General features: G+C 38.1%; 4 protein-coding genes across 11 annotated transcripts; 3 read left to right on the top strand and 1 right to left on the bottom strand.

The window, feature by feature from the left end:
- Nucleotides 1–41000: 41000 nt before the first annotated feature.
- APELA (apelin receptor early endogenous ligand) lies at nt 41001–41530 on the top strand. The gene is made up of 2 exons (XM_062492700.1): nt 41001–41076; nt 41442–41530. Exons 1-2 carry the CDS (start codon nt 41001–41003, stop codon nt 41528–41530), a joined length of 165 nt encoding a protein of 54 aa, XP_062348684.1.
- Nucleotides 41531–49153: 7623 nt separating this feature from the next.
- Nucleotides 49154–66780, bottom strand: TMEM192 (transmembrane protein 192). The gene is made up of 6 exons (XM_062493691.1): nt 66686–66780; nt 63059–63205; nt 58793–59057; nt 56719–56853; nt 52967–53069; nt 49154–50678 (listed from the first exon to the last, which is right to left on the bottom strand). Exons 1-6 carry the CDS (start codon nt 66725–66727, stop codon nt 50555–50557), a joined length of 816 nt encoding a protein of 271 aa, XP_062349675.1. The 5' UTR covers nt 66728–66780; the 3' UTR covers nt 49154–50554.
- A 9991-nt stretch (nt 66781–76771) lies between these two features.
- Nucleotides 76772–131192, top strand: KLHL2 (kelch like family member 2). Of its 7 annotated transcripts, XM_062492862.1 has the most exons (16): nt 76772–76924; nt 77542–77652; nt 79847–79972; nt 84258–84364; nt 88940–89061; nt 111131–111293; nt 118221–118330; nt 119740–119856; nt 120863–121012; nt 121921–122038; nt 122630–122827; nt 123585–123686; nt 124595–124723; nt 128993–129133; nt 129280–129423; nt 130048–131192. In XM_062492862.1, the coding sequence occupies exons 1-16, from the start codon at nt 76902–76904 to the stop codon at nt 130074–130076; spliced, it is 1890 nt and encodes a 629-aa protein (XP_062348846.1). In that variant the 5' UTR covers nt 76772–76901; the 3' UTR covers nt 130077–131192. The 7 variants fall into 7 exon arrangements, with proteins under 7 accessions (XP_062348846.1, XP_062348848.1, XP_062348847.1 ...); XM_062492864.1 differs by lacking the exon at nt 77542–77652; XM_062492863.1 differs by lacking the exon at nt 76772–76924 and having other exon boundaries at nt 77525–77652.
- Nucleotides 131193–132061: 869 nt separating this feature from the next.
- Nucleotides 132062–140496, top strand: MSMO1 (methylsterol monooxygenase 1). 2 transcript variants are annotated; one of them, XM_062492860.1, is made up of 6 exons: nt 132062–132096; nt 133677–133986; nt 135022–135170; nt 136067–136193; nt 137897–138051; nt 139544–140496. In XM_062492860.1, exons 2-6 carry the CDS (start codon nt 133732–133734, stop codon nt 139749–139751), a joined length of 894 nt encoding a protein of 297 aa, XP_062348844.1. In that variant the 5' UTR covers nt 132062–132096; nt 133677–133731; the 3' UTR covers nt 139752–140496. The 2 variants fall into 2 exon arrangements, with proteins under 2 accessions (XP_062348844.1, XP_062348845.1); XM_062492861.1 differs by lacking the exon at nt 132062–132096 and adding an exon at nt 132178–132272.
- Nucleotides 140497–144179: the final 3683 nt, after the last annotated feature.

Below are 144179 nucleotides of genomic sequence, written 5' to 3'. Positions count from 1 at the left end.
TCTGACTAGAATAGGTAATCCTTAGTTTGTTTAATAAAATGGGGCAACCAATCCAACAAATAGACAAAGAAATTGGGGTATGTATAACTATCTTTTCACTCCTAGGAATTATAAACAGAGATTTGCAATAGTTACTAATTAAGTATTTGCTGCAAATGCGATCCAGTGAAAGATACATTGAATATGACAATGTTCAAATCACGTCCATATTCTCCTCATTTAAGAGTGGTTCTATTTTATGTATTCTATTTTTATGTATTGACATGGGGTTTCATAAGCATCATTCTTTTGCCTGCTGTGGAAATATTCCTGCTTAGATCATTATACAGAAGATCAGAAATAGCAATGTCAAAATATTTTATATTTTTAAATAAGAGAATGATCAGAATATTAAAATATATGGTTTAGAGATCCCTTTTAATTAATGTATAGCCAATGCAATCCAAGGTGGCTGATGCTTCAGTTTGTAAAAATGGTGTTTGTGCTCTTCAAACCAAGACCCAAAAAAGGAAAAAACCTCACAAATTGATCAGAAAGGTCCTTCAAAAGGATCCTTTTTTCATGTAAGTTGCGTCTATACAGGCTTGGTTTTTGCTGATACCGTGATATCATTCTAATAATTATTGCTTGTATCAGTATAGACCTAAATTTCAAAGTTCTTGCTGACACATTTTCCAAGCTGTGTTTCCTTCTTATGCTTGTTATTCTTGTTTACAATCATGTTAATAGTTCACTAGGGCTTAAAATGCAACACGACTGACAAGGTGCAAACTTCAGTCTTGACTGCCCCAAAGGCATTGCTACAACTTCTGTGCCTTCAGTTTGCTTTCACGTGCCAACATCCTGTAGGCAGGTACAGGAGAAACACGTGTTGAGCTGTGCCTCTCCTGCCACTTTTATCACCCTCCAGTCTGACGTGGACTGGACCTGCTGAGAGCAAGGCAGCAGCTGGAAAGCATCAGGGAATCATGTTACATTAGATCCTTCCAGCTTCTGGTGATTAACTCAGCCCATTTCATAGAACTGGGATGTTTCTGAAGAAAACCCAATGGAATATATGTACAAATCGCTGGCAAGCAGTAAGTGCCAGCTTCTCTTTATTTATTGCAAGTTGTTGTCTTTTTACCTTTTTTGTCTTTTTTTTTTTTTTCCTTTTTTTTTCCTCCCCACAAAACTCCTTAGAAATGTATTGGACTCCTCGGTTTTAAGATTTCTGGGGGAGTGCTTTTTAGAGCTAAATCCTATGGGCAACTGAAAACTTCAAACTTTCACTGACTTCAGAATTCCTGGACTATTGACTGGAATTTGATAATAATTTGGTGATAATGTTCAGGCTTTCCACTATGCAGAAGGCAAGTGGTTTTATATTCTAGCAGTTTTTCTATTGAGAAAAGTCTATGCTTTCCTAGAGATGATTACAGATAATTTTATTTTTAATAGGTCTGTTTTTATTACTCTTTCACTGTCCAAGTATGTTTCTGATATTAAATGCATTGCACACAAAAACATATAAAATAAATATAGCATATAGATGTATTTGCACATAGGGTTAAGTGCAGCTTTGCTTAAATACCTGCTCCAAGTGTCCTCTAGAGCAACAGCACATTGTGAGTCCTCCGTAAAAAGGGTTTGAGCTTACATTCTTGTATGAGCCAGCAGCATTGTTTCCCTCTTAACCACCAAAGTTACTTAACCAGTTTGACCAGGATCTAGCATCCTCCTGAGTAAAGACTTAACTGCTCTACTGAGAGCTCTCCTTTTCCACAGCCAGCCCGATGAGTAAACCTTTACACTTTTTCCTAGGCGAAGCAGTAGCAGCTCATGGAGCTGCCCTTCACAAACCTTGAAGTAGCTTTCATCTTGCTGGCTTTTGTCATTTTCACCTTGTTTACCCTGGCTTCTATCTACAGTGACTCCCATGACAACAGAGAAGGTAATGATCAAAAATAAATGTAGTACTTTACAGGTTTTACGTACTAATACTCTAATTACATGTTGTGCGATTTTTCTTGCCGATAGACTTACGGTACCTGCTTCCAGCCTTAGGAATACCATACGAAGGGGCAGAGGGCAATAGGTTAAGGCATCAATAAAAGTCACAAGCATAGGAATTGCGTGAGGTGTGAGAACGAGACCTTTTAGAGCTGGGTCTGCCCCCTCGGTCGGAGCTGTGTCCCACAGCTGAGATCAGCGCTGTGAGCAATCTCTGTTCTCAGTAGGGGAGGATTTCCTCCTGGCAGCAGTTCTGCTTCATGGTCTGAGGAGTTATAAAATGCTTAGGCTGGCAAAGCTGAGGATGTTCTTGTAATCAAGGTAAATGTTTGGTTTCATCAGGCTGAAGCCAAGAATTTGCTGCCTTTTAAGGGAGCGAAAATGACATTAAAAGCACGGGTGCAGGTGTCTTTCCCCCATCCAAAGTATTTTGAAATCTGGAAAAAACCCCAACCAGATCCCCTGCTAGTTCTACAAAGGAGATTTAACATAACCTTACACCACCAGCAGAGAATTCTCCTGTTCCAGTAGTGCTGTCACTGCCACCCTCATGCCATCTAATCTCTTGCTGGCAGGAGTATCATCCAGGCTGCTGTAGCGGAGTGGGAGCAGGGAGCTCTGGCCATCCCCACCAACAAAGGAGTTCCTCTCTTTTTCCCAGCTTCCCATGGGATCACCCTACCCTTGCTAAGCTTCCTCAAACTGGAGAAGGGAGGAGGAAAGGAGGTAGGGAGAAAGAGACTGAAATAAACTCCTGAGACACACAGCAAAATAGCTGTTGGTTTCTGCCATATCTGACAGAAACTAATCCTGTGTTACCTTGATTTCTGTCTAAAATAAGATGTTTATTTTGTGGACATTTTATGAGCAACCTTAATGGAGTGCTCCTAACATATCTCATATTGTAAAACTCTGGCCTGCCTAATAATTGGTGAAACAATAGGTAACAGCATGAAAGGTAAGGAAGCGTCGCAGCACTTGCCGCTCGCATGTCAATTAGGTTTCTTTCTTGCTCTTCTGCTCCCTCAGATTTTACATCATTTCTGGATAGAAGGGGAAAGTGCCTGAAAACAATGCACATTTGTGTGGGTAAAGTGTGGTTGCCATGAGAACTGACTTCATTCAGACAGCATGGACACAAGCAGTTTTTCCTGGGAGAAGTCTGCTGCTGTACTGACATGGCAAGAACAGCCGCTCCTCACGCTCTGGGGAGGATGGGGGAAGCATGTGCTGTAAGGTGTGCAGTCCTCGCGGCTACCAACAAATTTTGCACAAGCAGGAGCTTGGAAATGAGATATCTATACCTGAGATATGTCTTATGAGATCAAAAAGGAAATTTAATAGAATCATGTTGATTTTAAACTTATGGATGCCATTATGCAAAGACAAGGTTAGGATCCCTTCTTTGCCCTCAGCTTCCACAATAATTCACAACAGAGTTGTGGGGTGTCTACTTCTGACAGCATCTCCTTAATATAAAAAACTGCATGAGAACTCACTTGTCCTGTTTATAAAACCACAACCACACTTTCAGTTTGCAAAGAGAAAGCTAAGTCTGCTGAGCACCATATGAGAGCAGAATTTTGATTTAAAAGTTCATCGGTGCCAAATATCTCAAAAACTTTGGTGTGCCCTCCCTCAGCAGGCATAGTTCTCACATTCCTAATTACAACTATATTCAAAGAACTTTGTATGCAATGATTTTGGACAGAACTTTTGTGAGAACAAATTATGCTTTCTATTCTAGTTAAATAACATATGAATTCAGGCAACATCCTTCTGCAATAACAGAGCTTTTTAACCATGTTTACGCCTTTCTCCTACCATTTTTTTTTTTAAATCTGCATTTAGAGGAAAGACTGGCAAGCAGGGAATCTATAAAAAGCCTGCTGCCTAAGTTACAGTGGCAACAGGAGAATGAAAACCATACACCATACACTTTGCAGTAACATTGACAGATGTCTGGTAGAAAAGCTAAGTGAAACATTTAAGTGAGGTGCTGTCATTCATTGGTCTTATATCACACTCATACAGCACTGGGCCAGTACATTCTACTCACAGCTGGAAGAAGTATCCTGTGATTTCCCTCTTGCACATTATCTGAAGAGAAAAGGAGGGCTACAAGGGGATTCTGATTTATATTCCAGTTATTTTGGTTCAGTTACTTAAGAGGAGATAGCTGTACTTTTTGGTGGGAATATGACTGTGCCTGTTTTATTTTCTCTTGTGGTCAGGAAGTTTGTACATCATTTGCTTTTCCCACAACACAGATCACAACGTGTACTTTTCAGATATTTATTTAGATTAAGGAAATGAGAAATTGAAACATTACCTTGTATTTCTCAAGCTTCTAAGGCAAGTTTTGAGGGAAATTGTTCTAAAAAACCAATCTCATAGCATATTACAGTATTTTATCATGGTACTATATAGCAGAGTATACAGTGCAAAGCAGCTGTCCCTGTTCCAGCTCAAAAACCAGTGCTCAAATTTGCCACTTCAATGGAGGAAAGGGACAGGGAGAGAGGAATGTGCATGGCCAAGTGTGACAAACTGGACATATAAAATAGAGTAATTAGGAAGTGAGAAGTATGCTTACCTTCTATAAAAAGATAAACGTTTTCCTCCATCAGAAAAATGGTGTGTTCTGTAAGATTATTCTACTTTTGAGCAAATGCAATAATTCATGCAAATGTAAAGAATGTCGTCCTTCAAATGTCTGTATCTACCTGGAGAAGCCGAATATTTGGAATAATGTTCCCTTGTTCAGGGAAGAAAAACAAGAAATCTGAGAGCATTTATTCATTAATTGCAGTGGAAGAAAGAGAAATTCCTGATAACATGACAACTGAGATATTTGAGCAAGGGCACCGAACAAGTAGAAGGACACTACTGAAAAATGCAGAAATGTTTCACTAGATTTATCATAAGGAAACTTAGCTCAGAAAGCTGAATTTAAAATAAAGCATGTATCACTATGCATAAGTACAGAAGCCTACAGAGAACTTCAATGTAAAATCAAGAATATAGTCATTGCCAGCCTTTTTTGCTGGCTTTACTTTTTTTCTTTTCTTTACAGTTAGATGCCAGCAGGCTAGGATTTGGCACAAAGTGCAGGACATGGATTAGAGTAGAAGTTTGGAAATCTGTAGTGGTGTGATGTTCTGAAGGAGGCTGCAGCAAGTGTTTCCTGCTGCCATTTTAGGAGAGGTTAAACCCACTGTCACAACTTCTATGAAACATCATTTTCATGCCCCAGTGCCACTGTAGCTCTTTTATATATAGGGAATAACTGTGAGGAAGCAGTCTTCTGATTTTGTAGGATTCTTTCTTATGTGTAGCACGTAAGCCTTGACTTTAATTCTTTTCACTGTTTGACCAGCATCCCTGTCAGGAGCCGAACAACAGCTCCTTGAGGCAAAGTGCAATGTGCTTCATAGAGTTTTGTTCTAAGGAATATAAAAGATGACAGAATTACTGTAAAAAGGTAAAAGAGAGTGAGAATTTAAGACTTTTAAGGACTTGGGATGTATTTGCTGTCAAGAACAGACAGACATTAGAAGAACAGTTCCAAGCAGAGTCTATGCAATAAATCTCCCACTGGAGGGAGATGTCTAGTCACCTTGAGCCACTCGCTCTGGCACTTGGAGAAGAATTATCTTGCAAAGACCAGAAACAGCACATGAATCCCTCGAAGCTTTGCTTTCAGCAGTGTCTGCTAGAATTGAAATCTCAAGTCTGATGATTAAAATGCCTGTTTTGCCGTTCATATCTCCATTGCATGACAATAGCATTGCATTGCTATTCCAAACACAGGTGCACGCGAAGTCCTCTCTTTACTTAACAGATTTTTGCCTCAGGGAAACTTGATTTCATATGCACTAAATTATATTTCAGTGGAAGAAATTTACTGTTTTGCTCCAATTACACAGCATAATCCAAATGGTAAGACAGCAAGGAAGATACCTATTTTTTACAGGAAAAAAACCCCAAACTATACATATAGTGGAAATAAAGGAAGGATTGCCTACACTAAATCAGAATCTAAAAAATTTACTTGCTTAAATTTTTCCATATTTAAGAATAGTGACCCTAAAAATGGAGGTGTCTGAGCTGGTAATTGTAAAGACTTTATTTGTCATGACTTGAGTACTGACATACTAAGTAGTGATAAGTACAAACAGTAAGTGCACTCAAGAACTTGCATCCTCTGATGTTTAAGAGACTTCTAATATTTTTAATATGTTGTATATTAGGAAAGTTTAATATTTCCATGATTTCTCAAAAGATATTTTCTTTGGATTACAAACTGCTGGTAAGCCTTGTGAGGCCATGGAGTCCTACAGAACACTACAAACAGAGATCTGCAGACAAACCTCTTCTTTTTCCTTATAAAAATAAAGGCTCAAGCAAAATTAATGATCACACATTTACAACAAACAGATTACGTCTAGAAAAATTACATCAGCTAAAATTTTCAAAATCAAACCAAAGGGAACAGTAAATATTATACATCAGCTACTATTTCACAGAATGAAATGGATATGGACCAAGTCAAGAGTAGTGCAAGAAAGAAAGAGAGTGACATTGTTCCCTACTAGTCAATAAATCTGATTACACTGGAGAACAAAATACCATAAAAGAGGAAATATGTAATAATGTGACACAATTTTTTGTAACTGATTTCTAGGAATTCCTGTAATTAGAATACAAAACTTTGCATGACATGATAAAGTTTTCTATACCTTTTCATCCCAGCTGAATCAATCTTCACCTGTATGTTAGCTACAAAGTACAATTTCAGGAATAAAGAGCCTTGGCTATGAACCTGCTCTTATTAGGTGAAATTTAAGCATGTAACAACAGTGTTAGAGCTGCAGGAGGAAACCCAGAGAATAAATGTTTAACCTTCCCTTAATTAGTCTCAAAAGGACACTTTTCACCATCCTGGGGACAATCCTTAGTGACCTGCATTGATTTGATAATTTATTATCAATTTCTTTCCATGAGAAGGGGCAAGAGAAGAATTCACACACTTGATGTATTCTGCTCTAGAGGTCAGTATTTTCAAACTCTAAACTAGCAAAATAGTCAGGTTTAGGCTCTTTAGTTTGGGACTTTTTGTTCACCCCATGGGCTGGCATAACTAGTAATATTAAAGACTCTGAGATTACACAACCACTTAATGATTTTTTTTTTCTCTGCTGCCTAACTGTTCTCAGGCTGCTTTCACATCTTATTAAAGATTGTGTCACTGCTTAGAATAATGTAATTAGTATTTTTCAGGCTTTGCTACAATCAGCACTTCCTTTTAACACCTATGTTCTGTCCGTCATTTGTGTTTGATCTTGCCCTGTGTGAAAACTGTTCGAAATACTCTATCTCTCTAATAATAGGCCAAAATTTACATTCCATATAAGTTATTCAGAAGTATCCTACCTACTTCAGTGAGATTACAGTTAAGTTGAGTAAAATTCCAGCTAATTTGATGAAATTAAGAGAATTTGGCATTTATATTCCTTGTTTTAATATCAACCATCATTGTGATCTTACCATCATGTTTGATAATGTAGTAAAATAAGAAAGTTATTTTTCAATAACTGCTTTAAATTCTGCTTTTTACACTGCATTATGGACTTCAGAAGTATTACTTGGGTGTCACAGCAGGTATTTTAATCATGGTTTTTAAATTGAATGAAATCACCACAACATTTAAGACCCCTCAGTACATGTCATATGTTCCTTTTATGGCTTGCAGTACTTAGAGATGAGGTGTACAGTGGGAAAGACTCACTTGGGCTTCAGAATCAGAATCCATTCAGAACCATGTTGATGCCTGACCACAGTTACAGCAGGTCTCACTTAAGAATGTTATCAGAGCACCAAGGAAGTAGCTATGACATCCTTAGACATATATATGTGAGGATGTAGCTACATTCCAGCTTTTTCTTGTTTCTTGCTTTAAAATTTAGAGATTCCTTATCGATTTCCCACTGAAGTAGTCTTAAAAAGCCTGGGATGCATTTTACAATTTCTCAAGCTGAGACAGCTTGTGTTGATCTGAATGTCCCTTTTACAAATGGTAATAAAACTGTGTGAGATTCACACTCAAAAAACCAACTTGTAGCCCTAAACCCAAAATGGCAAACATGTACTTAAGACCAGTGTTACACCTAATAGAAGATCAATGCAGGAGGAGGACATCCTCAAAAATTAATCAATCCAAATATTTAACTCTTTGAAGACACTGAAAGTGGGAGATGATGTTATAATTCTGTTCCAAATTTCATTATTTAAAATGAAGTATTTAAAAATCATAGAGAATGAAACCCACTGTTGTGGGACAATTTTTATATTTCATATTATTTTCTGCACTGTATGTATTTGCACATATAAAAATTCCTCATAAGGGTCATGGAGGTTAGGGGAAAAGAGCACAGCTTACATCAGAATTTGTAGATGTACTTCTAAAACCAGACTATCACTGCATAATGAAAATGTAGGGCCTTTTCCTGTGATAAAAAAAATCAGAGTACCAATAAGGGGGTACCCCTGTTGTAGAGATTTAGTGACAGTAGCACCTTGGCTGGATGGAACTATGGGAAATGCTGAAGCACAACCATCTGTGTAGCAACACAGGCATGGTCTTGGAGGTGAAAATTTGCAGGTAATTGCTGAATAATAAAATAAAAGAATATCTTTAATCTGAAATAATTATAGTGACTCCTTTGTCTGAATGTATTTCATAAACAATTTAAGTTGTTAGGAGTGTGAAAATGAATGTTCTAGAGGCCAAAAGAGGGAGAGGTGGATGAAAGTGAAAATTCTATAATTTGGCTGACAAGAAGAAAACCTTGAAACAAGTGTTTTTCCTCCCTGCCTTCCTTTCACTCAGTGTAAGGACCAGGGAGATGCTTTTATTCATAAATGTCATGTGTTACTGCTCCATCAAGTGCAAATGGAATTCATTATTTCAACTCAAAAAAGGCATGATGAGTGGGCCGTGAGATGCCATATGCTGATCAGAATGAAACTGAGATATTCAAAGCAGTAGTATCAATATCAAATACCAAATTCAAGGGGTCTAGGTCCTTATGAGCAATATAGTTTTATTGCCTTTTTTTGGTTTGTTTTTTTTTTTTCCTTGAGAAAATTTTTTGAGAAGCCTAATAGGGCTACAGCAAGTCTTCCCAGATACAAAAACATTACCAGGGTGCTTTCCTGCCACTCCTTTGCCTCCCAGCATATAAAGTTTAAAGTTCAATAACTCCCTTCAGTGGCAAAACTCAGGGAAAATAAGTCACCTTTGAAAAGCCCTACAGGGGAGGATAAAAAAGAAAGAAAAAAACAGCCCTATGTTTTCAAACTAATAATGTGGGAGTTAGAGTTGAATAGTAAGACTTTCCCAGCAATCCCTAAGGAACCACCATATATTATTTTAGGACTAAATTCAGTCCTTATTGCTGTCATAGGATCGCTTTTGAAATGTTGGGTAACACTCATGGATTGCATGACATTCTTAGTAAACCCAGAAGTAGACAACAATTTTGCTTTCCCTGGGAGGTAAACGTTGCTGATATATATATATATATATATATATATATATATATATATATTTATATCACCAAGTAAGTGTCAGAGAGGTTAAGTAGTCCTTCCTAGATGAAAAAAATAACAGTTTGGATTCAAAGAAGGCAATAAATAAGATTACTCCACCAGCTCCGGTTCTCTAATTCTGTTTTCCCCTTAAAAATATGATGCTCTTACATCCCATCTAGGTAAGTGGTGTTTCAAAAAGACTTTTGGAGGACTATGTTTTACAAGTAGTTCTCTGTCTGTGGGAGAATTCATATCTAAAAAAATTATAGAAAGAAAGGGTTCACCAGTCTCAGGGATTTCTCCTGGCTTTGTGCCCTAGAACATTCTTAAAATATGGCAAAGCTACATGTGTGAGCACACACTCAGACTCATCTTGTAGCTAGAAACATTTGAAATGTGAGTGAAATTTTAAATTAGTTCATGCTTCTGCTTGGCTCCCATGTGCTATTCTCTATTTCTCTGAGCTCTGACTCTTCCTCTGTCTCCACTGACCCCACCAGCTCTCTCAGGCTGGTGCTTGACTGCACGTGTGAAGCAGAGCAGCAACTGTAGAAACATGGATAAGTGACCTTAGCCAGGCTTTTGCCTGACCTGGCTGGAATCTTGCAAACATACCCCAAAATAAAACTTGTTTTCTTTTTGTGTATTCTTCACTATACAGCCTTGAATTTGATAGACATTTTGTTTGTGGCTGATAGAGTGGGAAGAAAGGGTGGGGCCAGATTTTTGCAAAAGAGCAATGATTCTGTCCTCAAACTGAGTTTAACAAAGATAAGATTTGTTGCGTTGTTTAAAAACAAAATCTCCCCCTCTCTAGATCATTTCATTACTAAGACTGATACCTAAGGTTAAGTTGAAAAAAAATTACTTAAAAAACATGCCTTTAAAATATGAAAATATTTTAAAATAGAAAGCAATATATTTCCTCATTATGGTTTTATTCCATACAACTTTCACTGAAATACAGGGAGGAATCTGCTAGCCTCAAAGTTAAAGACTTCTGTACACTCTGCTCCATGTAAAAGGATGCTCTTGACTTCCAGAATCTCAAGAAAACTTTTCAACCTGAGGGAAGCTGGTTTATTCTAAAATAAACCAAACCAACAACAACACTAAGAGATTGCTATTGTGATTTCAATGGAAGATAACCTAAGGATTGAGAGGTGAAGAAGAAGAAAGAGAACATACTAGTCCTCAGTGAGGCAAAATTAAAAGGACAAAATCAAGTATAAGGTGAAAGTATAGCTGCTTTTCAGTCGCTTCTTCATATCAAAACTATTTATAAATATGGAAACATTGTGAGACAATTAATGGCAAAGGCATTAGAAATTAGTAGTGATTAGGTTATCCCAAGCATTCCCCCTTTACACAAACAGGTAGGATGGCTCATCTGGAGCTTGTTTGGTGTGCTTGATTCAGGCCATAGCCTAAATGAGACCAACGAGACTCATGAGCCTATAGAGAGAGAACAATTCCAAAGAGCCTGAGACAATTCTACAGAGCCAGCTACCAAGGCCAGAGCAAAGACCTCCATCTAGTAGCAGTTCAAATATAGGAGAACATAATTAAAGAACAGATTAGACAAATATTTTGAGTATTGAATAACTGTTCTTGGGAAGAAGGCTGTGAGAACAAATGTATGTATTTTAAAGGTAAGAGCATGGATGCCTGGACTTCAGGACCAATCAGTTATTGAGAAAGTATGGAGGAGTAAGTGGAGAGGAGAAAATAACAAAAAAAAAAGAAAGAAAGAAATTCAAACTAGATGTCACAGTATCTAAAGACACCACCAGTCTTCTCAGGAAATACAATATTTTTCCTTGCTGCAAATTTATGCAACAGGTCAAATATATATATTGGCCTTGTTTTCTTTGATGGTGGATTGTACAGATCAGATATCAAAGTATGTTAAGCTTATGGAAAGACTGCAATTTTAAGACCACTAGAGGTGGTACAAAAGAAGAGAGCTGGAAATTGAGTAACTGCCTAATAATAAATTTCAGGATTTGAATGCTATCAGTGCAGAAACTATATTATTTTTATACAGCTAATAAAGGTCAAACATCTGAAAACATAGAGTGGGATGCATATGAAACAGTTAAGTGAAGCAAAGTAGTAGAGCTTCCCAGAGCAAAAGTGGAAACCAAAGAAGCAAGTTAACACTGGAGTTTGAAGAAACGAGATCTCTGCATAAAAATTATTTATGTGTACATTTAAACACCTCTCACTTCCTTCTGTTATTAAAGAAAAGTCAAAAGACCCACAACAGGCTGAAGTTTAAATATTGCAGTGTGAAAACTGTCAGTGAGCTCCTTACCTACAGATAAAATGCAGGTGGAAAAAAAAGTCAATTTTCAGGCAATAAAAACACAAAAGTATGGTGAAACTAAAGACCAGAGATTGTGTTGAATAAGCCACCAGCTTTCATCTCTATTTAACACCCTCTGGCACATGGACATTTTGGAGAAAACTGTGGACTTAAAAATTAATGAGCTTAGCATGCCATGGCTGAACCAGGATTAGTTTGATCCTAACTTGTAATAAATAACAAAAAAGTGGAGGTTGCAAAATAAGTACGTAAACATATAGAAGCCAGAATGGAGTAGTGATTTCATGCTGTAGAATGGAACCAGGCCGTTTTAGAAAATAGGAAGGTTCTTTCAATAAAAGTAACAAGACACACTGAAACACGAGAGAGTCTAGTTTTATTTTGTTATGCGTATTGTATTGTTTTAGGATTGTAGCTGAAAACATAAAAACTCTGCTCAGGTAATACACCCCTAAAAAGTGAATAATACTGGGGTAACACTGATGAATTACATAGACAGCAAGTGCATTTATCAATAACTAAAGTGAACTTTTAAGAAGTTAACAGAAGTGGGAAGTTGGATAGTCAGTTTATCTGTGATATTTATTCCTATTTTAAAATGCAGGAAATACTTTAAAAGAAATATAAATGCTGAAAGGATTTTGAGAAATCAGTATGAGACAATTCTGATAGACATACCCTAGGATGGTGGCATTCTGAGGGAAAAATAAAATCATTAACAAAAATCGAACATACTTGAAAAAAAAGAAAAAGTAATTACACTTACAGATATTTAATATTGGCAAGTTCTACATGTTATTGGTGTGCTATTGTGAAGTGGATTTGTAAGAACTTTTTTCAAATCCTTAGCTACATGTATACACAATTTGATACATTTAAAAGTTATATATGAAATGTTGCAACTGTTTCTCATGCTTAGAGTTTTAGGGGTTTTCTTGGCACAGTGTATCAGGGATGTAAAACTAAAGATGGCTGGAATATTTATGATAATATTAACAGCCAAGAAAGTACAACCTTAATGGAATGTTAGACTTTGATTTTGTAAACTCAGAAAATGTGTTCAGATTTACAGATCTTATTTTTCTTGATTTCAGAAAATTCCTTTCTACAAATCATGCTAATGATTTTTTTTCCTTAAAAACCACATCATTATTTATTTACTTATTTTAAAGAAAAATTCTTAAACCACACTGAAAACCAATCAAATTGTATTCTCCCATAATAATGAAAGATTATTCTTTGGTTACCATGACATGAGGTTTTAGTTATGCTTTGGAATTAGACTTGCTAAAAAATTCCAAGTTCTGAAATTTTTTTTATTATTTTTAGTGGGAAAACACATGGTTTCCATGTACATAAGAAATATATTCACTGCTAAACAGAGAAATGCTATTTGACATTATTCTGAAAGCACTAATTACTTTAGTTAATATCATTAACTCAATTTACTGATTTTCCTTCCTCTTCTGAACAATCTGACACAAACTGACACAACTTTCAGTCACAAATAGCCTGAAATAAAGGGAGGAACATTCTTTACTTATTTCACATCTTTCCCTCTCCCTTAGAGTTAATGTTCTGCTTTTGGCTCAGAGCTAATTCTAATAAAAAACCAAGAACTTGGGAAACACACAGATGGCCCCATACTATAAATTATGTGGTTGTCTTACGAGGGCAGTATGTAAAACATTGCTTCTTCACTCCCTTATAGCAAGCCTGAAATCAGAAGGCATGTGGTGCTTGATAAGGCTTTTTACATTTTCCATTTTTAATGTGTGTGAAAATTTTGTGATCTTCAAAAATAAGCCTTGTCAATTGGGAAAACCCTTCTGTAACATAATCCCTCAAAATCCAGAATGCTTTTCATTGATGATGGCTTTATTCTCTCCAGAGGAAAGCTACACACAGGAAGAATACAAGACAAGGAGCAAATCCAACAAGAAAAAGAAGCGTTCAAATACTACTGAAGTGGTTTAGAATATTACCCAAGTTGGAAACACTTCTGAAAGAGGTACCCCTAGAAGCTGGTCAGCTGAAGACAGTGAGAAAACAGATGTGAGAAAGGAAGGACCTGGTCATCCATCAGATGGAATCCAGACGTGACAATTAGAGTTAATGAACCACAACCCATGAAGCTGCTTCAGCACCTTTTTATAGCCCCACTTCATGGCCTTCATAAAAGTACCAGGGCTTACTTTACAGATCACATCTGCTCTAAATTCTCAAAGGAGAAACTTTACATTCAGAAGCTACTTTTTGTTTCTTCACCACTTTTCAGTCATTTATAAATATTTAACAGCAATATATTCATTTTTCTACCAGTTCAGTCAACAGAATAGCAGAATTGGAAGATGCTTTTTAATTTTTTTTACAATAAACAGTATTATTATAATGGTTATTTAGTTTGCATTAGCATTAATGACCTGCTGAGGCTGACTGAAAAGTACCAGGAAAATGTGGGGATTTTTATTTCTCCAGTACCATGGTATATTATATCCAAGTATTGCCTTTGATTTCAAATATTTAGAAATAGTGTGCTTTACAAAAATCACATTGATTTACTGCTTTTGCAGAGTGCCTCACTCAGCATTGCTACTGAAGACTTCAGTTTCTTCACAGAGCAGATATAACTAATGAAGCAATACATTTTCCTCCCTGAAGTCCAGAAGATCTGCTGAACTTCTAGGACTGAGGTTGGAACTGATCCTTCTTGCCTTATGGACAAAGCACTTCTGCAGTTTTTGGATCCTATTCATACCCTTGATCTCAACCAGTGCTACACCCACACTGCTGCTTCTCTCCACAAGCAAAAAGAAGCAAAGGGAAGGACAAAGTAACTCATAGACTAATTGTTAAAAAAATCCCTTTTGCATACTAGGATATGACTGTAAGAGCTCTGGGCTGGGCTACAAGATGTAATATGCAGAGGATACAAGTAATTATTTTTCCCCATCATAGTGACATGAATAAACATATCATGACATCGACTGTTGTATCACAAAACTTCAGATGGCAATAGCTGAGCAGCCTGTGATGCACTGTTTTCAGACTATCAGTGTTCTTCAGGAAAGAGAATGCCTTCTTCTGATATTAACCACTAATTTAAAAAATAATCAATCTGCATATTAACCCATGACTAAGTAAATGTTAGAGCCATTTGCTGGAAGAATACATGTGTTTTGTGAAGACATTATTGGTCAGCCAAGGTCTGATGTGCATGCAGTGCTAGCACAAAAATTATTTTCCCAAAACAAATAAATTCACTATAAAAACTGATATCCAAGTTACAATTCCTTATTGGTAATAATAGACAATCCCAGGAATCCTTGTCCAGCATAGCCCTTGTCAAAGCCTCCCATTAGTAAAATATATTATTCCCCTGTTTTTTTATTAAGCAAAGACATCTCAGAAGCCAGTGCCTCTTTCACTCTGAACTGGAAGAAAGCCACCATTCAGAAGTAAGACTCCACTTCACTCTTGCACATGGAAATACCTACGGCATGTGCAGGACTTCTCTGGAAGTCACTGCATTTCAAGGGAAGTAGCTCACAGAGCATTGCATTTTAGTTCTTTTTCCATAGCTTAAATAGCAGTTGAAATAATAAACTGCTTTATTCTAGCCAAGTTTTCTCAATTTAAAAAAAAAACCCAAACAACACAAACAAGAAAAAAGAAAGAAAAAAGAAAAAAAGTGTTTCACACTGTGTTAAATGTCTTGGTAACAAAAAATCCCTGGAACTGTCTTTATGAGCTGATACATGGTTGTAAAGACAAGTTCAGGTTTGTCACCATTATTTCGTTTGTTTGGTTTTTGGTTTAGCTTTCCTAGAGCTCATTAAATGTTACTAGTATTGAAAACATGGTTGAACTAGTGAAGAAATAAAATACGAAATTTTAAAAGTAGCAAAATTTAAAAATTATTGAAATAATGCTTGATGCAAATATCATTTGCCTTGTGTAAACACCAAATTATTTTTGCAAATATGTATTCAGAGAATATAAACAACATAGCGAATAAACCACCCACAGACCAGGCGAATTATGTTATAAAGGCCCACTCTTTTAATAATTTCCTTCAACCCAAAACTACTTCAGTATGTACGGACATAAAACAGAAGAAATAATTGTTTTTATCTTCATAAAGGTGTCACATAAACATGTTTAATGGGAGATCTCTATGTAAACAAAACTTCCTAAGAGAAAGTGCTCTAATAGGCATTTGTCATGAGCTGATTACAAGTCATTCTAGGATGAATGAACCTAACACATACATATTCTAATTCTTTTCATTTAAGAGCAAAAATGAAGTGTATTTCTTTGTAAACCTAGTTTCTTTAGGGTTTAATTATTTTTTTAATTACTGTTTTGAAGATATTTAATCTACAAATTTGTTATTTTGATTAAAAAGAAACCACTGTTTTTCATCCGATGTTCTCATTCAAAACAACTCATTTTTGTAGGGAGATACATCAGGAAAAAAATCTCAGTGTTGACACGAACGTAAGAGGGTGCTTAACTCAGAATTGTGGTTTGGAAGCATGAGTGTCTAGTCCTTCTTAGGAATTACAGTCCAAGTTTCTGCAAACATTCAGGGCAAAACTAAAGAGAACTTTTTAAACTAATAAAACATGTACAGGACCAATTGCACACTCCAGTAAATATATTAGAAAATGTCATGTGTACTAATTAAATTACAGCATTACATTTCTTTTATCTCAATCCATATTTTCAGTGGCCTGTGTTCCTATTTTACATGCTAAGTGAGTCATGGCTTTAAGAAGATGTAAAATCCCACTTCGAAAGGGGACAGTATGATGGGACATGGATACAATGAAAAGTTATAAATGTGAAAAAAAATACTCTGATCTTCTTATTACTAAACTGCTATTGCAAATAGAAGCTGCCATTAGGTGGAGATGATTTTCAGAGACTCTCTGAAAAAAAACCCCCTAGGATTAAATACTACAAATAAATTTCTTTTCACATAAGGAGATCCTCTGAACAGATCATCATATACTTAGCTAAGGATCTGATTGCAAACCTATGTAAGACGAACTGTGCAGAAATTACTTTGAAATAAGAATGTCCACATAGGAGTTGTATTACTTAAAAAGCTTCACACAGTAAATCACCTCAGCCTTCTTACACAGGCAAAGATGAGTATTTCACAGACACATTGGCAAATCCCAAATATGGAGACAAAATCACTTCTTACATTATTGCCCACTCACAACAAACCTAATTTTAATGATTTGTAGGTATAAACATTGGAACATTGAATGTATCATAGAATCCTCACCTAATTACTTGTCTAACATTAAGAAACAGGAAGCAGCTATGCATACACAGTAAAGAGGCAGATGTTTTACTAGGAAAATGCAGTTGTACTTTGCCAGATTGAAATTCTGTCCTGTCTTCTGTCACTATGCACAATTTGAAGATATTGTTCTAAATATGCTTCATTTTGTTCTGTAAGAACAAAACAAAAATACATCACCTACCACACTGAAGCTGCAAACTTCCCTGCAGGCATTTTCTGTGCTTCTTTCCTCCTTCCTTCTCCTGCCATGTTAAAGCCATTACTTCTGTGACACATGGCAAAGTTTTCCAGCCGTAGTGGATCCAAGTAAAGATCCTGGTTTAAGGCAAGTCTTTCTTATAATGCGAATCTGATTTTCTTGAAGTCAGAAAATTGTTACAGTTGAATCCAGTGAGGGAACAACTTCGACCTACTAGCCCATTCCTGCCCATGACACATGTTAGGGAAGGGTTCCTGTAATTTTGGAATTGACTTGTTCAGTTTAATGGCCACATCCTCAGGGCTGAAATAAATTAATATTTTATTTAAAATTCCCATTAGAGTGACTTCCCCATAGGGCAAGCAATCCTTTCCAAGAGACACCATATAGGTGAAGTAATTATTTTCTTGTTCTGAGATTTAGTGGTTACTGCTCCTCGGTTATACTCATAAAATGTACTATTTCTGCACTGACAGAGAAGTCTAGTTCCTTCTGACTGTTGTCCTCATTACTAAGTTCTAGCAGGTTATTAATACTGAGAAGCAGAAAAGAAAGAGTACCATTAGTTTAGAAAGTTAGTTTTAGAAAGCAATGGAAAGTACCTCACCAAAAGTGTGGATCTAAGACGTGAGCTCAGAGGTAATAAAAATGAGGTAATGAAGTAATAAAAAAACACTAAGAAAGAAAAAGAAAAAGAGAAACGTTGTGTGACCAAGTATTTTACATTAAGTTGCATAAAGAATAGATAATTCCAGATTATCATTGCAGAATTATAGAACTTACAGGACTAAAAATAATGGTCTTGGTTTAATTTAAGATTTGAAGGTAATACCTTTTGCAACAGCAAATTCTTAGTCAGCTATCTCCGCTCATTTCCATGACAGACTACTGTTGACTGTCTTCTCTTTCACTGAAGTGGCTCAGAAGCCTGGCCCCCAAGTACTAAAGTACCCATTTCATATGAATTGGTATTTGCCCAAGTCTTACATTCATCTTCCTATTTTCTGAACAATTGGCAAACAAGGAAAACAAACAGGAAGAACGTGTTTGGAAACCCCTTTCTTTGAAGGACTGACAAAAGCTATCTCACTACAGCCCTTGCAACATTTTCCATGACTGACTGAACTGGGCAGCACACAGTACTTCTAGAGGATACCTTTGATCCCAGGAGTATCATTTACCTGTGTTATGGGCCATTTAATTATTTGTCTTCTCAGCCAATATCCTTTGATGTAACAAATTCAGGATGCCACTGCTCTGGTATATGGCAAAGTAATTAATTCCAGCAATAATGTCTTCAAAGATGACGTCGTAATTGAACACAGAAGGAAAAGCCACAAAAGAAGAAAGAAGATAATATAAAGACATAAATAGTATATCCAATTCAGCTAAGAACGGAACTTTGTATGTCAGTTTGTATGCTGAGCAAGTTATTTGGAAGATTTAGCTACACACTGTAGCCTTTTTCTCCATTTTATACATTACATGTACATCTTGTATTTATTAAAAGGTAATTGACAGGTGTAAATTCATGGGACTATATGGTTACATATTCTAAAAAAAGGTCATATTAAAGTGCTAAAACCTAGTGCATTCACATATTTTTTAAATTAAAGAATTCAAGATATATTCTCATACATTTCCTAGTAACACTCAAAGTACAGATATTGAAGCCATGCAATATATGCACATGTGCTCATATGCACATATGGGCCATTAGCTCAAATTTTACAACTTGTACAATTTTTTGAGGTTGTTCAAGACAGACCGATCACAAAATTAGTATTGTTTTAAAAAATAAATTAATATATATCCTGTCTGGGAATTTTCTATCTCATTTTATAACGTACTTGGGTTCCTTGTTATTTTCTAATTTTCTTTGAGGCTCACTTCTGAGCTGCCATGGAGTATAAGGGAGCATGCCCACTTTTATCCTTCAATCCCAACAGCCTGCAGGCTGAGTGCAAAAAGACAAAGTTTTAACTCAGGAGACTGAAGCTATATCTGCATAAGCAAGTAGTGCAGCCCCACAGGAGAAGACTTGTAGAGCAAACCTGTTGGTACCAAGAATGCAACATCCAAACTCCATGTGTTTCAGGTGTTGAACTCAGACTAGTTGATATTCAGTTTCTGTGGATTGAGCACCTCTTAACAGTTGGACTGTATCTATTGTACTCATCTTCAACTCACAGTTAGGTTAAAAAGAATCCAGTCAGCAATTTCTGATACTGCTTCATGACACAGTACAGTAATTGGGAATAACGGGGATATCCACTTTAAAAGTGCACTCCTGATATAAATCCTAAATTGAGCAAGCACCTGGACAGGGTGTAATATTATGAATGCACATAATAGTGTTGTGGCACAAAATCTTGAAGTTTAATATTCTGACTTGCTTTATTAGAATTCAGGCAAAGTATTCAGCCCTAAAATTTGACATTTTACTCTGCTTCACATATTCTGACTCTAAAGCGTTGAATTCAAATTAGTCTTGGAAGCAGTCATGCTGAAAGTTTAAAACTCCATTTGCATATTCCATTTGGAACATATTCCATTTACCTACTACTGCGGATTTAAACTTTAAGATTACACTTTGATGTATATTTTCTAATTTTTTTAATCTACCCATAACCTTCTTCATAAGAGTTTTCTACAAAGACATAATATATCAGATTCCAAGGTATGACCTCTTCAACAGAGTGAAACATGTAAAGCATGACATTTTTTCTGGGTGGCAGGGTTTGTTGATAAAGAGTTTCCTTTATTACTACTGTGTTTGCTCATTTCAATAATGGGATCATGACTGTGGTAAAGGTTCAATATGGCATAAAAAAAAAGCATCGAAAATTTTGTACTGTACATCAAAGAAAAGGTCTTATGAATTTAATAATTTTAACTCTGATTTATTAGATGTAACATTTAACTACCTGTTAATGTGGAAACTGCATTAAATGTTAGCAATTTACACTTGGATGCAAGCCCAAAGTAATAACTGGAATTATAATTGATGAAAACACAGCTCTTCAGATGTAAGCTGTATGTCCCTGTGTGTCCCTTTTCTCGAGCAAAAGATTTGGAGTGAAATATGGCTTCGGAACAATATAATCCTTCAGAAGAGCTGCACAGACCTTAGTGAGAGAGGAGTGAAGAACTTCTTACACAGATGGAAGATTTTCATATTTTCTGCTTTCTCCAAATACCCTTGGGAAGCAGGAAAACAATAGATAAGTAACACATAATAGCACAGTTCTAACGTGGCCTCTGCCAGCCCTTCCTATCAGCACCTGTCAAAGCTTCATCTGCAGGTTGATTTAACATGTGCTCACCCAGAAAGGATGCTTTCACATATCAAACCTCCTTATCTACCTGCTCTGGCTGTGAGAGATGGAGGAGGTCATGGCCATGGGAGGAGTTATTTGCAGATCTTTCCTCTCTCTTTTTCACTGAGTTTTTATTTGAAAGGGAATCTGAGTGGTGCTATTTACAGTCCTGTTGAGGAAGATTTAGCAGACCTGAGGGACAAAGATACAGATATAATAAATTCTGTGAAGTTGTGACTCCGGGCCCACAGAGATGAAAGTACAAACGCTAATGGCACAGCACAGCATGTTGGGGTCTGCTTGCAAGGAACAAGAAGGTAACAAAAACATATTTAAAAAGGTATTAAGGGTAATTATATGGGTAGGGGTAGGTGCTTTTGGGCACCCCATAATTCTACTCTTCCTTTCCACTCTTTGTTCCTCCTCCTCTTTCAATCAACAAGGATGCATCTTATTTATAATTTACCAAAATTTTCACTATTCACAGAGCTGATTTGAAAAACTGTAGGATTTTTTTTCTTTGTTACATATTTATTGTAAAATATTTACTTTGCCAAAATGACACTTTATACAATTTTTATCCGCCTTTAATTACTACTCCAGTCTTGCAAATCTACTTTTTTAGAACTCTTAAGTAGAAAGCAGGGATTTTCTTGCCATTCTTTGAATTATTGTATGCAAGATTTACCATTTCTTGTCTTAGAATTTCTGCTTAAACATGGTATTTGAAACAAAGATTTCTCTACAGCGAATACCCATGTTTTTTTCTATACTACACAATTTGCCTTGCTAGAACATCTAGCTTCTCTTAAAATTGCCCATTACCACCTGTTTAAGAACACCTCTATTGACATTGTAATCTGCTGAAGCACTTACACATACATATGCAGAAATTTCTCTTCAGACCTGAAGTCTTCAGTCAGATACATTTGTACTTGTAGAAGTCAAAGCTACCCATCTCAATCCCACTCACAGGCTGTGTGACCACCTATGAATCTCTAACTCTGCGGGGAAAATACTTCCCTCTTTCAACAGCTTTTTTTTTTTCTTTTTTTTTCTACTCCTGCCTTAGCAAAGCATTCATATCCCTGAGTTAACACTAGTTGAATAGCTTGAGTAATAGTAAAGGGTAGCACAACCTCATCCTTTTAAGATCCAAACTGGTAGTGAAAGCAAATTAATTTATGTATTTTTGTATAATAATAAAAAAAAAGTTTTAGAGTTGTCACAACTACTGTATTTATTAAAGTGTTTCAAATTGTAATAAATTACAACTGATTAATTTATGGTTTAGTAGAAAAATTCATTAAAATTTAAGTAACTAGCTTTCAGTCAGCATTTATTTGATTTAAACTAATTTTTATGTTTGAGCACTTTTTGGTTGTAAATTTGAAAACAAAAAGTCAAAGATGACTTGAGTTCAAAACAAAAAATCCAAAGATGGCTCTTCCTGAACATTCTTTAAGCTCCCCTCCTACTTGACAAATATAGCACTGCTTATCTTTGAATGATAACACTTGAACTTAAAAAATTAACATCAAATGAAGAACCAACCTCTGCATAGCCACATGTCCAAAACTGACACAAAGTTACAGGTTTGGGTTTACTTCTCTTAAGACCTGAAGCTGAATTACTGGAGATGACATAGGCTGCTAACACTGTAGTTTCTGTGGCCTTGGCACATTGGAGCTGGTTACAGAGAACGGTAAGAAAACAAAGGCACCACTAAAAGAATGGAGTCTGGAAAGAAGATGAGAGTTAAGGACACAAAATGAGTAAAACAGAGGAATGGTAAGAGTAAGAGAAAAATATGAAAAGAATTATGGATAGAGAGATGAGGAAAGGAAGAAAAATACACAATGAAGAAAAAAGCAGAAAAGCAAGAAAGAAATAGATTATGAACAGGTTTTACTCAATTGTATCCCTTTAATCAGTTACTCCTGATTTTTTATTTTAAAAAGGAGCCATTATATTTAAGTTTTTTAATTGTTTAGTAAAAGAATTACCTTTCAAATTGCATCACTTAAGCGACTCTTGGATATTTAAGACCTTTTCTTTCCAACTTGGCTCCTAGTCTGTATCCCTAAGTTCTTAGAATTCTTTTTTTTTTGTTAAAGGCTGCAGTGATATATTTTGTGCTACCATCCTTGGCTAAACAGTTGCTCTTAAATACGTGTAGTGGGAAAACTTCATGCCACTTCAGACAGGCATAACATTTTCTTGCTGACACTGCCAGAAGGCACAACTAGCAAGTACAGTAGCTTTTTTTTTTATTGTCACATGAACAAAACCAAACAAGTCCAAGAACACACACTCAGCAGTGCTAAGTATCATGGAGGAAGAAATTCTAGCAGAGGAAAAAAAAACATTACAAAAAGAAATTTAGGCACAAGAATATATTATATCCCACCTGAAAAGCAATTTATGGACACATTCTGCATGCTCAGGAAAAGCTGGTGTAACCATCAGCATCCACTGTTGCTCATTCATAGTGTAGGAAGTTCAGTGCTTGAAGAAAGTAAAACATCTTCTGTTCTTTGGTAGTCACCAAATGCTCTGAAATTATTTATTTATTTATTTGTTTGCCCCTTCTTTTGGCCAAAAAAAAAAAAAGCGCCTTTGTATGGTTTATTTACCTCCTTTCATCAATTACTTTTTCTTTTGCGTTCAGAACGTCTCTTCCTTCCACTTCTCTTCCTCTCCCCAAGTATCTTTTATTGATTTTGTAAGTGAGAACGGACATTAAAAGTGCAGGGGGAATATAAATGGCAATTCTCAAATAGTTTTCTTATATTATATGTCTTTATCAATGCCCTATTGTATGGAAAGTAGTTGTCCACGCCTCGTGCTGTGAGTAATTCATCTTCGTGTGTGGTTTGCTCTTAAAATATTTGGTTTTGTTCAGGTGGCTATCTAAAAAGCAGTACTGTTTCAGGAAGGTAGTTTTTGGTGTTTTGGCGACAGGTGCTCCCACAAAAGCATTAGTATTTATTTGCTCATCTTCACCAGCTGCAGGTAACAAAGGAGTTACCTGAGCAGGAGTTAAGGCTCATGCAGTCTGTGATACAACTTTTCCAATTCAAGCTCCTCTGTCACTGTTTCTCTTCACAGAACCCTATTCCCTAACCCGGAGAGTGACCACCCAAAAGGTGCACAGACCTTAAGAGGTCCTCCACAAGAACCTTTTTCATCTATTGGATTTTGACAAGTTCATACAATGCTTCCTTAGCTTTGCCATTGGGGGGAATTAGGACTGGCCAAAACCTTGCCAAAGAAGCCAGATCAGTAAATGCAGACCCATATTGAAAGTCCTCACACAGGACAGGCATTAAGCAAGTGCTTAAACTGATCTCTCTTCAGCAATTAGCCCTTGAATATATGCCATAGATGTCTTATGGAGCAGCAACAGCTCACTGAAAGGGGGCTGAGAGCAACCACAGGTCCACTCAAGATGGACAATTCCTATGGCAATGAAAATATTGCACCTCTAAATTGAAACTGTGGTGATTTCCAGAAGTCTTGGTTTTTCAGTGGTAAAAATTCTTGGTCGAAATGGTTTTCTTACCTTTTGACTCTTTTTGAAGTGCCATGACTTTCATCTGCTATTGTTTTTTTCTCTGAACTGGTTGTCTATATTGAGCAGTAAAAAAAACCCCACCCTATAAACCACCAACAAAGGCAATCATCAAAAAAAAAAAAGTTCAGTAGGTTGAAAAATAGAGAATATGCAATTATATTTTTAAAAATTTAATGCAGTGGCTGTTACCAAAAAGTGATGTTTATAGACTGCCTGCAGTGACAAAGTTCAGTAGCTCCACGCTTACTGAGATATTTTTGAAAGTGCATGCATTTTACTTTTAGCCAAGTTCTACTTCTGTTTGCTAGGAACAGGTTGTTTTAAATTTATTCCATTTGCAAACATTCAGTTCAAAGAGTTCAATGAGTTTTTAAGGATTGCTTTAAAGACGTCGAATTTTTGAGTATGTTGAACTGCAACTTCTAGACGTAACAGACCAAGAATTTCAGGATAAAGACATTGTCTCCATATATATTCACAAAGTATGCATATGCATTGCTTATGGGTATTATTAACAACATTTTATGGAGGAATCTAAGACAATCACAGTACTCCAGAAACAGAAAAAAAAAAGAGAGTTAGGTTATAGTGTTTTGATTCCATGCCTTCAGTCACCTCAGTTATGAAAATTAAACAACTCATGATGAAGCAGTAACCAAAAAAGGGATAAATTAGAATTCTGTCCTTGACTCTCTAGTTTATTCTGGTGTGCTGGTGCACATAGACTTGAAACTGTTGGCTTCCTCCCATTAGGGTGACTTTATTTTCTTACTAGTAATACCCTTTCACAGCTCAGTTTTTTTGTTTGGTTGGAGTTTTTTACATGGCTGGGGACTTCTAAGTGACTGTCTAGGGTAAGTCCTTCTCAAAGGATCCTAATATAGCTTATTGATTGGTTTTGTCCTTTGTGTTACAGTTTTCAAACAGTCTTTTCATTTGTCTGCATACCACAAGCTGAAAAAGCCCCCATTTTCTGGGTTAAAGACCACAACTGCCAGAAAGTAACTCCAGTTACATCCAGTAATTCGTGAACAAATGATCACAGATTATTGTGAAATAACAGTTTTACTTCTGCTCTGCCCTTCAGGCTGTGCATTTTAACATTTTTCATCTCCTTAAAATATCCAGTCATTATACTCATGTATAATGCTTTTCAGACTGACATTACAAATTTTTTTTTGTTTTTTTTCTCATGTGTCACTACTTCGTTGATTTCTCAAGCATATATGAAATATATTCAAAACTACTTGGTGGAAGAAATTTAGTTTTTCTATCCATTTGCATGGCAACAAGCTCCCATCCCAATTTTTTGTTTACCAACAGACTCGTGTATCTATAGATAAATCTGTGTTCTCCCAGTTGTGTGGAGCAGGAATAAAAGCATCCAGAACATTTCAGCCCTATCTCTAGTCAGATAAAATATAGAAAAGACAGAATGCAGACTTGTATTCTTGTCTGGGTAACTAAAAGTCTAGAAAACTGTAAACACAATTTGTTCTAACAATTATTTTTTTTTCTTATCTGCCAGACACCATCAAAAAAAAATTCTTTGACTGAAAATCCAAAGTTTAAAATATGCTATCAGACACATAGAAAAGTTCATGACACAGCCACCCTACCTACTTGAAAAATTATTTCAAAGAAAGCATTTTGCATATTGGCAAGGATGATGGCAATATTGGCAGCACTGCTTTATAGAGTAGATTTCCCCCTAATTTTTAATATCTCGAGTACGTAGAAACCACTTTGCAGGAGCTGTTTAGAAGGCTGTTCAGCAGATACTGCAAAAATTTACCAATGTCTACATTTCACTGTTATCTTACTGCTATGTGGAGCACTTAGGAAAGAGCAAGCAAAAAAGGAAAACGAAGGAGGCAGCAAAGAGTACTTTGTGAAAAATCTGTAACAGGAGAGACATGGATTACAGATAGTGAGGACAGATCAGGAAGAGGCCTTATCTATTCAAAGAGAATGCTCGTCTGGAAGCCGGAGAAGTTTGAACTCCCTTAGCTCTTTCCCGGAGGGCACTTGTAGCCCGGTGGCTGGAGGTGAAAGCAGCCCAGGTGAGGCGCGTGCAGGACCCAGCCAGGCAGGCACTCCCGTGCCCTGGCTGTATGCAGCCGCATCAGTCCTTACAGCTGCCTCCTGTAATCTCATTTACTTGCAGATCAGCACCGCAACTCATTGGAGCGGTTAGGAGCCACATTTCAATAGCCAGTCATAAAATATTGAGCTGAAGAGGTATTGGGCTGCTGCACATCAGAAATTCTGACCTTGATGGGAGCTCTTGTTCTGAATGAGGTTTTATCACGGTATAAAAACCTCCTCAGCTGTCTTTGCCCCAGCTTGCATAAACTGCTACACCAGAACAAGTATGCTCCTGATGCACACTGAATTTTTTCAGGCACCGTACTTTTTACACACACAAAACTAAATCTATTTCATCGATCGCTTCTTTTCTACTTATTCGTCTTCCAGATTCAGGATAAACTTCTGATGAACATAGGACTAGATGGAACAATGCTGTCAAGAGGTAGAACTCTTACAGATTTTGTTACACCTTCTAAAAATGAAAGCTTTCAGGTTTGTGTAGCCGGGGACCAACAACTATGACCAAAAAAAATCAAAGCCTAATCTAATGCAAAACACATGGAATTACATTAAAAAATTAGTAGGTAATTGCCATGAAGATGTTATAAGAAAACATTAAATCATCTATTATTGTTATAAAAAGAAGCAGTGACAATTTACAGAAGAATCTAAATGAATTAAATCAGCACAATTCCTGCATATAAACAAGGATCACAGCAAATGAACATATTCTCTAGCTCTGTGTGACCAACTAAAACCAATTGAAGCAGTACTATAGCAAAATGCTTTTTAAAAAGTGATAGACAAAAAGGAGTCAAAAAGGAATCAAAGGTGTCTTTTTTTCCAATGAATCTTAACCTTTAATACATAATTAGAATTTCACTACTTAGTTAGGTTTGGAGTATTTTTTTCACAATTGAAGACGAGTGTTTAATGTTTTTGTTTCTTTCTAACTTTCTATTTACACAGGACATCAAATATTCACTTATGTTTACTTTTTTTGGAGGTAGCTCACCTCTAGCAGTTTTTTGATGATTTAGTAAAGAGTTTTGGAAAGGCGTTTTACTATGTTTTTTAGTTCATGGTGTTCAGAGAGAAATTTAACATATTAATGCTAAATCCTTTTTAACAAAAAATAAATGTATACATTTTGAATTTAAAACAATTTTCTTTCAGTAACTGGGACATTCTCCTCAATATGTTATGCTGGGATCCCCCAATTTTGTCAAAGATAATTCTGGAACAAAAGAAAAATAAAAGACTGTGAAATACTAAAACAAATGGATACCCCAGTTCTTCCATTTTTCCACAAAAATAGAGGGGGAAAATAAGTTGTCATTTGGATAGATTTTTGTCTCCGCAGAGAATGTTTGTTAAATTAATCTAAATTGGTCTAAGGAAAATAAAAATTAAAATATTATAGCCAGTTTTTTGAAGAATAGTTCTAAAATACTAGGGATCAAAGCTACCCTTTATAAAAACTCTAAAAATGATCAAGAAATTGAAACATTTCTAAAAAATTCTTAAATAATTTAGAAGGAATATAATTGTCTCATATCTACTACACTCATAATCATCTTTTACTATGATAACAGATATGAACACAGACAAGGTCTTTCACAGTTTGCTCTGTTGAACATATTATGTTTTCCTGTATAAGTTACCCTACCAACCTTTTTCTCCCCATTTCTTCTCTCTGAAATACCACCTTTTTCTAAAAAACAGGACAATACAGGTGTCATCTTGCACCAGCTATGGAAATGAAGATGTTTGCTGTACATGCAATTAACCAATTAACTCTAAACCTACGCTATTTTACCAAGGGTTGGCCAAGAGGTTAGAGGGAGGGAACACCACTCTCTCTCAGCATTAACAAATCCATTGTGAAAGGGACACTCTTCATCTCATTTATAAGACACATGGTCCCATAAAGCCAAGATTTATAAGGATGCATAAATTATGCCTACATGTCAACAAGACAAAAGCAGTCTCTGTCAGCATCATGGTGTGCTTTTCATCACTCCACAAAAAAAGAAAGGAACATGCAATTTTCAAAAGGTCTCCTTTCATCACCTGGAAACATCTACAGGATAAACTGAAAACAGAAACAAACTTGTTATGCTATCTGAATATACCCACTGGGCTTATGGATAGACAAGGAGAACACCAAGGAGAGTGGGGGCAAATTAAAAAAATAATTGGAGCTTTGCTTGTTTGAAATCTGAAAAAGCTGGTTCTTAAACGCTGAGTTAATGGGTGCTCAACTATGCCCTCTTACAGAAATAAGGTACTTTGCAGTTTTCAAGTGTAAAGTAAAACATGTATTTATTAATAAAACCACAATAGCACATATCCCTTCAGTTAAAGGGACAGTCTTAATGCAGTCAATCAATACAAGATGTATCTCACATTTGATTGATTTTCTATTTCTGTTGGCCTTTCTACATCAACAAGGGAGCTAAAAACAAGGAAAAAACGTGAGCATTACCTGTTAAAGCCACTGACAAAATTATTATGAGGGTTTAGCTTCATCTTCATCCTTAAGTCTGCACGGCTCATGGTTGCTATTTAATATGGGATTATATCTATGTATTGATCCTGGAAGAAATTAGTTATGAATAAAGGTTATTGGGATTTTCATTTAAAATACATTATTGGGAAAAAAATCACTTGTAAGTCAATGGAAATTTTCTTAAGTTTGGTTTAAAAAAAACCAACAATACAAAAAAACTCTCTCAGAACATACTCTGGATCTTCATGAGAAGACAAGGTCTCAGTTGGAATAAGATCTATGAAAAAAGGGACTCAAAGAGTACGCTACACTTAAGACTATTTTATTCTTTCACCAAAAAGACACCACCTCAAGAAAATCACCACCACTGGAAAGAAACCCCAAACCAAACTCAAAACTCAACAAAAACTGAACCACACTCTCAAAATCATTACAGTTCAAGATGTGTAACTTCAGGTAAGTAGGTTTTGTGTAACTAATAATACCATTGGTATATCACTACAATAAAACTGATGCTATTAAACACGGGTCTGGCCTCTCTGAAGGCAAGGTCCCTTCTGACTGATTATATTTTCAGTAAGCGGGATCCTGAACAAACCGAAAATCAGGCCACTATTTTAATCAGCCTCAGTGAGTTAAGACTAATCTTTTCTGTCTTCACACAAATAAAATATCCAGTGGTCTGTACAAGTGCTAAACACAGGCTGGCTCTGCATGCTTCTGTCAGAGCTAATTGCTCTGTGAGATACTAGGAGTGGAAGAAACTTTGGGGAGCCACATGTGAAGAATGGCTTGTTGATAAGACTGCCTTTCAGGGGCAGTAAAAGCAAAGAAAGGATTTCCTGATTGATAACAGAAGAGATAATGAAACTCTGAATAAAGTGATAGTATGTCAGCAAAAAAAATCAAGAAAATACTTCTCCTTTTTTGTGTTTTTTTAACAGTATTTTTTTGTCTCTACAACAGAGTCAGAGAGGCAGCTCATACAAATGCACAAATAACTCACGTTTTCATTTCTCTTAGGTTTGCTCAATTTTAAGAACTGGTCACCAACTTTCTAGCACAAACTACTTACAATGAAATACTTCAGAAAATGTTTTCGTATAGAATACCAAGGTATTTTATAGGAAAAATAAACAAGGGTGCTTCCTTCTTTATGCATTTGTATTTATCATGCAGTACAGTCAATCCATTGATCCAAATGGTATCAAAACAGTGAGAGATGATGTGAAAGGAAAATAAACTAATTCCTCTGAAATACTGGGCTGAATGGCTGCCTTTCAATAAAGCCTGACATCATAAGGAATATGCCTATTAGCCTAAAATCATTACTTCTACAGTTCTGCTTTAATCATGTCAGCTACAATGATAGCTTCTAAGCAAGGAAAAAGCAAGAGCATATTAAATGTGTTTATCCTTAAATGAGCTGCAATCAGATAGAAAATAGCACTTTTTATAGAAGAAAATCTATTGCTGCTCACATGCATCGATGAGCTGTAAACTAGCATTCAGGAAAAAGATGTTCTTCAAGTTTGTCAGCTTGCTGTACTCAGTACAATTTTCCCAACAAATATTTATTTATTTATTCCAAGATATCTTGACCCAGCCAAGTATTCATTCCTCAACATATTTCTAAGCATATGAGCATCCTTAGTGGAGATGCCAGCACTCTGCTGGATCAGAGCCTATGAGCTGCAAAGAACGCTTACTAGCTACAGTATTAATTGAGACACAAGGAATTGTAACCTCTCAGCACCTCTCCATATGTTATGACCTCATTTAGGGCTTCTGATCAGCTGCCAAACATTTACTTAGGTGTTAGCACATTGTAAGTTAATGTGTAACAACTGCAATAAACACTGAAAATAATGTATTTCTAAATCTCTGAGATCTATTTAAAATCTCAACAAAACTTCTATATAAAAAGTGTTGTCACCATTCTACAAATATGACACTATAGGTCATTTAAGTGTAATTTAGAGTTTAATAAACCTTGAATTTTTATTTGGGTTCTTCTCAGGCCTTCTTATACAAACCGAACAGGAAAAAATATATCTGCAGTATAAAGGTTACTTTATCTTACCTAGGATTAATACTGACACACGTTGAGAAAATGATCCAGTATTTCCTTTATCTATAAAACTGTGAACCGAATTTGTTGCTGTGGAGATTCATATAAAAGATTGGGCTGGTTTAGGCTGGGGTAGAATTAATTTTCTTCACACTAGCTGGTGTGGGACTGTGTTTTGGATTTGTGCTGAACACAGTGTTGATAACTCAGGGATGTTTTTGTTACTTGTGAGCAGGGCTCGCACAGATCCAAGGCCCTTCCTGCCCCTCACTGCACCCCACCAGAGAGGAGGCTGGGGGTGCTCAAGGAGCTGGGAGGGGACACAGCCAGGACAGCTGACCCCCACTGACCAAAGGGATATTCCAGACCTTATGGCATCATGCTCAGCATATACTGCTGAGGGAAGGACAGGGGGGCACTTGTAGTAATGGTATTTGTATTCCCAAATAACTATTACACGTGATGGAACTCAGCTTTCCTGGGAGTGACTGAACACCTGCCTGTCCATGGGAAGTGGTGAATGAATTCCTTGTTTTGCTTTGCTTGCATGACCAGCTTTTGCTTTACCTATTAAACTGACTTTATCTCAACCTATGAATTCTTTCACTTTTACTCTTTTGATCCTCTCCCCCATCCCACCATGGGAGTGTGAGGGAGTTGTGGTGCGGGGCTTAGTGGCCATCTGGGATTATACCATGATAAAGGTCCAAGTAAATACACATTAATCCTTTGAAAAACAGGACAAAGAATAGCAAATTTGTTGGTGTCTTCCAAAGGTGACTGCAGTCAATTTCTGTTTGAGTTCTGAAACAGTTTTCATATGCCTAACACTGTACTGTAAGTATTTAGAACCACAAAACCCTGCTGTTGGTATAGAGAAATGTGAAGTATCATACAAGGATAGACCATGGTCTATTTACTTTGCTATATGCCAGTGATGGACAGAAGATGTAGGCTGCTGACATTCAAGTGAATGCACTTACACCTTAATATAGATACTCCTCACACTATTTTTTTTTTTTATTTCTCTAAGTATATGGCATTTAAATCTGGGGTTTCAGGCTGAAATTAGTACCAGTTGGATGATGCCCTTAAATCAATTAGCTCAGGAAGGATACCCCTGTCACCATGGCAGCACAGCCCTACAAACAGCTGTAAACTCATCAGAGGACGTGAGCAAACACTCAGGAGCATGGTTATTTCACTGTTACACTGCTATGGTTACCTGAACTGGCACATTGAAACCTGCTGTGGGTAAACCCCTGCAGAGATAAGAGTCTAGGATTTCCAGTTGAAATGCCATCTGCAAGTTATCCAAGCTGCAGCCCAAGTGACATTTTCTGTCTGCCAGAACAAGCTGTGGAGCTTGCAGCCTGTTCTCAGCTTCTCCCAATCTTGAGGCCACAATACCCTTTCCACACCTTGTGAAAACTGTACAACTGCCATGGAAAAGCAAAGGGCCTCTCAGGAAAGACAGCAGAATCAAGACATTGCTGACACAAAATCAATTCATTCAGCTGGAATTCTCCATCCATTCTTGGTCTTTCCCAGGAGTGAGGACAACTAGGAAAAGGCTGCATGAGATGCCTGGACAGGGGTGGCACACATTTGTTGTCACTTTGGCTAAAGCAGCCCAATGCAGCTCTGACAGCCAGGACACTGCACAGCTGCCACTTGCTGCTGTGCTGGGAAGGACCATGGACTTGCCAAAGGAAGTTTTCTATTATATTTTGTGAAAATTAAAAACTGTGATTTACTACCTATCAGCATCACAATATATACTTGAACCATGACATTCATGCTGTGATTTTTCCATCCTGCCTGTATCATGCCAGAAAACCATTAAGACAATTGATTTAATTACAAAGGTACAAATCACTTTGGCTCCAAGTATATCCTGTAAAACCAGTGCTAGTAATCTACTACTCACCTTAGTGGTTCATTAAAAACAAAAAGAAAAAAGTAAAAAACCCAATCAACAACAACAACAAACTAAAAAAGAATAGCCACTACAAAAACAAACAAACAACCAGACAATGACAAAATCAACAAAACTCCCCAAACAAACAATACTGCGGAAAGGAAAAGGAAAAGGAAAAGGAAAAGGAAAAGGAAAAGGAAAAGGAAAAGGAAAAGGAAAAGGAAAAGGAAAAGGAAAAGGAAAAGGAAAAGGAAAAGGAAAAGGAAAAGGAAAAGGAAAAGAGACGGGGAAGTAGTAATTATTGCCTAATGGAAGAACTGTTCTAAATGAATGAAATTTTGCAGACCTGATACATTAGCATATTCACCTCTGCATCTAGAATAACATTTCTTTGTGTTATTAGCAGCTTCAAATGCTGCAAGGAAAATTAAGTTGAATAGAGACAGAAAAACATATTTTGTTAAATAGCACATTTCAAAAGGAAAGTTCATCAGGGTCTCTGGTAATAAACATTTATTACTATTTTGTAGAAGATTGCAAGCTAAAATATTTACTAGTCTCAAAAGCAAACAAAAACACTGCCAATTTCAACTGAGGGTTTCTAAGGCTGTGATGCAACACATCTCATGAACTGCACTTCCTGACAACATCTAAGTTATGCACATAACCTAAGGTAACCTCTCTTCCATGAAGCATGTATTTTGTCTGAGGGTTGATGGTTTGGGCTGCTGTTTTGTTTCCTGGATTCAACTATTTTTGAGGGAGTACAGTATTCATTACAAACCTTTTATGAATCTGGAGTCTCAAGATCTTCTTCAAGGGTTTAACACAATAATTCTTGTGGTGAACATTTAGATCAACAAAATCCACTTTTGAGCTTTGCTTTGTACCTTTTATTCATCTTGGACATTATTATTATTTAATATCTATATTGCAGAAGCAAGACCAATACTTTGCTGCTTCAGCTTCTGCAGGATATTCCTTCGCTGTGTCCTGCCCTTACTGTAAGGCTTTGTGAATATTTCCACTACATCATCCCTACTAATTTAGTCTTTGGTCTTTCCATTGATAAAGAACTTTTTTGGTTTTTAATAAACCGAAACAACAACAACAAAACAAACATTAAAAAAAACCACAAACAGGGCCTTATTTGGTATAGCTGTAAGTGTTGTACAGCCAGTAATCACCTTACTGGATTAGAAGGGGAATGACAGGTTACAGCTTTCTGTCTTGTAGTAGGCTTTTTTCCACAAAACTTCCCACCTTTCCTATCAGTGCAGCTTCAACAGGGGGAGGAATGGTAAGATCATTAATGCATGAGATCCACAGCAAGCACTGATCACAGCAGTCACCCAGCAAGTGCAGCAGTTAAAGCACTGAGGGCTTCACCAAGGCAATCTCTTCAGTTTGGCAGACTTTGTTACACACATTTGTGACAGAACATTACACAATCATCCAAAGTATGTAATTTACCAAAAAAAGGATGCTGGCATAGGAAGATCTCACAAGTCTACAATGTAAAGCTTATATCTTGAAAAATCTGTTATTAGTTATAAGCATGCAACATGTAGAGCAGCTAGCAACAAGGCTAGTTATCATGTAGGTGCTGTTATCCTCAGAGTAAACACCTGTTTTGTAAAAACAAAACTTTTCAAATAAACAAAACTACATATAATGCAACCAGAAAACATAAGCTTTTCCCACACAAACAACATAAGAATTCAGTGAGAAATATAAGCTTGACTTTATTGCCTCCATTCTTTTTCTTGTGTTCATATATTTTATTTGAATGTAAGCTTGCAATTCCTTCTTTTAAGATTGTCTGATGATCAGAAAAGCAGAGAAATCATAGTTACTTTCTCTTCTTTTGCACCTCTCACCAGCTGTGTTGGCCACAGCAAGGCTGACCTTCCTGATCACAGCAGATAAAGAAATAATTCACATAGGAAGCACTGAAAAGGCAGTACCACAGCCCAGACATTGATGAAGAGCAAGGCAGATCTGCAGTCTTTTTGCCTGGAGGCATAGTTCAGTACTATACAGGTCCAAACTCTTGTAAGAAAACCCTTATATAAAGCACAACATTCACCTGAATGCAAGATGGGGACCAGGCTTGCAGATTGTTATCATGAATGGTGACAACTATTTGGAATACTAAAACATTACATCACACTAGACTCCCTGAAGGGCACTTGTGCTCACTCCTGCTACTGAGCCGTTTCTGGCATACAAGCAAGCAACATAGGAAAAGGATCTACTGAAGCTGCAACCCAAATTTACTACCTGAAGTCAAAAGTATAAATATGCAAAAATATGGAGGTTAATTTGAAATTCTTGTTCAAGTAATCACACAGTCAATCGTTACAGAAATTTGCCAAGCCTGTCCTAACACCTCCTGCATTAAAATTTTACTGTGGCTAGTGGCTGCCCAAATCCAAAACAGAAGATCAGTTATGTAGACAATTATCTCCAGGAGGTTAACCCTTTCTGTCTGAAAAGCTTACAGCAATTTGTACAACTAAATAGATAGCTTTAGGTAAGACCAATAATTTTCAGACTGCTTGTAAAGCTCTAAAACCTGGAGTTTAGGACAAAAATATTTCTTTCCTGAAATTTCCCTACTAAGCATAAACAGTAGCTTCAATGTTAAATACTGCAGTAAGCACCTCTCTTTCCTAAATGTATGCGTTAAAGCTGCAGCAGAAAGTTACAAAAGTTTGCCTTATTTACATGATAACTTGTGAGAGTTTTCTTTATAACGTGAAAAACATACTTCTAAAAATACTTTCCCTGTTGTAAACTAGGGCATGAAGGGTCTGGATATGTAAGGGGGTTACACATTTGAAAGTTAACCATCAAATAAAAGTTTATTATAGAGCCTTGTGCTTTGCACGAATTGTGGGGTTTTTCTTGAACACCATTTATTCAAGACAATAGAAATGACTTTTTAAATTAAAAAAGCTCTGAAATTATGACCAGTGCCATAGATGAATCTGACCCCAAATAGGTTGCCTGAAATGGAACATGCGGTCGCACTGGTGGGGATCACAGGTACTGCTGTTCCAGAGTTCACCTCTTTGTTTTCCTATTAGGAAGAAATTATGTGTATGTATTTCCTAGATGAATCTTAGAATAAAATTTATTTCTAAGGGATGGAAGGAAACAAAAAAAAATAAGTGCACCTTGGAGCCCATGTGAAGGTATTTTCCTTAAGCAAAAAAGAAAATTTGTCAATACAGTTCCATAAATAACTGATGAAATTGTTTTTGTCTAGGAAGGACTTCATAATTTATGACTATTCAGGAACAGGACTAGTATCTCATTGTATTTTTAAAAAATCAACTGTACAGATTGTAGGGTCACAGAAGTAAGACAGACTAAGTCTACCAGAACATGTTTTACCTTTCTATTATTATTCTAATAATAGTAATTATTACTTGTACTGCAGTAAGAACCTGGGCATGATGGCAGGAACACAGAATACTTTCTTCCCAGATTAAAATGAAAGAAAATGTATTTTCTAGGTTGTGCATCTCTGCAACATGCATAGAAAACATTAAAAAAAAAAAATTATACAAGGTTTAGCCTGGTCTGAGCCATCCCCATTTCCTTTCCTTGAGCACATCTGTCTCCAGTGTCAGGTTACTAGTGCACATTCCTTCTGCTTGCTGACTACCATTTTCTTCCGGAGCAATGTGTCCCCCCAAGGCAGGAAAGGCAGCTGAGCACTAACAGGCAAGGAAGTGGATTTTTCTTTTCCTCCAGAAAAAAAATAAAATGGCAAACAGGAGGAATAGAGTTTTGTTTCTCGGTAGGTTTTCATTTCCAAGCACAGATAAAAATCAGGACGGAGTAAATAATTTTCTCTTGAAATCATAATTTTCAAGCTAATGAGTTTTGCCTAGAAAAAGTAGTCTTCATGATTATAGTCAACAAAGAAGGCAAACATTGTATTTGGCATCTGGTGCTGTACCCTGGGCTGAAGAAAAAAACATTCTTTATATTCATGGTGGGCACATAGACCCTATAAAACCATAGGATAATAATCCCAGTGAAATTTGTGGTGAAAAAAATCACAGACACCTAAACATTTCAAAATTTATCCCTCTGAGCATTTCTTGGCTAATTTCTTCCTTTCAGGCATTTGCTCACATGATCTTTTTGCATTTATTTTTATTTTGTTTGTTGCACAGCCCTCTTGACATCTTGGATGGAATAGAAAGGAGCAAGGAAAAGCTGAGAACTTTCCCCAGTAACACTATCAATTTGACTCAAAGATGTGCTTCATGAAATTCTTTTGACCTGTAGATATGTTTATCCCAGATCTTGCCTGGTTAGTGAAATAATTCCTCTGGATCAGCAGGAAGGATTAATTTTGGAAAAACAAAGTTAGAAAATCTGACTAGAAACACTGGTATTATATCTTATCTGACACTTTCAAGTCTAAATAAACAAGAATTTTCACTTATTATCAGTTACTATCACTGCTGAGCATTCAGCATGGTTTCTTATGAAACAGTAGGGATCCACAATGTTCTATGCATTTTTACAGGCTTCTAAGAGGGGAAGGGCTATTGTCCAAGGGGCATCTGAGATACAAGGATTAAAACCAGTATTGCCATATATATTGCCAAATAATTCCTGTACTTCAGAAGCTTCACTTAACATTTGATACTTGATAGCATTTGAAAGCTGTTTTCAAATATTAATGATAAACACTAGAGTTTATAAATATGTGCTGGCCTTCAAACCAAAGGTAGTATTCAATTTCTGACTAGCAGAGCAACAGGGAATACAAATTAATCTCTTACTCCATAATAGCAGGTGCCCAATTATTTTTCTCCCCTGTTCTAATCATCCAACTCTGCTTATTCTGTTTCTTAATACTATGCATTTTACTGCTTTCTCACATTATTTCATCCTTTGTTCTTCCAGCAACTTGTTCTTTCATTTATCAATATAATTTTTATTTTCTATGTGACAAAATTATTTGATATTCCCTCAGCCACCCTTCCCTTATTTCTTCCAATTTTATTATTAGAAATGACACCATATTTTCAAATTTTTTCCCCAATTCAGACTGTAGCTGTCACTCTACTGAAAATCACCCAGAACATTCACTAACCAGTGAAGTGATACAGTACTTACTGAAATGTGTTAAGCAAAAGATAATGTCGTGTGTTACTTACAGTTAATGTTTGATATTCAGGAAAGGCAGTTCCTATTCAGCACTTTCAAAATTATTTCTGCAATATGCTAATATGCTATTTTTTTCACTTTCTGGATGTAAACTGATAATCTGACTATTTGATCTTATCAAGGAGGAAATAGGGAAGAGAATGTCTGTTGGAGAAGTAACAATGATATAGGTAATAAATACTGAAATCCTCATTCCTTTATTATGTTCCTTTTAGATTATAAGAAGGATTCGAAGAAACAATTCTTCTAGCTCATAAAGCATTATCTACAGACTTCCAGCTTTCCTACCCACTTTACATTGCCTCTCCTCTTAAGCCAGCACAAAACCCACCAGCTAACACTGTGAAAAAGGCAGAACTATGCAGAACTATTACATCACTACATTCTATGGAGTTGTTATTTGCCTAATTTCAAGCAGCACTATGCCACATGAAAGTAAGCACCTGAAGAAAAGCTGCTTGCAAATGAACTACAAATTCTAGGATGGGGCTGTATTACATTTTAGAAATTTCTTCATTGGGAAACACAGAATTATTACTGTATCTTACATAAAAATTATAGCAACTCTGTCATGCTTCTGTTATAGTGACTTGGATTTTATTTGTCAAATAAACATTTGTAAACTTTGGCACAGGGTGAACAATGGAATTAACAGCTTACCCTATACCCAACTGGAAAAAGGGTGAACAATGGAATTAACAGCTTACCCTATACCCAACTGGAAAAAAACCCAATAAATACTGCACTTAATTACTGCATCTCACTCAAGTCCCTTAAATTTAATGTCACCTCAGAATGTCTGTAAACTTTACCACATTCAGGTGCAGAAGAGGCCTAGATAGCCTGAGGGACTGGCGATGGTCTATGCATTCTTTCTGCCTTTTAGCTTTTTGCAGAGTCCCTATCACTTTGAAGTCTATACTACTTTCCACCTTAAGGTTATGAGCCTGAACCTCACCTGCTGAATGAAAGTGATGGTCATTTGCAGGGCTGTATGAATGAGGAGGCCAGTGTGCAAGACAACACATCCCTAAACTTTTCCTAGTGGAGCCAGAATGACATTTAGGATATTGAGAATGTAACCCTGGCTCTGTTACCAACTCGTTGAGTGGTCTGGCCACAGCACTCCTCTCCTACTCCACCACATTTGTAATTGAATTTATAAACTCCTTAAGAAAATTCTGTCACTGCCACCACGGGACCCTGATTTCAGCTGAGCTAGTAGCAATAATAGTAAAAAAAATTCACTTTAAAGGCAAGAAATCACAAAGAGAAAACATAATGACCACCAAGATGCAAAGAAGAATACTGCGATGCATCTCCTTGTTATGACAGTCAAATCTGATCAACCAGCAGAGGATTTCCTTTGTTACTGTTTTGTCTGAGACACCTTCATCAGCAGTCTTGGAATCATTTAAAAACAACATTTAGGAACCATTTCCTCCATGTATTCAAGCTGCAATTATAGTCATACTCTACCTAGACAAATTAAGTAAACAAGTAATGATGCATAACTATGAGGAGGGACTAGCATGTCCTATTGAGTTAAACAGGCTTTTAAAAGTAATGGGAAAGCTCACAATAAGGGAAAATTATACAGGGGCAACTGAATTAAAACAAAACAAAACAAAACAACCAAACCACCCACCCCCCCCAACAAACCAACTATACATTCCACTCTTTTAGGAAATAGGCAAATAACTTTATCCAACTTTCAATCATAGTTACCTAGTAAGAGTAGTAGTGCTTAACTTATATAGAAATGTACTCTTTCCCACATATTTTAGAACAGAATTTCCCCCCTAAAATTAACAAATTTTAATGTTTTTTTCTTCCCAAATAACTAGATGCTAATTCATCACAAGAAATCAGAAAATTGGAAAAAAGAAAATGACCAGTCGAATTTCAACTGATGCCAGTAATTCACTGGATTTCAAAGCCATCACTGCTGCTCCCGAGTTCCACAGGTTTTGCCTTTTTTCTTTTCAGGCTTGGCTGTCTGCACCAGCTGGTTTCAGCGTGGTTTGTTAAAGCGAGCTCTCATCATAATCAAGTATAAATATACTGCAATGTACAGGTGGGTTATGCAAATGCATGTCCCATCCAAAACTGCTGCCCTCAAACTGGCACCGCTGGAACAGATATATTTATATTTTACCCTACGCAGTAAAAAAAAGCTCACAAACTAATTCCTGAACATTCCGATTCTTTAAAAAATAGTTGACGGTACAAAAGACTCATTAGCCTTAACTACTGCCAGTTTCACTTTGAATAGCCACAACTTCGCGGATAGTTTAGGGAAGAGAGAAAGCATTTGAGCTGGGACAAGAGCCATGCTTGGGGGGCTTCCCTGCCCCCGCTTTCGGGGGGAACAAAGGTCGGGGGGGCATTTCCTGCCCCTGCCATTGGTGTCTGCATGTGGGACCAATATGGGCAATGCAGAGTTTAAACAGTTGCAAATGGGGGAGGGAACATCGGGGCTTGTTTTACATATGTTTTTTTCCTGGCCGGGTTGAATTTAAAGTGGAGCGGCCGCATTGTTCGAGAGGCTCCTTGCCCCTACGCATTGACAGGAGCTGCTGTTTACACGGGCTTTTCATTCCTGCGCTGTTTGCTTATGGAAAATAAGGGGGAGTGACAGCAAAGGAGAGAAGGGGAGAAGGGAAGAGAGGGAGGCCCGGCCCGCAGCGCAGCCCAGAGCCGCGGTCCTGCCGGGCCGCTGACCCCGCTGGCGGAGGCGGCCGGCCCTGGCTCCCGTGTGAGCTGGGCCGCGGCTGCGGGCGCTGCCGGCCCCTCACGGCCCCACGGGCGGCACTTCCCCGCCGCACACACCTACACGGCCCCCCGGGCGCGCCTCCGCCTTGGCTGCAGACATGAGACTCCAGCTGCTGCTTTGGATCGCGGCTGTGCTCCTGGCGAGCCTCCTTCCAGCCTACGGACAGCGGCCAGGTAGGCGATGCCTCGGTGTGATGCTGCCCCCCGGGGCGGGAGCCGGGGGGCCGTGCCTGCCGTGGGCACCTCCGGCGGGTTCGTCTGACCGCGTCCAACACCGCTTTGTGCCCTCCGGGACGGGTCTGGACCCGGCGCATCCATCTGCGCTTCATCCCTACTTCTAGCGGCAGCGAGACAGGATGAGGCGCCCATCTCTGGAGTCTGGCAACTTCGGGGAGGCGGGGGAGGACAGGAATAAATAGGGACCCGAGGTGGGCAACTGTCGCGGACTTGGGGAAGCCCCGGCGGCACGGGAGGGCACGGCCGCGGAGAGGCACTACCGGCGCCGCTCTCACCCCGCTTCCCTCCCTCTCTCTCCGCAGCCAGCCTGGCCCTGCGCAGGAAGCTCCACCGGCACGGCTGCTCCCACCGGCGCTGCATGCCGCTCCACTCCAGGGTACCCTTCCCCTGAGCCCCGGCGCAGCGTGGCCAGGTAAATCCGCGCGTGTGGGCCGGGCCCGCGGGGAGCACCTCTGGGAATTCGCACCTGCCCTTGGAACTGCGCGAGGCGTGATTGCGCCCGGGCTGCCCTCGTTTCCATACCAAGCGGTTTGGAAACGGGGCCTTGGAGCTGCCCACGGCGGGGCGGTCGCTGTCCCGGAGCTCGGGCGCGGGTCCCGCTGCCGCCTTCTCCCCCTTCCAGGCCACCCCCGCCGCCAGTGCCTTCGTGAGGCAGTAGAAAACAACCGAGCCCGCTAATCGGGCCGAACGCTGCCCTCCGAGGCTGCTGGCAAAGGAGTGTCATTAGTGCAAAGGCTGGACAGAGCGGCGTTTGCAGAGGACGCTCCGGGGCTGCAAGCGCTGACACTTCCCTCGCCTTGGATGCAGGGCGAAGTCACCTCACTCTGCCCATCAGTAACATGAAGGTAGCAGCACTCACCCACTTCAAAGGGGGCTGTAATTCTTAATCATTGTCAGCAAAAGACTTTCAGCTCCTCGAATGAAAGGCTATACAAGTGCAAAACATTAATGCTTTATAGCTGATGAGGGCAGATACGTTCAAACACTGACTGCAGAAGCACACAGGTAGCATATGCTAATGTGGGAGGCATCAAAAGGAAACCTGGTGCTCTTTGCAATTTGAGAATGAATAAAACATGCAGTGAGTAGTTTTGCATCTTTGAAACTCATTATATATTAAAATTAATGTTGTAGCCCCAGGCTTGACAGCATCCTAAATAAATAGCGGCAGAACCTGCACTTTGTGGAGTCAAGAGGTTTCGATTTACTAAGTGGCTAACAGCGAAAAGAAGACTAAAGTAAAACTTTTAACAACCCTATACCAAGAATCTTGTCAATGCTTGAACTGCTTTGGTGAAAAGAACCCACACCACTCCCAAAACAGCCATGCAAAGGGTACCATTGCACTCTATAGTGCTGGCCTATAAGCACGTGGAATGTGCATACAGGATAGTAAACTGGCAAGTTTGTGAGGTTGAAAAGAAAGATTGCCATATCTTAAACTGAATCTCAGATGGGCTGCATACTGAGTGGCAGAATTGAGATGCCAGTAGAAAGAGGGGCATGCCAGAGGAATGCTTTACTACTGAATGCCATGTCTCCTCACTGCTACATTTAAGCAAGAGACAGATTGAATGATATTCCATCATCAGTTTAAGCATAAACCTAAAAGGATAAGCAATTGGATCGATTCACTCAGCAGGCAGAGACTGAATGGACAGAGGAATTTAGACCCAGTGATTTTGTGAATCAATTCGGAATGATTTGCTTTAGTTCCTAAGAAGAGTACATTTAGCCCCTTCCCCTCCCATTCAGCATCCATGTCTGAAAATGGTGTAGAAAGCATCTACATTTTCTGTAATGTGCTCTGAAGCCTGATATAAGGCATACATTTTGCTTGAGACTGCAGTAGCTGCATTATACATGTGCATTTACACTGGAATTCCTTTCCCCACAGAATATCAAGATAAATCATATTTTCAGCGTTAACATCCTTTTCTTTGGGGAGCTGATTTCTCGTAACAAAAGTCGAGACCAAACAAAACAAAATTCTCAATACATTTTGTAGACATTTAGTTAAAGATCCTTCTGCTTTATAAAGCTGTTTAGAACTCAGTAAACCTCTACTAGGGTGTAAGGGGAGACAGGCACCTGAACTAACTTTCTTAACTTCAGTCATTGTGGGCGCTATCCTTTATCTTAAGTAGCATTTACCACCCACGTTTACATTCCCCTCCAGTTTTAGTTCAAATTCAGCAAATATTTACATGCCTGGGTTACTTGACTCACATGAGTATCTTACTGGTCTCAGTGGAGCTGTACATATGGATAAAGCCATTTGCAGATGCAAACAGGATGCACCCTTAAGCCTGAATTTCAACTAGTGGTTGGAAACTAAAATGAGCATAGCAGCCTCTTGCAGCATTTGAAATGAGAAGATTGAATTTGACTTTTCATCAGTTCCATACACAAAACATGGGACAAAAAAAAGGCAGAAAATTTTATATTAGCAGCCTTCTTGCTTTTGTCTTTTCTTCCTCCAACTTTTCTGCTGAAATTTCCAAATTAAGAAATAATATTCCAAACTTCATCCATGTATTTCATAAATAATATATTCTGTTTTGTATGAGACTTATTTAGACTACTAAATCTCTCATTAATATTTCTCTCCTTTTCTTCTTTTTTCCCCCAGCAGCTTCATACAGGTCTTTTCAGTATTTTAAAGAGCAATAGCTGAACCGATATGAGAAGTTTGTCAAAAGTCCAGATCAACAACAGCTGACCTGATAGCCACCACAGTCCCATCTTCAGCAGTCCTGTCTCACATTCTACTGGACCTGGACTAAAGGCCCCTGTCTCACACCCTAAGAAGTGGTGGGGGGAAGAAGTGTGGTGATGGGCAATGTACGTTAATTTACCTCGATGTATCATTCCCTGCACATTACTTGGCTCTCACCATGAGTAGTGAAAGTTAAAGATCAAATCAAACATCAGGTTTATTTTGATCTGAGCTAGTTTTCCAGTGGAAGCAAGAAGGAAGGATCTGTCCAAGGGTGCTCTTGATGCTTTATAATGTTCAGACTGATTGAAATTGAAAGTGCTGTTGACTACCCAGTTCAGGCTGTGTATAGGGCAGTGTTTGGGATGAAATAGTATCAGATTCCAGCATGGAGTTGTGGAAGTCCATTTTTTGTTTATAATTTTATATATTAATAATATATACATATGTTTTAACATCTAACATTACGTCTTTATGGAATTACCTTAATAATAACATAGAATGCATCACTGTAATAGTACCAAAGTCACCACTAGCGGTCCCACTGGCTTCATGTATGTGACCATAGTAAGAGTTTACAGTATCAGAAAGCAAAGAGAGTGTTAGCCCTCATTCTATAGATAGAGAATTGAAGCACACAGAGATAAGAGATTAGCCAAGGGTCATGCAAAACTGATAACTCAGATCTCTCAAGCCAGGCCTTAAGGTCAAGCCCATCCTCCTTTCTAATGAGCTGTTACTGCAAAGTCTATCATTTGTTTTCTTAAACTGGGCTGCCAAACCAGACAGTTAAAACTAGTTTGAAAATTCAGTATTATAGAGCTATTTGCTTAAGAGTAGTTTTCCTAAAATACCTGCTACAGTATTATAAATAGAGCATAAAAATAGACCATTGAAAGGAAGCCTTTGTTTAGTCAGCCAGTGCTGTGTAGCACTCTATTCCCGTCATTTAAATTAATGGGTTTTTTGAACATAGCACTACAATGAATGAAGACCTCAAACAGAAAACAGGCTGTCCTTTTCAGCACTGGTGGTCAAGAATACCTTGAGCTTTTAGTCTGAGTTTTGTTCTTAAAAACACATGTTTCACATATGTCTTTTATATCAGCAGAAATTACCTACCTACATATAAAGGAAAATGTGGTAGCCCTTTAATTAGCATATATAGAACAACCTGAAAACAAAACATACCCAGATTTTTAAATCATTGCACTAGACTTTAAATGCCAGCATTTTTTACACAATATATAAAGACAAAGATCATAGATGTTGTGGTTTAAATCTGGTATTACAATTTTTTTCTTAAAACACATAGTATCTAATTAATGAAAGAGCAGCAATCAAAAAACTGAATAGCTGAAACTTTCTAATGAGTGTGCATATGTAATTCCTTATCTCTAAGAACTTGAAATCTTATTTGATTAATATTGGCAGAGTTTAACAGGAGTAACAAATTTCTCTACATGATAAAAAATAGAAGTGCAACATCAGACCTGGTTCTGGAGTTGTGTAAAACCATCATAAAACGATAGTCAAACTCATCTAAATCAATAAGCAGTCCTGCAGGTAAACCTTTGGAGTCTTGAAAAAAAAAAGCAGTTTCCCAAAGAGATATTCTATCACTTATATATATTTTAAAAATTATTTATTTACATGGCTTTGACATATATCCTTGGCTATCTCTGTTTAGAAGAGCTAAAGAGGTAAACAGTGTGGGAAAGCAAGAAAGATGAAGAGTAGCTATTTAACAGTTGTGTCTTATGAATGAGTATATGGATCTATTGTGGCACTGCATCTTATATATAACCACAGTTATTCAATTAACTTTGATAGAATCATAAAAAATACATAATGTACCTATCAGAAAGCTATAAATGCATGGTCCTTCACAGAAAAATAAAAATAAAAAAGCACCCTAGGAAGCCCGCTGTCAGTCTACAAAATTATTCTAAATATCTGTTCTTTAAAGGCATTTTGATACTCCAAAATCTGCTTTGAAAAAAGGCAGATTGTGAACTTTGATAGATATTTTTATCAACTAGCTGGTTAATTGTATATTTTGTAAAAAGATAGTATGCATTTCAAATAATATCTTATTTGAAATAAATTTTGTACACTCCTCAAAATCTGTATTCTTCAGCTGTCAAAGACATCTAACGAAAATTGAGAACTTGCCTATTTTCCCAGTGGATTCGTATAGAACCAGTGTTTGAAAACTTTTTACGCCATTTTTGACACAAATAAATCACAGTTAATCACAGAAAAGTTTTCCTGACATTTTCTGTCTTTCTAAAAATGCAAAATTCTGATTCAAGTCAGACTTGCATTTGACTTTGTTGAAACTATCTGTTTTGATAACAGTGTGATCATATCTATGTATGTGAAATATTTGGACATGGTGCTGCAACAGCCGAACTGAGTTCTCCCTGTGCATGCACCAGTGTACCTACACTTAAAGGCAGCTTGCACAAGTACAAATTGCTTCTACTCAGTCAGAATTGATGTTTGCATGGATGCAATCTAACATGACTTGATCCCAAGACACAGATTAAGACCTTAAATTCTGGAAGGCAAAACGTGAGTTTCTAAAACATTGAATTAACTCCTGGTCTTGTACATAGTTGTAATATGGGAAAAATGAAAACTTAATTTGGAAGTATGTTTCATTAAGTCCTGTCCTGTAACAACAGGTCAGCAGGAAACGGAGGTAAATGCAAGGCTTTGGTGAGAAACAGCAGTTTAGCATGTTCCCAAAGGATAACAAACAATTCACCTCTTCCCTTTCCAGTATGGAAAAAAAGGAAATTATAGGAGAATAAAGACTGGAAATATTTCCCTTATGCCACATACATATGCTATAAATATCTCAGTGTCTACACAAAGCCAAATTTTACTAAGGGTCACTAAGCTTTAAATTAAATCAATCAGAAGAAACATTAGCATGGCAAATGAATTTCAAATGTTTGACTATCAGTACAATAAGCCTACTGATCTCACTACTTGCTCTTCTACTGGCTCTTCTCTTTCTTGCTATTGATCAGCTGCAAAATATTTATGCAAAGCAGGAAACACTCCAGCAGCATAAACAGGGCAACATGGCTTTTACAAAGAAAGCCCAACTCATTTCAAGGCTGAAGCTGCTTTTCCAGGTCTCCAGTTACCTATTCTGACTGTTGGCCCAAGCCTCTGGTCCTTGCTGCAACCTTGTTTTGTAGATTAAGAATGACTCCCAGTAGAGTAAACCTGCTTAACTCCATGTTAATTACTTACATGTTAGCATAGAAACTTAAAGCAGGAAAATCCTGTTAAAATCTTTTACAATAAGTGATTTCCCTGGCAGAGTGAAATACTGAAGTGCTTATACAGAACATCCACTACGAGCAATATGGGAAGACAAAACAGAAATACTGACAGAGTTTTCCTCATGTAAGATGCACATTCACAAGAGATCATATATTTTCTTCCATGTGTACAGAATATTTAGCACAGCTCAGCATTTCATCTAAAAATTATTAAAACCCCACCCTGTGAACCTTTTTCAGGCAACCCAATATATTCCATAGGCAGGATAAAATACTTATTTTATAATAAGAAAAAAAACGTACATACTGATTTGCTACAGAACCAAAAAGCTACTGGGTAAGCACTGAATAATAAAAAAAGAGGATAAAATAACAATACATTATTTTAACTTTTATTTTGAGGTACAGTTGTAACATATATTAGGAAGCATTCCTTCACTTCTGTTATATTCTTGCTACCCCAGCTGCAATCAAGCAGATCTTACCAAGACCTGTAAATATAGATTCATTTCAGCAGCTGTAGTTACATAAAGAGTTTGCCACACCTCACCAGAGCAGGGCTGTGTTGGTGGTTAGCAAAGCACAGCTTTGCAGCAGAGCACGTGCAAACCCCTGTGCTCACAAAGCAGAACCTTCCCCCACCCCCTGACACTTGGACCCAATGCTCCAGTGCTCGCTGCGTGCACATCACACCATGGATTTTACTTCACACGGTACAATCCAGCCCACGAGCCGGGCGCTGGCACTGCAGGGACAGGCACCCAGGCTGCAACACTGGGCACGGACTGCTCTGGCCACCCCAGCACACAAGCTTGCAGCAGCAGAGAGGTGTCCAATAAGCAGGATACAGCAGAATCAGAAGAATTAGGACTCGTCGTTCATTTTAGCACTGTGGCATGGCAGACACAGCAAGGTCACAGCTCAGCCTCGTTTCCCTTGCACAGCAGCAGCCATTCACCCCTTCCACACCACTTGGCCTTTCAAGTGGCTGATTGCACACAGGCCCCCTGAGCAGCTCTGCAGTCACCAGTGAGCTCGCCACGGGGCAGGGTGGTGGCCAGGAGGAGGCAGGTGCCCAGGCCCACAGAACCCAGCAACACCATGCCATGAACTGGGGGCAGGCAGCACAGGGGAACCTGCGGCTGGGGAGTATTTCTGCCTCCAAAGAAGGCTGGCCTTGGCCCATCTGCTGCAGACGAGGGGCTTGGGGATGCCACACAGCAGCAGCTCCTACCTGGCACTTCACTATAGCTCTACCATGGCCAGAGGTTCAAGTGTTCAGGGAAAGTAGTAAAGATTACCAGCTTCTGCTTGGAGCCGATACAAATGGGACAGGCCTCGACCCTGCCCAAAGAAAAAGCTTAAAGATACTAAGAAAACAAGATAGTGTTGGGTGTATGATAAAGATATAGAACTGGGGCAAGGGGGGGGTGGTTGTTAAATTATCATTTGTTATCACTTGTGTACTTAGGAAAGCTAACATTTAAAGGGCAGAAGATGCACATACGTGCACCACAGCAAGCCATATTTGGTTTTCTTTCCAGCTACCATGTTCCACAGAAAGCAACACTACTGGTTAATCCAAAGTTTACCTTGAGCAGTTGGAAAGAAGAGGAAGGTTTGAGTAATGATCTGAAAACAAAGGAAAGCTGCTCAGCTACACTATGCAGCTTCCTTCTCAATTTTGGAAAGAAACACAAGTGGCAGGAGAAGTTTGAAGCATGATGGAAAAAATCATTACCCTGAAATGGGAATAAAACTAAACTTAAAGGTTCAGAACAACTGCATAGCTATCCTTGTTTGGCTAGTTTTAAGTGCCAACACTGTTGTAAGAACTTCAGCATAACAGAAAAATCTGTTGGAAACAGATGAGCTTGGAAATAACTGTATTCACACTCTTCCTTGGTTGCATTTATTGTGCACAAACTTCAGTCACATTTTACTGCTTTTCAAAGAAATGCTAGAAATTGACATAGACAATCACATCAAAACCTGAGTTCTAAAAACAAATAACTTTATTCCTTACATGTACACTATAAAATTCTGGCTGCATTTTCAAGAAACAACAGTTAAGGAGAACAGTCTAGTGTTGGATAGCAGCAAAACCTCCAATATTTATTGTTTTCCTTGGAAAGAGACAACCCCCATATATTTATTGCACACTAAACTGTCTAGGTACTTCTAAAGTTGTGCCCTAACACCAAAGTAGGATGAATTAATTTTCCTTTCTTATATTCAACTACAAGACCACTCCTCTTGAGAGTCTTATTCCCAGTTTTGATTAGTGATTACCCTTTCCCCACAGAGGTATTGGCTTCTAAAATAATTCTTTGTCTTCATTGGTAGACAGAATAGTACCCAGAACAAAATGTTTCTTTCACCAGCCTTAATTCACCATAAATTAAAACCAAGAATTCTTGTTTCTTCAACTTCTAAAACACCCTTCTGTCTTCTGCTGTTTTCTACTTCCCCTCATGCATCATTTCAGCTTTTGAATCAAGATGCTGACTTTCTGAAGGGCCAAATTGAAGAGCAAGTAGGTAACAGGCATTTTGACAGCAGCTTTAAAAGCATTCAACAGAAGTCACTTACCAGATCAATGAAAAAGCTTACGCTCAAGTATTTTTGCTTTGTTAGTTCAGTTGGCAGAGTAGGAGTCCTGTTACTAACACAAACTCCTAGTAGTGGGGTAGTCATCAGCCCTGAGGATCCCTCTTAAGAGTTGTAAAGCCAGAATTCTGAACAATTCCTTATCATAGCATGGTTTTTGTACCACAAACTTGTATGTGAGATTTACAGTTTTAGGGCACCCACCACTTTTTTATAATCCTAAGTGAGATGCCAAATTTCTCCAGTTACCTGAAAAAGGAGAAAAGGAGACATCTAGAAAACAAGTATCTGTATTGGATTATTGAAAGTACACCGCCTCTATACCCGGAAGTAAAGGGAATCAGTGACAGAACACATCTAGTCTCAGCTTCAGCAATAGAAACTACATATACATCCCTTGCAAAGTCAGATCTTTCTAGGGAACAAATTTGTATTCCAGAAATATAAAATACTTTGGTAGCTTGAAGCTTAAAGGTTACACAGCAGTACAAAATAATAGCAACAACTGGGCAAAGTTAAAACATTAACTCAGGTCCAACTTTAACTTATGAGGAATTAAAAATCCTTGAAGCTGCTGAAATTTTTTCCAAAACTGATGATTTGAAGAGAGCCAGGGTGTCCAGTTGTAATAGGTCTATAGTGCATGCAGAGGTTATCCTTCCAACTTAACTTCTATTTCAAAACGTGAAAAACGATTGTAGAGTCACATCTATAGAAGTCAGTCTGGATATTACATTATTTCACATTCCCCTCCAGCGCTCCAGCAGCAGTTTTCCAAATGCTGTCAAGTTTTGATTCGCTGAGATGTTAACGCCAATAGTCTCTTGCTGAGCAGTGCGTTGTGTCGCTGAAGATACTCTATTACATCTCCTTGCTTCTCAACTATCTCTTCTAAACTGGAATTTTCCCTTGAAGCAACAAAAGTAAATACAGGTTTCAGTAAATGACAGCAGCCTTTTAATATGTGAAGTGTCAGAGCTAATTAACACATACTTAAAGAGTTGCTTCCTTTAGTTTCATTTGCGCTGGGATCAACTAATTTTTGAGGGAAGAGGGAATCTACAACTATACCTCTAACTCTATTTTGCATGGGAAGGCAGGTAGAGAAAATTTGGCTGAACCTCATGCCATGTATCCACAACCGAGTTATATATTTCCTGCTAGACAGAGTGAGTATCTTACTGTTTAAGAAACAAAGAAACATGCTAGAATTGTGTAAGAACCATGGAACCTTTCCCACACACATTAGGAAGCTTGTTTTGAGCAGGCATAATGTTGCTGTTCAGCTGTAGTAGATCATAAGCTGTTTAAGACAAATCTCTTGATTAACCTGCAGAAGCATACATTATATGCTACTATATACAGCAATATCTGTCACATACCATGACAGCATCAGTACCAAAACATTGTGCTATTTCAGATCTACAACCAGCCTCCCCCCCCTTAAAACATATCCAGCTTTCAGATATGTCTCATTTTAACTCCAATAGTAACACTGCAACATTTAAAGAAAGCTCACTTAATTGAGGGGAAAAGAGTACAGAATTTTGTCAAATCTAATTAGGAAATTGTAAGATACAGGATACAGCAAGATGAAGTACCAATGCCCGAGTGTAGTTTACTTACATATTATTTCTTATATGTAAGTCTTTCCTTACATAGTATTTCTTCTCAGCTGACTTGGGAATCTGCCCTCTTAGTACACTTGTGAGCATCTTAGTACTGAGAAAGCTGTTCCTCAGTCTTACAGCATTTTGTAGAGGAACACTTCCCATTTCATAGTTCTTAGAAAGTGCTGAGAAGGATATTGAGTGGAAAAAAGCTTAGCTCCAATTGAAAACCTACTGTAGCTAAACTGGGAAAAGTAAAGAGTGTAAGTTTTGCAAACAGAAAGCTTGCAACCTTAACCAGGTTGCACTACCAACTTAAGGCTCCTGATCAGTAGCTTAGGTTGCAAAGGTCACGATATTCAAAAAACATTCTTATAACAAGGTCAACTGAAGGGCTGACAGGATTCACTTTTCAATAGACGTTAACTCCCAAGAGAAAGAGAGTCAGAGTTGTATAGAGCTAAATTAAAATAACGGTTTTGCAATCAGTTCTCACAGGAAGTTTGCACTCTTTAATAAAAAATAAGCAGAGTCTTTTCCTCAGCTGGTCATTGTTGCAGACACATTCCCTGGGCATTTGAGAATTTCTCAGGGGAGAAGATGAATGAGAAAAAAATGAGGTCCACCATGCAATCACCATGGTTTTTATATCAAAATGGAAATCAAACATGGAATCAAAATTCAAGACAACTCTAAATCCTTCCTGTATCCTGGACATCTACTTCCAAGTTCCATAAAAGCATGTGCATACTGCATTTGTGATACCAAGGGAAGTCCCAAGGTATTAGTCATTTCTCATTAGTCAACCTTTCTCTAATTCAATTCTCATATAGAAGTCCATGTTACTTTCAATTCCTAGCTTTTATTAAGTCATACCAGATTGATTTCGGCAACTGGAAAATGTTTGAGCAGTTGGCAGGTACACAAAAAACAAATGAAAAATAAGTCTCAATGCCTGGGACAGTTTCAGTTACTGCTGGACAGCTTCTACTCTCACTGAGACCTTCCCTACTCTTCAAGTGCCCTTCACACCTATAAAGTTCCTTGCCAAATTCAAAACATATCCCAAATCCATTGCTAGACTCTCATGTCCAGCTGCTGGCACAGAACAAAGCTACTAAGTTTTCTTCTTTGTCTATCAACTGTCCACAATCTATTTCCTTCCCTGAAAAAACTGTATGAAGCAGGTATGCTTCTGTAGGCATACTTAAAGTAAGAGTGGTAAGACAACAGCTTTCATCAAACCCCATATAAAATTAACTAAACCAGACTAAGCACAGTTATTTTTATTAAAGATTCATGTAATCAGCCATAAATGGTCAAATCACCTCCGTCCTTATGTTTGAGGATTTCTTTATCATAGTAAATTGTCATTTACTATGGAGAAAGTACAAGACTGCTGCATCTCATCTGAGCATCTAAAATGGGGAGGCTTATGCAAAGTTCCTTCAGAGCTGTTATTCCCACCTCTGGTTCAGCTGACAAGTTTGAGATTGCATGGAAGTCTACAGGAAATTGCACAATTCCATTTGTGCTACCTATATATCATGGCTGAACACAGCAAAAAATGAACATGGAGTTCTTACCTGAATCCAACTTCTGAGGTAATGTGAGTAGGGTAAGCATACATCTTTTCTTCTTCAATTATATCAGGTCTTGGTTTGGCACGATTGAAGTTGCTTATTTTCACTGCAAGAAAGTTTCATAAATTAGTTGGAAAGTGGAGAAAAAAAAAAAAGCTTTAAAACCAGAGTCCAAGTTATAAAAACCAGATGATCCTAAGATTTCCTTAGGATGGGAGATAGAAAGACAATAAAGGAATCTAAGAAATGGGAAAGCAAAAGCAGAATCTATTTCTAATCATTCCTGTAATTGCTTTAATTACAAGTCAGTGATAATTTAGCAATTTATTCACTGGTTCACTTTTTCTATTCCCCTCAGTCCCACTGTTTAAAAGACCTGAATGGGGAAGCTTGAACATACTGCTTAACATCTGAAAAGTTTAATCTGCCACCTAAGAGAGGGTGAAACCTTAGTTGCCTTTTACAGGGTACCAAGATTCAGTCTGCAAGTTCAGGCAAAACTAAGCAACATGCCATAAAAAAATTGTAAGAAGTTTTGTACTAGTAGCTGGTTCAGAATTTCTAGCTTAAGCTCTTCAGTAAATACTAGTTTAACTAGACTAGCTGCAGTGAAGCAGCAGCCTGTTTGCCTGCTCAGACTAGGGCAGACTTGCTACAGAAAGCCATTGTAAACCAAGCAGTCTTGGCTATCAAACCCAGAAGTCATTCCTGGGCACCTGTGAATAAAGCTTAAGGCTAAATTTAACAGACATGGAATAGGGATGGGTGGGAAAAGTTGTAGGCACCCGCTGCATTATTTCAAAAAGGAAGCTGCAAATATTTAAAGCCATTCAATGTCAGATCCTGATTCAGAAAAAATATCAAAATATCCAGAGTATGCATTCGGGACTCTGCAGTTAGGGCTGCTTGTGAAACAATACATCTAATGCCACAAAAAACATTACAGTGCAGCTCTGTGAGAAATCCACACTACTGCAACAGAGAAGGAGTGTCCTTACATGTCAGTACTATGATGGGGTTTATTAAAGGCCACCCTGCTAAAACAATGCCAAGACCCTCCAGAGGTTAGCAAGAGTAAGGCTCAAAGGTTAGTTATTTCTATCATGGTATTTCTCTACAAATAAAACCACAAAGGAATGGATGTGGAATTCTCAACATGTGTTGTTTGTGGGAATGTTGGTCTTTTATTTAAGTGATATTACAAGTATGTGAGAAAGTAATTAAATACATATATTTAGTAAGTCTTTTAAAGCTTTACTCCCTATTCTAGCAGTAAAAAACTTAGAATAGTAAGCTGACATTTAGAGCTGTCTGTATCATACTTCATTCCATGCACTTTTACCTCACTTGAACAATTTATATATGTCAAATCTATTATAGGACAATCACAGCAATTCCTTGCAGATTTCTGAATCTCTGCCTCTGCATACTACAGCTATATACGCACACTGTGACATGGAGATAATTTTAAGGAAGGCAGCAGTCCTTCACAGAACATTGTAATTCTAGATACTTCCTCTTGCTTGCTGGAGCTGTTTATGAATTATATGATAGACAATCAGGTATTCCTGATTTGTGAGACAGAATTATTTTACAGAAAATAAATCAGGTACATAAACTTCTACAGATAAGCATTTATGTCTCATTCTAATAGTTAAATAACTAGCTCACTCTCAAGAAACAATATGCCAATTGGTGCTGCCTTCTCTCCAAAATTAGGAATAACATGCTAATACAAAAAAAAAGGGTGGGCCAGTAGTTTTTAGTGTAAATTTATCTTTTTCTCCCCATTGTTGCTCAGATGATACTATCTTAGCAGTATCTGCTAAGTGCTTGCCTTGAAGAGGGGCATTCTAAAACTCAGTAGAGGGCTGCCCTTAAAACTATCCCATTGAAGAAGCTTCATGCTTCCACCCAGCCACATACTCTGCTCTGTGAGAGAAAAAAAACATCTGAATGTCATTATTACTACAGATTCTCAAGGTATTTTCAAAATTGGCTGAATACATTTGTTTTGCATCTGCAGAGCCTTAATTTAATATTAAAATGTTGAAAAACCTTAAAACCCACCACTACAGGTAAGACAGACATGCAAACAGTCTCTCAGCTTACTTCAACAAGCACTGGGATTAAAAACAAGAAAACTAGTTACACTACCCAATGGAAAAAGCAACCTAGGGTGACTGGAAGTGCTCCTCATCCTGCAGCAGGTGTAAAGTCACATAAAAATTAAACCCTAGTTTTGTACACCAAGCTTTAGAGAATGAATTTTACATTGATTTGGGGCTGCTCAGGAGATAAGGTAGCTGTTGGTAGAACACATTGCCTTACTCCTTCCTAGTAATGCAACTTTTCCCCTTTGTTCCAGGATTCAGTGGACACTTCAAGTTTGTTTGAGCTGGAAAGCAGAACACTGCACCCCACAACTTCCTTGTATACCCTGGTTAATGAATTTGAAGGTCACAAGAAGTGGCATAGTACAAGTCAGGAAACAATACCCTTTTGGTGACAAATAAGCAAAAAAATAGTTTGAGAGCTCTTACAGAAGTACAGGCTGACCTTACTACTATGCAGGTCATCCTTCTTGCACTTATCCTTTTTGGTCAAGGTAAACATCACACAATGTTACTCTCTGAGCTCCAGCAGGTCTCAGGGCTAGAAATAGCATTTCTCTGGAATTCCTGACATTCTATTAAAGTTTTACAATTAATCTCTTATTCCTAGGAAAGTATGTGTATTCCAGCATTCCTGGAATAGTTTTCTAGGAGTGCCACGACTGCATTCCTTCATTACTGTCTTTTTCTTGCAGAGGACAGTGAGTCTGCCATGTTAGGGAAAGCCTGACAAGCCTGCAGCACTCAGCCTTCTGTACACTTACAAGACAACGACATAATTTAGGGCTGGGACCTTATTTCTTGGTGCATTTTGAATGCTGTGCAGAAGAGTCAAGAATAGGTTTTATTTCCTAGATGAACAAGCTACTTGGCAGTATTTCTCTGTGTGCCATTGCATTACTATGAACATAAAATTTTTCTATTAAGCATTTATTTAACAACATTTTAGATAGTTTTGCAAAGCTGCAAGTGTTTTATCAAGTCTTCATAAGTTACACCAACCCTAAGGCAAATAACCTTACAAACCAATAGTGATAGCACAAAGCAAAGCCTTGTTTTATAACAAGGGTTATAAAACAAAGAGTTTTATAAAGCACTACTGTGGTTTGATATGATCACAGCTTCCAAGAGCCACGCATCTTTTAAATATTCATTAGAACAACTCTTCCATTTTAGTGTCAAAGAGAAACTGAAGCCCTTGGGGTGGACCAGGGAAAGAGGAAGAGGCTGGATAAGGCACTATCAGGTCTGCAAACCCCACATGTAAATCCCAGAGGCAGTTCTGACTAAGCCAGCCAGCTCTTACTGCTTCACAGCTTGTGGTGCATGCATTTGAGAAACACTGATAAACGGACAAACCTTGCTCATGACACTTTCTGAAACAATTAGGCATTGATTGCCACTTCACTGTATGAACAGCTTGGAGATAACATGAAGCCTTCATTTAGCAGCCCTTGGAATCAAATCAAGCCTTTTCCCAATTTCTTTAGTTCTCCTTCTACAAGCACAGAATCGTTTTGTATTTATAATGGTAGTTAAATGCCTTGGGTACCCCAAGTGAACTCCTGTGAGGGCAAACAAAACACTTGAGTACCAGCTATAATGAATATCACAAAAGAAGGCAAAGCTTGCCTCTCTCACCTGTGTAAATCACTAAGCATGTCAGGGAACTAATCATCTCCAGGCTCAGGACTCCCAGGAAAAGATACAGGTACACTTTGCTGTGATCGGGAAAGGAATGCTGCACTGACAGAATCAAGAGCAGGGCTGTATTACCTAGAAAACAAATGTTATATTTTACAGATTTACTAATTTTATTAGTTACTGAAAATAAACTAATATTTTCTTATCCCCAGTATCTCCATTAGGCTGCAACACTTCAGTAATGCTTTTCTATTTCATATCATGCTTGTTGCCCATACAGCTAATTTCCTTAATGTGCAAGCTTATACCTGCTGGTTTCATTTCAGCATACGCCTGTAATGGTAGACAATTATGAGTTTTCTTATAGATTCTTCTGACTTAAAAAACATGCTAAAAATACCTAGAAGAGGTACATGGGCTTAAATAGTTTCTGACTTTGCTGACGCTATCCATCTTAGCCATTCGTTCAACTCCTAAGAGATCATATAAGTCAGCAGAAAATGAGGGAGTATTTTCCTTCAAGTAGTAGATTTTAAATATATTTAAATGAGGCTAACAGTGCAAAAAAACCTAAACACCTTCCTTTCAACTTTCCTACTTGACTAGGTGTCCACTTGCCCAGCTATTATCTTAATACTTGAACATTACTGAAAGTTTAATTGAAATGAGTACAATTAGACAAGGAGAAAAAAATACTGAGTTACAGGCCTAAAAATCTTTTCTAATACAGAGTATGAAGTGTTCTCTTCCTTCCTGTAAAAATGTTATAACCAGTGTCTGCATCAGGAGCTGAATTCATAAAGACCATTAACATAGCTAGGGAACTGTGCAGTTCTCTTTCCTACTGTGTCAGTCAAGTGAAGGAAGTGGCATCAGCAGTCATTACCATGGCAGGAAGTTTGCAGTAATGGAAGAACTACCTTCTGAATTCTGAGATGATCAAAATTCTACAGAACACACCTGATTGCATCTGAACATTCACAAATGCCCAGAATTTGCCTAGGAGGCGAGAAGTGGGCTCCATCCAAGACTTAAAGCAGGGCAAAGTAATGCCGATTGCACTGCAGCAGGCAGAAACAATCCTTTTACATCATTAAGCCTCCTGCAGCCTGCTTTTGTCAGTGCACTCCAAACACTTCTACATCTTCAAAGCTCTATCTAGCGGCAAGAGCCTGAAGTGTTGTGCATTTATCAAGCTGACTAGCTCTTTTAGGGACTGTGTGGAAAGAAAGCTATGGTTTCATATAGAACAGGATCACTTCACTTATTAATTCTGGTGAAAAAAATCTACTCCAGGAGGGAGGCAGGATTTTAAGAGGCAAAACTACTGGAAAAGTCATCAGTCTGCCCCCTCTTCCACTGCTATTTGTAGGAAAAATCCTCTTAAATTAGACAGATTTCTGATTTGAAAGTGATTTGTATAAAAGCTTCACCAGTTAATTGCACCAACACTTTACAGCTAAACTTGTCAAAGATGCAAATTTAAAATATAGTTAAATCACTCCTATATGCCATTTTTTGTCCATAGAAAGTAGAAAAAGGCAGTCAGATATAGAGCTGCTACAGATCCTCAGTGAAGGCCAATGAGAAAATTAGTTATTTCACTGAATTCAGACAACTGATGGGCAACAAACTATTAAAATGTTCCTATGTGGATTGCTGAGCATGAAAAGAGAAGAGCAGCACACTTCCTGGAAATCTAGCAGTCTTACCACATATCAGACAACCACACATCAGTCTTGCCAACCAGACAAATGAATACACAAATCAAGATCACTAGCAGTGAAACACAGACCTTGCTGACTGAATACTTCATGGCTGAAGACTAAACGTTTCACTCAACCTCACAGTCGTATTTTTGCACTACAAGCAGTTCCTTACAACCTGCATCTGGCAGACCAGAAAGAACAGTATAGAGGTTCATCTGACTAAAGTACAATTTGTAAGCACTCATAGGCAGGTTTGTAAAAGTTGGTCATTTATAATATGCAATTATATAAAAACTGTTCAGTCTCTTTCTGTGTCACAGTTTAAAGCTTTAGCTGGAAAAAAACCCCCAAGTTCACTTCACCTGTTGCATGTATCAGCAGTGGAAGCCTTTTCAGATGCCTTGTTGATCTGTATATAGAGAAGTAACCTCCTCTTCTGACTCTGCTGTGGTGGTGCTGGACATACCATTCAAAAATAACATGCAGAACCCACAGAACTACTTTTGCAATTATTATGACAGTCTGCACTTTAAGTGGGTGAGTGTAGTTTCCAGGGCACTTATCTTGGTTTGGATTGGGGTAAGAACAAAACATAGCTGCTAAAAATGCTAGAACAACAAAAGCAACCTGGAAGAGAAAGGAATAGAGAAAAATCTTTAAAGTCAACATTTAGCTATACATATGAAAAGAACCTTGAAACATAAAACCAGGATTATGTAGTTAATTCATTATGCATTACTTTCTGAATTTATTTTATTAGAGCTGAGGTAACATATAAAACATTAGAAACTTGTTACAACCACTACCTGTCACTCTGGGAACACAGAGGTGACTGAAATTGCTAAGTAGTAAGACTGACTTCCAGGGGGCAACCAATCTCCAGCAGAACAGAGCTAATAATTGTCACCCTTCCCAGAATTTCTACTAAATCAATTGCACTGTTCCTTGAGTCTTCATAGTGAATTTATTTCATTTCTGGGCTCTCCTTACTATGCATTTTTACTTTAAGGAAAACTTGATTTATGCTCCTATAACAGAGAAATCACATGTTTCAGACTCATTCAATTCCTCTTAATGCTGCTCTGTGGATTAGGCTCTTATCTTATTGGTACAGTCTATGTTTCCTTAAACTGACATTTCCTAAGTGAAAAATCAATGCTTTCCTGCCGCCAGTGAAGATCATCTCCAGGTTGACATTAGAAAAGTGAATCATCATAGTAACTTAAAGTGAATTATTAGCACTGGGTAGGTGTCTTTGCCAATTGGTAATCATTCTTCAGTATATTTACCATGAGATTTTTCCATTTTACCTTTTTACTTATGTCAGAAAAACCATATAGATTGTCAGTCAGATTGCACATATAGTCAGATTGCATATACACTTATCCTTTCAGACAATTACCATTATGCCATAACTTTTCCTGTCTTCTAGACTCCTCTCCAAATTTTCAGCATTAGCAGTGACCATCAGCAATCTTTTGGCCAACTAGAAAGCAAAGCTGTGGATGTATATTACCTGTAGTATATGTATACACACAGGGCTTTTAATATTTATAGAGTTTTGTCACAGAAGTTATTTTCTCTACTGTGTTCATTCAGTGAACAAGAACAAAATTACACTTCCTCATCCTGGCTCATTCTGTAGAACAGGAATATTTTTAAAACAAAACTGTAAAGAAAAGCAACTCCCACCAATACAGAAATAAATGGAGAGCTACTAATACACAAAACATTAAAAAAATCAATTTGCCTCAAGTCAACAAAAGAGTTCTAATTCACTTAGCTCAAAAAAGGTGTCAGATGTTCTGCATGTCATAACTGACAGAAACAGCACATCAGAACTGAAGATAAGAGAAAGTACCCAATTTTCATTTGCTGCCTTTGTTTCCACACTTACTTCTATGAGTATTTAAGATCCCACCACTGTCTTGAACTTATATTTCCTATTTTCATACCTTCTCAACCAGCACTCTTCACAGAAATTAACTTTTCAGAACCACTTAGTTACTTTTGAGACAAACTGCCCTCAGCTTGCTCTGGTTGTGACCAGAGTTAGGTAACTGGGAAAGGAGCAAGAAAGGGGAATAATTTTCACACAATTGGCAATACCTAAAAAAGACATACACTACAGATGACAGATAGAAGGTTGAAGGAAAGAAGTCCAAACTAAAATAGGAATATACCCCACATCATCCATAAAACCATTACTTCAAATACAAATTAGATACCCTATTATCTTGAGATAGATTAAATTGCTAGCTTAAGTAGTTAAATAAGAGGAAGGTTTATAATTTGTTTAATCTATTATTTTACCACCTCATTTTCTTACAAAGCTAAGAATAATTCAGGTATTTTATTTTATCTGTTTACTGCTTAGTTTGCCATTTTATAATAGTGTTACAATTAGTTCTACTCCTTCCAGGTGTTAGGAATGCAGAAAATGGCTATATTAAACTGAAACAAGAAGGAATTGCATCTCTACTAAACTACTACAGCAGTGTAGGCAAGAGGAAACAGGAAACTGTCATTTGGAATGGTATTTATTAAATATGTTTTGCTTGCATTGTTGGGCAGTTCAATATTACGTGTTTTACCCACCACATATTTTTACATACAAAAAGTTATTCTTGTAAAGAGTAGTATTTAACTTCAATTTGGTGTATGTGCACACACAGAGAGGATTAAAGAAAGGATTAATATGAAGACATTATTTCTAGCTTGTACTCTTCACATTGCTCTCCAGCCTCCTGATGGGAGGCCTTCAGAAAAGCAAGGCTTGGCAAAAGAAAAGACACTCAAAAACCCAGTCCCACCACAGTCCAGCATATCCTACCCAGTTTCCAAAACTGTATGTAACTAGGCAGCTGCACCACAACAGCTATTTTGCTACCTAACTCCATTTCTTGGCACAGGAAGGTGGAGAAGAAATACTCCAAGTTACATACAAATTGCTATAGAGATGCATTACAGCTTTACTGCATAATACTATGATGGCTTAACTTCTCCAGGACATTTACTCCTTTGGCAGGCTGTGCATCAGAAGCTAACCTGTCCTCTCTCCATATTCCACAAGATTAATGCACATTTGCAGAAGGACAGGGGAAGGAAATCCAATAAGCTTGTTTTCCCTATCCATATTCTCAGTGAGAGAGACAGTGCCACCATTATAATGCTGTTTTGCCAACAGAAAAGGCTACTTCTCCATTTTGCTCCAAGGACCAACTAGTCACTGAAGCAGGTTCAGCAATAGCAATGAGACTTAAGCCATGAAAACATGTGTTGACAGATGCCACAGAAGTTTTCCCATTTCATCTACCCACACTTTTCTCCATTTGCAGGAGAGAGGAAAAGGTGGGAGGAGAATAGGCAGCACTTTCCTAGGATATGGGTGACTGAGATTTGGCTGTATCAGTTATAGTAGTAGATAGCAAAGCCCCAAGGCTTGGCAGAAAAATAATTACTGCTGTATTACCAATTGCAGACTTCAAGTGCCTTCTATAAGGGAAGGGCACAGCTCTTCCTTAGGGAAGGGAATAAGGCTGGACACATGGTTTCCATTGGGAATTTTGGTAGTCTACTCAGCAGAACAGCAGAGGTCTTTCTTAGGTCTACTTCACAGCCAGAGGGGCATTTCTTGATACCACTACAAGGTCCACAGAACACCTACTCTTGAAATTAGATGGCTAAAGCACATTGAACAACTTTATGCAGTTGCCCAAAGAGAAACCTTAGAGGTCAGTATATTATTTTAAAGTCCTGGCAAAGAGCGTGTTTTCAAGAGCAGTGGGCACTGTATTTTTTTGTTTGAGATCAAATGAAGCTCTAAAATAGCTTGTGTCATTGCTACTATAGAATCAAAGAATATAGGTAGGAAAAGACCCTTAAGATGATCAAGTCCACCCTTTACTTAACACTACCATGCCCACCACTAACCCATGTCCCTAAAAGACATGAAAGTGCCACTTCAGACAGATCTTAGGCTCAGAGCTCTTCAGCCTTCCTTCTTCATATCTGGTTGCCACGTACTCAGAAGCAACAACAAGCCTATTCAGCTTATCAAGGAAAAACTCATTTACTAGGCAGGACTCTCTCTGCTTCTGTCTACCAGTCCCCATAAATGCCTAGATACTGTTCAGTATTTGGGCTTTTCGCTCTTAACCTCCAGAAGTGAGAGCAGGAAGTAACATTTAGATTAATTTCCCTCTCTATCCACTACCATGCAACAGCCCCATAGCACATCCAGCTTTACTTGCTTAGTTACTTTCTCTCTGAAATAAGAAGGCACAGTATCAAAATTATCTCAGCCCTCTATAACAAGTATAGCACTTCTACAGCAATAATATTATTTTTAAGGTACAGGTCCAACAGCATAGAAGAACTACTATTTACAATGATCTTCTGCCTAACAAGATGCATGACAGTGCCAACAACCAGAATGAGAAGGCAGCAAGTATCTTATAGCATATACACTATCAAAATTTATTGGCAAAGGGGACCTCACTGTTTTGGAAGAGTGTATGCAATCCGCTGTTGTATCATCAGAATTCTGTCACATGGACAGTGGATTTTGAAGGATTCAGAAGAGAGAGAGCAAGTTTACTTATGGAAATCATACTTCTTAAACTTACATGTATTAGCAACAGGAAATTGGCAAGGAGTACTGCTGGGATAGCATGAAATCTTGGCCTCAGCTGAGAATGCAATGTATGAGAAGAAATGAGTGGTGCGTCCAGTAGAGGATCATCTTCCAAACTCTGTGTTATTTCCAAGGAACCCTGGAACAGAAGGAGAGGGCAAACAACAGCAACAGGTAAGCTCTGAAAGTAAAGTACAAAGGTTTAAGAATTTTGTCTTAGCAAATCAAACCTCAAGGGGGGGATGTCCTGGGGTGACTTTATGATACTTGTATCCCCAATCATCTGTTCTGTTGGTGCTGGATATTGAGTTCTGCAGCTTTAAGGCTGGTTCCAGGAGTGAAGGGGGAGGGAAGAGGTGCAGAGTTTGTTATCAGAGACTGCACTTGCTCCCCCTCATCCTTCACACAGACTGTGTTGTCTGCAGTGGACAGCAGGAGAGAGCCCTCCTTTGCTATTAGTTTTTACTAGCTGAGGCAGAGAAGCTCCCTGGACTGTGTTTTTTTTTTTTTTTTTTCTTGGTGTTGTTCAAACCTGCTCTGGGCTGAAAACCCAGAAGAAGAGCACCTGGAGCTCACACCTGTGTCCCACCAGGCCTGACCTGGGCCATGGCATTTCCCAGCACTGGAGGGACAAAACAGACTGAGTGAGCTGGGCTGCAACCCACAGAAGGGACTCCGCTGAATTTGTCATCTCTTCTGAGTGGCAAGAGGTTTTGCTGTTCGGTATTGTTCACTTTTGTGCTTGGGAGTTCTTTGCCTGTTAAATAAACAGGTTTTTTTCCACTTCTCTCCAAAGAAATATTTTCCCGAACCAGCTGGGAGAGGGACCACTTGAATCTGTTTCCTAAAGGGACCCCATTTGAAGTCTTCTCCCTGATTTGCCCTAAACCAGGACAGGAGAAAAACCCCACTCGGTTAATATCTTGAGAAAGCTCTTAAACTATAGGTAAACGCTCATGACATCTTTATGTGAGAACTCAGACCCTGAGTAATCCAACATTAATCTGCCTCCTAGTATCACACTGAGCCTTCAGGAACTTCAGTCTTTCAAATGCATTACAAGTATCTGAGCTTCAACCCTGAGAGATGTCAGAAGCATCAGTATATTTACGGGGAAAAACAACAATGTCTCTCTCACATGCTTTACACAGGTACTGCAAAACTCTTTGTTGTTCTTACTTTTGTCCAGCTACAGCTGGAAAAAACAACAAAGCTGCAGTGTAACAGTTCTGAGTATTCAGCCTCTAATACTACTGACATGTCAAAACACCTGCAGCAGTAACTAGAGCTGAACTCAGGCAGGAAAGAAGCAGCAGTTCACAGAGGGAAGAAGATGCTACCAAGTGCTGAGCAAGACCTTCTCTGCCTACACTAGAGAGAAAGCAGCCTGCCCTTGTCATGTTGGAGTCAAGTATTAGATCTTTGATTTCACATTCAGCTCAAATGTATTGTCTTCAACTATGTAGGAGGTAAAACTAAGTACAGATGGAGAGAAAAGCCTTGGACAAGGAACTTGCCCCACAGATATGCATCCCTGCTCCTTTCAGGCCAGGACAAGGTCATTCAATATATATTAAGTGGAACATGCACAGGCACTATGATGGCCAAAAACTCCTACAGTTTCTCTCTTAGCTTCCTGTTATGTCCCTTGCCTCAGAAGATAAAGCAACTCAAGACTTCCACTCAAGGTTTGACTACTGTTCTCCTTCAAGATACCAACCACAGCCCAGAACAACAAGACAAGGGCAGACCCCATCCCACTCCAGACTTCTGACTATTTGGACATGCCAGGGTTCACCAGGCTATTTAGTGTTTTATAAACTGGGGACTTCTCCTTGCCATGAGAGAGATCAGCCTAAGACTCAAGACAAACGAGGCATGCCATTCTAGATACTAGCATGGGAAGAGAGGGATTAGAGCTAGGTTTATACTTTATGCCAATGAGGACAATGCAGATTGTCTCCCCAGTGTTATGTCACCTGCAGACAACTGCCCACAGTGAAGGAAATAGTCATCAAGGGTTCTTTCAGTCAATGACCAGTTTTAGTTTAGAACAGGGAATGCTACACTTGCCCTACCACAGAAGGCCTTTGAACAGACCACTCAGCTATTGATATCTTTTAATTAGCCCAGTCTTTGACTGTAAATGACCCTTACTGAAATACCTGCCTGGTAAGATTACCTTTTACTGCACACCTAAATGTTTACAAATGGCACTCCTTATGTCACTGATATAAAATTCAGAACCTTGAGAGCAAAGATGCCCTCTCTCCCTTGTCTGCCTGTTTTCACAGGCCAGGTGTAATTTTAAGCTCTGAAAGCAAGGACCCACTGAAGCAGCCAAGGTATCTTGCCTTATTCTTTAGATTGCACATTAGTAAAAAATTCATTACTATGAGGGTGAAGAGACACTGGAACAGGTTGCCCAATGAAGCTACAGATGCCCATTCTTGGAAGTGTTCAAGGCCAGGCTGGCTGGGGTTTTGAACAAGCTGGTCTAGCAGAAAGGATTCTTGCCATGCCAGGGGCAGTTGAAAATAGATCTTTAAAAAAACTTTCAACCCAAACTATTCTATGATCACAGAATCAATAATGGGTTAACAGCTCACAGCTCCCACAAACACAGCAATTCTCCTTAGGAAAACATCCTTTGTCTCATGGGAACAAATGATTCACCATTTCTTGAATACCATGAGGGATCAGGGCACTCCATCAGAGACAAAGCTTTATCAGAGCTTTGACCACGCTACTTTCTCACAAGACTGGCTACAGTCCATCTATGCATCCTAAAACACACTTAGCATTAGGAAGCACTAGATGACACCATCTCTCCAGATAGATTTTATTACAGACAACATTCCAGAAAGGACTGGAATTAAAGCATGGGATACGGTGATGCCACGCAGTCAATCTGACATAAGGAAAGCTTCCTAGCTGGAGCAAACACTGGTTTAAGATCAGCCAAAACCACAGCTGTCAAAAGTCAAAAAGCCTTAAATCCAGACTTGTTTGGCACTGCTATTGAGCACAGGTTAAAGCTTTAGCCTCTTGGCTCCCGGACCCACTTCCAGCCTGTGACCGCTTCCACAGCAGCCCAGCGCCAGGAGGAGGAGGGCAAGCACGAACAAGCCATAGCCAGCAAGCCTCGCCCACGCAGGCTTCCAGCAGGGGCGGGGAGAAACATTCAAACAAACACAAAAACGCCGTGGTCAAGCCAGCGAACGGCACATAATCCAGAGACGGGTTCCGCCTATGGAAAAATAACCCAGAAAACCTGAAGGAGCCACACGAACAGCCCCGATTAGAGGCTAATAATACCGATTTAAAACAAGCCCAGGCCCAAATGCTTCGGGGATATTCCAAGCCCGGCTGGGGAAGGGCAGCGCGGGGAGCGAGGGGCCGCGGCAGCCTCCTCACTCCGGAGAGAACCACTGGGGAAGGGCCGGGGCCGGCGGGTCCCCCCGGAAGAAGCAGATAAAGCCTCGGGCGCCCGGGACGGAAAACAGCCGGAAGGAAGAGACGGTAGGGAGCACGAGGCGCCCGCCCTCAGCTGCAGCCCGGCCGCTCACCCGGGCGGGGTCCCCGCGGCCACGGCCCCGCTCCCGCCCGCCGCGCTCACGTTGTCCAGGTCCTGCCGCTGCCTCCCCGCCGTCAGCGCCATCGCCGCCTCCCGCCACAGCCGCCCTGGCTGGGTGTCTCTGGCACGGCCCTGCCGCCACAGGCTGGCCACGGGCAGCGCCGCCGCCCCGCCCCGCTAGCAGCGACCCCGGCCGCCATTGGGCCCGCGCTGCGCCAGCGCCGCCCCGGGGCGCGGCCGTGCCGGCGGAGGGGCCGGGACCGGGGGACCAGGACCAGGACCGGGGCCGGGGGGCCGGGGCTCCGGGCGCCCCAGGTCCGTGCCCCAGCCCGCCCCGGAGGGCCGCGCTGCCCCGTGGCCATGTTCGGTGCAGTTCTCTCGACAGCCCGCGACTGAATTCAAAACGGAGACCGCTCACAGCAGGCTTCGGGAGGCAGCGCTGGGAGGGGAAAGTACCCCAGCAGGAGATGGTTGGCCAAAGTGTGGGGTAAAGGCAGCCTAGTGCTGGTGTCAGCTTGCACCGCAGAGTATTCTCTCACTTCCAATTGGTCTTGTAGGGACTTCTTTAGGAAAGGATGGAGTCTATGCAGCTAGTTACTGTTTCCAGTGGATCTGGTTGCCCCTTCAGATCAGCATTCATGAGGCACTTTATACATTTCCTACCATATGTCTGGCCCTGTTGTATATTTTGGAAAGAAACACATTTTCTTTAAAACATGTGCTTGGTGATTTAATTTTATAACCCTTTGTGATCACACTGAGACAGACTGTGGTCACTCACAGTGTCCAGATTGCTCCCTCATAGATCTCTGTCTTACTGACATTGGCAGCTTTCTGTATTCTGGAAAGTCCTCAACCACTTAATTGTGCTTAGTTATTATTTGGTAACTTTTGTTAGCCTCTCTGACATTTTTTCAGGTATAACATCTCTGAACTGAGAAGGACCAGAATGACACACTGTTCAAGCATGTGCAAGGTATCAATTTTCAAAGCATCATATTTATTATCTGTTATTTGCTCTGTACAACTGCTAATGTTTCTTAACCTTCTGTTCATTCTATATGAACATCCATCAGCCTTCAGCTAATGCGAGTGAGGACTCTCAAAGAGGATCAAAGCTGTAAGGGAGGTCTGAAAGACAAATAAGACTGTATCCTCTCCAGGTTGCAATATGGGTACTATTTAAGAGAAGCCAAGACTGTCACCCTGAACCGCTGCAATGACTCTGTCTCTCTTGTAAGCATCTTGAAGTGCCAAGCGGTGAAAACTGCTCTTGAGGTATGAGGTTCTTCAGAGAAGTTCCAAATTTTTTATCTCAGTTTTTTTGACTTTTCCTGGCTTTTTCTAAAAAAGTACTCAACTGAAACCTTCCACCCAGAGCACTTACATTTATCACTTGCATTCATTTGTTCTTGTTTAATGCAGATAGATACACACATTGAATGAACTGGACAACTATCTTAAATTTAAAAGAAGCATTAAACTTGCTGTTTTGACTCAGATAAAAGTCTAGCTCCTGTGGTAAGAGCATGCTCTCTTCCAGTTTCTCAGCCTAAATGGACTAAAATGTCCTTTTTGCTCCTCCTTATTGTGCTTCCTTTTTTTTTTTTTCTTTTTTCATTCCTGACAAGAACACAGGTCCTACTGACTTGCAAGAAGACGACAAAACTTTTCAGTGACGGTGAATCGAGGCCACAATTTGCATACATATATGTAGCATGTGTGAGACGTGCCATTAGACAAGTGTTTAAGATAAAATCAAAAGAACAAGTTCTTCTAACTGTAGTTTAAAAATCCTAAAGTCCCAGTAAATTTACATTTGTTAGCACTCACTTGAATAGCTATAATTTTATATATAATTGTAAACCTTGTTTCTATTGAATGGAAGATGAAGAGTTCTCAGTGGATTACTGAAGAGTGCAGTTAGGGAAAAAATTACAAGTTTAAATATTTGAAGTGCATAAACACTTACTGCATACAACAGTAGTTAACATATTTAGAAGTATGTGATTGCCAGTTTCAACTGGTTAATATAAAACATGTATGTAATCCTTATGGGTAGCAGTCTACTCTTGTTCTTACTAGATCACTCAATCTTTATTTTGGTTTTGATATATCATTTTTATTACTAGATTCACAGTATTTTTATAGTGAGAGGTTTTAGTGATGTAGATAGGTTTTAATAAAGTAACATTCTCTTCTGCTCAATTTCTGTTCCATCTTCCATCAAATTTCCCAGATACTGTCATTTTAGTATACACAAACTTGAAAGTCTGGCTCCTGAAGGATGATCTAATGCTGGGCAGCTTAAAACAGATAAAGATATGACCTGTTCTTAAATTATTTCCACTGCAGCTCCATCAGTAATGATGAAGGTATCTGATAAGGGTAAGATAAAAATATGTGGTATGGCCCAACAATGCTATGCTGACCTTAGGGAAAGCTCTACTTAGACATTAGATACACAGGACTAAATCTCTACTTAGGCATTACCTTTGCCATGTCAGTAATAATTACAATATTTGGTGACTAGCTGTCACAATTGTGTCCTCACAAAGAGGTGTAATATCTACTTTTCCTCCTTTCAGTTTCATTTAAAATTTGGCATGAATGGAAACGGGATTGGGCTCACAAACTTTTTCACATTCAGCTATAAGATATAATTATCATTACTGTTTCTTTTTCATACTAGAAGTACAATTAGTACTTAAGCTGTATTCAGCTCTATGCAAGGAATACAGTCTGCTCTGAGAATATGGGGTTGTGACAGATCCTAGCTTAAAATAGACTTGGGAACCAAAAAGGTAAAAATAAGAGTAGAAAAATTTATTTGCATTAATTGGTTGTAATAATCCTGAAAGCTGTACTCTAGTTAAAGTTCATTCTATGTTCTAGCCTTATATTACACACACTTCAGAAGTACTCATTTTAATTTCAAGCTCCTGTAAATTTTTTAAATCCTATGGAGGTTAAAAAGTTTGCAAGGTTAACTTTTAAAAGGTTAAACAGTTCACTGCTGAATGTGTTTAATACAAAGGAACCTTTCACTCTATGAATAGCTTCAGATTTTCACATCATATAAGTGTCAACTTTTTGTGTTGAGCAGCATGTGGCTATTTATGCATGGTAATAATGTAATGAAAAACTGCCACTTGCTATGTAGATTTTGCCTCCTAGGTAAAATGCTCATTAAAAATTCTGTGGCCTTTAAATGCAAGCTATTGAAAATAGAAGAGCATTACACTGATATTGCTAAAAACTCTTCCAGTCTTTCATCTATTAATATACAAATTTGAATGCTGGAGGCTTAGTGTGGCCATGGGTTACTTCAGCTAATCTATTAGTACAATGTCTTACATGTCCATAATGAAGTCCAGAGATAGAACTGATGAAAATGGGTAGATAATATGGCTGTAGGGAGAGAATTTGGACTGCTTTATGCAGATGAGACAAAGAGCAAAATAATAGCAAAGAGAAAAGGTGTGAAAAACAGAATGGGCACTCTTGATTATTTTAAAAATGTTTACTGATTTCCTAGATACATTAAAAAACAAACTGAGGTTAAAGAAAGGATGCAACTTTTCAATTTCATATCTAGTTTTAAAAATATACACTAGAAGTATAAATTTTAGAATAAAATATCACAATATATCTAACTTTGTGCTAAAGATGAGTTTGCGTTTTAAATGGTTTAGCACTCAAGCAAATGCCTGATTTACAGGGTGAAAAGTACTTCTTCTCAGAGTAATTTTTTCCACTTTCTTCTGATACTTCAAAATCACATTTCTGTTTACATTCTGTCATAGAGCTGTCACAATTTGACAAGCATTTAATTGAACTATATAAAGGGAAGCACAGAGCTTTTTCTGAAAGTATTTGAGTTTTGATTACATACTTTCTAGGGTGATTTTCTAAAAAGAGAGGAATGTCTGAGATAATTACCTTGGGAAAACTACTGATAAAATTGAAATAAAGACAGAAGATTAAATTTCAAGGAAAAAATCAGCTGATTTTTCCCCCTCTCAGTTTTCTGAATAGTTTGTCTGAAAATCTTAAAATGAACTTGTCAAGAACTAGTTTGTGTAAACTAGTGTTTTAGACTGTGTGGTTAAATATTAACATTCCAACAAATATTCTTCTGAATATTTTAAATTCTGAAGTTACCTATTATTTTTAAACTCACTATATTAGTCCAGATACCAATGTTCTTTTGCATAGAAATACTGGCAAGGGACCAGTGAAAATTCCACTCCAGGAACACCATAATGAACTACTCATTCTGTGAGCATCTGCTTCTACCAGATTTATCAAACGAAACCTTTTCATACCTTTATCTTTGATTTAAATTTCCTTTTCATTTTTTTTTTAGTTTACTATGAGTCCAATTTTAATAGACGTTCTGCATAGCTACAAGTACTGATCCTGAGCTATTTTATTAAACAATGAGTTTGCAATACTTCTAGTCTTTCTTACACACAATAACCTTTTCTGTAAAAGGTTATTCCAAATGAAGACTAACTCAATTTCTGGAACAGTAGCATGATATGCTTTTCACATTCGATGAACAACCTCTCTGCAAAATTATGGGCAGTAACTAGACCTATGTGATTGTTATTGATATGCCTCCCTGAATATAACATTTTAGTGTTTTAATGTCTTTGATTTCATTGTCTCTTTGTACAACAAAAGAATCTGTACAATGTGTGGGGTATATCCCACTTGCTTTTTCCCAGTCTACAGCATTTTTCATTTTTACTGAATGTCCCCTCAAGTGATGTAGACTCTGCAAATACTGTTCCTCCTGTCTTGTTTATATGCGTATGAAACAGTAAACGTTCAGATTGATTACTTTAACATACTGTGTCACTTTTCACCATGTAAATTGCTCCCAATTACTGTTCTTAAGTAAGCTCACAATGAGCATGACTAGAGGAAATGGATGATTTAACTGTTGGTTTGCAATAGACCAATGCTGGATACCCAGGACTACCTAAACAAGTCCATCTCTCTGTCTTGTCGTGCATTCAGGAAGCACTAGATGGCAGTACATCAATTGTTTAAATGTAATTTTAATTCATGAGCTGTAGCTGTTTACTGAGAAAGGCGCGTGTTGGTTGATTGACCTGGTTAGGACTATCTCACAATGTTGCTGTTAAGAGTGGGGAATATGATGGAAAAGAAGTAGAGAGACTTTGATGGGCTTCATGTAATAGGTACCTTACAGTTACTATCTATGAAGAAAATTACTTTTGCTTCATTTTTCAATAAAACAGTGTTTTGCCAAGTTAAACAAGTATGACAGAACACAACAATAAACAAAAGTCTTTTCTACACTCTTACAGAGTAAAAAAAAATCAGAAAAAAAACCAATGACTGTTCATAGTATATTGTTTGCTAAAAATTAAATGTTGCAGAAAAGTCCATTTTTTTTTTCCTCTGGTGAAGGTTATATACAAAAATGGTGCATAACTTATTTCAGTGATGTATAATTCTGTGTTAAGGGTGAAACTCCTCATCAGCTTTGCACATTGCTGTTTGGAATGGTCCAACTTTTCCCAAGACATCCTTTCTGCAGGTTTCTGCTGCTACATTTGCATCTTGTCTAAGTGGTAACATGGCTACAAGGTGAAATCTGCTAATTTTTGGTGGGCTTTCTTCTGGTTTGGTGACTGGAACCCATTCAGTATAGAGACCTGACTGCCTTATCCAGTGTACAGGAAGCAACATAAGTCTGCAGGTGTGAGAGCAGGAGTCAGTCCACCTCTTTCACAGTCATCTCATGAATATGTGAAATCCCAAACTTTGCAGTACTGGGTTTTAAATCTACTCAACAAGATCTACTTCACATCTTTGTAGTTTGCAGTACAAATATTAATCATGGCTATGACCTACATTTGCTTCCATTCATAACTCTTACTTCAGCTAGGACTTCCTTTTGGAAGCTGTAATCTAGAAGGAACACAGCACTAAACACATCCATGGGAACCTGGCTTCTTCATCAAGCAGAATTCAAAAGTGGCATACCATTTTCTTTTTATGTGGCCATTCTTTTCCAAAAACAGAATTAGAGTACATAAAGCCTGTTTACTAGACTGTGTGTCATATCAAGTCCTTTTGGAAATTAAACTGTATCTGGTTTTGAACGCTGAAAAATCAGTTCATAGTTACTAATTTTCATCATCATCATTATAAGGCCCATGAATTTTACAGAATAAATCTTCTCCTTTCACCTATTTTCATTAAGTATGTGTCATTCTTAGTGCTCCAGCAATTGTTCACACAGGAGAATAAATGCTAGAAAAGACTAAATATTTTGATCCAAGCTTAATTGTATTTCACTGATTTTGGTCACAGTACAATTTCCCTTTGATAGCAGCTGCTTTGCTATTCCTTATTTCACAATCCAGATTTACATGTTTTATTTTTTCTCTCCCTGCCTACTCTCCAGTACATATTCCTCTGCAATCTGGTCCCCTTCTCAGTCTGCTGCATGCACTTTCTTGCATTTCCTTTTCACATTACTTTTCAGTGTAATTCTTCTCAACTGCATTCATGTCTGTAGCTCAATGGTTCTCTGAAACCTTAAACACTTCATGCTTCTGAAGCAAGAAAAATGAGTCTCTTCCACTAGAGTGGGGCCTTTTAAGATTAGGAAATACTGGATTAATGCTGATATTAGTGCTAGTGTCTTAGACAAAAGAATGTAGAAGTAGCTAGTGCTTCTGTTTGTAGGACCATGTAACTTGTGGGACTATCTTGTTAGCAAGCAGAGCTCTGCTAGCATAACTTCATTTTCACTGGATGCAATTCACTGATGGATAGTATTGGGGTTTCTATATCAGTAAAGTATTTCTAGTGTCAAAAGATCTGAAGAATGGTGTGATCCTAAGTAAGCACTGGCCACATTTCTTTATAACTCACTAAAACAAGTGGGAAACTGCTAAGGGTTTTTACAGGGACAGCCTGAAGCATGACAGGGAATTTTCTCAGTAAATGCTCTAATTCAAATTGCTGCAGCATAAACAAAAATGACAGCTGTTTCACCACAGATAAGATACATAGCCCATTTCCTTTCAAAACTACACACATACACCCACAGACATATATAAATAAGGTTTTTCTCTTAAAGTTCTTTCCTAAGAAGAGGTATTTGATCAAGCAGAATCTCATAAAAATCTATACATTGTATTTAAAGGATGTGTTTTCTCATGGTTAGAGATGCAAGTTGTTCTGCCATAACCATATAATGTATTTTGGACGAAGCAGTTTTTGCTTTGATTCCTCTTGAAATCACTGAATTGCAAAGATATAATTTTGAGGGGAAAAAAATTGAACCTTGCCCTATTTGTTTCTTTCTGATGGTCTGCATCACAAAAGTTAACTGAACTAATGTTGAACATTTGTCTCTGAAGCCACTTTGCTACTTGCAACACTGCAAGAAAATGAGAGAAATCACAGGTTGGAAATGCTTAATGTTCACTTAAGAATAAATGTTTCTGCTGGATTTGGCTGGGGTAGAGTTAATTTTCTTCCCAGTGGCTGTTATGGAGCTGTGTTTTGGATTTGTGCTGAACACAGTGGTGATAGCAGAGATGTTCTTGTTATTGCTGAGCAGGGCTTGCTCAGAGCCAATTTCTGCTTTTTGTATGGCCAGGCTGGGGAGGAGACTGGGGGTTGGGAGGAGACAGGAGATTGGGACAGGAACCTGTTGTGCTGGGACAACACAGGAGGTTGGGAGGAGACACAGCCAGGACAGGTGACCCCTGCTGACCAAAGGGACCTTCCCACACCGTGTGACATCATGCTCAGTGTTTAAAGCGGGGGTAAGGAGGAAGGGGAGGATATATGGAGTGATGGTGTTTGTCTGCCCAAGTAACCCTTGCATGTGATGGGGCCCTGCTCTCCTGGAGATGGCTGAACACCTGCCTGCCCATGGGAAGCAGTGAGTTCATTCCTTGATTGGCTTTGCTTGTGTGTGTGGCTTTTGCTTTCCCTGTTAAACTGTCTTAATCTCAACCCACAAGTTCTCTACCCTTTAGCCTTCTGATTTTGTCCCCAGTCCTACTGTTAGGGGAGTGAGCAAGTGGTTGCCTGGGGCTTGGGTGGGGTTAAACCACAACAACATTGCTAAACAGTTCCGTGTGTGTTAGCATGGAACAGAATCTGCAGCAGCCTATCTACTTGTAGGATCTATATGCAAAGAGTGTACAAAGCCCCTCAGCTTCCAGACTAGCTCACAAGCTTACAATGGTCTTGTGTGGACCCTTAAACACAAAACAGTAGAATTTACTTAGGCCTTATGGATCAGTAGAAGTTGGGATCCATGTCTTACAAAGTGACACGGCCAGTTTACTCTAAATTATAGAAACCTAGAAGTGTGATTTTGACAGTCATCATCTGCTCTCAGATCTACCCAGGCCACATCTGCTTATGAACTCAGACCTTGGTCATGCTATGCTACATGGAGCCAGCTGAATTTTAAACCTCCATTTCAGAGAGCATTATTTCTGGCTGCCTCCTTTGCAGCAGACTTCCCAGCAAGCAGGCTTTGTTGTGTATTTAAATCTTGCTAAAGCAAGTACCTTGTCTTCTCCAAAACAACCCAGAGGCAAATCTAGTTGTCTCTTGAGAAGTGACAGATTCAGTAGTTACAAAGCACAGACTTCATAAAAACAGGCACTGCCAATTGTGATTATTTGATTTAGAAAATCCTCCAATGGTAATTCACTGAAAAAAAATTTTGAAGCGCTCCCAAATCAAACATCACTGTAGTAAAAGAGGATTGGTAAACTGAGAAAACTAAAATGGCATTTTCCAAGTGAGAAGTATTATTGGAGATAAGCAAAAATGAAAATAACATATTAAAATACAATTAGTTTTAATAGCCAGTGATTTTATTAGAAACACTGGTGAAGGCTTGTTCACCCAAAACACACCTGCCATTTTGTTTTGTATCTTACTTGGAATATGTTGTCCTCAAACTCTTCTCTCTGAGAAAAACAGTGTTGGTCAGATATTAGTAGATTTATTAGTTTAGACATACTATTCCAATTTAAAATATTTTACTCTAGTGAAGAAGCATTTTAATTTTACAGACACAATCAGATTTAAATACCTGAATTGTATTCACCCTGCTAAACCCATTTTCCACTGCACTATCTTCAGTGATTTGGAAGTAATTTACAGAGGTTTAAATACAGTTAATTCTTCTCTAGTGCCCCAAGTCAGAAATTGCTAAATGTAGCATTCTTGATCATTGCTTGAATTAGTGTTGCTTGCAAACACACGTTTGAAATTGATCCCTGTTCGTTTTTATTTTTTGCCATTTTGCATCACAGAGGTTACTCCAGCAAACATTAGAACACAAGTACTTAATGAGTCAGGAACCGTCTGCTAAACACAGGAGGCCAGCTGTTAAACAGCAGCAGTGTTCCTGCTGGACTTGATCAAATAAAAACCGATGAGATCCAGCAGGTCACAGCGAGGAAGAGCCTGTTCAGCTCCTCCGTCCCGATGCACTTTTGGTCTTCCCTTCGGCTCCTGCTCGAGGAGAAACCACCCGCATGAGCTGGTGTCGGGCCAGCTCCTCGGCTGGCCTGCCAAGAAGATGCCCATGGCGTGTACCTGCTGGTGGATTTGCTCACTTAGGACATCTGGGACCGCTTTGATTTTTTTTTTTTCTTCCGTGGGACAGAGCACCTGCGTGTACCCACGCGATCGCCCCAAACCATCCTCGCTGGTGCTCAGAACACGCTGACCCGGGAGCTCCGCGGGACGTGGCGCTCTCCGGCCCTGCCCTGAGCCACCGCTTTCCTGGGAAGCGGGAGACGCGCACTTGGGCGCGAGACCTTGGCTCGTCCCACTCGGAGGCCACGTTTCTTTCACCAAGGGCAGCGGCGTCTCAGCCTCCTCTTCCTAAAGTCCCTTGTGCCGAGGCTGTCCCACCTCCATGGCGGAAGGCTCCGGCGAGGCGGCCCCAACCCACGGCCCGCTCCGGAGCTCCGGCCAGCACCGCAGGACGGACCTCACGGGCCGGGCCGGGCCCCGCCGCGCCTGCGCAGAGCGGCGCGTCCCCGCCGCGCCCTCCCGCGGGCGGGCACCCGGAAGCGGCAGCGCCGGCGGCTCCCGGCGGCGGCGGGGGCTCGGCCGGGCGGGCGCAGCCGCTCCCCGCACCAGCGGCGGGGCAGCGCGGCTGGCATGGTGCTGGCGGCAGCTCGCCGCGCCCGCGTTGCACGGAGGAAACCCGAGCGGAACCGCGATGGAGATGCTGCTGCCGCCCGTGTGAGTGCGGCGGCGGCGGCGGCGGCGGGGCGGGCGGGGAGGCAGACGTGCGCCCGGAGCCCGCCGGGACGGCGGTGCGGAGCGCAGCGCTGTGCGGTCCGTTGGCTGGGGCGGCGGGGCGGGCCCGGCCGCGCAGTAGCGAGCGGAGGTGCCGCGGCGCTCCGCAGCCCAGCCGGCCCCGCCGGGCCCCTCGGCAGCGTGGGGAGCGGTGGCCGGGGACGGGGGACACTCGGAACCGCGGGGCAGCGCCGGCGGCAGGGTCACGACCACGACCTGGTGGCGGAACGGGTGCCCGGCGGGCCGGCGCTCCCCCGGGCAGCGCGGCCGCCCGTGTGGGAGATGCCCGGTTGTGCCGCTGCGGGTGCCGGCCGCGGGCACCGTGTGGCGGGGGGAGCGGGCGCGGGGCTCCCGCGGGCGGGCAGCACTGCCGGCACCCCCGCCCCGCCGCCTTCCCGTGTGCCTTCCAGCTTGTGGGGACAGGCGGGCATTTTCTCCCTCCTCCCCCTCACTCCTTCTGCTTCCTCCATATGTGGTCCCAAATTACTCCTTGTTTGACTCAGCAGTCGTGCTTATCTCACTCCCGGCTTTCTGGTTATTTAGTTAAGCATCTTTTTTAGCGGCAGTGCCCAGGCAATGCACTCCAGGCAACCATCTCCAGCTGCACCTCAGCTGTCCTCCTCAGTCCTTTCACAGGCTCCGGTTCAGTGCAACTTCATCCTGCGCCTTCGGTAGGTAGATTTCAGGCACGCTGTGGATGAGGTTCTTGAGCAAACCGAAGGAAACTAGTTGCAGAGCGCTCTGGTGAAATGGTAAGAGAGATCCCAGTACTTCAGGCAGACTGGCACTTCCCAAAACAGAAGGCATATGACTGATGGTTTTGTAGGGTTCATTATCTTAAAACAAAGTCACCCTTTGTGACAAACTAATGAGATTTCAGCAAATTAACTCACGCTTCATGTGAATTCCTCTGTCTAATCCAGGTTGCTTGACAGCTCTTTACAGACAACTTGATCACTTTTTTTTTTTCCTTGTATATCTGTATTTGATGTGTACATAGCCTGTATACATATGCAGATAAATGGGCATCAGTATCTGTTGCATTGCTTTGGGGTGTAGAAAGTTACAGTGAAAGTGTTCTATCTTGGACTTGATAGGTCAGTGGTATAATTAAAAGATGTGTCTCTTCCTTATGGGTCTTGGGTGTTTTGAATGTTTTCTGCAGTCACTGATTTCTGTCTATAATTTTTTGGAATTCTGATCACAATGTATGTCACATAATGTAGAAAAGTAACCTTTAGTCTAAAGGAGTTTGCTAGATAGAATGTCTTTTTTTTCCTTACCTCTAAGAAGTAGCATATGTATGTGCTGAATAGCATATAACTTGTTTGTGGTTTTTTTTTTTTTGATTGGTACAGAATTCCTGTCTGCTATTTGTCCTTTCTCAGTAATGAATTATATAATTTTCAAAATTGAAGAAGAAACTTTTAATGCATAGCAGTTTCATGGTGCTCTTTAGTAAGAAGTAATTAGGGTTTTGTGGATGGATGTTACTTGGTTAGTTTTACGGAGATTTCTTACATTGCTTTGTTGCTTGATGCAAATTTGTATTGCTTTGCTCCAAAATTTTGTAACTAGGTTTGGGATAATGAAAAATAAAGCCAGCTTCTTGGGTTTGCATTATTGTAATACACAGAACACAGCGTTCTAGTTTAAAATATTAAGTTACTGTTGGATTTTTCTTTTAGGGTTTATTAGACATACCAAATTAAAAAGTTTCAAGTACAGTAGAAGAGAGGTTACAATTATGTGAGTCGTTGAGTATATTTGGTTTGACTATACCTACCAAATGCTAGTGAGGTTGAATTTTCATTTGAAATCAGATTGTTGATGTATCAGGGTTTGTGGTCCCACCAAATGACTTCAGTGCCTTTGCTTATTTCCAGCTTAGAGGTTCAGGAACACAGTTACAATACTTTAGAATAAAGCATCACTGATCCTAAGCATTTTCTAAGTGCTACAGCAACACAGTTTACTTTGTAAGAACAACATTTTGACTGTCAACAGGAAACTCATTGATTTGGTTTGCTGTGAAAAGTCTGCTTGCTCTGTGGACAGCCTGAGTGACTGAGGAGTGTATATAATAATTTTTTAGAGAAGTTAGTGTCTGTAGAACCTGGGTATGTCTTACAGAAAGAATTAATTATAGCTACAGGTAATGATTTTTCACACAGTCTACTTCTTTTCTTGCTGTTTGGAGTGGGGTTTTGAGAGTTAGAAAAATTAGAGGCTGGCCACTTATGTGCATTATGGTTTTCAAAACATTGAGTAAATCTACAAAACTAGATAATTTTTCTGTCACTTGTGTCTCATGCTGCAGCTAGGGAAAGCCTGGATAATTACAGTAGTCACTGTATACTGTGCACTCTTTCCTGTCAGAGGAGAACTAGGAACTGTGTGAAACAATAACTAAGGTCTTGGTAGAAATGCAGAGAGGAGCTCTTACCTGAAAGGGAGTAAAGGCATTAAGAGACTGAAGTGATGGCTGCTGCCTTCTGCCATTAATCTATGGGCACTAGGTGAAAAGTTCCCAAAACTCTAATTCTGCCCTCGCTTTGGAGCTTATTGGAAATGTTCTAGAATATTTCTCCACTAAATAATATTCACAAAATATCTTCATGTTTTCTTTAGTAGAGGTTATTGTTAGCCTCTGTCAATGTCACTAGCATTAGTCACCAGCTTACTACTTCCATGGAAATTCTACCCATTCCTTTACCCCTTTGGTAATAGGGAAACCAAAATTGCTTGGAGTAAAGAAGTTTCAAGTGCCAATCTTCTTCTCCCCAAATGAAGGTGAACGAAATAAGTGACAGCACTGGAGATTAGACAGAAGTATTAACTTCATGTTTTCGTATTTCTTTCCAGATGTACCAAACTTTGCCATCAGAAGCCCTTGGATCTGAAAGATGATAACACTGAAATTCACTGTCCTATTACAGTAAATCCATGGCACATGAAGAAAGCCTTTAAAGTTATGAATGAATTAAGAAGGTATTACTTCACTGTATACACCTGCCTGGAGTCCATAGTTCATTTTTACTTTCATTTGCCTTTGTTAAGTTAATAATAACAGTTTGTTTATTAAGAACATGCAATTTCAGAAGTATAGCTGAGGAGAAGGATTAAATATTCAAGGAAATGATAGCTGAATGTTAGCCATGTGATGATAGCTGTAATGTATGCAGTATGTTTTTGTGCCTCATAAATTAGTCAAAACTAGTTTTATGAGACTTGAAAAATACGTACAGGTTGTACTTAAGGTGTTACAGCCACTGATCCTCTCTTGTACATAGTTGATCCTGGATAGATGAAAAGTAACTCTGAGTGTGCCTGTTGTTGATTTTCATGGTAGGCTGTGAGCCAGAAGAATGTTAAAATTTTCTAGTCTGCAGGCATAGGTCATAGTATAAACCAACTGACTGTATGTTTTCTTAGTTATCATTAGCTTGTCCCCTGGGAGAAATTGATGAACTCCAAATAAAATGTTGAAAGTAACTTTTCTCAATAAAGTTTTGTAAGACTTTCAGGGATAATACCATCAGGTTCAGTGAAACTGGGAAGCTGGTGCTGATTAATACCATCAGTTTCGGTGAAACTGGGAGGCTGGTGCTAATGGTGTTCTTAGCATTCTTATTGATTTATATTTTACATATGAGTAGGTGAAGTGATGTTGAAAACTGTGACAGCTGGTAATTAGAGCTCACAACAACTGAGCTCTGGAAATCAGGACTCGCAGCTATCACTGATAGTAATTTAGTGCTATAACTTGCAGCAACAATGGAGAAATTAAATAAATAAAAATACTTCTCTAGCAGAGACAGTACTGGAGGCTGTGAAAATCCTGTCGTTCTTTGTTCTTTCCCATATAAAATTAAAAATTGGAGATGCTTCACCAAAAAGAAATACAGCAACTGATACCTTTTTAAAGTATGCCTCTGCCTTTGACCTTTGCTCTTCCATATAGGTAAATCTTTAGAACTGTGTACTGGATAGACGGACACTTGTTGCTTTACCTAAGTTATGTCCTTGGCTTTTTCAAGTGTCCCAGTAACCAGATGCAGTGTCTCAAGGAGTTTGATAGAGCCTGGCTAGAGCCAGTAGCAATGACTTCCTGATGATGAGCAAGATTTACATGAAGAAAGTTTCCCAGAATTAATCTTAACAATAGTTTCAGAAGTCACAAACCTTACCTGCATTTTGCTGTGTTGCGAGTAAAAGATTTACCATCTTCCAGCAGAGTGCATTATTGAAGCCCATGGATTATTTTCAGAATATACTTTAGTTTCCATGGTTACCTAAATTCAAATTGCTGTAGAAGCAATTTGAGCAATTTTGCCTTGCATGTTTAAATACTTAAAGTTTGAACAGGAGCTGTGCTATATAACCTTAACCATTTTTCATTTAATAAGGTAGCTGATGCAACAATATTTACAACTTAAGCTGAGTACAGCTTTTTAGATGGTAAGTGGTAATTAAATAAAATTATAAATATTTCTAGTTGCATTCATTGGTTTTAAATAATAAACAGAAAATCTTAAAAATGTTTCAGACTCCGTTACTCTAAACAAAGATCCAATATTAATCCAGTAAATTATATTTTTCATTTAGAAACAACTTTAAAAATGTAGTGAATGTCAGTGCTTTTCATTAATGTAGCACAAGCAGATATTTGCCTGAGGTATACTCTCCAGGAAGTGAATAGCTAGTGAATAATTTGCTTAAGCATCTAAATACATTTGGTTTTGAATGCTTAAGTCTCTGTGTTTATGTTAAATTTTTAGCTACTGTCAAGTTGTCTGGCTCTAGTAGCTTGTTAATGAGTTTCTATGTGCCTTCAAATTTTGACAAATTTTAGTAATTTTGTCCTTTGTATTTTTTGTCATTTCATTGCTTACCATCACCTCAACACTGAGTAGAAAGCTCATTAGGATAGCTAATTAGTTCTTGACATATGACAAAATTGCACTCTGATGCCTATCTTTTCACCTTACTGTAATTTGCTTTTATCACAATGGAATTTGATGTCACCTGTATTTATTAAAATTCTCATTCTTACAAACAAGACTTTATCAACACCTTTTGAAGATGGGGGTAATGAACTTTCTCTGCATGAACCAATGAAGAAAGTTTACCAGCCTGCAAGCTGGTGAACAGTTGCTCAGTTATTCCTAAATGCATATTTTTTTACCCCTTTTTCTCATTTTCTATACCATTATGGTGTATCCCCCACAATTCTGTCCATTCAGTCACTCTATATAAGCAAGCTGGTACAATGCCACTTCAGAACACAACCCTTTCTAAAATGAGTTGATGTGCCCTCATGAAATTAAGGTGCTGAGTTGCTGTGGAAGCCACAAGATGCTTGCAGCAGAATACATGATTAAGCATGATTAATACATGATTAAGAATACATTTAAGCTCGTTTCTTCAGCAGTTTCTTTAGCTTGTCATCTCTGTAGTAATGCAGAGCTTATTCATTCAGCTAAGGCAGTTCCAGAGTAGAGGTGTTACTGTGTCTATGAATGTACAATGTAATTAGTTAACCCTAGTCCTGCATGGATATAATTGTTGCTTCTGGCTTCTTGTTATCTTTAGTATTTCTGTGCAACTACGTATAAAGCTTTTTGTTCCAGTTACCAGGATAAATGCAGGTGTCTGATAAAGCTGGGTATCTGATACCCTTTTATGTGTAGCTTTCTGTTTCCATTTTTTAATAATAAATGTAATGGTTGTTCCAAGATCCTCTCAATTGTGTGTTTCATCTGGTACAGTCATTACCTTACATTGTGCATATTATTTGATAATAACCATATTGCAAGATAAACTTATGAGATTTACTTAGTTGCTGTAGGTATTAAGAGCTGAAAGCAGAAAGATAATGTTATACCAGGACTGCAGTATTGCCCCAAAGGTTAGTTGTGGCCACCAAAATTTTTGGTGTGTGACCTCCACAAAGCCACCTTACTTGACGCTGGGCTCATAAAAACTGCAGGATTTCAGAACTGAGAGATCACAGAGTTTTCTCTTGGACTGAGGTGAATGTCTGAGCAGTTTGGCTGTGAGCTCTAGTTCTGTCCAAGCAAAATGCAACTGCTCACCTGTCTTTGCTACAACTCAGTGTGGTAGTTGCAAACTATGTAAAAATCCTTAATATGTATTCAGGAATGGTAAAAAATTATCTTTTTGAAAGTACTGAGAATAGAAATTACTGGATTGGTGTTCAGCTCTATCTCCATCCCTAAGGACTATGTTCTTTTAAGTCATGCTTTTCCTTCTTCCCTCTGTTGCTGTGGCTCTGAGTTTTGTGGATTCCATACTACCTCCACAGGGACAGTGCAAGCATGAACAGGAAATAAAAGGAAACTGTAACTATGGGTATTTAGATGCTGTGAAATTGCAGCCTTTTGGTGTTGTCATGTATTTCCTTTTTTTTTTTCCCTCTTCTCTTTCAGTCTAGAAAATTGGATTATAAAGAGTACACATGTTATAGGTTTAAGTAGAAGAGGTATAGCCAATAGCTGTAAACTGTGTTAGAAACACCTGTGTTAGGAATTGTTATAAATGAGATGTTACTTTATTGCAACTGAACAGGGAGGAAATATGTTACAGTCACAAAGGACAAGAATGCAAATGGCTGTAATGAAGATACAAAGTCAGTCAAGATATGAAGTTAACCATAATAAATTCTAAACTGCTCAGGCTGGAAAAAATAATTACTATTGTGTGCATGGGCTGAATATGAAAAAATACTTGGAAAACAGTAGATAGAAGATTGAGTAGTGGATTTGAACAATTAAGTAGGCATGAGTTTTCAGTGTAATGTCACAGAGACATCTCAGTTGAAGTTTGGATTTTTGTTGTCTATTAAGCCTTGTTTATTATGTAATTTTTTATTTTTATTTTTTTTTTGGTACTTCTGTGTATTAAATTCTGTCTTTTTTCTATCATGATTGTTCAAAGGGGCCCAGACTTCCAGAGAGAATGTTTATAAATTTTGCTGGTACAAATTATGGCTATTCAATGCAGAAAACCTCTGTGCAATGAATCACAATTCAGTTGTTTGATTTTTAGATAGCTTTGTGTACCCAAGAACCATCCGTAATCTGATTGAGTAACAGCCATGTGGTTGTGTAACACATTTAAAAACAATGCTTCATCAACATTGTCTGACTGCCTCTTTTGATGGCATGGGAAAAGAAATTGTGTGTGATATCATATATACTTTTCTGTTGTAGTTCACTTATGTGAAATTGCCTTCTCTGATATTTCTAAATAGTCAAAACTTGCTGTGTGATGTGACGATAGTAGCTGAAGACATGGAAATTGCAGCGCATAGAGTTGTGTTAGCCGCCTGCAGCCCCTACTTCCATGCCATGTTTACAGGTACCAAATATTTCAATACTTACTATGCTGTAATCGAGTCTAACTGTATAAAGAATAAAATTGCATTACTTTTGCTTTTTAGGATCTAATTTGATTTTTAGATAAGCCAATAAGAACATTTGTGATTCTTAATGATTTTTTTTTTTTTGCAATCTAAGTACATACTGTCAACTTAGCCTTTGTTAGCATGATGAATGCTTAAAAAAAGTCTCCTTAACTAAAAAAACAAATTAGATGTTAAGTAAGCCAGCAACAGTCAAGTTGTTATACGCTTTAAACCTCTGGTAATCTTGCTTCTCCAAAAGAGGGTTACACTAACTTTCATGTGAATTTTGGAGTATATGATGTCCTTTAACAACACTGCTGCTACATTATTTGTCCCATGAGCGCTCTAGGCTGCTATTAGATATGAAAGCTTTCTGTGGCTTTGGCAGCCTATAGCTGGAGTGCGTGTTTCAGTATTTTTGGGGTAATTCACCGTGACATATGTACTCTGCATCATTGCCACTACTCTTCTGTACAGGCTTAATTCTACTGCTCGCTCCTTGCTGGCCAAGCTACTGCTTTACTGCTAGAGCAGGAATGCAGAAGGCTTGCAAGGCTAAGATAGGTTCAGGTTCATAGGAACCTCCAGCTGAAATCCCTGTGTTGTGGGTTTAATTCCATCATGGTTATAAATCATATTGAAATATTGTGAAATTGAGTGTCAAAGTAAGAATGCTACTAGATGCATGTTAAAATTAACTTCTGAGATTTTGTCTGTTCCTCAAGTCTTGTTCAAGCTTTGTAGTTAATGTCAACTGTCTGAAATTAAAAAATTTCTCTGTAATCCATTGCCTCTGATCACCAGCTCAGATGGAGGTAGAAATGTGACTCTTGGCCTGCCCATATACAAACAGATTGGTGTTGTAATGATTTTAATTGTATGCAACAAGATGGATGAAATTTGAAATACTGTTTGTTCTGGGAAAGCAGCTGATCATTCTTGATTTTATAGGCAAATATTTTGACATATTCAGGGCCAGAAGTGGAGTAACTTCTACAACAATGTTTTAAAGTTGCTTGTGAAGTTAAATATCTCTTCCTCAAGCAGTTCTTTAAGTTTGCACTTGTGGTTGAGACACACATTCTGGGTGACTGATAAATTCTTTCTTAATTTTTACTGCTGTCTATAAAATTAGAATTGAAAAAGCTGCTTCTACCGTTCATTTTTATCACCTTAGTAGCAGAGAAATGCAAACTTCTTATGTTAGTTCTGTATTAAAGATTAACTGTTGTTGACTATCACACTGAAAATACTCTTTACTCAGAGTATAGCTTTTTATTATGTTTTCTGTGATTAAGACATTTCTTCTTGCCCTGACTGCCCTTTCTGTGAAGAAGTTTATTACCCATTCAGAGTGCCAGTGCAGCAGTAGCTGTAGCTGCTCTCCAGATAGAATTACTGAAATCTTCTCTTCCCTTGCTTCAGTCCCTTTTAAAGCTTTTTACTTGTTTTATGTCTTTAAGTATAGGTATTCTTTAGCCTCAGTGGTGCAGGAGGTGGGAATGCTCACCTGAGTAATGGGTATGAAGTGTTTAACTAATAGATGTATGGCAAGGTTTGTGTAATTGGTGAACCAAATGGGGGGGGGGGGGGGGGGGTTCTTTAATAGAATTCAGCTGTGGCTTTAAGAGTCATCAGCAGATTTTATACTAGGCTTATAGGTTGCTTACAGCATGGCCCACCTATAGTATTGGTGCATTTCAGCCATGCCCCACACAAAAAATCCTGAATTCCATTGTGATTGTTCTCTCTGTGAAGCCTGGAATCCACACTTCTGTGGTGGATTTTTATTCCCATCCCGTAATCTGCAAGTTCAACTAAGCAAATTTGATCCTTTAACCAGCTACAACCAAACTATCTTCTTCCATCCCAGATAAAACACAGACTGAAAAGACAGTAAAAAAATTGCATTCTTATGCTTTAGTGTTGCTTCTTGATTAGAAGTTAGAAGCTTATATTTCAACATGTGTTTTCAGGTTGATTCCATCATTCTCTGAGTCATTAAATATTACTGCAGTGCAGGCTGGGATATGGCATTAACTGGCTTCAAACTCTCTGCTTGGTTTTTTTTTTTTTTTTTTTTCCCCTTTACCCCATTTATACATGTAATGGTAGCCCTAATAATTATCAGCAAAGAAAAAGTTACTGTTTTTTAAAGTTACAAAATATAGTAAGTTAGTAACAATTATCCAATGAGGCCAGGGGGGAAGAAAGTCCCTGCTGTTTAATCTATGTTAATAGGAATATTTATTTCTTCTTATACAGTGGAATTATTTAGAAATATGATTTAAATCTACTTAAACGTTTAGAGGAATTGATTATGAAGCATCAGAGAAGGGACTTCTCGGTGGCTGTAGCGCCTGACTTCAGACAAGGATGACCTGAGTATAATTTTCTTTTCTACGATGGCAGTTACCCTTAGGGATTTACCTGCTCTTGTCACTTCTATTCTCCATTTGTAAAATTCTTGGGTTAAAAAAGAAGAAAAAAGCCTTCTGTGTGTTATTTTGTGAGGAACCATGTGAGCTTTTTAGGTAGCCCTTTCAGTATCTTCAACTCAACTGGTGGTTTGTTGCTGCTTGGGAAGTTGGATGAGCTCAGTGCTTTCTTTCTGTTCACAATATACTTTTCTGTCATTAAGAACTCTGTGGAGACATGGTGGTGCTGCTTCTCAGTCGTAAACTGACTTCTTCAGTAGGTTGAATTCTAGACTGAGACTGCCTGCTGAAAACATCTGTGGTTTTCTCTATATGATCTATCAAAGAGATATGGGTTGATCTAGAACTGTAGTAAGATTGCATGTCTGGTTCATGTGAAAGTTGGAAGCAAGTGTTTTTTGGGTTGTTTTTGTTGGGTGTGTTGTTGTTGTTGTTTGGGTGTGGGTTGTTTTCTGTTTTAAGTTTTTTTTATTTTTATATTCAGGGCTTGGTTTTTAAACAGAGAAGGTGCCTATCCATGACTCTAAATGCCTTGACACAAAATCTGAAAACAAATATAATGTGCTTGCAGAATATCAAAATCTGCTCTCCCACACATACAATTTTCCCAGAGGACCACCTCCACAGCAGCTTGCATAATAAATAAGTTACAGCTTACAGGCTCTGAAGATCAATAGGTTTAATCTGTGTCAAACTAGAAGTAGAAACTTGGAATACAGGGCCCTGCAGGGAGCATGCTGCACTCACCCTTCAAAGGTGTAGGGAGTGTTTCAGAAGTGCAGGTGAAAGGATAAAGTTCTGTGGGGCCTAGATTTTGCTGTTTTTTACGTGGGTAGATGACTTTTGAACTACCTGCCACTTAAAGGGTTGATTTGCAATGCCATTCTTTACCCTTCAGCTCAAAAAAATGTATGGTACCATGAATAATGGTAACATTTCTCAGTGATGATCCCTTTGCTGAAAGCACTGGGTAAAATGCATTGTTTGACACTAACGCTAGAGACCAGAGAGTAACAAGCAATGAAAATGTATATGACTTCATAAGAAAATATCAGCAATGGCTGGCATGTTCTTGTTCACTTCTCCATCCTGTCTGCTTTTCTTGTTTTATACATTAAATTTATCATATCATCAGTACCCTTATATCTAGATGCCTATGCCTAAGGGAAAGAAATTATACCCAACCTAGAAGAATAAGAAAATATTCAAAAAATCAGAGATTGGAATATACTCTTCCAAAGTAAAATTTTATATGTCTTCCAACACAACTTTGGTAGTTCATGTTTTGTAGTTCGTGTTTTGTCCCTCAGTGAAAGTCAGTGCAAGAGGTTTTAAAGGTCTAAGATGACCTGGTCTGGAAGTCATGAAGAGGGTTATAGTCATTACTTAAAAATATATATTTGGATAATTATTTCACCCATAAAGAAAATATTGCACTTTGAGAAACATCATGTTTTGGAAGATAGAAATTATTTTGCAGGCCTTTCTATGAAGATTGGTTGTGGCATATGGCCAACATGTCAGCCTCCACAAAATGAGATCCAACAAGTTTTCTCTTGCTTACCATTTTGTCTTAACTTGATTTTGAGCTGCTAAATTGAATCTGTAAAAGGAGGTGAAATTTCTAAGGAAATAATAAATAGGTAAGCAAAGAAATATGTATGTTAATTCTCCTGTGGGGATATAACTTTTCTTAAATAAATTTCTTCCAGACTGTGTTTGGTATGCTCCTTCAATTAAGAAATTAATAAAGCAAAAGTATTTTAATATCTTGCTTTCCCAGCAAAATGTTTTTGTATGTGTTTGAAGTGTCTTATTTAATTCTGATAACAATATTTTTATGATACTGTACACTGGAAAATATAGGTCACCTGCACTAAAATTATTAACCCAGGTAGCATTTGCATGACGATAACAACAAAATCTTTCTTCCTCACTGGAGGAAGGAAGAAAAGAAAGAAATTAAATTATTAGTATTGAAGATTTTCTACTATCACAATTGTTCATGCACAAAATTGCTGCTGCTATTAAACTTCTACATTTGTGCTGTATTTCTATCTTATTTACTTGATTAATAAACTGTATTTGTAGGTGAGATGAGTGAAAGCCGAGCAAAAAAAGTACGAATAAAGGAAGTTGATGGCTGGACTCTAAGGATGCTTATTGATTATATTTATACTGCTGAAATTCAAGTTACAGAAGAAAATGTGCAGGTAAGAGTGAGAATATTTTCTGCAACAAGTGAGATGCCATGTGCAGAGTCATTTATGTTGTCATTGTGCTTCAACTCTGACATGGGAAATCTCATCTGTAAACTGGATTTTTTTCATACCTTGTGCTTACAAAGCAAGTAGTCATGCTGTTCAAATTCTGAGTCAAATTCCAAGACAATTCAAGTAAATTAATAGTTAGTTGACTTTAGTGGGCTTTGCCTCCAAACTTTATGTAGTGGAATAAAATAGATGGTCTGCTCTGCCTAAAATTAATGCTGCCAGCTACCTCTACCATCCCTTCTCTAATATTTAAATGAAATTTACATAAGCAACTTAGATTTATTCCTAAATGAGAAACCATGTTGTCCAATTAAGCTGTCCTGTTTATTTCTTCCCTGTTGGCCTGCACAAGAAAGTACTTTTTCCTGCTCAATCTCTGTAACTTGCCAGTGACCAACTGTGCAGAAATCTTTAGCTACTACCTTTTTTTTTTTTAAGTCAACCCATATTTATAATTAAGGTTTTGTCCATCCCACACAGAGCTAATAAGTTTTTCCAATTGGCTGTACCCTACAATGAAGCTTCAATTAGAATAAAACAAGCACAAGCTTAGAAATCATAGCCTCCTGCATTTAATATTTTATAAATGCACCTGGACTTAAGATCGATGGAGTAACTTTTCCTTCCGGTGTCTTTTGAGATTTGTTGGAGAGGTTTGGTAAGTTTACAACTAGTTGCAAAAGGGGTGATACGTTTTATTACCATGTTTTTCTTTGTACTCCTATGCTCTTCTTTCTACTCCTGCTCAATGTCAAATAACTGGTTATTTTGCTACTTTAGCAGGGTGCAAAATCATGTCGCTGTATTTGGCATTGAAAGCTTCTGTTGCAACTATATATTCTGAAATTCGTTGCTTTTACTTGACATTAGGCTGAAACTTACAGCATTTTATTGGCTGCTGAATCCAATGGGGATGCTGCTTGTTTCAGCCATGCTTGATTGAATACTTCCTGAAATGAGAAATGTTGTCATCTTGAAACAAAATGTCCTGCTTCTAAGACTTCTGTATCTTAGGTAATTTCATAAGTCATTCTGCAGGACTAATTTATTCTCTTTCTTAATAACTTGTTACTTAAGAATCTTCCTTTTTAAGGAATTGTTCTGGTCTGATGATGAATGTACATAGTGAAAAAAATTACTGAAATTCTGTTGTGTTTTATCAATCTGGTAAAATACAAGCTGGTTGCCCAAATCTCTCTATCGCTGTGGAAGACCTTGAGCTAATCCAGAGCTGTCAGAGATTCCCTAACAGACCTCTGGCTGGTTGATCATTCTGGCTTTTCATCCTTAATATAGAATATTCTGTCTTGCTGACAGAGGTTAAGGGCCCTAATCTTGTACATTCAATCCATAACATTGGAGTGGACTTAACAGGCAGTCCTACTGTATTTTGGCTTTAGGTGCTGCCTAGGAGGAGGCATTATCACCCATCCTTGGCAATTCTGACTCTTCCATGTTAATGGGGAGGAAAAGCATTAAAGTTCTTCCTCGTACAGGAGTCATTGAAGGCCAGAAATCCACGGGTTTAACGCTCATGAGTCAGATAGGGCTTTAATTTTCGTGTCTCAGGGTATCTGTCTGAAGATAGATATCTGATGATGCTGGGGATGTTAGTATGAATAATGTGGCTTGGATTACAAGTTTGTGGTTACTTGAGTACTGAGAAGAAAGTCAGGCTTCTAAGTTGGGTTTTGATTTTTTTTTCCAATATACTTGCATTTTAATGTTGGTGATGAATATACTTGTAATATGATTTTATTGAATGTAAACTTATTCTTACTTTGTCACTTTCATCCTTTTTGCATTATTATTACTAGATATGTAGTGTTTATTTGCATTACAACAGAAATAAACAGTATGGATAAAAATAAATATGCTGATGCAAGTTCTTTTCCTTAAGCTTTGAAAGCCAAGATGGGAAAATTGTGTCTGCAACTTTCTGGAAACCTAGAAACCTAGTGCAGATTTAAAGGCCTTAGTTAAAAATGGGTTCTCTCCATAAGCATGTTGTGTGCTATTGAGATTAATTCTAGCTCTCAATTTCTTGTCCATATGACCTAGAAGATATTGTGAAATTTTGGTAGTGGTTAGGAATTTATCTTGTAGGAATACAGAGCCCTGAAAATGTAAGGTGCCATTTTATGTTTGAATTAATATGTTGGAGCGCCAGCTTCTAGGTGGCTGTTTATGATTCTTATTCTGACACCCTTTATGGGATTTCAAGTGTATCATTCCATCTCTTCAGGTTATACATAGTAAGAATAAGTATTGCATTAATTTCTAATACGTGATACAATGCTTGAAAAGGATGTGCAAGCTTCATGTTTAAGTAATGTAGAATTGCTAAGTAGTACTTGGTATTAAAATAGCTGTGTTGTATATTTATGAAAACTAATTATAAAGGAATGCATAATTGTAACCTGCCCCTTGAGAAAGACCAATGAGCAGGGCTAACTCTGAGCTTCTTTCCTTAGAATCCTACTTGATCTAGGTAGGAGAGTGCTTCCTGACTGTGCCTTTGCAGCTTCTCAGTGACAGCTGTCGATTTTTTCTCCCCGCTGTCCTGTTCTCACTGATGTATGTTTTTGGGCAGGTGTAGAGGTAGAAAAATCAGATGTAAGTCAGTGATTGAGAAGAAAAGCACATTCATTTAGCCCATAAACTATCAACATGGGAGGCCCTCATCACTGGATGTTATCACTACATTAGTTAAATACAAAAGAACACTTGTTCTTCTCTTCAGTTCTTGGTTCAATAGGTTCCCCCCAGCCTGCAACAATAAGACAGCTGGTATATGAATGTGTACATTGCTTTAATGTTTGTCCTTCATTTAGAACGAATTTTATAATGAATCTCTAGTGGTACTGGCTTTGCATAATGCCATACCAGTGTTTCTGCTGTATTTACATATCAAGTCACATTTTTCTGCATTCTTAACTCATTGCTTTTCCCTTTTTATTTTTTTAAGGAATGAAATTAGATGTCCGACTTAGTGCAGTATCTCATTCTTCATATTTTGAGAAGGAAATATCCTTCTAAAGTCAATGTTTTCAGAAGGCAAATCAACTTTCTTGCATATCAAATTTTTTTGATATCCATATAGGTATTAACTACATGTAGTGCACAGTGTGGGAGAGTTGGTTACTATAAGAAGCTCATGCGTGAGTAACTCCCACACTATGCGTATGCATTGCAGCCCCTTTTTAGTCAGCTGTACACCTCAGGCCTCTCCTGAGCACAAATATATTGGAGGAGAAATTCCTGCAGTTGCTGGTGGGCTGTGGATTTGTTATGGACTTTAGAGGTCAGCCTGACACAGGCCGAGTGGAATGTGATTTGAATAAACAGAAGTTAGGTGATTGGATTCCTTTCTGATTCCCTGCCACAGGTCTCTGTTCCTACAGGTATCTGTTGTGTTGATACTATTTGCTGTACTGTTTTATCAAGCAGATCACTAAACTCAAAAAAACATCTGACAGCATAACACTCTGTATCTCTACTTCCACCCCACATGGGTTTTTGGGGGATTTTTGAGTTATTCTTAACTTGGATCACAGCCCTGGCAGTTGTTTTCACCCAATAGTTGGGGTTAGTGTGTTGAAGCGTAGGAACATACACCAGTGTTGGGAGTAGATGTTTCCCTGCAGCCTGGGGCAAACATTACATATAGCTTCACTTTGCTGCTACTGCTGTCTTGCTTTTGAACAAGATGAGTGCATGAGAGATAGTAGAAGAGAAAATTGCTAAAAATTGAATTTTTACAATTGTATAACTCTGTCCTAGGATATTTTTTCCTTTAAAGAATTTTGTTAGGACAAACTTGAAGTCCAGAATCCTGAATAGGGTAATTTTCACGAAGTATAATTTTTCTGCTCATTTTTAAGAATTGTTCAAGAACAACATTTGCATAGTAATAAGCATATTATGAACATTTGTCTTTGTAACACAGTTCATGCAAATTGCCATAAAAAGTACAACAGAGTTGCTTCTGTTTGTACGGTGTCATGGGGTGTGGGCATAAGATTTGACAACACATTTGATTTAAGGTGCTGTCAAAACACGGTCTGACAAAGCAGCTGATTTCCCTGAGAAATCCTCAAAAAAGAAGTTCCTAATGTTGTCCCAGCTATTTACTAAGGTAGACATTCTACAGTACCGTGTTTGGTAGTATGGGCTTTGACTATTCATGCAGCACCTTATCACCTCTAGCTAATGAGTATTGCAGTATTGTTGGATCCTGAAAATGTTGAAAATGAACCTGTACTTCACACCAAAACCCAGAGAAGTCCCACAGCTTAAGAAAACAGATGTGTGCTTTTTAAGATGGTCAGCTTCTGAATTATATTTGAGGCATGACCCACAAGCACTGGGTCATGCCATAAGTTGGACTGAGGGTATGTTAAAGGAGCACAAAGAAGAAGGAATGTGACGTTACAGGGAATAGTGTAAAAGAAAATTGCTACTGAGCTCTCTAAAGTGAAACAGTGACTGAATGTATCTAGACTTGGCAGAACATATTTAATCTAACAGTGGAAACTGGATAATAATCCTTAGTTGGTTTATTCCATTTGCTTTAATTGTTTTTCTAGTTCAAAAGGTTGGTAGTATCTGACTTAAATGTTCATGGTCTATATTAGACTAATTAATGGTACATCCTTCTGTCATCTTGTAAAGCAACCTGTTGCTGTTTTGCTGCAGTAATATCATGTATTGAATGACTGTTCTTATTAATATACTTTAATTTTTTTCTTTAGGCTAAACATCACGGACTGTTCTTTGGAGACAGTAGTTTCTAAATCTTTTACCTTCTTCTTGCTCTTCTAGACTCTTTCCATTTTACCTGTATATGCATATCTAACATTCAATGGCAAAAGTGGTCCATTAAGGCCTTGTTACTGCAGACAAGAGTGAAACTATTATCTTGTGAATAAAAAATAGTGTTTGATTCTTTATGTCATTGATTTTCCAGTAACGAGACATTGATTCTAGTAGTCACTATATGTTTGTGCTGGAAGAGAGAGTAAGAATGAGAACATGAAAGTAGTCATCATAGAGTGGGGAAAAAGAAGTTGTGGCACCTCTTCATTTTGGTAAAAGCCATTTTGAGGGATTTGTTGTTTTAAACATTTATGCTTATTAGCATAATACTTCTAATGAACCAAAACTGCAACGAGTGCAAGTCATTATCTCATTTAATAGTAGTAGAGTGTCTTTCAGTAAATTTAGTGAGCAAGACTTCAGGTTCACACCTGAAGGAATTTTCTGTTAGGAAGAGATGCTAAATTGCAAGTCTGTTTCTGGAGTACAACCACATGTTAAAATTGGTTTTAATTAAAAAAATAAAGAAATTGCTTTTTTTTTTCATTTTGGAGAAATGTTTAATTATATTTTAAAATTGACCAATAACAGAAAAATAGCCTACTGAAAACCTTGTAAAATTATATCTGCTTTAGGGGTGGAAGGGCAGGAGAGAAGCAAGATATGTACAAGTCATTTTAGAACTGAAAGAAAAACTTAGAGCATTACACAAAATAGAATGCAAAATATTGAACAGTCCAGACTTGTGTATGTTGAGGAGGACAAAAACCCCCAACAAACCAGCAAGGAGTAGATATTAATGTCAATAAAATGTAGTAGAACTATGTATGATCAGTAAGATGAAGTCCAGGCAAATATAGGGTGTGCATTTACCATGCCTCATCTTCACTGGATACTAATTTAAGGGCAAAAATAAAATTCTATGCAGCATGAAACATTCCTTATTTGCTCTTCTGCTAAGCACTAGAATAAATTCAGATAAAAATATGCAGAATAAATTGTTGTATTAATCTTAGAATTGGTGTGTTTATCATGAACACAGTTTTATGTGTAGTTTCATGTGGGTAGGATATGAAATAATCTGTTTAGAGGCTACCAGTTTGTTCTGAAACTTGTATTACCAGAATGTCAGATTTGATAATGGAGTTATTTTTTTTCCTCGCACCTTTGTCTCATGATGGTTTCAGATTCTCTCCTTCGGTACCCTTTCTACCAAGGCTCAGGTACACCAGTTCGCAGGAATTTAATTAAAAAGAGAGTTCAGGATCATGAGGGAATATCCATTTTAACAACTTACCATTGCACATCAACTGAACAACAGCAGCTAGTTGTGTGTGCTTTTAGCTTGAAGAAAATACAGAATGACTTAATATAATCCAGTTTATAAGACTGTTCTCTTTACTTAATTTTGCCATAGTCTTTGAGGACTTACATGATCAAAATAACAAAGTTTATATTCCAGTAATCTTCAGAGCCATACTATCTTTGTATCTGAGCTGAGAGTCAAAATGCTCCTAGGAATATTGTGATACTTGTCAAACTTTATCCTTGAAAACAAGTGTTTTGTGTATATGAACAGGTGACTAAACTAAGTGTCTTTATATGAGTTAGCAACACTGTGATGTGTGAAGAGCATAAAGCATGTATTTTGGAACTAGTTTCATTTTAGATATCTAACTTGGAATGTTTCTCAAGAGTTTGTGAGGCCTGCTAATAAAGAATACCTTTGAACCCTAGAGAACTTCTCTTTTCCCTTATTGGATCAAAAAGACGTCCTTCCCTTTCAAAGAGGTATCTCCAAAGGGGTATATTTTCTTTATGAATATAGGAAGTTTTCTGTGTTAATTGGGGTAGATTTTTCCTTTTTAGACTCCAAGGTTGACTTTACAAAAGTTCTTCACAAAAGTCTGATTGGGCATTTTAAGAGGAGGGAGTTGAATTCAGTGCTTGAACAGAGACATGCATTCTGTGTCCTGGAAGTATGCCTGCTGCTGTGTAAGTGGGTGGAAGAGATAAAAGAAATATTTATTCAACTGAACTGAATCCTGTGAAGCTTTCACTGAATCTTATAATGCAGTAGGTTCTGTTTCAAATAGAAAATACATATTTTATATATGAAACTGGTTTGAGAGAAGGCAGTGCTGAAATTGCTTCCATGGGAATTGGCTGTTCTCCTCCAGAGAACCTAAGAAAGGGATGTGTGGAAAAAAAATGCCACTTAGAAATCTAAAAGGGGAAGGAAGGGAGTAAGTCTGATCTTGATGCATTGACAGATGTGCCTCTAGCCACCTCTTCTTAAAAAAGCTTTTGGTGATCAGGGAAAGTGAAACAGCTTAAATAGAAGTATATCTTGAGAAGAGTGGGTGCTGGTAGGCTGAATCTAGGCAATTGCATCCCTACTGGCTGTGATTAACACCTTGCATGTCACCAAGAAGCCAACAGATAATTAATATAGGTCCACTATGTCCCCAGTTGTGCACTCTACTGAAATGCAGGCCTCCTAAGGAAAATTTTATTTTAAAATAGCAGCAATCGCTGAATTGCTTTCAAATAGATGATGACAGTGCAGTTTGGTGATGACAGCATGGGCCATGATAGCAGTTTTTCTAGCTAGAAGCAGTCACAGCATTCTAGCAGATGCAAGCAACTTTATAAAACTATTGCTGCTGTACCACAGGCTAATCAGCTTGGCATCTCTGAAGTTCGCTGACTGGTTGTTGATAAAGGCCTTTTATTTACTTGCATTTTCCTCTATTTACTAACCACAGTTTCCTGATGAAAGCATTTAAAAATTATCACTTAATTATTTATTAATTGAATAGAATTTTGAGGTATGTTTTAAGCCAGTGACTTGAACATTGTGGCTGTCCCCCCCATCCCCACTGGTTCTTTGTACAGATTTCCTCTTGCATCTCCACAGTGCCTAGACAGTCCCTCCATTTTGGTTTAGCTTCCAAGCTCTTTCCTGCAGTACATGGCTGCTTGCATGTTAGGTGCTAGAGACAGAGTATTGGACCATGTGAGTATTCCTCTGAGCTGGTTTATTGCTAAAGTCTGCATGCTTCTGAAGAAGAATGCAGTTAGGTCAGATACTATCAATCCTATTGAAGATAACAGGATTGTGGGTTTGTTTTTGTTTTTTTTTGTTTTTTTCTTTCTAGAGATTTTTTTTAAAGTAAATGAGTGTAAGTTGTTTCTCTTGCTGTTTCTAGAACAGTGGAGCAATATTACACTGATTTCCCTGTCAATAACTGTAGTAGATTTTTTCAAAAAATGAAAATAGCTTTTACTTTGCATAAACTTTTACTTTGCATAAACAGCATAAACTTTGATGATTGCATCTTTAGAGGTAAAATCTGAATTTCTGTTTCCTGTGACTTAAATTTAACTTGCCAGAAACTCTCAGGAAAGTATTCCAGTGCAACACATGTTCTTTTACACAGACTGGTAGGCCAAGTCTTTATTAAAATTGTACAGCTGTGTTTTAAGCTGTTCGTATAGGGGTTTTTTGGGGCTTTTTTGTGTGTGGCTTTTTTTGTTTGTTTTTTTCTGTTTGTTTGTTTGTTTGTTTGTTTTTAATGAGCTGATACTGAATTCTGATTTGCAAATAATCTCCTATAAAATTTTGGACAGATTTGGCTTCCTGCCTTCAATATATCATGAGTAAGGTTACAGGTTACAATCCTGTTTGTTTCTGAGATAATTAAAGTACTTGTCATGTGCTTTGCTTCCCTTATCTTCCACATCCTGGCTTTTTCTAGACTCAGATTAGTCTTGAAACCACCATATTTCCACCATCATATTTCATTTTACCATCAGTTTTTGCTTTGTCTTCATGAAGACCTAAAATATTCTGTCCATAAACTCACTTCTTTTTTTCTTAATAGGTTTCAGGCAACAGCACAAATTCTTGAAAGGATTTTATTTTTCAAAAAATATTTTATGTAATCGAGCTATAAGAGTATCAAAAACTATTGGCAGTTGGTGATCTTATTTCCCTGACACAGATATTATTAAAGCTTTAGGAGGAGATGGAGTTCTTTATTGGATCTTCTTATAGAGCCTTAAAAATAAACAAGCCTTTGGCCTTTCTGCTCATCTCCATTGTGGCTGCTGGCTGCAGTGGCATAGATACTGAATTATGAAAGCTTTGGCAAATTCTGAAATTGTATTCAGACTAATTCAGGTTAAAATGCTTTATAAAACTGGCACATACTAAGGAGTTAATGATTAAAACAGGTTGAACTGATGTTTTTAAATTCTGATGTGTATTAAAACTACATGGTAATCCAAACTTTCACTTCTATTCTTCTGTGACAGCACAGTTCTAATAATATTAGGGGCTTGCTGACACTGCAGGGAGGTACTTAAATCCAAGCTGACATGAGTTTCATTACAAACCCTACTCATAGAAACATGTTTAGGTCTTACTGGGCAAGAACTTAATGTTGGACTAAACAGCCTTAAAGTGTGCACTTTGGCTGTGTGTGGGAAGACTACCACTGTGTTTTGCTATTTTATGTATTTTATACTTAAGGCTTCAAGCAAGCATCTGTTTACCTCCTTTTGACCTATTTTTGTATTTATGACAACAGCTTTGAGGATTTTAATAATATGAGGGCACAACTAATATGTGGCATAGCTGGAGGAGAGACAGAGGCACACTCCTTGAATTAATATGCATTTTAAGACATGTCAGGCAACAGTAAATGATCTCATTTTTTTCCAGTGAAATAATCCTAGTAGGCATTATTCATTTGCTTATATATGCCTGCCTGTCAGGAGAATGAGTGTAGGAGGGAAGGGAAAAGAGGAGTGCGATCTTTTTAACAGGCATATTTTATTACAAATGTAAGCTTCATTATTTTGCACTTTAAATGAGTAAGCTTCACCTAAGAGCTGCTGACCAAAATACTAAGCAGTTTTGCTGAAAAATTTAATATTTTGTGCCCTGACAATTTTAAATACATTTAAAAGTGTATTTTTCTCTATTCTTTTCATAGTATATCTTTTGTGATTTTAGCTATTATAGGTGTGCAAAGTAGAACTGTCTGTTTTTTGGGAGCACATTATTATTATGTGAACTGCAGAATAGCTATGGTTGCTATGTTGTCACTCCGCTATGTTTGTTTTTAACTGAGGAACTGGCCTTTTGATGTGGCTGAAGACGTATTCCAAAGCCTCACACTTATTTGATAGATGTTTGATGCTCTCGTAAAGGAATTCTGTTTCTGATCTGGCTTTTTTGGTGTGACAGGAGGGAATCACACTGTGTGCTCAGCGTGAGGAAAGCATTAAGGGTTGCTGAAACTGGTAGCCTGATAACAACTAGGTGGCTGCAGCTCTGTATCTCCAAGCTCCAGCCTGGTAGTGAGCTGAGCATGTCTTTGCAGTAGGTACATGCACAATCACATGTACACTACACACTGCCAGCACCACAGATCAATGCAGGCAGAAACAGTCGCCTGATGTCTTGGTTCTCTCTTGAGCTGGGCTGTCTTCCTAAGGAGTCTCTTGGACATGTCTATTCAGTAGCTCTTGAATTGTTGAGACAAACTGAATAAATACAGTTCGTACTACTTCATTTAGGGATAAAATTCTTTCCCATGTCCTCTCCTGGATTGTAGAGCACGGTGAAGTTCATGAGGTAAGTAGCAAAAGGAGTTTGCAGAGAAAGCAATTGCTGTGTCTGTACAGCTGTAGCTGTGGTTAAGGCAGAGTGAAAAATGGTGGCAGGACCACCAGAACCAGGAGAAGCAGATGTTGCACAGATATGGCAAATACTCTCTCCTGAGGTATTCACATTTTTATGTTCCTGCCTTTTTTTCTTTTTTTTCTTCTGCAGATATCTAACTACTATTTCTCTCTGCCTTCCAAATGATGTTTTTAAAGTTTTTTTTTTGGCTGGATGAATGGGAATCCAATAACTTTGTTCAAAAAGAAAATTGAGTAGGCAGAAGGGTATGAGCCTTTTAGGAATTAAAGGATGAACCTCAATGGACATTTGAGATGTTGTACATTGGCTTGTAGGTGCCAAAGAGAAATACGTAAGGGAGAAACAGAACTGAGATGAGTATGAGAGAGAAAATTAATCTAAAATGTGGATCAAAAGGTATGAGGAGTGAATTGAAATTGTCCCAAGGCTGTAAAAGACTGTCTTGGACTATCAGGTGCCAGTTTGTGTAGGAAGCAGAGAGTCATACTTCTTCCAGAGAGACTGTTGTGTTGTGGACTGAATCATGAATTTCCCTGTCTCAAAATCTCTCCCTTCAGAAGATGTTTGGGTGTTCTGGTTTTTGTGTTTTGGTATTTGGTGGTTTGTTTTCTTTTTTGTTTTGTTTTTGGTTTGGTTTGGGTTTGGTTTTTATGTGTGTGTTTTTTGGGTGGTTTGTTTTTGTGTTTTGTTTTGTGGGTTTTCTTGTTTGGTTTGTTTTTTGTTTTTGTTTTTTTTTTTGTGGGAGGGGAAATGTGGGTTGAGGTTTATGAAACCACTTGTTTCTGCTTATTTGGAAGAGATTTGTGGGCAAAAGCAGTGAAGAGGCTTGTAGCTTGGCTATGTCAGTGGGGTTTAAACAAGAGCCAAGGAATGAATCAGAAACTTGGAGGAGGTGATGGGGTGAGAGAGAAGTGGTGTTGAGGCAGGAGTGTGTTACAGAAGAGATACTGATCTGTAATCCTGCACTTCAGAAGCATGTGATTCTGATTACTGTGGGAGGTGAATGGGAACTCACCGAGGGATTTAAACAGGCATGTTTAATTTAAATGATAAAAAGAATAAAACACTTTTACTCAGCAGTGCAGCTCTAAATATAACATCTATTCGTTTCCTGCATATTGTTTCTTTAATGAGTGATTTAGAAGAATGTGTGGGCTGTCAGAGCCGTGCACGAGAAAGGTGCCAAAAACTAATTAAGGTAGAAAGTCCCAGTTACGGCAACAGACTGTGCAAGGTGCATCCTCTTACAGATCAAGGATAGGCTTAGAGAGAGGGTCAAAAGATGAAGTGCAAAAGCAAATGAATGAAAACATCTGATCACTAGAGCAAATAGGATTTTATAGTCATATTTTTGTAAGAATGATCCTTTCATACCCACAGAAAATGAACTTTCAAGGTGAGGTGGCTGAGACTGTACAAAAATGTTATGTTCTCCAGCTGGCTATTCCTTGGAATTTCAGCTCGTGTTTTAGTATATCACCACAATGTCATTAGTAATCTTGAACGTTATTGAGACTATCAAGGATTTGGGTTTTGATAGTGGCAGGTGAGATAAGCAAAGTTCAAACTTCCCATATGTTTTAGAATTGTGAGTTTTGCATAGCTGCTAAAATCCTCTAATTCTTGGAGTGGTCCAGAAATAACCATATCAAAGTCTTTTGAAAGTCAGGTTAGTTATAGTCCCTCCTAAATTGTCACATGATCAGTAATAAATAGTTCAAAAATCCCTATGGAGGAAAGGACCAGATAGGAATAAATAGTTGAGTTTTGCTGTATCAAGGTGATTGTAATGTGTCATAACTTCCAAAGGACCTATTTCCTTTAGTTTTGGAAAGTAGGTAGCAAAAGATGTAGGTGATGAACTGGTTTAAGTAGTTTTTTCAAGATCAGTCAAAAATGGAAAATCTCTCTGCTTTCTAGCTAAGCTAGATGTCTAGATGTCAGGCTATCATGATCACAGAGCAGTATTAATGTTGGAAAGTGTAAAGTAATGCATGAAAAGAAAAAAATTTAATTACTCCTACATATTGCTATGTTTTACATTAAGAGCTTTTCCTAGTATAGAATAACATACTGTAGTCACCTTAGAAAAACTTCTGCTACTGTAAAATAGTGTCTTTAAAATGGAGCATAAAAAATGGCACAGCAGTATCCGTATGTCATTGTATAAATGTGCATTATCAGCTGGAGCACTGTTGGATGGTCTAAAATATGACAGGAATAGCATGCTTTGGGGAAAGGCTTAAAGCCATTAAAGGCATGGAAAAGCTATCATTTGAGAGAGGAAGGGAATTCAGGCCTTTTGTAGGTTGACTGTGAGCTGGCTAAAATAGGACCCTTATTTTTCTTCCAGTATCTCTTTTTTTCAAAAACTCTACATACATTTGTAAAGGGTAAAAGGGTGAGTTATTAATTTGTGCTGAAAGACAAGCTTTTTTTTTTTTAAGAATACCTGAAGAGAAGTGCACTAAAACATATATGTACATCCATGTAGTTGTTACTATATTTAATGTGAGTACCTAAATGAATAAGAACACATTGCTGCAAAATGCATGAGTGCAGCTGCCTAGTATGCTGAAGGTGAGCAGTGCTGCTTTCTAGCTGTGCTGGTTGATTTGGAAATTATTACCCGTGGACCTTGGAAATGGAGCCTCTGTTACCGTTAGATAGACAGTGTTTCAAAGCATTAGCAAAGCAAAGATCAGAATAGTGTTTCAAAGCAGATATTTTAATCTCATGAGGGTTAAATCCCTAGTTAGATGAGACCATATGAGGTCCAGATCTGGACTGAGTTCTCCTGTTCTAATCTTCTCCATCCTAGGTTTCCTTTTCCCCTTTTCCTCAGAAGAGGGGAATACAGGGGAAAAGGGAAGGTGCTGGTAGAAGCAGAGCAGTGCTGTGAAGCTTCATTTCAGTAATTACTGGGTTTAACCACATACTGGGGAAGGATGGAGGAGCTAGACAAATCTGTTTTAACAAAGGCAAATTTTTTCCCATTTCCTTCTGTAGAAGGAAACTGAGATTTCTCCTTGTGCAGTTGACTAGGGAGACGTGTTGGTTTTTCTTTTTCGAAGGCCTGGATTTTACCTATTGTTTGAACAGTTTTCTGGAAAATGGTGAAGTTCTAGACTAGCCTGGAAAGTATTTTAACTCTCTTTTATGGGTCAGCTGGGATTGGGATTTCACTGAGAGGTGTTACAGCAACAAGCTCTAAGTATGGTGTGGCTTAAAACAGTTTACAGCCTTGAATAGACTACTTTTCCAGAGAACTTGTGGCTGCTCCATCCCTCAAAGTGCTTAAGGCTGGGTTATATGGGATACTGAGCAACTGGGTCTAAGAGAAGGTGTCTCTGCCTGTAGCAGGGGGGTTGGAACTAGGTGATCTTAAAAGTCCCTTTCAACCCAGGCCATTCTATGATTCTTAAAAAAAAAAAAAAAAAAAGAGAAAAACAAAAACTAAAAAAAAAAAGTGTCAGATATGATGACCATTGGGTAAATCAGAAGTAATCAGGACTGAAAACACAAGTGAAAACACCTAATTCCTTCATCTTTCATTGCTAGGATGTGGTTGCCCTTCAGCTAAACATTAATAATGAAGGCTTGTAAACTGCCTTCTCAGACCAAAAGTTTGTACAACTTTTCTGAGCCCTTAAAATCATCACACTACTAGGCAGAGCTAGATAAGCTTCTATGTCAAGTTGGATGAAAGCAGTTACTTTTGTCTCAGCTACAACCTTTTCTGTAGACATCTTTCTTTGTATGACCATAAAGCTACCTGTGGCAAAACCTGAAAAGTAGCCCTTGCCAACTTCAAGTGCAGAGGTCGTTTGCTCCAATGAATGCATGTGTGCTCACCTGCCTCCCTGTAAAATTCAAGGTGCTTATTATGGGTAAATTAAGTCACTTAAAGAGACTTCATGGTTGTCCTCTCTTACTTGCAAGTAGGTTCAGGATGTGCTGTGACACATAAGGGACGCTGCATAAAGGCTTCCTTGGAAATGCTTCTGTTTTCTTGATATTGGTTATGCTTTTAATAATGAAATGTATGTACTAAACCTCCATCTGTAAAGTCAAATGGGAAGCTGTACATGCTATTTACTTTGGGAATTTTGGCTCCATATACCTGAATTTTTTAAGCACAACATCTAGATTAAAGCATTTATGGAATTTGTCACTAAACCTAATGGTTTTTTTGTTTTGTTTTGTTTTTTGTTTTATGAAGAAACCCTCTGTGGCATTTCTAGAATATAATTATGATCTGTTGTAGGAAACTGAATGATAAGTAAAAGATTATCTTAACAAACTACAAAAACATAATTATGGTAAAAGCTTGAAGTAATGAAATGTGTTTTGAGTGCACTGAAGGACCATTTACTGCATCTTAGATGTTAATCTTGACATAATTTTTGTATTGAAGATAAGCACAATGCACAGAAATAATTTCTACTTCATGCTATTTCTGTTATCCTTAGTTCTTAGTTTTGTATTACTTTAAGACTTGGTAGTATAGATGCATCTTCTGTACCAGAGAATGAACTAATACAGCAAGCAAAGGTTCACAATCTACTATCCTAGTTATGCTTCTGTTTGTTTCCTGCCTGAGTTTAGGATTTTGCAAGTGGCCTTTCAAGCCCTGTCTTTTAAATTGCCAGAAAATGCTCAGTTATATTATGAGAACAAACCTTGTTTGTCACAAGTCAGTCTGTAATGCACAAAAAACCCCAGCAAACCAACAATTCTTTCCTTCCCCTCTCCCCACCTCTTCAAAGGTTTTTTTGTGTACTTTAGAAAACAGCAGATGAACATATTTAGTTTTGGGTCAATCCTTTACATCTTCAGATTTAGGCAATCTGAAAAATGTTTCTTTCACAGTAATCTTTGGTACCCAAAGAGATTGTATGTGTCAGTGAGGTCTGAGCTGAGGGTGGTCTGGTGCTGGAGGTTGGATGCTGCAGTTCATTCCCATGGCTGAAGCTCACTGAAAACTCAGAGCATCAGCTGATGCAGCAATTCTTTATGTGGGTCAGCCTTTACAGGAAGAAAGCATACCATGTAGTGTGAGTTATGTTATCATGCCTGCTTGATCTTTTCAGCTGCTTCTAATCCTTTTGCAGGGTAGCTATGTATATGATTTGACTCAGTAGCACTTCTGGTGCCATAATTAAAAAACAAATTGTCAAGTTCCTGAATGACACAATATCAGAAGTAGCTTTGTTCAGACTCAAGTTAGTCTACTTTAAATTATGCTGTCCCAAAGAAAATATGATGATGTTTTTATGCATCTGTGTAATCTTTGAAACACTGAATTAATTAAAGTATCATGAAGGATTCTGAGCTTTCATTTTAAATTACTTACTATACACATACCTCAATTCAGTGGCCAAACTTCAAATCAATAACTTTCTTCCTATAAAATCAAAATATCTACAATGTTTTTCACTGAAAGAAAAATCTAAAATTCCAGCTAAAATTATTTTAGGTTTATGATGCTTTACTCCAAGTGAGAGAATGTTTCATTTCTATTGCCAGCGACTTAAGAAAAGGATATGAAAGGCTAATCTTATGACTGTTAACAAAAATAGGCATCAGATTAGGAAATCAATCTGTCTCTTGTGTGAAAGCATATGCCAAAATGCACTTTCATGTGGTGGTTAAGGCACTGTTCTGGTAGAGAAGATGTAGCCAAGATGTAGCCTGAAGCCAAGCAAGTCTACATGGTTTCTCCCTTGTAGACCAGATGGATACCCCTCATTATAGCATATTACTTAAATAAGTGGCTCTTCTGTAATTTCATTTGTTTCATGAATCTTGTTTCTCCACTTCAGCAACCATTAACTGCATCCCAAATCCCTCCCAACTTCCAGAACTACCCCCTTCAAAAGAAACCCAAGAAAACAATAGAAAACCCACATATGTACCTATTGTTTTTATTAATAATTAGTAGTTTGTTCAGACTAATCTTCTAAGGTGCTAGCACTTCAAAAGCTGCTTTTTGAGGAAATTGGTTACTTTCTATCAATTGTATGTGACTAGCTGAAGTGGACTCTTAAGTACAGATTATGATGCAAGTTAAAAAGCAGATATGTAAAACAGTTACTTTTTCCTTATCTTCCTTTTTAATTTGTCACACTAATTTCCAAGCTGGGAGCTGCATAGTATTTTGTAGATCATGTCAGTCATTTAGAATATTACATTTTCATGATTATTCGATCATTTTCTACTGAAGTGCTGCTCTACCAATTTGTCTCTAGTGCAAGGGGAATGTGAAGGAAGGACTGTTTCATGATCTGATTCCTTCCTGTGATACTATGAAACTGCCAGCTGCATCTAATTTTTGGTTGCATGGGGCTCATTAAGCTAAAGGAAAAATTAATACATCCATGTCCTCATTGTGCAATCGCCTTGAGGATGTTAAGATATCCAGAAGGTATACTTCATGGGCTACATGACATCATGTTCTAAAATTGCAGCTCATGCACGTCTTTAATTCCAGTGCAGCCTCTTATTTTTGTATTTTAACATTGGAACACCATGCTTAACATGCACATGTTGTTCATACAGAAATTCAAGCAGGGCTGAATTTTCCAAAATTGAAACTTCCACATTTTATCCCACAGATGCCTTAAAATATTTGTGTCTATTTTAGTGTCTTGTATGCATACTCCCAGATAGCATAATTTCAATGCCATGCTGAATTATTTCACTAGAATTTAGACTACACTTCAGTTACAAATCACAGTTTTAATTATGGCACAGATGCATATAGATGAGAATAAAAAAATAACATAATTTGGTTTATATTTAACCACTATGTTAAGTTCCTTCTTCCCCATGCTATGATAATGTAAACAGCAAATGAAGGAGCTTAGTTTGCTGAAATGGTTATTTAAAACTTTGAAATAAATGTTAAACCTTAATCTATTTCCTCAAGATTTCTTTATTACAGGCATTAACATAACTGCTGTTCTCTGAAATTTAATTTTAATGTTGTAACTGAAAATATGCAATATCTGTGATTAGCAAGGATGTACCTTGCTCTTCTGTGTGCTTCTGTGTTGTACTGTAGTGTGTTTGGATTCTCATACATCTGCTTTCCTAGATTAGTATCTTTCCTAATGTTTCAGATCTGTTTTATTTTCTCTCCTTGCAATAAAGTACAAAATTTTTCTATTTTAGACAGCACATTATTCAATTCTCTTGGCATACACTGCTCTGATTTTTGACTTATTTGCTTGAAAAGTGCTTCAGTGATCTGTGAAATGTTGGGTTTGTTTATGTTACGTGATCTTGTTTTTAAAACCTGCAATATGATCTTTCACTGTTTTTCTAATTGACATCTTACTGATCCTTAATGTGGTTTTGGTGAGTATCAATTTGAATTTGAGCAAATATTCCTGGCAGAAATTTTAAGATGATTACAAGAAATTTAGAAAGTAGTAAAGAAGAAAATATTGTCTTAAGCATCTTCATATGTTAGGTATCACAACATGGTCTGTCTAGGAGAGTCTCACAGTACAGAAAGGAGTGCAAAGAGGACAATTTGGATGGGTATAAAATTACTGGATCAAATTGATTTAAACTAACAGGCATTAAGCTTTAATCAATTAAATTTTACTTTTTATGCCTGTTGCCTGAATTTTTAATATCTCCCAGGAATGGAGATTCTGCAGGTGGTTGGGGCATCCTGTTCTGGGGTGGGGCTTAACCAGCCTCATGATTTAAAAAATGCCCAACAAAACACAACACTAAACAGAGAAAGCAACCTAACTCCTTTTTTTCCTGATCAGATTTTCCTATGCTCTTATTTTCCTCGTTCTATGGCTATGCATCTTAAAGAACAGTCTGGCTCACTCTTCTCTACCCTCACATTAGGTAATTGTGGACCATAATAAGGTCTCCCTTTTTTTTTTTTTTTTTTTTCTTTTATGGCTGAACAAACTCAGTTTTCTTAGCTTTTCCTTGTAGTAGCACGTACTCCAGCCTCTGATCATCCTAGTAGCTCCTTCCACTGGACTTGTTCCCCCATTCTCCACTAGCCAGGCAGTAACTAAAACCTTGTGACCAAGAAGTGGTGTCAATCAAAGGTCATCTAGCAGCCCTCAGGCAGGATGAACACTCTTGTCTGGTATGGAGGCACTCCAGGCCAGCTGCTCTGACCAGCTTCTAGACAGTCCGTGAGGGAGGTTTAATGTTTGCCATGAATTTTACTGTTGTGAAGATACTTGTACTGCATAGTGTTATGTTTTGATTTAGTACAAGCATATTGCAATATGCTGAAATCACAACACAAGCATGACATAGCAGTTGAAATATGCGTTTAGATCAATATGTAAAAGTGATTCCCACTGCTGATCTATATATCCCCACTGTCAGGATGGTGGGCATTTCCTGTTCACCAGGAAGGATATGTGGGCTAAAGCCCTCTCAAGCCTACTGCTCTCTTGAGAGCTCCTCCTGTTGGTTTTTCAATTGCACACTTCTTGTGGGACTGCGCCCTGACATATATGTAGTTCTCCTCCTACTGGCCTGGCTAGCTGGTGGAGACCTTAAATCCTAGTAATTATTTTAGAAAAGGTTGTTTGCATCACCTGATGACATACTGGTACAGCCATATAGCTAAAGGAAAAGTCACCCTCCAGTCCCCTTTATGTGGACTTTCTTTATGCCACTAGATACTCATTCTTGTATTTCTTCCCTGAGTTCATCACCCTTGCCAATCTCCCAAGTCTTCCCTTGTAGAGGTTTGTTCATCAGTCAGGCAGGCTGTATCTTTTTGGGACTGCTGTAAATGTGTTCCTGGTGAGCTGGTGGGTTTGTGAGAACCTGGAGAGGTGTCTGCCTGTACCTGCTGCTCCTTACCTCCAGCTCAACACGTTTCAGTCATTTGAGGTGAATGTGTCCAGCTGCACAAAGATGAACGGAGTCATAATGCTGTCATATGCATAATAAGTCAGGAAAAAAATGAGGGAGAAAAACTGCCTGCATCATTAGTACCCTCAGCCCCTGACATACTCCAGGCAGCTACCTGAAGGGCTCCAAGAGGGGGCAGCAGACTCATTTACAGGTTGATGATCTAGTTGAGTTGTTGTGAAGGGCTTGAACCTACTCCAGTGAAAACATGGACCCAAGTTCCAGGCCTTAAGTGGATCCCTCCTGACTATCCAGGTGATGTTGTAGGTGGATTTTAAAACAAATACTTGTCCCTGACCACAGTCCATTTTGTCTCAGTGGGGTTGGAAAGATGTATTTGGCATGATGGGTGTACAGAGCTTGTTGAATGGGCATGGCATGGCGGGAAGGAGAACCAAACGGGAAGAACCAGAGAAGAGTCTTCATGGGCTCGTAAGGGTTAAATCATTTGCTCTAGGAAATCCAGCAGTCACTCCGAGATTCATCACCACAATTTTGACATAAAGAAAGATAATGAATAATTTCTTATTTGTCATCTGTAATAATAACCTATTCAGTTTTCTTTAATTAAAAAAAATAGCCATGATGAGAATATATTTTCACAGAACAAGAAATCTGAGATTCTTTTTTCACCTCTGCATATCTTGCAGTACAAAGCAGTATGCGCATTACAGTATTTTTGATCTTTAAAGGAAAGTTATGATACCCTCTACTGGCTATTTTTGGGAATAAATCTGAGGTATAACTGACCAATTTAGAGTCAGCAGCAGTTAAACTTAATCTGTACTGCAGTTTTAATGTAGTTTCTTTTTTTTTTTTCCTCTTTTTTCTTATGGATTTGACAGGAGTTTGGGTTGTTTTGGTATTTTTTCCCCTTTAGTTCTGTCCCTGGCTTCAGCAAGGTAAATCTGACTGTGATGGAACAGTATTTTTGAATGCAGGTTGTTATGGTTTTCAGACCAACAGTTCTATAGGTACAAATGAAAATAGCTAGATGTTATCACAGCTCTTGTTGCCTAGTAACCAAAGCCCAATATGTAATTCAGTGAGATAAATTTGATGCACTTTACCTCTCTTTTCCTTTTTAGCAGCAGAATATAAACTACATTTAGATTTGAATATTTTGTTTTCTGATTCCTAAAATGTATTGAAATCTTTAACTTTGCAAGCTCAGTAACAGTGATCTCAGAACTGATGTAAATTTTCCATAATGAAGAGTGATCTGGTCCTTGTAACATTCCTTTACTGTTCATATAAGTATGCCAGGGTAACTGTGAATAGAAGTATTAAATTATTTTCTCCATGCCATTCTCAAATTTCACCTTTCCATTTTGTATTCTGATTTGATGAAGATTTTACTTATTTTTCTACTCCATTTATGGATCCGTTTAAGGAGTCAAGGTTTGTTCTCAGAATTATTTGCTCAACTATACTGATATATGTCTAAAATTATCTAGGACTGTCCTTGAATTAGTTACTGAGTTTGTGAACAGGTATGAAATGTTGGCTCCATTGGTACAAGTTGTGTAGATTTCTAGCATTGATTTTTGCTATGTAAGTTAATGATTATATCTTATCATAGGATTAGCTATCAAATGAATTTGTCTACTCACTGTTATAGCTAATCATACTGTGTTCTGGTAATATAAATAGTATTAGTAATATTATCTTAACATTTGCTGAAGTAAAATGTCCTCACTGTACTCCTTCAACATTGCAATTAATAACCTTTAAGCTTACTAAAGTTGTTTTGAATTGTGTGACACTGACTTTTATGCTTATTACATCTTTTCCACTTACTTGTTAGACTTCTTAAATATTTTCAAGAATTATATAAGATTTAAACTGTTTTTAATATTTTGCTTAGCAATATACTTAACAATCAGTGCAGTCACATTTCTGTGACAATCACAATTGTCTTCATTTTTTCTTTCATTAACATTTGGTATTCAAATCAAACTTTTGTTAAATGTATGATCCTTCATTTTTCCTGCCTGTATTGATTGCCAGATAGTCTTGAGTTATTATTGTTCCAAGAAGGTCACAGACTTCTGGGGAAGCTGAATTCTGTCCTTACTGGAATCTCCTGCATAAATATGCTTATTTTTGATGCTAACAAAAAAAAGGTACAGTGTCCAGTGCCTGCATGCAAATAAGATTTACATGTTCTATCATGGTCTAGAAAACTTTGTTTTAAAAATATCCAACACCGAAGGCTTGGAAATGAGATGTAATTATGAAATGCTGGAAATGTAAGAAGGGAACTTGTGAATGAATATTGGGAAGAGTTTAAATAAAGCATGAATTACAGTTTATGGAATGACTTCCCCAGTGAACACAATGGTAGAGATGTTGCTTATTATTCTAAATGGTATCTGTAGGGAGGTAAAATTGTGCTTGTGCTGGGTTTTAACTTCTTCAGTTACATAATGCTGAAATCTTCCTCTTTGTTTTAGTCTTGTTTTTTTTTTTAATGGTTTATCTTGTTTTCTTAATATTGACAATACTCTTGTATAACATCAGAATTTAATTGGGACATTAACCAGCTGTTACTTCTCCTTTCAGGTACTGCTCCCAGCAGCTGGTCTCTTGCAACTGCAGGATGTGAAGAGGACTTGCTGTGAATTTTTGGAATCCCAGCTTCATCCTATCAACTGCCTGGGGATTCGTGCTTTTGCTGATATGCATGCATGCACAGATCTCTTAAGCAAGGCCAACACATATGCAGGCAAGTTGTTAGTAGGACATACAGCTTGGTATCTGTCAGTGTGGGTGGGTTCCATGCCATCCAACCCCACTCAGAGGAACCCGAGTTTTATCCATGTTATTGCAGACAAGTATCTCCTGATGAAAACTACATTTGATCTGAATATCTTCAAGAGAAATAAAATGTGCTGGCTGGCCCATAGTAATATTTGAGCTGAATGGAGCATCATCTTCACAGACTATTCTGACTCTGTAGGGTCCAAGTAATTTCTAATCCAGAAAGAAGCTTCCTGTTTAAAATTTTGCACTGTCACTTAGGGGAGGAAATCAGGAAAGAAGAATTAAAATTCTGACAACTACCACATGTCAAAGTATGTATGAATTACATGGGGGAAGAAATAAAAAACAGTTATTGGGAAGAGGGGTAGCCCCTGCACTGCACTAGTGAAGAAGCAAGAAATGTAATGTTGGGTATTATGCTATCAACTTATCTTCTAAAAATCCTGCTCATCTAGCCAAAGACTTGAAATTTCCTACTATAAAGGGTACCTATAGTCTCATCAATTTGAATCTTGTATTTCATCTGTCTCTCCAGCTCTCCTAATTTCTTATGCTTGGTACTAACCTTGCCTTTCCTCTGTAACCAAACCACCTTCCAATTCCAACCAATTCCCCCAAGCTTCTCTTACTGTCATCATATTTTTGGACTACTGCTGGCCTTTATGACAAACTGCCAGCTCAACTCCTACTGTGTATTTGCTGTGTCTGTGGGGTGGGTTTTAAATCAATGCACAGTCTGTTCTTACTCTTGAGATAAATGTGCTGTGTCTAGTCAGGGTGCTCAGTCAGGTCCACTCTCCGCTCTGCCTTCCTCCTCCTAGCACTGTCAGGCTTAGAACAAGAGCAATAAAAAAAAAAGAGAATTAAAAATTAAATATCCTGATAAGGCTGTAGCAAAAAAAAAAATACATATGACTGCATTGCTTTTCATAGCTTTCCTAAAATGTACAGTGACCAGTAAGCATAATTAACAATTAGTACAGAGTTAAAATTGAAGATTTTCCTGAAATAGAGCACTAAGTGCTTCAACTCAGGTTCAAGTAATATGCTTTTTAGTGCCTTGAATAAATGTAGACCTCAGAAAGGCAAGGACTTTGATGAATGCTTTCAGTTGTCTTCATTCCTAGAAATTCTGTTTTGTGGTATAACTTTTTTTTTGACTTACAGAAGATTATAGTATTTCTATCAAGAATGATTGGTACATCAATTTAAAAAATTCAAAAGCTTTTCAGGTTGTTTTTGAAAGTACTAGCTTTTGTAATGCCTGTCTTACTCAAGAAGCTGTGACGTGTACATGACTGAGTGACTTTGTGATATTTCTATTTAGACATCTGTGCAAAAGGTTTTAATTAATTCCTTTTGTCTTTGAATAATACAATATTAAATCCAAAAAGTTATTACATTTTTGACCTTTTGTGCAATAGGAAACAAGACATACATTTATTAACTGGAGTTAATGTTCAGATATTTAATGTTTTAGGGAACATGTTTTGATACAGCTGTTACTTAGTTTTGAGTTTTAAATTATTTTTTCCAACTTCTGTTCCGACTGGGCCTAATTTACTTCTAAACTAAACCTCTAAACTACTTCAGTTAATTCTAAACAATATTTGTTCAGTTCAGCAGTTGAAGCTAATATTTGTATGGATTACTTTCTAGGAATACAAATTCTAAGACCCTGTCAAGACCTTGAGTGCAGTATTGGTTAAATGTGTTTTGAGTGCACAGGATGTCCACCTATTAACTCTCCTTCCCTGGGTCATTTTGTTCAGGTATCCTTTTCTGTGCTCAGAGAGTGTCTGCAAACAGAACACAGACAAGTGAAAAGGGGAGGGAAGCTATTTGTTGGTCCTAGTTGGGACATGCAAGATACTAGGCTGAGCACTCAAATGCTCAGTACCCCTGATAAAAGGATTCAGAGAAGAAGCATTGCCCTTCATTTCTCCTTGGAACTGGCTGATCATCAGTCTTGCTGAATTTCTGTCTCCTAGCTCCCTGATTTCCTTTCTTACAGCTCTCTACCTTTTCAGGTCAATGTTTTTCCTCTTGAATTTTCAGGCTAGTTATTGCTTGTATCTCAGCCATCATAGCTTCTTTTTTCTCCCTATTCTTATCTCAAATGGCTCCTTGTACTTTGGCACAGCTTTCTTACAACTGAAAAAAATATTCTCAAAAGTTTGAGCCAAAAATACATGACTATGCCGTTTCAGAGTTAAGCTTTGTAGCACAGGCAGCTTAACTCACAGAGCACATATTTTGGGATTAAGGCTCCAGAAATTAGAATGAGTACAGAAAAGGATTATTTGATTGAAAAAAAGAAGTGAAAATATTTCCCTCCTAGAGAAAATGAAAAGTATTTTGTTTTGTAACATCTCCCGGTCTTTGTTTTCTTACACTTGCTATCTTAGATTTAGAAAAAAAAGGCAGTAGGATAGTTCTGCTAATAGACAATGATAATATAAAAACAAATGGATGCCAATGGATCAGAGTTATTAGAAAAGTGAAACTCTAGAACTTCCTTCCTGTGGGAATGAAAATACAACTTCCATTAAAATTGGAGCCTCATATTCCTGTGGTGGGTTGGTCCTTTGCAGCAATATTTCTAGGGGAGTCATTTATACACACCTGTGATCTGAAACTAGTAGAAAATTGGTACAGGTTACTTAGAATGAGCTTCTGTTTCAGTTGAACTTGGGGATGCCACCTGTCTCATGATGTTCCAGAAAGCAATTCTGCTCTGGTCTTGTTACACTTGCACAGTCAGAGACTGTGTACAGCTGAGGCCTCTCATCCTTCTTTTGTGAGAATTCCTCAGAAGTGTATGTGGCATGAGCACTGCTAGTCTGACCTTAGTTTTGGTCTGGGGTATGTCTAACATAATGTTAGAGGATGTTCACAGAATAACAATTTTTCCAGAGAAAGCAGTGCATTATATAGGTGTTTTAGCATTTTGTACAACCTGAAGATAAAGAAGGGAGTGCAGTCTTGGACCTGAGAGAACCTTGCTCAGTGTTTATGTCCTGACACATTTCTTAGTTTTAATCAAAGAATAATAATGTATTTCACCCACTTCATAGGGCAGTACGTGCATTGGAAATTCTGGGAGACCTCTGGCAGAGGTGTCCTTTGAGGCTTGGCACAGTAAACCTTTTTGGCTTTCAGCACTGTGCTGAAATGATGAAGATTCGTTAGGGAATCCTAGTGTATGTTGTGATGCAAGAATTGCTGCATTGTATTTGACTGTGGGATAACAGCATACTTGATTCTGGTGCTCTTAGTCTAAAACTTGAGCCCTAGCTAGAATTGGAAGCGTGCGTGTGTTCTGTAGACTGTTCTTGTGTACATCCGTATGCCTGGCATGGAAAGGATGGAGTTGTCAGAATCATTCCTATGATTCTATTCTGAGTAGCAACGTTTGTTGCTATGCTGCTGTTGCCTTGGCTGTTGAGAATTTCATGGTGTTCTAAAAAACCAGTTACTTAAGCATAAAATTGACAAATAAATCAGATTTTTTGGAAAAAAATGTTATTCTGCAGTTTTAACTTCTGCTGGTTTTCCAGCTGGCAGAGCTTGTGTCTACCCCCTGCAACAAAGCTGGGGCTCCTGTTTGACCAGTGCCTTAAAATAGGCCAATAGCACAAGCCTTTTGTAGCAAGCCAAAAAAAAAATCTCTATGTGACACTGTGAATCAATGCATAAATGTTGAAAGCATAAAATGTCCTGTGCAGGTTTCAGATGTAGCTTTCCTTCCTATGTAATTGGAAAATATAAAGTTAATGTCAATATCTATATAGCTAGACATGTGTGCCTTTTGGATAGAAGAGGTGTCAAGTGCTTTTTGCTGCATGTGCATGTATGACACATAGCTCCAGATTCAGAAAAGCAGTATATTTACAGCTCCTAGTTTCTTTCTGTCTTCTCCACTCTGCCATAGTTTATTGTACTTCTAAACATTTTAGTTGCTGGCCCCTTTCGTGTTGGTAAAGACTTCCTTTTCATTTGTCCCACCCTACTGGCACAGGGCAGACAAGGACAGATCTTTAGCTATTCAGATAGAAAATGAGTCAGTTGCAAAAATGTGAAAATCTGTTTTTCACATGCAATTGGAACAGATATTTTAGAAATGTCCTAAAATGGATTTTTTTTTTTTTTAAGACAGAGTTTAGTCTTGATAATAAAGAAGTAGGACTTTACTTGCTTAGGAAGTGGAAATGTAGAAGCCAAGCCTCTGCAGGTCCAAAGACAGCTTGTTTCCAGGCTGCCAGACTCTGGAGCCAGCTGGCTTCAGTTTCTGGGTAAAGAGGAAAGAAATGGGGCAGGATTTCGGTACACATTTGTCAAACATGCATACTGTATGGAAAATTCTGATTTGGGAAAAAAATTATTATTCTCTCATGGAAACCTCTGTCTGGATAGTTCTCTCTTTGCTTCCCTAGGAGATGTTCATAAAGAAGGAAGCATATTCCCTAATGCAATAAGTAAAAAACAAGATGATTTGAGATTTTACAGGGGACAGTTGCATGAAATATTTAATAATTTAAGCGTAAGTTTCATCATGTTTGATGTTAATGTCTCCAGCTTATCGGAACGTTCAGGATGGGAGCAGTAATATGAGATAATACAAATCTGAACCCAGAAGGCAAAAAAAAATCCACACACTTCCAGTACTATTTTTCATTATTATTGGGAAAACAGGATCTAAGTGTGATTTCTTGAAATTTAAGTACTGAATCATGTTACTTTGAAGATACTGATATCCTTCTTGCTAAAAGGATGAAAAACATTTGAATTTCCTAAGTGTAATTTTTATATATAATGAAGCCTTCTGTCTTCAACACTTCACCAGCATTACATAAATTGCCATTGGTGGATTTAATTGATTTTTCATTTCCTTGCTCTTTTTCAGTTTTTAATTATTTTAAATAATCCATGTAGCTGTACTTGCAATTGGCTTCTGCCCAAATGCTATCTATCAATCAGTTATTATTGTCTCCTAGACAACAAGCGATCTGATTCTTACGAGACAGGTTATTTCATCTTGCCTCTTTTTTGACAACTAAAATTTATGTAGAAATCTCCTCTATTTGTCTTTTGTCCATAATTCATTCACCTGAGGATCTGTAGCTGTTGATCGAGTAGTTCTGTTTAGTGTTTCTTCTTTTTTCACTCCTTCTCTTGACCATGTGCCATGTTTTATGCTTTAAGATGCTGACATCCAGTAAAACAGTTTTTGTTCAAGCACTGTTTTGGTTTTTTTATTCTCTTCTATAGTTCTTATGTTTAGCATGAAAACAGGAGACAGCCTCACATTCACTGTATTACTTTGAAAATTCTCAACTTTCACCTCTCCTGGTTTAGAGGGTGGATCTCTTCCTACTTTAGTGCATGATATTAATCTAAATCAACTTTTAAAAAGCAAGGCTTTTGTGTGTGAGTCTATGAAATCAACCAGGTTATTTCTAATTTATAAAATACATCCTATTGGATGTGATCCACTGTTGCATTTTATTTCTCAAGAAAAGATGAACAGTGCTTTAGAACCTCAGATTTGTTTTAGAGTTGGATGTGTGTTGCTTCCCCTTTCTGCTTGCTTCTGAGCTCAGCTTCTCAGTACAGTCAGGCATACTGATTTGTGTCACTGTCACCTGAAATTTGGAGTTTATCGTAAAAATAAACTATACAAATTACCTTTCTCAATTTCTGTTTGAAAACAATTAAACTCATCAGATACTTAGCTTGAGAAATTGCATACTTGTCTGAAAAGCTAAGAGATACAAGAAGAGTGGAAAAGTAATGGGGATGTTATAAAAATCAACAGTATTTCATCTTTTCTTTCCTATTGCCTGAAGTACTGCAGAAAATACTACCTGTCCATCATAAGAGAATGCTGCAGAATTGGAGGGACTTGTACCAGTGATGATTGCATCTAAAACAGCTGTTTTCTTGTACCCTGTAAAGTTGAGCTGAAAAATTAGACTTCTTAAGCTTAAGCATTCAGCATTCTTTAACTTTTTTTAACAGCTTAGACAACCTTCTCAAGTATGGAGCCTTAGTTACAGTAGCACTAATAGAGTGATTGAAAAGGCTATAAAATCTTCTTTGGTATGCTTGCTGGCCTCTCTCTATTTATTGTAATTTTGAGAGAGTTCTTAAGTTCTTAGTAACAGTTGTCCCTTCTAACTTCTCTTAAGAATAGCAGAAGAAGGGGAAAATAATTTAACTGAATAGAACTACTTTTTAAGCAAAAGAATGCCATAAAAAGCAATTTTAAGACAGGGAGGGAATAACTGAATGACAGCTTTTTGAAACATTAAATTTTTTCAGTTTTATTTAAGTTGATGTTTAAAAAAAAATAGGTAAAACTGCATACCTTCTGCACATTATAAAGATTGCAATATGCAATATTTTGTGACCTTAGGGAAGCTCTCAGAGATGCAACAGGACTTGTATGACATTGCTGGTTGGTTCGAAAGAATCAACCATTGTTCATGTCAAACGACAAATTTAAAATATGCTTGTCAACAATACACAGAGTACACAGACTCTGGAGTCTTTTTTCTGTATTTTTGTGTACAAATTTAGCAAAGTGAGACTGAGGTAATTCTCAAGGACAAGTACGGAGATGAAGCAAGCATCTGAAAATTGCTACAATACTTTTAGTATAATGTGTTTTAATATTTTAGTTAAAGAATCTTTAAATATAAAAGCCATTTGTGAGACCAAGCTTTAACTTATAGAAGAGGTTTTAAGTCAATATATTGCTTCCAGATAGGGCAAAATAGCATGTATATTGAATAATTTTCCTGTTTTCCCCTGCTGCTTTAATGCTTGCTATACATGTGGAGACAGGTTGCACTTTATGTTAGCATATTTCTTTTCCTCCAAACAGAACAGCACTTTTCCGATGTCGTACTTAGTGAAGAATACCTCAATCTTGGCGTAGAGCAGGTGTGCAGTCTGATATCCAGTGACAAACTCACAATTGCCTCAGAGGAGAAGGTAAGACAATCTGTATCCCATTATTCTTTTTATCCTTTTATGTGAAAAAGCAAGCTTGCTCCTACTGATCTTGTGCAACTTTTTTTGGATATGTTCTGTGTTTCCTTCCGAAATTAGGCAGGTATTGTGCTCAGGTTTAAAGGACTTTTCCCAAAAGTGTTGTCAGTCTGATGTTGAAAATTAGTCTCAACTCTTAAAAATCCTAAAACTATATTAAATCACATTATTCTTTGTCCTTTTGGGGGAAAAAAAAAGCAAATAAAAATTTAAAAAAAAAAAAAAAACAAAAACAAAAAAACCCAAAGCTACATTAAATGGAAATTTCTTTTCATCTTTAAGCAGAACAACCAGAACACATGCTGAGTCACATCCACAGGAATTTGGTTTATCAAGGGATAAATAATTCCAAGTTTGAAGAGCAATTATATGCCATTTACTAACTTCAACATCAGCAGTGCTACAAAGTCATTAAAGCTGTGTGTGTATAAGTGAGCTGTTTAACCTAACTGAACACATGTGGGTTGCACAAGAGATGACATGGCAGCTTGGTATTACCTAACTGGAATGCAATGTGTGTTGGCTCACCTTTAGCCTAGACCTCAATCTTTCAAAGCCATTTTGAAACAGTGTTCTTCAGTGAGCCCAGGCCATCTCTGTAAACCTCTAATGGTGTTCAGGTTGTGGATGTATTCATTTTGAGCTTTTTTAATTCAGTTATGATCTATTTGAAATACATTTGGTTTTCTTTTTTAGATGAAGTTTATAGTTGTATTCAAACGAGACTAAATTGTGTTCAAAAGCATGTTAAAACCTTTTAGAAACTTTGGATCTGAGAACTGTCTGCTTAAACAGCAACTAGCAAAGCTATGTTGTTGTTCCTGTAATACCCTGAAGGTCTGGATCTATCACTTAAATACACGTGATGCTGCTTTTGTGGAGTATAATTAAGGTTTTAATGCTCTAGTGAATGATGAGCTGCTGTGCAATGGAGGCAAAACCAGGATTGGGATCACTTGTACTGCTAAGACTCAGTAGTGATAAGTCATTTGAATGGTGATGTGGCAGCTCACTTCTCCAAGAAGGGAAGAAAAATATGAGGACTGTAATATTCCTGCTGCTGTGTTTGTTTGCCTAGTTTTCAGTATCAGTGGAGTCACTGTACATTTTGTCAGTGTAGCACAGCTATCCTTGAAACACCAGCAGAGGAGTAGAACATAAAAAAGAGACCAGATAATGTACCTTCCTAATGTTGTAGTTGATAAATATGAAAGTAAAGGGAGCTTTAACCACTGTCATCTGCTCTTACATTAGAAGTTTTAATATAAGCAAACTATTTTTGGATGCACACTGATTTTTTCATGCTTATGAACTTGTAAGTCAAGGAACTTGATTTGTTTGTTTTCTGGAAGGTATTTGAAGCAGTGATAGCCTGGGTAAACCATGACAAAGATGTTAGGCAGGAGTTAATGGCACGTCTGATGGAGCATGTTCGGCTGCCTTTGCTTTCCCGGGAGTATTTAGTTCAGGTAAGCAAAAAGGAATATTAATTATTCTGCATATGAATATTTCTATTCATTATTTTAATGCCAGATAGATAATTTTAGATTTAAATAGCATCATTAGTGTGTTAGTGATAGTAAAAGTAAACAAACAGCCACTACCACATACTTGTGTGCACATACACAGAACGAGGTGAGGGATTGCCACGGTAGAGGGTGACTGACATAAGTAATTTATCTGTTTGGCTGGCTGCATGACCACACCAGGAATATGAGCCATGTAATTTGCTGAGAACAGGTTAGGTTTCATTTGTAATGCCATCTTTTGATAAAGTATTTGTTCTCATAAGTGAATTTTCAACTTCAGAATGATATCTGTTGTTTAAGCTGATTAGGAATTAATGACAAAGGGAGCATTCTTTTACCTGGTTCAGATAAAATACATTTTTTCAGATTTTATAAGCTCATTTGGATATTTTGGTGTCAGGTCAAATATTTAAGATTGACAATATGAGTTCAGTATTAACACTGGAGAGTAAGTATTAGTAGGTTGGTAGGTGTTTATTTTAAAAATTCTGGTTTTGTGATACAAATCTCCAATTTGTGTGGGTTGTTTTGGGTGGGATTTGGGGGTTTTTTCACTGCTGTGTTCTGTCGTGTTTTTATTGTTGCAGGGTGGCTTGCTAGTTTGTTAAATTATTCTCCGCTTCCCCTGCCTTATAATATTCTGTACTGTCTCTATTTAAAAAATCAAGAAATGTGCCCAGTTGTAAGAAGAGTTATTTACCTTGCCTATCACTATGTTTTCCACTTGCTAATTAACAGCATATTTCGATTTTTTTTTTAGTGAATGCACATTTCCAACACAAATTTGTGTCCTACTGGTTAAATTATAAGGTTAAAATATAATCTTAAGAATTAGATTAATCTGCATTTGTGTGATAGATCATAGGCTTTATTACACTTCAGATCGTGATTTCTGTTTTACTTCCTTAACATGCTCAGACCTTGTTAAATTTCTATTAATAAACAGAGAGTTGAAGAGGAAATATTGGTTAAGAACAGTAGTGCTTGTAAAGATTACCTCATTGAAGCTATGAAGTATCACTTGCTACCAACTGAGCAACGGGCATTGATGAAAAGCACACGGACAAAACTGAGAACACCTGCTAGCCTTCCAAAAGTAAGACCCTTGTTTTTCCAATGTATTTAGTATTTCAAACTGCATTTCAAAAAGCTTTCATGAGAGCATGACTGTGTCTTGGGGTATTCCTGTAAAAAATTTGTACCAGAATTATCATAAAAATAAAAATGTGACAAGTGATTACCTTTACACTCCATCCTACTTATGATATAGATATTTTAGCCTCCCACCTACACAGAGAATCACCACTACCTGCCCTCCCAGAAAACATTTTTTAATAAGTGCTTCAGCTTTTTGAGAAATATACAATCATGGATGAGTAAGCCTTTTAAAAACAACAAAAAAAAAACAAAACAAAAAGAAAACAACCCCAAACCAAAACAAAAAATGACTGAAGCTTCTGTGTTGAGCTATTTAATCTTTAGCTCATTTTAGCAAAAAACAAGCATTAGATACTTTTTTCTTTAGAATGAAGTAAAGAAATTTTCTTGCAGTACTGTTGTGAAAATGGCAGTAATGGAATAGGAGATCGAATTCAACAGACTTAGCACATTTTTCTTAGAAGAACAAGATAAGGCTGTTATGTGATGGATGGTCACAGTTTCATTACACATCAGAGATGGTGAATTCTCATACCTGAGATCACAGTAGGATGTGAAGATACAGCAAGGTCTCCCTCTTTCATGGGAGCTTTACCAAGATTCTGATTGCTTCCTGCTTTTCTACCCTTGGTATTTCCTCAGGACAAAATAGCTACAAATAACATTTGTTTAAAAAAATACCTAACAATTAATTTTTCCTGGTTCGCAAGACTCAAATTTTTATAGGAGAGCCATCCTATTTATTGTACAGAAGTTTTCTTTATTTTTTAACACTTTTTGGATCTTTCAGGTGCTCTCTTATATGCAAATAATGAACAGTTATTATTATTATTATCTCCCTGTTAGTTGATGATGGTAGTTGGGGGACAGGCACCAAAGGCAATTCGCAGCGTTGAATGCTATGATTTTAAAGAAGAACGCTGGCATCAGGTAGCTGAATTGCCTTCCAGAAGATGTAGAGCAGGTAAGGATGCCTAATTTTTTGTTGTGGTTTGTAATGCTTCAGAATTTAGGCATTGTATGCTCTCTGGAACAGTACTTGATATATTTATCTAAGAAGGGCTAAACCTTGACTTCACTGATCATTTTAATTACTTGCTAATCTGGTATGATACAATTTTGATCAATTTTGCTTCAGTTTGCAATCTGTAGGATAAACTACAGAAGGGATAAATAAATTTAAATATTAATGCATTGTAGTAATGACTAATTTTGCTATTGAAATACTCCAATATTATTAAATTTTATATAAAGAATGTGTAGAAGTGATCATACACTATTAAAGATATGAACGTGTGGTCTTCAAGTAGCTGAGCAATTTAAGCAGGAAGAAATACAGCAAGCATGGTATTCAGCAATTTGTACTGTTAGTAGCAAAAAGTGTCAGAAATTCCAGGGCTTAATCTGAATGAAGTGTGGTTCTAGGGGACTGCCAAAAGCATGACAAGTGTAGTGAATACTGTAATTTGTGTCAAGTATCTGCATAGTTAGGACAGTACAGAATACAGTTAATTGGCAGAGAGACTCATCTTTCCTATCCATTTCCCTGCTCTAGGAATGGTGTACATGGGAGGCATGGTTTATGCTGTTGGTGGTTTCAATGGCTCTTTGAGAGTTCGTACAGTAGATTCCTATGATCCAGTGAAGGACCAGTGGACAAGTGTTGCTAACATGCAAGACAGAAGAAGCACACTGGGAGCAGCTGTATTAAATGGCCTTCTTTACGCTGTGGGAGGATTTGATGGGAGTACAGGTATGTTTGCCTTAGACACTTCTGAATAGATTTGACTACTCTTAACATAATTGTATCAGATTTTAGTATCTCTTTTTGCTGGTACTCGTGGTGAAACCAAGTATGAGGGTAGCCTGGCATGCTGTGATGTGGAATGTGCTTAAGTGGTCACATCCCCCTATCTGAATATTGGACTCTTTGCTCCTAAAGAGTTCAGGCTTAAAGACTAGTGAACTTTTGGCAAGTTTGCTTCCAATGTTCCTTTTATAGTCAGAGTCCTTAACTTGTGGAAGATATGAGATGAAAAAATATCTGGTTTATTTTGTCCTGTTTGAATTAGAGATTTATTTCTGCGTTTTCATGTAGTGTGGATAAGATTATAAACAGCTTTTTCTGACCTGTGGGGATTCTTTAGACATAGACTGTTCATTCTCTACTTAGATGCATGAAACAATTAGTGTAGAAGTGATCTCTTTGCTGAATTACTATTATAGAAGCATATGTAGGAGAAAGCATGTGACTTAATTAAAAAGAAAGGAAAAAATCCAGGGAAGAATTTTTCACAGCTCCACAAAAGTTTTCAGTAATTTGCCCATTTTTAGACATAAAGAATGGGTTGACTGTAAATGCCTATCTAAAGGACAAAAAGTTATGCTTTTTCAGTATTTAACAATCCTCAAAATGAAATAATTTGAATTTTCAGATATGAAGAGTTTCCTGAAAGCTGGACAGTTTGTTGCACCTAGATTTATAGACAAATGTTATATTGTTTTCATAGGTTTGTCATCAGTTGAAGTTTACAACTTAAAGACTAATGAGTGGTTTCATGTAGCTCCAATGAACACAAGAAGAAGTAGTGTTGGCGTAGGTGTTGTTGGAGGTAAGTTGACATTAAAAAGAATGGAGGGAAATGCAGTCATTTACCTTACTAGTTTTTCTTACTTTTGAAAACATACTTCAGATTTATGTTTTTGCTCAACCTTGTAATTCAAGTGGTATTAACAATATGTAATCATTTTACTTGGGTTTGATCAGATTTTAGCATAGTCGTTTTAAATTTTTTTTCAGAGATTCAGCTGTACCTGAGGCAAACTGAGGAAAACCTTGCTAAGCTCTAGGTTATGTATGTCAGCAAAGTCAGAGAGCTGATGTGATGACCTTATCATTTGGCCTCTAGTGATGTAGCACTGCTGTATTGTCAGCTCTGTTATCTATGGCTGACCTTGCTGACTGCACGCTGGGGACAATCCCAAGGGCAATGTCAGAAAAGCTGCTGACTCCAGTCAGCTTGGTGGTGAATAGCCTGGATGTCACTTGCACAGTGAAGGCCTGGCCTGGCTCTTGGATCTTAAAACAGTTTTAGGGATGGGTGTGTGTTTTAACTGCATAGGGACCACTGCTGTTTCTAACCTGAAAATGAAGACTGTACAAGTGATTTTCATCTAAATTTCTGATATTCCTAGGAAGCCTATTTATGAGCTTGCAGTATCAAACATAATTGAAATAGCTTGCTTTTGAACAATGCCTCATTAAAAACCTTACCTTTGTATTTCAGCTAGGCAGTTTAAAATCTTTAGACTTGCATTGTTGCTGTTAGATACTGGGTACCTTTTACATCCTAAAAATGACAAGAGCTGTGGCATGCTAACTTAAACTGTTTGCAGTGTAGAACCTCAGTGATTGACAGGTGCTGATCCGTAGCTAATCGGAGAGCAGTGCCTTAGGTTTGCCATGTGTCAATCCCTGCATGTGCATTAGCAATTGGCAGGTCCTTTGGTTCCCCCCCAGGGAAGCTGTATGCTGTTGGTGGCTATGATGGAGCTTCACGGCAGTGCCTTAGTTCAGTAGAATGCTATGATGCCAATTCCAATGAGTGGAGCTATGTCGCAGAAATGAGCACCAGGAGGAGTGGAGCAGGTGAGTGGACAAGGGTCAGCTATCATTGCAAAGATGCAAATTCGTGGGTTTAAAATGTATCTAAAATATGAAAGGTAAGCTAAAGTCTGACTCTAATAGAATGTGCTAGTCCTAGATGGCTGATACACCGCAGGTTATAAAAACAAAATTGCTCCACAGATTCAGTCTGTTAAGAGTAAAATCTCTGTTTTTCCATACTTTCATATTCCTCCTTTTCCAACAATTTCTGATGTTTTTTAACATATAGACTAATACTCATGGATTGTAATAATCACTATCACCTCAATTCTTAAGTATCAAAATCCATACGGCAAGTATGAAAAAAATGTCTTTTCTACAGAGATGTCTTTGCCAGTTAGGGCTGATTATTCTAACAGCATTTTTAGGTTGACTTTACATGTGAACTGTGACTAGGTTTCCACCTCTTTGGAGGACTTGTTCTGCATTCTGATTCACTGCAGGAAATTTTGTCCTTGTTCATTCCTAAGTTTGTTTTACTGGTTTCATCCTATTACTTCCACTTATGTACCCTTTATTTCACCTTCAGTAATTCCAGTAATTCTTCTCATCTCCTGGTGTTTACATCCTCTGTACATGTACAGCCTACTACATGTTATCCTTATCATTTAGCCAAGGTATAGCCATTTATTTCTGTATAATCTTAAAAATCCTTTTTTTTTGTGGATTTCTTTTTTCCTTCTTGCAATTCTGAGTGTGTATATTTCTCTTTAAAGACACCTTTAAAAGTGCCTGTGGTATTCCACTTTTGTTTAATGAAATTATGCTCCCACAGCTCCAAATTGACTTTAGCATTTTCATTATCTATTAATATTATGGACTTGAATCTCATTTGCTGTTCACTGTCCTCTATTTGTCTTTTGGTATTTCAGGTTTTTTCAACTCGCAGAAGTTGTTTTATTTCTCTAGATGCGTTCCCATGGACTTTTTCAAGTCAAATTCCATGATATTATTTTCTACATTTATTTTTTAGCAGTAAAGTCACTTTTTTTGCCAAGTACTTAATGGTGGTTTTTAGCAACACCCTTCAAGTATCTGCTGGTGATTGCATTAATGTGCTTCATAATGGGAAGAGATATTGCTACAAATAAATCTGAATGGACTTCTAGTGTGTTCAGTATATGATTAATAATTACCCCTACTTCTCATCTTACCTTCCATTTTTGTTAACTCTGAACAGTTTTTACCTATATAATAATGTTTAAATTAAGTTCAAGTAATTTCAAAAGAAATCTATCAAATTACTAAATTCGTTACTAAAATTGAGATAATCTGTGATACTTCGATCATATCCTTACAAGATCAGCAAGCTGATAGCTCTTATTACTAAAAGTTATGTTTTGATTGTATTTCTAAACTAAAACTTTGATGTTAATGAAGGAAACATGATACACTGTACCTCAAGAAAACACAGTTGTCTTGTGAAACTTCTAGTAACTCAGTCTGTGCTTCTTGGAAGTAAATTCTGGATTAAAAACTGGACAGAGTTGCAGCAAGAGTACTGGAAAATATTCCTGTCTAATATTGGCAAGATTTGAGGAAAATATTTAAATAAAATGGGCAAGTTACAAGTATCATTATAAAGACAAATAGTGTTGGTGGGTTGTGACAAAGTTTCATTTTGCAGTCTGCCTGCACACGCATTTTGTTTCAGCATTTGGGGTTTATTTTTTGATACTCTGTTTTTGCAAACTGTTGTTCTGCTTGTAGCCTGTTTATACAGTAGATGTGTTCAGATTTTTTTTTTAAATGTTTAATTTCTTCTACAACTCTGAAATTTAGTTTCTTAAATATACTAACTACTGGGATCTTCCTGCCCCTGTCCTCTCTTCCCTTGTTCCCCATGTTTGCTTACTCAACTCTCTTCTGACTTTGACCTGATCCACTGTTAAAAAAAATGGAGAGGAAAATGAAATGTAGACAGCTATTCCAGATTCATATAAGTGAGTAAAATAATCAACATTCCTCTGTGCCACTCTGTTAAATACATGAAAAAATTATATTTTTGCATGGCAGAGGAGTGGGTGGTAATGTGACTGTTGATTGAGTTTGGCTGTAGAGGCCAAATAGCCAAACCCACCAGAACTGTTTCAAGTGGCAATCAGTCCTGGTGGTCTTATGGGGGCTAACTAAAGAGAATTTTGTTCCTGTATTAAACTTTTGGATGTTCGGTCATCTCAAAGAACTTAAGCTCATCTCTTCTGTTCCTACTGCTTCAGCTTCACTCAAAAGCAACTTTTCAGAGGTTAACCCTTAGTTACTCTTCTTTAGTACCTACTGCTTCTCACTTGATCAATACGGGGACAGATCTGTTTCCAGCAACATATTGGGAGGAGGAACTTCAGATCCAGATATAGGCCATTTGGGAGGGCTGAGAGATATAAGACAGGGTCCTGAAAAATGGGCAGGAAAGAAAAATAACAAAGGAGAACTCAGAAGACGGCAACAAGAGGATACAGACGGAAGGAGCAAGAAATAAGGTAGGACCTGGAAACTGGGTGTGGGATTAAGGGAAAATGAAGCACCATGGAGGAACAGAGGACATTACTAAAAATAAGGAGCTATGGAAGAAAAAAGTGGCAATGTGGCAGAGGGGAGAGCTCTACACATTGAACAGGAAGGCCAGTAACTATCGAAAACATGGGTGGGGGGATTCATATCACATCCCATATTTAAACTGAAAATCACAGCCCTCTTTCTAGCTCTGTAATGTTTAATTCTACAAAAGATGAATGTTGTACTATCCTGTCTAATTAAGTGTGATCAGAGTGGGAGAAAGAAAAGTTGTCATACTATACTGTGGCATGATAGCTAGAAATAATAGCAATAAAAGAGGAATTAAATTAACCGGGAAGGATATGGGGAAATGCTAATAATGAATATCACTGATAAAACACTAAATAGCATGATTTATAAGACTGTCCTATCAAGAAGCTATTTTTCAGATTTACAGTACTAATTAGCTTCCATGTTTCCTTCTCTTCTTTTAGTTATTAAAATCAGTCTCTTTAATAAGAAAGTTTAATCATTTCAGCAGGAGTAATTTCTCTCCACATATGGAAATGGCTCTTAAATACAGAATTAGTGATGTGTTTTGAAAGATATTTCAGCTGGTAATTGAGGTCTTGGGGTTCTCTCTTTTTTTTAACTTTTTTTTTTTTTTTTTTTAATCTCCAATATTTTTTTCCTTTGAGGAACTTACTTGATTTTTCACATTCATATTTGTTGCTTTCCTTTAAAAAGATTTTAAGTAGTTCCCTTTCCATGGAATACTTTGAGCTATATTTGCAAATCTGTATCTCTGCTTTGAATTTCATAGTCTTAAATGTGGCATTCATTAGATTCCCCAGTATACTTCCATAGAAGTGCTTTTTTAGTTGTCTTTATGGTCCATCACTCAGAAGTCTTAATGCAAAAAAACTCCTACGTTTCTGAAACTTATTATGTTGGTTTCTAATAATGCATTAAAAAGGGAGGAATAAATAAACAGGCCTTTCTTTCTGCTTCCCCCATTTCCATCTTTTCAATATACGCAGCCCAAATAGCAAGTAGATGAAATAGCTTTACTCACGCCTTTATTCCAAGCTCACAGATTGATAAACTTTTGTTGTAAAGTAAAGGAGACCTTAGGATTAAAGGACATCCTTTAATATCCTTTTGGATATTTTGATAACTGAAGCTTGGTTCAAAGACGCTTGGTGTTCTTCAAATCCCAGAGAAGGTACTCACTGCTAACTGTTTACTTCTGTTCCATCTGTTTACAAGGTATTCCAACACTTCAGTGGAAACATCCCTGTTGTATAATGTCTATCCATTCAGCTTTTATCCTCTGTACTGCACAGTTTTTACTTTCTAGAAGTTCACTTACACTTTATCATCTTGTCAGATTTCTGTTATGCTGGCTGAGCACATTGTCTCATTTACTGTCAATTCTAATTAGTCCTAAATTTCAACAAGCCTCATTTTCCTGCATGTCATTTTTTTGTCCAAAATGTTCTAAATCTTCTGTTGCAGAACAGCTCTGGTGTGTGTATGCTGCAATATGGTAGATGGGCATGCAAGGCATTTTATCAGAGTCTTGCTGTAGTTACTGTCTCTCTGCTTTAATGCATCCTGACCCAAATGTCTTCTGAAATAGTTTCCAACATTGACTTAATGAAGAATTTATGTTAGCTGACATATTTATTGTTTCTCCTTTGTATCATTCAAATAATTCTCTGGTTAATTCTTCATATTTTCATATGTTTGCAGGTGTTGGTGTGTTAAACAATTTATTGTATGCAGTAGGTGGTCATGATGGTCCTTTGGTGAGAAAAAGCGTTGAAGTGTTTGACCCCATTGCCAGTACCTGGAAGCAGGTTGCAGACATGAACATGTGCAGAAGGAATGCAGGTATGTTCAACAATTACTAAAATTGTGCCAATGTCAATTGTGAATGGCATGTATCTGGATTTCTGCTGCTTTCATAAAAAACATGCTTTTGGGGAGATGTGTAAGTCAGTTACCAATTTTCATTCTGGTTTCCTGCCCATTTTTAGGTGTTTGTGCTGTAAATGGTCTCTTGTACGTAGTTGGAGGAGATGACGGTTCCTGTAATTTATCAACAGTGGAGTATTATAATCCAACAACTGATAAATGGACAGTTGTGTCATCTTGTATGAGTACAGGAAGGAGCTATGCAGGTAAGGCATATAGATATTTTAATAGACTTTTTAAAGTACAACATTTGACAAAGCATGCAAACAGAGTCTTGTCTAAGGTAAAACCTAAGATAATAAAATGGGTAGGAAGACTCTGATTGTACATTTTGAATTATTACTTCAAATAATTATTCACTACAGGTAAAAAAACAGGGGGGATGATTAGAATGTATTCAAGAAGGATTTAGCACATAAGCAATGAATCAGAAAGATGATTCTGGTATGACCAGTTTTGTTAACAAAAACACATGTCTCAATCTAAGAGGTCCGATTCAAAATTCTTTGGGATTTGGTATTTAGAATATGAGCTGTTTCAGGAATCTTTTTCTTCAATAACTGCAGTTTCAAATAAGTTATTTAAGTGAGTGTTAAGGATATATTTCCCTGATGTTTGATTAGTCACAAGTTTTTCCAAGTCACAGAAACTTTCAGAACTTTGCACTGATTCAGACAGCTTTGTGTCCAAAAAAAAAAATTAGGGAAAAATATGTGCATTTTGCTGGTGCACAGTTAAATGCTAATTGCAATGTATCATACTATTTTTTTTTCTTGATTAAAAAAAAAATACTGCCTAAAGATTTATCCATTTTCTCCCCCTACCTCTAGGTGTTACAGTTATTGACAAACCATTATGATCAGTAAAGGGATTTTCAACTTGATTATGCACTAGAAGCAGTCTTCTACAAAGAGTATTTGAAGTGACTGAGTATCTAAGCACTTCTCTACTTGTAGCTGCACCTTGAGTCGCAGTGGAAGATGTGTCTACAATTACAGATGACAGATGAAGATTATTCTAGGGAGAAGCAATTCGTAGGATTATTCTGCAGTTGAGCAGAAGCTGATTGAACTTTTGAAGTCTGGTGGACCATTTTTTTTTATTGCAAGATCTTCAAAAAAACCCCAACACTTTCATAAGGACCGACTTCTGTCAGTCATGACTGAGAAACGGATTGTGAGTGAAGAATGGTGTGTATTCTGGTGAAAGTAAATTTTTGTCTTATTTTTTCCAGAGACTAATAAATATATTTAAGGAAATGAACTGTCAGTCTTCATTGTAGGTATTGAATCCCACCTCAGTAATTCAAACTGGCATGGGGTAATTTGTTTCCTTTTATAAAACTTTTGTTACATAACTATACTATGTGCATATGTTTGTGTGAGCATAAGTTGCTCTCTTGAAACTCTTCAAAACCTGATTTTACTATTTATAATATGGCACAGTACTTTGATTATGTCAGTACTATGTTGTAAAACAGAGATGTATTTTTTGATATGTAACAATGCTTAACACTAATTCCCACTGAAGGAGATCAGAGACAGTATAACACTTCTTGAGCAGGTGTAATTTCAGTATCTTTTTAATAAAAATGTTGCCTGTACTTACTTTTTTTTTTCCTGTTCAATTTTGGTCACATTTAGATGTTGCTTCTTTTATACCTTTTTATCCAAAAGGTGATTTGGCATGAAAATAACTGAAAGTTTATAGTGAATGTATGCAATTGCGTTGAACTTGCATGGTACAAAGGCCTATTTATGTGTGCAATTTCAGCTTCTATTAGCCAATATCTGAGTATACTGTATATGGCCATGCTTATAAAGCAGCACATTTTTATTTGTTCTTGGATGGCCTCCTTTTAACATGACCAAAGTTACTGTCATATTTGAGACATTTTCTTCAAATAAAAGTTTGTACATTGTTTACTAATGCCAACAGGTCGCTTAAAACTTGTGTTTCTCAATAAAAGTCTCAAACCAAATAATCAGTGAAATAAACTGGGTGTTTGGGGGGGGAAGGAGCTGGGAGAAGCTGGTGCTGTAGAGGTCTGAATGCTAACGAACGGAGTATTATTAAGGTTTAGGAACCAGTCGTGTGAACATCACCGTTTTGCCGCAGGTCTGTTTCTGAAAGCTGTGGTCGCCCATGAGTGCAGGAATGGCCACCACTGGCTTCCCGTGAAAGCGTCTGAGCTGGGACATGGCTGACGGGGCTGGGAGTCACGTAGGTGCCCGAATTCCTTGTGCGCTCTGACGCACGGCGGGGCGAGGCAGGGGCTGCGAACGGGAACCTTTTATTTGCATTGTACACCTTCACCCGCATGACACCCACCCGCGGATGCGGCTGCGGGCCGCTGCTGCCATGACAACACCGCCGCCTGTGCACGTCAATCCTTCCATTAACGCGGGAGCAGGGAGGGGAGCGGGCACCTGCAGGGGTGACACCGCGTCCGCCCGCAGCCGCGTCGCTCTTGCAGGTGAGCTCTTTGAGCACGGCGGGGAACGGGAGCCCGGCCCGGCCCGGCCCGGCCCGGCCCGGCCAGGATTCCCAGCCCCGGGCCCGCCGCCTCGGGCCGCTCCCAGAGCCGCGGCCGCGCCCGGCGAACCCCGCCCCATGGCGTCGTGCGCGTCACCCGGCAGTGCTCCCGCCCCATTGGCCGCGCGCCGGGGTCTCACTATCCTCACTCCACCCCTCCAGCCAATGGCCGCGCTGGAGCCTCCGCGCTGGCCCCGCCCCCCACCCGCCTGACCCTGCGCCGTTTCCTCCCGCCGGCCAATGGGGTTGCGCGGGGCGGGGCCGCGGAGGCGGCCAATGGGCGGTGCGCGGTGGCGCGGGCGGCTCGGGGGGTGTCGTTGCGCACACGGCGCCGCTGCCGCCAGGTGAGGGGCGAGGGGCCCGGGGTGCGGGAGCGAGGGGCCCGGGAGCGAGGGAACCCATCTCTCCTCGGCGTTCCCCGCGCGTGGGTGGCGTGTGTCCGCTGTCTGGCAGGGCTGGGCGGGACGGAGGAGCCCCGGTGCAGCCCGGCCGCTGGCTCCTCGGCTCCCCTCGGGGGTGGGTAAGTTGCCTTGCGCGTCCGTCCGCCCAGGAGCTCGGGCTGTGAGCTGCCTTGGTGTCTGCTGCGATGCTTTTGCTGCTAAATAGAAGTGGCAGCATCGCGGTGCTGCTGCTAAGAAAGAAAAACGATACCTGATGTTGTTGGCTTGGTATGCTGCTTAGTATGTGAGCGTAATTACACATTGGAACGGGCTGCCCAGGGTGGTGATGGAGTCACCCTGCACGGAGGTGTTTAAGGAAAGACTGGATATGGCACTTGGTGCTGTGGTCTGGTTGACAGGGCGGTGGTGGGTCACAGGTGGGTCATAATTATTGGATCTCAAAGCTCTTTTCCAACCTGGGATTCTGTGACTCGTGTCGGATTTAGCCTTAGTGTACCAGCCAGGGATGGACCACTGTCCTCTGGCATGTGAGTTGCAAAGCTGTGTGAGAGAGGAAGAGAGACTTGGTAAAGGGGTCCAGAGGAGGGCACTGGAAATGGTCAGAGGACACCAGTGGGGAGAGGCTGGAAGAGCTGGGGTTGTGCAGCCTGGAGAAGAGAAGGTTCAAGGGACCCCATACAGTGGTACATGAAGGGGGTTTTTTGCCAAAGCTTGTAGTTACAAAGTACAGGGCAGTGTTCTTAAACTAAAAATGGATAGGTTTAGATTTGGCATAAGAATGATATTTTTTACAATGAGAGTGCTGAGACACTAGAACAGGTTGAATAGAAAAGTTGTGTATGCCCCATCCCTGGAAGTGTTTGAAGGCCAGGTGGGGTGGTGCTTTGAGCCACTTGATGTGAAAAATGTCCCTGCCCATCCCAACAAGGTTGGACTGTAAATGATGTTTAAAGGTCTCTTCCAAGGCAAACCAGCAAGGAGCCTATTCTGTGGAAATGGTATGAGTTCAGGGCACCTGCAGGGATGCAGCCTCTGTGGCTTTGGGAGCTGTGAGGAAAAGTCCATTGCTCAGGAAAAGGTGGATTGCCTTGAGCCAACTGCCATGTTGATGTAATTTGCAGGGATTTTGGTTCACAGCCATGAGAAAAAAGGGACTGGATAATCAAATTACAGTTAATTAGTCTGTTAAGTATTTTTTGAACCTTTGTGTTGCTCTTTTAGTACAGAATACAATTATGCTACAAAAGCCTTGAAATAAGTTTGGCTAGTAATTAATACTTTGCTATCTTTTTGTTCCCTTGAGGTGATCTAAAAGCCTAGGAGCAGATTTCCTCTCAAATTGGTTTGCCCTTCAAACCAATCTAAAGCTTTGTTCTTTTAGGCTGTTCTATATGAAGATTATATGTCTTTCCTGTCCTTTCTCAGCTTTTACTTTAAAACTAGGTAATGACTATTATACTGTAATTTTTTTTCCTCTGAAGATTAACCTCTGTTTATTGATTTTTTTTCCTCAAAATTTGCAGGTTACTTTCAGACAACTACAGAAGAACTGTAATTGTGATGTTTTATGATTGAACCATGGCCATGAATGACAGCGTTAATATCTTGAGCTCTGCTTATCTGGCAGTGGAATATATAGACTCTTTCTTACCTGACAATCCCCTGCAGCAACCCTTTAAAAATGCCTGGAATTACATGCTGGATAACTACACAAAATTCCAGATTGCAACTTGGGGATCACTTCTAGTTCATGAAGTTTCATACTTTTTGCTCTGTGTACCAGGATTTATCTTTCAGTTTATACCATACATGCAAAAGTATAAAATTCAACAGGTAAGAGATAGTTATGAAGTATACACTGACTTGTCTTTGAACATATCAGGCAGAGCATATAATCACAGTATCCTGGTTCTTAATGTATATGATTCCATTTCATCTGCCACTTGGACATCCTGGAAACAATGAAGTAAAATTACTTTGTGTATGAGGAGGGGAAGACAAGTGAATTTTGGGAAAGAAAAGGTTTTTTTTTTTTCCTGGGGAAGGGTTATGCTTTTCACCATGGTGCTATAGAGAGGGTAGGGTGTGTCAGTCCTACTGTTAGTAAAATTTTATGTACATAGTTTTTATATCAGCAGGGGAAGGTGAATAGAATTCTGGCATCTGATGTTAGAGGTGTATCTTAGTGGTATAAAATAATTACATAGTGTGCTTGTCTAATAGCAGTGCTCTTCTTCAGAGTACCTCTGTGCACATCCTCTTGAGAGGATTTTGAAATATTTTGACAATAACAAAAGCTTGGGATTAATTGCACACTCCTAATTGGAGGCAAAGGTACATCCAGTATCTAAAGATCATTGTTTTCCCCTAGTTCATTGTAATTTGAATTAGAAATTAATAAAACCAGCTTCTAAATTTATTGCAGTAGTTGGTAAATGTCTCCCTGCAAAAACTGAATGTTTCCAAGACCATTATTTCTTTACAAGCTTGTGTCTTCAGCCTCTCTTTGTATTGTTTTAGCAATGGGAATGCATTCTGTGGTGTGAAGAAGGAAAGCAAACTTGGATTGTGTTAAACTGTTGAGTATGAAATGTTCCTGCTAACTGCAAACACTGAAAAAACAAAAATAGTTTGGACATGACTGACAAGACAGCTTCTCTTGAAACACTAGCCTAGAAAAATGAGATTTTGATAAAACTGAATCCAATCCTATGTTACTTGTGTTGCCTAAATTAATCTGTATTAGTGGAAGGCACGTTATCTGTATTTCAAGGTGAAATGAAACTGACTCCAAGTGACTTTTTGGAGTACTGCACTTGTGTGCAATAGAAACATGTAATGCAATCAATTCTTTTTGCTTCATTTTAGGATAAACCGGAAACGTGGGAAAAACAGTGGAAGTGTTTCAAAACCCTCCTCTTCAATCACTTCTTCATTCAGCTGCCCCTGATTTGTGGTACCTATTACTTCACAGAGTATTTTAACATCCCATATGGGTGGGAAGAGATGCCAAGATGGTGCGTAGATTTTTCTGGTATGGTGATGCTTAGTTACATATAGCTGGAGGCAGAACATTTAACAATTAGTGTTGTCAACTCTAACAGAAAATATTTTTTTCATGATGCAAACTGTGTTTGTTGATCATCCTTCATTGATGCTTAGCTGCTGTAAGAGCTAATTAGACTTCTGTAAATTTCTTTAAGTGACCCCAAGCTGTTCTAATCTTTAGGAGAGAAGGGGGATTAGGAGGAAGTTTATGGAAGCAAAGCAAGATTCCTGATGGAGTGGGTCAAATGTTGGACTTTCTGGGCATTTTATTTATCTAAATTTTTTTATTCCTCCTAAGTGTCTCTATCTTCCACCTTTTTTATATCACAGTGATAGAGTGTTCCTCAAAGGAGAGAATGTACCACCTTAACAGTCTTCTTTCACTGAGTTGATGGGCTTTTCAACAAAGCTGGATTAGCTATAAGTGCCCCCTCCTTCCCCACCCCCCATACCAACAGTAGTTTTTTATCACAGAAGGTCATCTTTCTTGGAGCACTGTTTGCTCTCTGGTGTACTGAAGCAGCTCCATGTTTTTTATCAAGATCTCACACAGTCTGGCTGTTCTCTATAGACTGCATTTATAATACTGAAATGGCAACTTGTTACACTAACTGTGAGTTAACACTAACTGAAATGAGTTAATGTGTGCTAACTCACTTCAGCATATCAACAGATGAGCTGATAAGCACTACAGCCTTTTTACCTGGTAATTAATATTTTTAGCATGTTCAAAAAGCTCACTGCTATTCAGTCAGTAATAGGCATAAACATTTCTGACCATTGTTAGCACATAAACTATTTTCTCTTTCAGGAACATATGTCTGCTGGTATTTTCTATAACTAATAAATCTTCTGCTTTTTAAAGGTATGTTCTGGTTGCCCAGTGTTTCGGATGTGCAGTGATTGAGGATGCCTGGCACTATTTTCTGCATAGATTGCTGCATCACAAGAGAATATACAAGTATATCCATAAGGTTCACCATGAGTTTGTTGTATGTATTACTTGATTTTTTTCTTTAATAATAGCTTTTAGTACATGTTTTGTAGAACTTACTTAAACATCTTATTTGAAAGACCTTAGAATTTTGTATTCCCTTCACAGTGTGGTTAGATGCCTTTTCTTGGCACTTTGTCAAGAGCAGTAATTGGTTTCGTTTCTGAAAATACCTCCTGTAATTTGATTTCAGTGAAATTAAGATCACAGTCTTGCTAAAGTTCGATTGTATCTACGAGCCAGGTGAAGTGGACTTTTAAAAATGCACATATAGGTCTCATTGCTAAGGGAAGGGAAAAAATAGATGTCTAAATTTGGTTGTTCATCAGTTCCCCACCATATGGGTTGTTACCCAGAGCAAATGAATTCCCAGAACATGATCAGACAGGCAGCTCTTGCACAACCTGGGTATGTGCATCAGGTACTTGATTCAAGGAAGGGATTACAGCTCTGGATGAGGGCCTCTGGAATTAGTATAGCCCCTTATGCAATTAAAATACACAGATATATGGAGAGCACACATTTTGAGTGCTTCTGAATTTAGTGGTGTTGAAGCTGGCATTGAGCACCAGGCAATGAACCACACTTGGCTGGAACCAGGTAGGATCCAGCAGTGCCTGCACTTTGTAGATGATATTGCTGTGTTTAGGTGGCACTGCCTGTGGAGCCCGGGAGTTAGTGCTATGTGTTTCTGTGCTGCTGTGTATAACCTAGACTGTGCCAAAAGGAAACTGCAAGCTGCTGGGTCAGGGATGCTTCATGCATGCTGCCAACAATAGAGGAGCTTGATATGTATTGATGCATGCATATGTACAGACATCTGCAGCAGCAGCTGCTCTCTTCCTCTTGCTCTTGGCAGCCCCTTGGGTCTCTAGCTGGAGCAGCTTTTGGCCATTATTCTTAAGAGTGGTTAGCAGTTCTCTCTGAAGTGATCTGTGGCCTAATGGCTGTTTCACTAAAAACTTTTCCTGACAGTAAAAAGAGATGTTTAAAGTCTCCCTTAAGACAAAGTGGACTTCATTTTTTTCTGATAATCTTATTTATAACCTTCAACATTAGGTTAAAATTTTTTAAACTGTATGGTGTTCTACGATTGAAAACTTTATGGAATGTCTTTTTTTGCTAAACCAAATGTAGGAATGACTGGTCTGTGTGTGTATATATGTGTATGAGAGAAAATGTTTTATATCAATCTCAAAATAATATTTGAGGGGTACACATTTATTTAAAAAATGGTCAAATATAAGAGATTTTAAATTTTTATTTTGATAATAAATTTCTAAGTGAGTCCTGCTTCTGAGAGTATTTTGGCTTCCTTCTTTCTTCTGCTTCCAAGACTGGATGTATAGCAAAGCTGGTAGGAGCTTGCCAGACACTTTTAATATTCCTGAAATAAAGCTTTGACCTGGGGTGATGGTAAGCCTAAATAAAAGTTCTCAATTTTTCAGCTAGTAGTGAAGTGTTTGGAATCACTAATAGAGTGATAATCCTTATGACCCTGGAATACTCTTTTTCCAAAGAGGAGCTAAATATGTGTTTTATGGTCTTTTCTCCATCATACTATTCCCTTTGCCCACAACATTGTTCCGTTTATCCTTGTGGGATAATGGGAAGGGGAGAGTATTGCAAAATGGTGCTTCTGATTTGGGAGTACATAAAACTGAAAATGGTGACTGTTCCCTGTCTGTTGTCTCTTTCTAGTCTCCATTTGGAATGCAAGCAGAATATGCTCATCCTCTGGAAACACTCATTCTTGGAACTGGCTTTTTTATTGGAATTGTTGTTTTCTGTAACCATGTGGTTCTTCTGTGGGCATGGGTGATCTGTCGCTTGATGGAAACCATTGATGTACACAGGTGAGATGCTCATTGCTTCTTAATAATTGCTTTTGTCTTGTCCTGACGTCTGTCTCAAACTCACCCGTCTCTGTCACTGAGATGTACTTTTGATTTTGCACTAAAATGCTTTTCTGTGTCTTACAAAGAATGAGACCATCTGGGTGGGGAATTACCACTCTTTTCTGTTTTGAGGTAGTGTTAGCAGCAGGTTTTGCTGATTAAAAGAGTGTGGACCATCAGCTAGAGCATCTCAAAGAGGGTTAGAGAAACTAGGCACCTGATTAGGATGTCCGGCTATTGATATTTGGTGTACAAGTGATCTTACATGTATTGGAACACCAAAAATCAATTACAAAAGGGGATATTCCAGCCAAGAGTTCTTTCTATTTAATATTTTGTCAGACTGTTTTCTTTTTCAAGAGAAGCTTTATGCTCTGTGACCACTGACTCTCTTTAGAAAGAATACATACATTTCTTTTGTTTATTTATTTGTTTATTTCTTGTGAATAAAAAGGACAAGACTTCTTGTCTCTAGTATAACTGACTTATTTCAAATTTGGCTCCGAAGTCTTAGGGCAAATCCCAATAGGCTTAGTTTAGTTAATCTACAAATGAATGAGTTCCTGTGTTCAAGAGGCAGGGCCACTAAGAGTTGTTTTTTTTTTTTTTTTAATTGTAGTATTAACACTTGGCCTTGTATTTGTAAATGTATTATGAAGCAGATAGTGTCTTACTGCAAGTTGAGCATCAGGTATTTCAGTGGAATATAAGATACAAGTGAATTCATGGTATAAAGCATTCCAGGTTTAATCATGTTTTTCTTGTGGACTTCCCAAAGTATATGTTGTGACATACCATAAACTCATTGATACAAAGTTTAGTTTGTTCTCCACATGAGGGGTTGATAATGAATTGCTTGTCCTCTCCCCACTAGGTGGTGGTAAGAGGCTTTCCAGCACTCCTGAGCGAAGGAGTTGGAATGGCTCTAGAGCATGCTGTTCTGCTTTTAATCTTACTTTAATCTTATATTTGGATTTTAAATACTTGGAGAACTTGCAGTGAACCGAAAATAAGAGTAGGCATACAATGATTGTTGATTTGTGATGCTCTCTGTTGAGCTGCTGTGCTAATGGCCATACCTTGCACTTAATGTTACTTCTTGTTCCTCCTTCCTAAAGTCATTCTTAGTTAAAACTGCTAAGCCAGCAGGAAGGCAGCCAGGTGATTTTTTTAAGTCACCTGCCTAAATTTTTTTTGTATTGCCTAATAAACTGGGCTGAAAAGCAAGTGCCAAAGCCATTGTGAGATAATTTACAGAGTCATTTGGCTAGGAGTGGAGGGAACTTGTTTTCACCTTAAGTCAATATCATAGTGATTACCTTAGGACCTTAGAATACTACTAAAAAATATTTTTCTTTCATAAAAATGACAATTTAGTGCCTATATTTTGTTGTTTATGTCTCAGAAAAATCCTTACTCCAGTGGCTTTTCTTGTTTTTCTGCCCTGTAGTGGCTATGATGTCCCTCTGAACCCTCTTCATTTGGTGCCTTTCTATGCTGGGGCCCGTTTCCATGATTTCCATCACATGAACTTTATTGGCAACTACGCCTCGACCTTCACGTGGTGGGACAGACTCTTCGGTACAGACTCTCAATTCATTGCCTATCAAGAAAAAGAGAAGAAGAAACAATGCATAACAAAGAAGAAGGCTAACTAAATATCCAGTGTAAAAGTTAACTTTTGCTTTTCTGTAAAGCAAAATAGTGATTGGGTGTTCAGCATAAACCTTGTTCCCTGGCTACTAAGAGGTAGGGGAAAACAGCTAATTGAACTTCAGTATCTTTCTAATGGGAATGTTTTCTATTTTATACATAAGTACTGCATATATTTTAACTACAGATTTAAAGATGATGGGGAAAAAACAGAGATGATGTCTGTCTATTTTTTTTTTTTTTTTTTTCAAGAATAAAATCAGTTTTAGCTATAATGTTGCCCATTTTTGGATCCAGGTAGAATTATGTATGTACACTGAAGTTGGTCTTAGTTATTTTTAAATATATATTCTTAAATTTATAGTATCAAATAGCAGAAGTTATTAACAAGCATCTGCACTGTATTTAAATACTGGGTAAAAGTTGCTTAAAACCAAAATGTCTGTTACTAGGAATCTTGGACAGGTCTTTTGCACACTGGATAATGTGAACTGGTACTAACAGAATACCTGGCTAAACATGAGTTATCAGAGACATTCCTGATCTAGATTTATTATTTTATTTTAGATTACAGGTAAAAAGAATAGAAGTTTTTATTTGAAGACACTGTTTTTTGCTGCTCTCTTGAAGTTGATCTGTCAGTGTACTTAGCATTTACATTACATTCTTCTCTATGTGTTGTAATTTGCTGGTCTGACTTGTTGCTATATTTGCACTTGTGACTGATGAAATAAACGTGGTTTGGTTTGATGTGTGTATTATACTTTTCATATGTTTTTAAACACAAAGCTGTGATAAAAACATATAGGATATAGGGTCTTACTATTCATCTCGTTAATGAAGAAGCATTATTTGTTAGGATGGTTTGCAGCAGTGCCATCTGTTAAACTATTTGCAGAGGCAGGAGTAAGAAATGGAAACAGAGAACGTGTAAATTCTGCTGGTTTTTGTTTTGAAGGACTTGGGTCCTCCCTGCTCAGTGTAGCAGCATCTTTTGGGATGAGTGCATTCTCAGGCTACTTGATCGCAAGCTCGAATCTCAAAATCTACTATTTGAGTTGCACTAGTCACAGATGCAGTAGTCTAATAGTTTTTAATCTATTGTAAGTATTTGTCTGTTGCACAGGAAACAACAGTGAAGAATTTGAGAAGGGCTTAAACCCTTAAAAGATCTTCCACTTTGTACTGTCATGTCGGCTGCTCTTCAGACTTCAAATACCACTTCATCTACTCAACAAGTCCCTTAGAGGACTTTACAGTGTTTTGGTTACTCAGGATCACACCTGAATTTTAGTGATGCTTTACATGCAATCTGGTATAACTGTCAAAACAGACAATCCAGTGAAAGTGCAGATGAGAGCAGTGTTCTTACAAAAAGTAAAGTATTAATGACATGCAGAATGACTCGAATATTCCTTGACATGTGGAAGTAGTTCAGATTTCTCTTTTTTATGTGTTTTGTGGAAGCCTTTACTTCTTTATCTGTATCCCTGTTGAAATTCAGTATTTTTCCCCTTCCCTCTAAAAAGAAGTAAAAAAATTACATTTTACTACGGCAGGTGAACAGAAGCTGAAATCCCTGTATTGTTTTTAGCAGGGAGTGATACTTAAACCTTGCTGAATCCATATGCACTGCCCGCCTGAATTCTCCATGGTGGAAACATCCTCTTTAATCAGATTTCAAAGATGGCCATTATCCTCTGCTTTGTCCACTCCCACTCCCATCCTTCAGCTGCAGCTATACTTTCCTTTATTTGACTGAAGCATTAGCCTAAAAATACGAGGAGCTTTCAGAGCTTCAGCTTTTCCCTGTGAACATCATGCTATTCATTTGTTCTCAGCCTGCTGGCTTATGCCTCTGCTCACTCTGCTGCAAAATTATGCACAACTGGGAGCCCCTTGCTTAAATATTCCAGTAAAGGTATTTGTAAATGCTTGGTCTCTCCTCAGCTATTGGAAAGCTGCAGCAGAGTGCTAAAAACATGATGGGATTCACTTACAAAGTTGAAATGTATATTCCATTCTTCAAGAGGTTTAAAAATAAAGAATGCAATTTTAACATGCTGTCATTTGGGGAAGTGTGCATTGGGGTTTTTGGACCTTTTAAAATTAGTTGAATCCATGTTTTTTCTGACACCCATTGCTATTTTAGTTTTTTAGGTTATGTACGCCCTTAGTGTGCAGTGTGATCACATCATTGCTTTTGATCCTCTTTCTTCAACAAATCCCTAGAGAATTATGCAAGCTGCGCTTTATAAATTTATTTTTTGTGGAAACAAAATGTGCCTGCTGTACCTTTCAACGCAGGATCTTGCATTTGAAAACCACAGGCTTGTTTTCTTCAGGACTCAGATAGACCTGCACTTTACCACCACCCCACCACTTTTTCAAATGTAGGACCCTGTGTTTATTGCTGAATGTGATGCTGGCAAGTAAATGACCTACCTCACTACTCTCTGTGTCTTTTACGCAAATGAAGAATTCTGTTAGGAAATTCCATTTTTTAGATTTTAGGTCATTACTTAATAAGACTTTATTAATTTTCGCCCCCGCATCTTTTGTGAGAGGCAACATAGCATGTACAGATGTGAAAACAGAGAGGTTTTTGTGCAAGAGTTAAAAAAAGATAAGAATACTTTAAAAGTTAACAGTTTTGGTTCCTCACAATCAGTTTTCCTTTCTGTTCTTCAAGAAGGGGACCTTTAACTCTTAAATATGATAGGACAGGGGAATAAGCAGGGGAGGGACACTTTCCAGTACATTATCTTTTCCTGAAAGTCCACTTTAGTTTAATTAAAGCTCATCTGTGGGAAATAACAGTTTCTGCAGTCCCTTAGGATAAGACAATAATTAAGTCCTATGTTAATTAATTTCTTGGAGTTAATGTCAAAAAACCCTATGCAAACTTGAAAAGTATTATAAACTATAATGATTAGGATTGCGAAATAATCAACTGCTTTTGGCAGCTGATGTGAAATACAAAATGAGGTGGTTTATTTTACACTGCAGCACAGCGTGCCAGAAAATATTAATATTGATTGATATTATAAGATTATATTACTTCATTTGTTTTCCTCACAGAGTTATGCTGCAAGATTGATGATAATTTTTTTAAACTGTTATATGTTTCTAGATTCGTAATGTTCATTTTTGTTGAAAAATTACATTATTGAAACTTTCATTATGGCTACTGATAGTAATTGTGTCCAAATTTCTGCCCTATTATGGCTGCCACTCTTGTTCTGACAGCTGCACCCCTCTGGCACATCTGTAACTGGCTGGTCCAGAGAGAAGGCAACTTTGTGTCATTAGTTCTTGCTATAATTTTCTGTCTGCGAAGGTAGTAAACACAGTAATCAAATCACTTTCCAATTTATTTTTCACCAGCTTACCAGATTGTATCATCTTCCAGGGTAAGGCATTCCCTCTGTTGCTCAAATAACTTCTGTGGCTTGTCTCTGAATTTTGTCTTGTTTCAGCTGTAGATAACAGAAGTGTGTATCCAGGTTGTTCTCTCTAAGACCACCTTGTGATAAAAGCACATACTCCCACTTAATCATTATCCTTCTGTCTAAGCATTGCACTGGAAAATAGTCTTTACCTATCTTTAGTGATCTCTCGATGCTTCTGACAATGCTGCTTGCCAGACTGTCATCTGTGTTTTACATTTCATATTCTTAAGTGTAATTTACACTTTACTGCTCTGAAATACTGAAATGTGCTTGACTTACCAAGTAAATCACATTGCAGAGCTGCTATATCCTTATTATTCACCATTCTTTGTCATTCACACATTTTAATCACTTATGATTCACATTTATGTAATCCCTGAATGAATTAACCCTTGGACTTGAAGTACCAGTCCCTATGCCACACCAGAAGAATGCTCCTCTAAGATCATGATTCACCACTTTTAAAAAGCCCCATCAGACAGTTTTTTGAACTCTCACAATGATCCTGCATGGCAGTTTCTCTGTATGAGCACTTGGCACCATAGCCCAGCCATAGCATCTATCAGAAACTGCATTCCACTACACTACCCAGGAACTAGCATCACCCAGGAGCAGTTATTACTCCTGCAAACTTGAAGAAGAGGCAGCAGTAAGTCACTGCATTTGTGTAGGTGCAAATGTCAAATACATTTTGTATTAAATTTAAGTTGCAGTCTCCAAAGTGTGGGTGCAGAATTGTTACATATATAGGATGGTCACCAACAGTTCTAAAAACCTGATAGGGTTGGATTTCAGTAATGTGTGAGTCATCCAAGAGTTGGAGAAAAGAAAATATACAGTTGGTCTTGCAGTAAACAATTTGGAAGGTGGGTGGGTTTTTTCCCCCCTCCCGTTCTGTAACTACCTATGTAAGTGACTTGTCTACATTTTAATTATTAAATTTTTTGTTGGTGGTGGTATTTCCTTTGCCCTGCTTTATAT

The sequence above is a fragment of the Cinclus cinclus genome, chromosome 5 (genome assembly GCF_963662255.1).
Source record: "Cinclus cinclus chromosome 5, bCinCin1.1, whole genome shotgun sequence".
Taxonomy (NCBI): Eukaryota; Metazoa; Chordata; class Aves; order Passeriformes; family Cinclidae; genus Cinclus; species Cinclus cinclus.
The sequence above is the reverse complement of the archived record's forward strand: the minus strand, read 5'-3'. Positions and strand labels throughout refer to the sequence as shown.

Bases quoted from the DNA above. Each gene is read 5' to 3' on its own strand.
- TMEM192 (XM_062493691.1), bottom strand. From the start codon at position 66,727: ATGGCGCTGACGGCGGGGAGGCAGCGGCAGGACCTGGACAAC. The intron at 59,058-63,058 runs GTAAGTTTAAGA...TTTCTCTTCCAG, and splicing joins ATTTCCTGTTGCTAATACAT to GTTGCTTTTGTTGTTCTAGC. The intron at 53,070-56,718 runs GTGAGAGAGGCA...ACTTTCTTGCAG, and splicing joins ATGCTTAGTGATTTACACAG to TGAAAATAAGCAACTTCAAT.
- KLHL2 (XM_062492862.1), top strand. From the start codon at position 76,902: ATGGAGATGCTGCTGCCGCCCGT. The intron at 77,653-79,846 runs GTAGGTAGATTT...ATTTCTTTCCAG, and splicing joins AACTTCATCCTGCGCCTTCG to ATGTACCAAACTTTGCCATC. The intron at 118,331-119,739 runs GTAAGACAATCT...GTTTTCTGGAAG, and splicing joins CAATTGCCTCAGAGGAGAAG to GTATTTGAAGCAGTGATAGC.
- APELA (XM_062492700.1), top strand. From the start codon at position 41,001: ATGAGACTCCAGCTGCTGCTTTGGATCGCGGCTGTGCTCCTGGCGAGC. The intron at 41,077-41,441 runs GTAGGCGATGCC...CTCTCTCCGCAG, and splicing joins AGCCTACGGACAGCGGCCAG to CCAGCCTGGCCCTGCGCAGG.
- MSMO1 (XM_062492860.1), top strand. From the start codon at position 133,732: ATGGCCATGAATGACAGCGTTAATATCTTGAGCTCTGCTTATCTGGCA. The intron at 135,171-136,066 runs GTGCGTAGATTT...TGCTTTTTAAAG, and splicing joins TGGGAAGAGATGCCAAGATG to GTATGTTCTGGTTGCCCAGT. The intron at 138,052-139,543 runs GTGAGATGCTCA...TCTGCCCTGTAG, and splicing joins GAAACCATTGATGTACACAG to TGGCTATGATGTCCCTCTGA.